General features: G+C 42.8%; 2 protein-coding genes across 3 annotated transcripts; both read left to right on the top strand.

Moving 5' to 3' along the window:
* Positions 1-2,263: 2,263 nt before the first annotated feature.
* WTAP (WT1 associated protein) lies at positions 2,264-31,453 on the top strand. 2 transcript variants are annotated; one of them, XM_049801653.1, is made up of 8 exons: positions 2,272-2,499; positions 6,477-6,514; positions 6,597-6,652; positions 14,498-14,556; positions 16,320-16,447; positions 23,140-23,318; positions 28,145-28,299; positions 30,226-31,453. In XM_049801653.1, exons 2-8 carry the CDS (start codon positions 6,485-6,487, stop codon positions 30,807-30,809), a joined length of 1,191 nt encoding a protein of 396 aa, XP_049657610.1. In that variant the 5' UTR covers positions 2,272-2,499; positions 6,477-6,484; the 3' UTR covers positions 30,810-31,453. The 2 variants fall into 2 exon arrangements, with proteins under 2 accessions (XP_049657611.1, XP_049657610.1); XM_049801654.1 differs by lacking the exon at positions 30,226-31,453 and having other exon boundaries at positions 2,264-2,499; positions 23,530-28,244.
* A 3,411-nt stretch (positions 31,454-34,864) lies between these two features.
* Positions 34,865-45,157, top strand: SOD2 (superoxide dismutase 2). Its single transcript, XM_049801674.1, has 5 exons — positions 34,865-34,980; positions 36,130-36,332; positions 40,630-40,746; positions 43,117-43,296; positions 44,642-45,157. Exons 1-5 carry the CDS (start codon positions 34,952-34,954, stop codon positions 44,785-44,787), a joined length of 675 nt encoding a protein of 224 aa, XP_049657631.1. The 5' UTR covers positions 34,865-34,951; the 3' UTR covers positions 44,788-45,157.
* The last annotated feature ends 69,288 nt before the right edge of the window (positions 45,158-114,445 follow it).

Here is a 114,445-nt window from a genome sequence, read left to right as displayed (position 1 = left end):
CCTAGGTTAGTTCTCATTGCATTAGGTGATGTGCAAACAGAATAAAAGACCATTTCACTTAAATGTCCTCTTTCCAAAGGTATCATAGGACTGGTTAACAAATTGCTGCTCTTATTTTTGCAAACAAAAATTCTAAGTGTAGCCTGATAATACGCATGTTAATTTGAAGGGACAGAAGGAAGGCAGGCCAGAATATAAAACTCTCCAGACTGATTCTGCTTGTCTCTAGAGTCTCTGGCTGGCTACCTCTTGCTCAGCTAGCGCTTTTCCCACAAATATAATTCACACATGTAAAGATAAATTTAAACTAAGAGCTGACAAGGGGTAAAAACCGCAAGAATATTTTCTACATGCTCATGAGCACAAACAACAAGCACTGGTCTAAGGTTTATGGTCCCTCACCTTATAGTATATCTGAGCTAGACCTTTATCTGTACTATTAAAAAGACATAAGGGAGGCCTAGTACCTTAACATAACAAAAAATAGCCAAGCCCCAGGCAAATATTGGGATATCTTGTGTTTAAATTGCCACTGATATACAGACAATGTTAGGCAATTTATATACAGAATAGAAATACACAGAATAGAAGCAGCACAGTATATCTCTGCCATCTTTTACATGGAAAAAGTTTCAATTTGTTGTCCTGCTTGGCTGATGTGCATTTTTAGTATTGTAATGTTTACATTTGCGCACGGGGAAATCAAGTCAATCTGCTACATTAATGTACTTATTAAGGACTACTTTGGTATTTCAGTGCCTCTTCTATGCTGCCATAACCTGTGATGGCTTCATCTGTTAATTAGTATCTTGAATGCTTGAAACAAATACCTGCAAGGAGGAGGAAAGCAGAGGCAGGAGCAGGAAACCCTGAAGAGTAATCAAAGCTTATCTTTTTCAGTTTAGAAACGAGCTAAGACTTCAAAGGAAGTAATTCAAGCCCTCTGTCCTCGAGCTCACTAATCACACGATCCTTACCCTTTTATGGGTAACCATATCAAATCACTCGTAGCGTGGCTTGGTTTTCAAAATCCTTCAAGTTCTCACTGAAAAAATCTGTGTATTCATATATATATATATATGGATGTGGGGACAAGTACATAGGAATCTATTCTGTAGCGAATGTATTATTTCTGCTACCAGCGAGAGTCATGAGAGATTTCCAGAGCATCTTCGTCAGTGATGTAGTGAGTGACAATCAATTACAGCTGTGCAACCCAACTGACAGACTAACTTAGCCTACAGAAGCTTTATGACTTTGCTGGCAAGAGGGGAAAAGCATTTACTTGTCCTAATAGCATTGCTTGAGAAATCACAGATAGTAAGGATGGTAAATTTGATTTTAAAGTAGCAGCTCAGTGCTAGACTGCAATTAAGGGCAAACGCTATGCTCTATTACTGCCAAATGGTGAAACCGAAGCTTAATTTCTTCAGAAGCAGCTGGAATTTAACTCCCTTTCCTCTCATGGTTGACTGATGGCACCGACTCGCTCCGGCACCGCCGAGCTCGGTTCACCCGAGTGCAAACGTTCATTCCCCGGCCTGGCAGACGGGCAGGAAGCTCCAGAAGTCACGTCGAGAAGCCCGGCGCCCATCTTGCAGGCTATTAACTGCTGCGCGCAGTTTTCCCCTGCGAGGATGCCATCCTTTCCGTCAGCCTCCCGAGAAGGCGCCAAGCAGCTTTCCCAGGAGCCGCCCCCCCCCCCCCCCGCCGCCGCCGCCGCCGCCGCCGCCGCCGCCGCCGCCGCTGCTCCCCGTCAGCCGCTTTCACGGCCGAGGCGGAGGCGGCGCGGCCGCAGCGCAGCGCGCTCGCCCAGAGGGATTCCCGCTCCCGCCGGCAGGCGGCCGCGCAGCGCCCGTATCCTTCCGCCCGCCCCAGGATGCGCCGCGTCTCGCTGCCCGCCCCGCCCGTCTGCCTGCCTGTTTGACGGGCTTTAAATCGACGTTCAGACAACCCCAGGAAACGGCCGCACCGGCCAGGCAGGGGCACTCCGGCACCGGCCGGCCGGCCGGCCGGCGAGGCGGGCGAGGGGCGAGCTCGCCGGGGGCAGAGCTAGAAGCGGGCCGGGGCCGAGCCGCCCGCTGCCGGGCTGCCCCTGCCGTACCTCGCCCGTCGCCCCGCGGCGGCGGCTCCCGCCGGCCCGCGCTGGCTGCGCGCGCAGGCCCCCGCCCCTAACGTGGGGGGCGGCCCGTGGGCGGGACGGCCGGGCGCTCATTTCCTCCTTGGGCGCCATTTTGTAGCGCAGAGAATCCGCAAATAAAGAGCGGGCGGGAGCGGCGCGCTAAAGGGAAACCCGGGCGGGGGGGGGGGGGGCGCGGCGCGGCAGCGACGACGACGACGACGTCCCCGGCTCCGGAGCGGCGGTCCTCGTAGAGCTGGTTGCGGTCGCAGCGGTGGCGGCAGGCGCGAGCGGTGGCGGCGTTTCGCCCTCGATGTGACGGGTGCGGCCCAGGCAACTAGCGTGCTGGGAGAGCGAGGCCTCGGCACCGCGGGCGGGAGGTGAGTGGCCGCGCCAGCGCTCCTTCCCGCCGCCGAGCCCCCTCCCCTGGTACCGCCGTCTTCGCCCCTTCGCGGGAGGTAGCGGGGCCGGCGGGAGGGACCGGGCGCCTCGCGGTCCCGGGGCGCCAAACCCCGGCAGCGGCGGCTCCGTCCCTCACCTCCCGCGGGGGGGAGGAGCGGAAGCACTTAGAGCCATTTTGTGCGAGGCCCCGCGCCCGGCCTGGCTGCTCGGCTGGGATCCTCCTCCCTCACCCTTCGGCAGCCGCCACGCCTGGCCACGGCCGCCGCCACCCCCCCCCCCGCCCCCCTCCCGCCGCGGGCGCGGGAGACGCGTTTCTCTCTTGTTGAAGACGAGCGAGGGCGGCCCGGCGGAGCGGGCAGTGCCTGAGCTTGGCGGGGAGGGGGAAGGGTTGGGGGGGGGGGGGGCGGCGGCGGCAGCCGCGGGGTCTGTCAAACGCCTGCGGCGAGCCGGCCGGCCCGCGGCCTGCAGCTGCGCCTGGCCCGCTGCCGGCGGGGTCTCCGCGCAGGAGGCGGGGCTGCGCGGCGGGGCCTCGCCGGCCGCGGGGGAGTGTGTGTGCGGGGAGGGGGGGTTGGCCGCGGGACCCGGCTTCAGAGCGCCGTTGCTGAGGCGAGCGTGAAGTCTGCCCAGTCAGGGTGTTATTTTGAAGGTTTTTTTTTCATATTTCGAGAGCCTGGAGCCTGTGCCGGGGTTTTCCCCACGGAACTCTTTTTCATATCGTTAAAATACCTGGCGGTTACTTCAGGTGTAACTAGTAAAGCAGCATACCTGATATTATTTAATTACTTTGTTTCTTAGGGTTTCTTTAATCCTTAAATGCTGTGTTTTCCAGACATTGTAGCAAAAGGTATACAGACCACTGGAGTTCCAAAAATTAAAATGTACTTTACCCGTTTCGCCACCCTTCATGTTTAAAGTGCCATAAGATCCTAAAACATGATGAGATTACATAAAAAAATTCTTCCAGTGATCATAGCAATGTTATTTTAAATATGAAATATGGTTTTTATATTGCTCATTGCCAGGAGCAGATACGTGGAAGGAGTGGCACATAGCAGCCGTCGTTTCCCCAAAATCATGAAAGTGCCTAGTTAGGATAGTAGAGTTAAGCTGTTTGTCGTATAAATTGCAAAATATAATCGTGTTAATTCTAGTCAGTTATACAGGAACGTTGATTATGTTGATTCTTTCTATTGTAGAAAATAACACTTAATCATGCCCTTGCAAAATATTTCTCATCTGTGTAGAAGGGAGATCGTCTCTTTTAGAGGAGAGTGGAATGATGAGAAGCACCTCTTGCTGCACAGTACTTGAAAAGTTGCTGTGTTAAATTCAAAGGATGAACATTTCAGTTGTAATGTTATTGCCTGCCTGTAGCATACAAATTCATCTGTTAATGAACAGAAAGCTAAAGCAAATCACAGTGACAACTGATGCTCTTAAAGTGTCTGAAAAACACTGAGCACAATGGTAGAAATATATAGTAGTAATAAATTTGTAAGCTTTTCGTAGGTTACTGCAGGTGCCAAAAAAGCAGTTGCATGGGAGTAGTGAGGTGAAATTCACGCATACAGAAAGAGTGCTAGTGTTTATCTGTAGATGCGATCAATCTAGCTTTTCTAAAATAACCTGTAGAATATTTTTAGCTAGTGGGCTGGGTTTTTTTTAGTGTACAGTTCTATCACTACAAGTCTTACTGCCACCTACCATAACAGTAACTTCTGTAATGCAGTGGCCTGTAACCTCAGTCTTCGGCACTTTGGTGCTCTTGTCTGAAAGGAGGAGATGGCTTTGTAAATGGTGGTGTGCTGGGTGTAGAGGTTAGAGCTAGATAGGTTTGGTGCTGCTGTAGAGAACTGGGTGCTGGAACCTTGCACAAAGTCAGACGATAAGAGGTAGACTACCCTTAGATGGAGCATCAGCCTTTGATTTCTTTCAGTCATGATTGTGGCAGCAATTAAGTGTTTGTCATTGTTTTATGCTGCTGCAGGGTTCACAAGCCAAATCTTTGGGGAAACTCACCTTTTTTGGTATTTGTATGCTTCTGGTACTTTTCTGAGGAACACACAACATTGTGCACAGTTTAATCGGTGTTAGCTGTAGTTCTGTGGGATGTCTGAAAAGCATGTTTCTGTCTGTCAAGGACTTAAATCTTGCTGAGGTCTTCAAGACTTGCTTCCAAACACTGAAGGAGTTAAGATTCTAAAAATCTTTAGGAAAACTGTAGCGAGAGAGGTAGGCAACCTAAATACAGGGGTCATGAGCACTCCGCCTGTGATCTCAAGTTATTCTGTGTTATTTTGGATGACTGAGTTGGGCACCAGCAGTTTGTATTGATAGCCTCTTCGCTTGAATATATTTAAGGTATGTTTTCAGTATAACAGTCTCGGATAAGGAGCTGCATCCAGAAGTTAAAGCAAAATGCTTGAGTAACTTCTTGTGTGTGAGAGGGAAGGTGGTGGGGGTAGGCGGACTCAGGCTAGGGAACCCCTTAAGTGCCTCTGTGTTGCTAAGACTAGGAACAGGAAGCTGCCATTCATCAGTGAGATGCTTCTACTGAATGTTTTTGGAAAAATTTCTGTGGGTTCTAATGTCAGTTTTTATTTTATGAAAGGCTTAGAAGTTGTTTCATCTGTGCACTGTACTTGGTGTGGTGTTTTTTGGTAGGGTTTTTGGGGTAGTTGTTTTTTTTATTATTTTTATTTTTTAACCAGGGCCTTGTTCGGTGAAGTGCTGTGTATTTGTCAATGGGTAGTGTAGGCTGAAGAGGCTCTACTTCATTTGGTGTGTACTTGTCTTACTGACAAACAATTTTAGGGTTTTTTTGTCTTAGGATTTGGAAAAGTTAAATTAGTTCATTGGGTGTTGTCGTGGAAATACCTAAGGTAGTCTGTGAAAGTCTTTTTGAGAAAATAAAATATATTTTTTTAACTACTTAAGAGCATTGTTTTTGTGAAGCTAAATGTTCACAGCCAAGGAGCTGACACATCCTTTCCCTGGTATATGTGCATCGCAGCAGTTTTACAGGCTTGTTGAATCTTATATATATATCTCTTATATATCTTACATGAATCTTACATTATATGCAACTTTTCTTTTGGAAAGCATGTTGCAAAGATGCATTCCTCTAGCAAACCTTGCATTCGTTACTTGTATACTTATAATCTTTGCGGACTCAATATTTTTGATATAAACATAGTTGCAGGAAATACTATGTATTATCCTTTTGAGGTAAGGAAGCATGTCCTGTAACTCAAGGAAGTGTGAATATTTAACCTAGCACAATGCAATCCTATTATGCCAAGTGCACACAAGAGGAATTGAATTTGATGGTGTATCCAAGCCATCTATTTGACATCTCTTCTTAAAAATGTTCATAAGGGTTTTAAAATAACTGTTTAATACTTCCTGTGTATCTGAATCTTAAACGTAAGAGAATAAGTACTCAGAAGAACATGTTATTTTGACATAACCCAAACATTAGTGGTAATGTTCACAAATGACCGACATTTTTTCCAAAGAGGTACCAAAGTAGTAGTATAGATTGCTTTCCTCAGACCCTGACTACCTCTACCTCATAAAATACAATGTTAAATAGATGCAGGCACATAGGAAATGTCAGTTTGATCTAAATGTATATGGACAAAGTTGGGTGGTTTTGCTTAGTTCAATAGGAAGAATTGATTACTGTTAGGGTTTTTAGACATTTAAAGGAAGTTTTGTGAACTTTTAGAAAAAAAGTCTGTTAGCTTTTTATCTAGATTACAGCAACAAACTTGTCATAGTGTTTTGTACTCTGGCTCTGCATTGTGTGGAGCCAGTATTTCAGTAGTGTAATACTGCAAATTAAAAAAAAAAAAAAAAAAAAAGGCTGGAAGTACAAGTTTCTGACTTGTTCAGTATCTGGTATACACTAGTAACTACACTAAATAAAACTCCTTTTTTTCTGCCCCTTCAGAGTTCACAATGACGAATGAAGAGCCTCTCCCAAAGAAGGTATGTTTAAAAATACTTGTGAGATTATCCCCCTGGGTAATCATGACAGCTTGGTAAGTGTGCTTTTCCTTTTGCTCCATAGGTTCGCCTTAGTGAAGCAGATTTTAAGGTGTTACCTAGAGATGAGCTCATCCTAAGGTAAAGTAAAAAGCAGTTTTTCCATTTCAGCATTTTGGTGAATTTTTAATGGAAGATGTGTGACCTTTCTCTTCCATTGCTTTTTGCATCCTTGTTCTGAAAAACTGTTTTATCCTTTTCATGGTATGTCTCTTGTAAAGTTCTAATCTTGTCTGAAATATTTTTATGTATAGTTTTGGGGGAAAAACACTTTTTCCAAAGAGATAAAATCCTCAACAATATTTTGTAATACCCGAGTAGGAATTTTTTTTCTTCACTTGTAACTTTAGAAGATACGGTTGCTTACGTTCCTTGCTAGATGGCAAGTTATTTTTAAACTTCAGAAAAATGTCAACTCCTTGCTCCAACAGTAAGCTTTAGGTTTTCTTAGTCTGCGCAGTAGTCTTCTCAGCCTGTTAAGATACTAACAGTAAAATGTTAAAACGAAATTTTCATCTCCTAGAACTTGCATAAAGAAGAGCCTGGCCATCTTTTTCACCTTTTAGAAAGCTTAGTGTCAGCATGGAAAAAATAATAGGCAATCTTGTCACACAGACCACCTGTTGAAAGAAATGGACCCAAGCCACTTGACTCCGCATACCTAAATTTCCTGATTTGTAAACAAGGAGCTAATTAAACTAGGCATATGTGGATCATCTGTTATCTGCTGGAGCAGTTTGTGTGTGCATTTTGGTAAATTTTAGTTCTTGGCTTTTTGTACACTGTAAGTTATTAGCATTATTAGGGTCTCTCAAGTTAAATACTGCTATTTCATAGAACAAAGACTAAACTGTGTAGAAATGTGAGGCTACAAGTGCAACACTTTATGTTTATAAGCAGCTACTCCCTCTTCTGGGCAGACTATCCTGCCAGCTACTTCTTGGATGACAGTTCTTTCCAGGGGAGTCAACATAGTCTGGCTTTGTATGTTTAAAACTGGTTTCTGGCTTCCTCCAAGTATCTACTCTTTGGGGTAGTAAAGGATAATGTATTTAAACAGTATGAAAAAAATCCTTCTTTGATGTTAAGTGCTTTAGGCCTTGTGAACCTTCTTATGAAAGCTTGTGTACTCAAGATTATCCCTGGGAAGAGTGAACTCCTAAGTCTGTAAAACTGTGTCCTTACTTCCAGCTAGAAAATTCCTGTCAAAACATTGAAGCATAGATTTTGTGCAACTTGCTTTCTGACTGATAGTGTGAAAACAAAAAAAAGGCTTCCAACTGTAACCAGTTTCTGTAACTTGTGATGATTAGTTGCTACCGTAGAAGAGATCTATGTCCAGTATATATTTAAGTGGGAATGTGATGGAATACACTTAAGGAGGTAAAGTATGTCAGCAGCTAAACTGTGTTAATGAAGAGATGGGAGGGAATTTGCCAATGACAGCTGTGTTGCTATCGAATCTTCAATCTTCTTAGTGTAGACAAAGCAACTTCTGCTCTCAAAGAGGCAAAAAGGTTGATTTAAGGGGAATAATTGTCCGTTATACCCAGAAGTGGAAACTTAAATGCCGTTTTGGCCATGTCCATTTTATTTGTTTGCCTTATGCAGTCCTATGAACGCTGCTGTTTTTTCTTTGAATGGGGTGCGTATTTAACGGATTTACAGTAAGTTCACCTTTAATTGTGATTTCACATAAAACTAGCAGTTACTACACTAACTGCTGGCTTTGTTTGTATTTTGGAATAAAATACAACACTATAATAGGTATATCATGTTTTCATCAAAGGCATCTCTACTACTTTCAAACTTAGAAAAGCATGTAGTGTTGGCCACTACTGGATTGTCTTAAATTAGGATTTGGTATGCATTGTTTTGGGGTCCATGTTTTGGTGGGGCAAATGCTTTTTAAGATACAGGCATGTGTCATCTGCTTTTGGTCTTTTAGGTAATATATCATCATTGCTGTACAATTGCCCTGATAAAATACATACATAGAAAGTATTCATTATCTTTTATCAGTTCCTGTGCCATGAATCCCAATTTCACTGTTCTTCATGAAGTACATAATTTAGATTTACTCATTTTAGCTTCTGTTGACTAAACATGAGCAGGATCAACAACATGCCTTTCAGTCTGGCCTTTTGGGAATTTCTGCTTGTCTCATTACTTGTTGCTGTGGACTCATGTCCTTTATCTTTGTCCTCCCCTTTTTAATGCAATAGCTACTTAGCTTCTGTGTAGGTGTAGTAGCTTCTGTGAAGAAAGAAGAGCCAGGAACACGATAACAAAGCACTCTGTGGATCATAGCTAAAAATCTGATCAGTATTGCCCTGATCGTTTAGCCTAGTGGTTAGTCTGTAAAACACTGAAGCACCCTGATTTACATGAGCAGTTCTCAACAGTGCTTTTACTGAACTTCAATCAACATGGACTTATAACCAGTCACTTTTGGAATGGCTTAGGTGCAATGCTGGGTGTGCCCTACCCCCTAAGTGCTTATCATTTATTCCTGGAAAAAAAGAACCCCAAAGCTCAGTATAAAAAAGGGGTGCTCCATAAATAGTGGGATTTGTAGAAGTATTTGGAAGCCATGGAGTCTTAAAGTCTGCTTAATATTTGTAGAGAATGGAAGGAATTAACTAACCTACATAATGCTGCTCAATTACCTTCCAGTTCTTGTGAGACTGTAAGTGACCCCTTGAATGTAAATTGAATTCAGGACTGTCTTCCTAGTTCTGTGTACAGCTCTGTTTCTGTTCTTCAGTGCCTTTGCAAGTAGCACTTTAGTGAAGCTCTTCAGATTGTCAATGTTTAGCCATCAGATTGCTGACACGAACTACTGAACAGAGCAAGAAGCCAATATTGAGTGGAAACCAAACGACTGCAGGAAAAAAAGCTGGCTTTTAGCCTTTGTCTTTTTTCCCACTTGAGTTCACCGATGAGCTGCCCGAGTTGCCTGCAGTTGTACCAGAAAGGGCAATATGGGGCAAGTAGGTCAAGGCAACTCTCACATTTGCTTAAACTGGTGCATCTCTTAGATTACATGTGTGAAGAGGAGAGCCATCTCTCTTGGATCTTGGGAAGAAAGGCTTCAGGCTTAAGGTCTGGCCAGTGAGTTCCTATAAATCACTGGTTGGTTTAAAGAAGCTTTTGCAATTATGTGCCAATTCTTAAATAGTTTAACCCCAAACTGGATTTTTATATCACTGTAAGTGTTGATTTTATCTATGTCTATTAACAAAAGTTTAAACTAATGCAGGTATTATGTGTAGATGAGACCTGGTAGAAGGGATATATCATCTTCAAGTAAGGCAAAACAGTTTCCCAGAGGGGAAAGCTTTCCTCCTGTAGTTGAAGATGTGCTAGTAGCAATCTTCACATTTTAATTCTGACATAAGGGCGGGGCGGGGGGGAGGGGGGGGAGAAAGGAAGATATTTGTTTGTATCGGTACTGATTTTTTTTTTTAAATGTGTTTCTTTTACTGAACTTTAGAAGGTATTTAGGGGCAAAAATCTTTTCCTTGAAGAGCCTGTAAAGTGAATTAACTGGAAAACCTGTGAAGTATGTAATTTTTAGGAATGCTATTTATATGGAAACTTTCATAATTTATCAGAGATCTTTTAATGTGTTCTGGTGTCTTACGGGGGAGCTGCATGTTTTTATGCAGAGGATTACAGTATTGCTGGATACAGTTTTCATTAAAGTTTCTAACTGGATCTGAAATAAAGACCTACTCTGTGGCATATGGTGACATCAGTGAGTTGACTACTTCTGTTTCCTGATAGCAGTAGGGCCTAATGGAGGCTTCAGATCATACTTGCTTTTATGCCCTTTTTTTGTGTGGTGGGGTTTTTTGTTAATTTGTAGCTCTGAACCCTTGGACTGTCCTGGAGTTGTGCTTGGTAGCTGGGACTTCTAGGTGATGCTACATCCACTGCTAGACTGGTCTCAGCTTCTGCTGTCTAGTTTCAACATGACATGGCTGAGATGCCACCACTGAGCAAAGGCATCGTTACAACATTCCACAAACTTGCTGTCCTTGTCGCCTCTTTCAGGCTCTGTGTGAAAACTTAGCATGTGAGATTCATGTAATGGGAATGCAGGCTCACCTCAGCCTTGCATGTCAGCAGCTGGGAGTCCATATTACTGAAAAAAGCATAGAAGCAAAACTGTTGCACATGGAGATTCAGTTTTACAATGTAAGACCAAAGTCGTGCATCTGGAAATACTGCCCTTTTATTGTTAAGGTAAAAACAGATTTTCTGTGAGAATAGTTCATTTAGAGAATGGTGTTAACAGACTCAAACTCCATTCTTGTAGTCATTTGAGACCTAGAAATACAGAGTTTTACACCTGTCCTGTTTGTAGTATCATCTGGTCTTTTCTACCAATGTAGACATAATAGACAGAGAAGGAGGAGTAAACAGATAAAAGTTAACAGTGTTCAGAGTTGGAGCACCAAAAATATTGTCAATGATCTTCAGCATCTTTGTGTTTTTTTTAAAAGCTTTGTTCTGTCATAGTTCCTTCCTTTTTATTTTGTTTTGTGTAACTTCAGAAGCTACAACTTTGTAGCTTCAGATTTTCAAAGATCAGAATTCCACTTTAATTCCCTTTGTTAATGATCTGTGCTACTACTGTAAACAAGGGAAAATGATCATAGCGAAATAAGCTGGAAAGACAGTGTTTAAGAAAATAGATTATTAAAGGCACTAAGCAAGAAAAAGTTACAAGAGGAGACTTAAGAATTTAAACATTTCAAAAGGTGTTTAAAGTCTTAAGTCAGGAAATACACTTAAGTGAAAACGAAATTATCAGGACCATCACAAGACTGTTTTTAACATACCCAAAACTAGTCAAAGTGTGTGTGTATATATATACACATACATATATTAAAAAAAAAAAGAAAATATTTGTTTTTCTTCCTTTAACTTGGTTTCATGAAAGTTTTTGAGAAACTGTTTTGTTGATATATGTGGTAAATATTTTGACATGTTAGTCCTCAGGATTACTGAGACCACTACAAAAATATATACACATCAGACAAAGAATCACAACTGCAAGTTCAATTGAAAAGGAATCAGTCCCTTTTCAGTAAGAGCGTACTAATGTATTTGTTTATTTTTGAGCCAAAGTTATTTATAAGAATGACTTACTTCATTAATGTGAATGTTTCTAAATTTTCACTATTTTACTTTTTGTTTTGATGCTCTTAGTCTATTTGATTGTCTGTTTTAATTTTTTTTTCTAAATCTATTGCATGAAATAAGCAATTGTCTCCAGTTGCTAGCTTTCTGGTTTGCCTGAAGTGAGGTGAAAACCAGCTCAATTGCTAGAAGAGAAAATTGCTTCTGAGATCTTCTGTAGTTGTAGCAAAATTGAGATGCAGTGCATGTGTGTGAAAGTAAAGCTACTGTGGTAGAAAATATTCAAGTTTTAAAACTGATGGCTTGACTGTTGAAGAGTTCTCTGACTATGTCAGTGTGGTGGTCACAAGTTTATTCTGTACAATTTTGTAAACTTGCGTGGTGAGTTGACCTTGGCTGGATGCCAGTGCCCACCAAGCTGCTCTATCACTCCCCTCCTCAGCAGGACTGGGGGGAGAAAATAAAATGAAAAAAAACTTGTGGGTCAAGATAGAGGCAGCTTAATAAAACAAGAGCCGTGCATGGAAGCAAAGGAAAACAAAAGATTTATTCTCTTACTTCGCACCAGCAGGCAATGTCCAGCCATTTCCCAGGAAGTAGGGTTTCAGTGTGTGTAATGGTTACTCTGGAAGACAAACATTGTAATAATGAATGCCCTGCTTCCCACGTCCTTTCTCTTAGCTTTTATTGCTGAGCAGACATCATGTGGTATGGAATATCCCTTCGGTCAGTTTGGCTCCACTGTCCTGGTGATGCCCCCTCCCAAGATCTTACCCACCTGCAGCCTACTGCTGTGGGGGTCATGTTGGAGAGCCAGTGCGAGCACTGCTCAGTGGTGGCTGAAACACTGCTGTGTTGTCAACGCCTTTCTAGCCACAGATACAAAGCACAGCAGTATGAGGGCTCTGTGAGGAAAATTAACTCCATCTCAGCTAGCTAGACCCAGAACAGCTTGCTTGAAGATGAACTGCAACAGTCTTCACCAGGTTTTTGACAAAACATTATGTCTGAAGAGTCATGTTTCTAGAAGAGATGGCAGGCACATGACTTGAGAAATCCATCATGTGGCCTAGTGCATGCTGGGTTTTCTTTTCCAGGAATTAAGTTTTTGCTTGAATACTAGCTGTTGTTGAGAGGTGACCTAGAGGTATTATCTCTGATGTTCTTGGTGACCATGGGCTGTGTGGTGGGGGGAGAGGAGGGTGGGGTTTTTTCTTTTTTTTTTCTCTTTTTCCACCAGTGGTGGTCTGTCATGTCAGCTAGTGTTTCAGGTCTTCATTTCACTTGCTCTTTGTATAGCTCCTATTACCAGGGGGGAAGGAGGGTGGGGTGGTATTATGATTTTGTCAGAATTACTGGTTTTGGTCTGTAAGATGTAGCTTAGAAGTCAAGTAATCCTGCAGCTGTATTTGAAGACCAACTCTAATTTTATGTAATTCTTTAATGTAAAAATTAGGTTCTTTCTGTTTTGCTATTTAGTAGACTGTTTCAGTTTTACTTTTGAGGGATTGAAATCTCCTGAACTAACAGAACTTCTAGTGGTCAAACAGTGACACTTGTTTCTAACAATGCTCTTTTTAGAGCAGAGAGATAAGTTAAGGGTTAAGTGGGAACACAACTTCTCGCTTCTAGAGAGCTTGAGAATTCATTCATGCTCATTTCACGTTCAGCTGAGAAGATGTAAAATTTTGTTGCTGCTAGAAGGAGATCTTGTGCTTGCTTTTGCTTTTCCCAATGATGTGATCTCATTTGCTGTTGCAGACCTGATGCTTTTTAGACCCTTTAACAAGCTGTTTGAATTCACTAAATGGTCAAAAATGGTCTAGAGTTAGATTTTATTGTTTTGATTGAGATAGTGATGTTGGTAGGTTAGAGAGTTGAAATAGAGCAGTTAATGATGAGTCTGGCATAAAACAGGTGTCAGGGAGAAGGGGTAGTTGGGAGGAGGGAACAGAAACCTTCCCCTTCTATAGTGGTAAAGCTATTAGATTAATTTATTTCATGATGTGGAATTGTACCACCATGAGGAAGACATGTAGTTTGGAGCAATGTATTTATTTGAAGACAAACAAACAAAACCCCCCAAACCACCATCCTGTGAACTTTGTTGGTAAGGCATGTCACGCTAAGCTTGACTGCAGACTTTATTTGCTACTGATTTGATAGTTTGTATCAAATGCAATACTATTTTAAAGTGTGAGGTTTTCTGACTGCGTATGAATTGCTGAAATAACATGCATTCAAAGAGTTATTAAAATGTTTGGCTTCTGGTTGATGAACGTAATCAGAGTATGGTCTTGATTTGAATGAGCTGGTGTAACTGCTTAACTTAGACTGCCAATTCTAGTATATTGTAATACACGTCTGCTTGGTAATAGACTTAATGTTGTCTGTGTATTATGGTTTCTGTTACAGAATTCTGTTTGAATTGTTCTACTTTGAGAATGAGATGAACCTTAGGTACTTTACACAGATAACTAAGTCTTTGATCCCAATGTTTGTCCAAAATATTACAGTAAGTTTTAAGATGCCAATTTTAAGTGTAATGCACAGCTACCTTTTTATCCTTTTGAGATGTAAAGTGGATTTAACTTTTTCCATGATTTAAAGCCCCTTATTTTAAAACTGGAATTGCCTTTTATGCAATTGTGTGATTCCCACTTGACATTTTCTGATTATGGTATGAAAATATACTCTGAAAGTTTAGGAATGAGATGCCTTGATTTAATAAACCGAGCTTCAGAAAATTCTTTTTTCTCTTTGTCTCTGCAATAGGTGGAAACAGTATGAAGCATATGTGCAAGCTCTGGAGGGCAAGTACACAGACCTTAATTGTAAGTTAGCTAAGTTTCAAAATGGTATGAGTTACCTGAATGTTTGTATAAAGTAGAATGTTTCAGTAATGTCTGTGCTTTCTAAAACTCTTGGAAATGAGATAATAATCTCTATGTAAGTTATTTGTCAGAAAAAAAGTCCGTGTTTTTTCTAGTGCAAGTTTTCAGCCTTTCCCAACTTTCTCAGCCACTTATTTTCCTTTGCAGATCTTATACAGTATCTAAAAAGTCTATTTTTGCATCTGTAGGACCGTCTGTACACAGACTGCTGGAGGGAGGGGGGAAGTCTCAAAACATAACCACACAAATAGGTGTATTTTCAGGACTTTTCCATTAAAAAGGATATGTTATCCTCTACCAAAATACTCCATGAATGTTTGTGCCTTCAGTAGTCTCACAGGATTCTAAATCACATGGGATTTGTAGAGGTGAAGGTCTAAAATGTATCCCCAAGTAATGTTTGATCTGATTAGGTGAATTAACTATTTGATTGTCGGTCTTCTGTGGTCTTTAAAACTTGGTTTGTACTTCAGTGTTTCAAAGAGAATATGGGAAAAACATCCTACTCTCAAATGGGAAAAGCTGAACACGTTCTGGAAGTGACGGAATCACCTATCCTAAGTCACTTTTAAAAATTGTGTTGGCAGCTAGAGATAGGCTCTTACCTGTTTTCCGCTCACATTTTCAGTTTAAATACTTAAAGACTTAGTACCACTGAATTTGAAGGGTATTTTTCTGTCAACCCAAACAGATGTGTCCTCTTTTCTCTGTTTTTACATCCCTCTTCTACTGCCACCCCATAACGTTTGAGTTTCGGAGAGACTAAAATGTAGCAGATGGAAGCAGTTGATTTTATTCTAGTCTCAAACTGTCCTAACATAGATAAATAAGTTGTTTTAACATTCTCAGTTTCTCAATTTTTGAAACCCTAATACAGGCTGTAGTAATCAGTATTATTGAATTATCTGCAAAGAATTACTTTGAAATAATTGTCCTGAAGTAATTTGTGATGTTCTGAATTCACATTTATAGCTGATCGTTCTCAAGTAATTAAAAAAAAATAAATCTTAATTATTCCAACTTGCCATTGTTTTATACATGACAAGTAGCAGAGTGAATGTATACTGTTTGTATTGGGCTGCTTGCATGTGTTCCCGTTTGAATAATTTGGAAATGTGCTGTGCTGCCTTCTCTTGTATTTCGTATATAAACTTTCATAAAAGTTCATGAGTCAGAAGAATTCTAGTTGTGACTGAACTGCCATTTCTGAAGTTCTCCAGTGTCTTACTGTTTACTCATGGAGTGTTGAGACCAGTTTGAGGATTGACCACAAATAGCACTGTTTTACAGACTGCAGATAATTTTTTGCCAGAGCGTAGATTTCCCCCTCCCCTGTTCTGGCCTCAACATTTCTTATAGATAACGGGTTAGTTCCAACTTCCTGAGTTTCAGACAGCAAGTTGTAATAATAGTTGGTTAAAGAAGCAATTTAAAAGTTATCACCTATATAAACATGAAAACATTTTCAAAAGTTTAGTAAGTCTTAAGGAAGGATCAGAAAGAGATATTTAAAACCAACTGTTGTCAAGCTTTTCTAATAATATTTTGCTTTTTTCTTATTTATGCTTATTATAGTCATGCTTACTTATGACTCTCTTGCTGTTTATGAATTTGGTTTTTAGATTCTTTTAGCTGTCTTTAAAAACTGTTCATGAGAGGATGCTATAAAATATATGCTTTTTGTGTGTTATTACTTATATTAGCTAATGATGTGACGGGATTGAGAGAATCTGAAGAGAAGTTGAAACAGCAACAGCAAGAGTCTGCCCGAAGAGAAAATATTCTGGTGATGAGGCTGGCAACTAAGGAACAGGAGATGCAAGAGTGTACTGTAAGTGTTTGGAGGGGATAAGTGTTTTCAGACTATTACAAGAGTAGCAGCTTTTGAGCCAGTATCCTTGTGCTAGGTTTTTTGTATTATCTATAGCAGCATGTTTTCTGTGCTTAAAGAAATGGCAGGGCACTTAAACTTTCACTGAATTAGTAAACATCACTTCTTAAAGTTTGCTTTTTTTTTTGTATTAGTTACTTCAGTTGATTTTTCAGCAGCAGTTGTGCTTGGAAGGACTTTTGCTTTAGAACCAAGGTAGTTCTTACATGAGCCATGCTTACTTTCATCTAGCTTTTATGAACTGTGTGTATTTATCAAAAATGTTACTTCTGACTATCATCAGATGCAGGAACAAATTGACGTGTAAGGATAGGATTGAGTTTGCAGGGTTTCATTTAGGAGGCTTTAGACTGATGTTTAAGTTGGATTTGGATAACAAGGTACTTGTAATCTTCTGCATCTGTTTGGTTAGGTAGGGGAAAGAGCTACTGACTTTTTCAGAGGAAGTTCTTTCAAAATTTGGCAGGTCTGCTTTTGGGGGTTTCTTATGTTCTTTATGCTAAATATCTTTTTTTGTTACTGTTTCTGTTTCTGTGGGTTTTCTGTGATGCTGTGTTCTTCTGTGTTTAGTTTTGGTTTCTTGAAGCTATCTTCTACCACTTTTGGACTATTGATCTTTTTTGGATTACCTTCTTAACATAATTTCACCTGCTGCTTTAAAATGGCAGCTCTTGAGGGAAGATTGTAAAACTAGCTTATTGCTAGTTTCTGTAACATACTTCTGAGAGCTGCTCTCATGAAAAATACAAGCTCTGTGCAAAACTAATAACTAGTATTGTAGCTTTCCTCTGTTGTTTTCTTTTAGCCTTCCTTTCTTTTTTCCTGTAGGTGTTCAGAGCTGTCAAGGTATAGTAGTGTGACACTTAACTCTGTACACATTATTTTCACTGCTCTTAAGACATAAGATGACTTTAGTTCATAGTAAGCACTGGTATGAAGAGAAAAAAAGAGGGGGTAAAGCTTACTTTGCAGTGGCAGAAAATGAATTGCAGAATCACTGAGGCTGGAAGGGTTGTAGTTTGTGTAGTCCAGCCTTGCCTGCTCAGAGCAGGATCAGTTGGACCAGGTTACTAAGGACTGTGCACAGTTGGGTTTTGAGCATCTCTTAGAATGGAGACTCCAAAACCTCTCTGGGTGACCTGTGCCAGCGTTCAACCACTCTTACAGCAAAAAGCATTTTCTTATGTTTAAGTGGAATTTCCTGTGTTTCAGTTTGTGCCCGTTGCCTTCTGTGCTTTCAGTGGGCACCACTGAGAAGAGCCTGGCTCTGCTACCTTAACTCCCTCCATCAGGTATTTATGCATATTGACAAGATCCCCCTTGAGCCTTCTCCAGGCTGAACAGCCCTGGTGTTCTCAGCCTCTGCTTGTATGTCAGATGCTCCAACCCCTTAATCATCTTCATGGCCCTTTGTTGGCCTTGCCCTAATATGTCCATGTCTCTCTTGGCACTGGTGAGACATCTGGAGTACTGGGTCAGTTCTGGGCTCCCCAATACAAGTGGAGAGGAAGGATCACCTCCCTTGACCTGTTGGCAGCACTCTCCCTAATGCAGCCCAGGATGCTAACGCAGATCTGTTCTGGTACTATACCACAACATTTCCCTAGTAGTAAGACTACTATATTGATCCTGCTTCTCTTGTTAGTTTTACTGATAAATTCTGCTATGAGGAACAGCAGTAATAAGAGGGGTTTTTTTGTCTTTTGAACTTCTGAGCACATAGCTGAAACAATAAATACTAAAAAAATTAAAAGAAATGTAAGTTTTTCCACCAAAACCAAATTTGTTTGAACTATTTTCAACTTTCTCCCTCGCTATTTCTAAAAGAATGAGTTAGACAAAAATTTCGAGTATTTAAGGCTATGCATTTTGACAAGAATGTGAAGACTATACGATTTTTGGCTGCACTTCATTACAGATGTTTATAGCTGTGATGTATAGGCATTCTAGAACATCTGTTTAGAACTTCTGAAGAGCTTTTATTAATTTCAGTGTACTTAAACAAAACAAAAAAATCCAGGGGAACAACCCACCAAAAAGACACAAAACCCAAACACACGCACCCAAGTGGCTTATATTTTTCTAGGTATTGACACATGAATGACATCAAGGATGTAATCTCCTCCATAGTGCATAGAGTTAGGAAGGTGCACCCTTGAAGAAGGGGGGTGAAAGCTATAATGGAGACATCGGTACCTTAAAGTGTTTTCAAGTTTAAATGCTTGTAGTTTCAAGAAGCTTTGGAGGACTACTCAGCTTTGTATTAGATAGTGTTTTTTCCAGTAAAGTAACAGTAGCAAAATAAATCACATTGGATGGGATGTAAAGCTAAGCTATGGGTTGCTAAATAATTTCATAAATGAACAAAAACTGTTCACCATATGGTAAGTTATTTGACATGTTTAATTTTTAGTCCATAAAATAACATTTATTTTTAGCATAGTTAACCATTTTTGTAATTCATATTTACATGTAAAATATACAAGTGACGGTTATTTATATGTAAGCCTTCAGTGTTTCCTGTCACATCTTAATTAGAAAGACTGAGCATCTATGGCATCAAGTTTTTTGAAAACTACAGATGAATATTTACCATATTACCAATACTTAGTGTTCATGTTACTCTTAATGTATTTTTGGGATGTTTTAAACTTACAAAGTTATCACATTCAGGTCACATTCAAATGTAAATTGATAAAAACTTAAAAATACCATACCATATTCAAATGGTAGTAGTTGACAAAGACATAAGTGAATTTTCTGATTACCAATATGTAAAACACCTGGCTAGTTAAAATATACTAGCTCTGTTTTAAAATAAAGTGTTATAGACTTTGTCTTGGCTGCTGTTTTAATTTGTACCCTTCTTTTAAAAAGATAAAACATAGTAAAACCTAATTCAGCTTATAAAAGTCACCTGTCATCGTTTTGAAAGTGTAGGTGTGCATGTTGGAGTAGCAGTAGCAGAATCATTGTCCTGATTCCATTTCAGTACTCTCTTTGAAGAAACAAAGATGGTAGTTGAGTGCATAGCTCCATTCTCTCTCATGCTCTTTGCAGAATCTAGCAGCAGTATATGTGGGTTTCTCTTTAGCTAGGAGCTTACTGAGAGTCTGACTGGTGTTGCAAACTTGCTCTGCATAGTTTAGGGTGGCTAACTCAAGGGCTTGATTGAAGTTTAGGTGTTTAATAGCTCATGTGCCCTATTGTCAGCAGCAGCCTTGAGTTACCTTCCCCCTAGCAGGAACAACCCCCTAAAAGAGGTTGCTGGTTTTAGCAAAGTGTGGGTATACATAAAGCTTTGTTTCTGGCAGAGGTGGTGGTGAAGTTATTGCTACTTAGGGAAAGGTCTTAACCGCTTCCCAAGCTGCTGCACAGCTATTGTAGGTCAGTAAGTGGACAGGCATTTGGAAATATTTGCTTCTCAAATAGGTTTTCCATGGAACAGAAAACAATGAGTGGAAGCTTCCTGTGGGTGCAGCTGGAATACAGTACCTAGATAGCCATTACTCTGAATAGCCTACTTGTGGTTTAGGTTACAGCTCTGTTGTGTTTTTTCTCTTTGTTATGCAGTTTCTTCCCTCGTGGTTTTTCCTTACAAGAAAGATAGATAGTTGTACTTAGATTGCTTACATTTTCTGTTAAGCACCTGCGTTCTGTTTTGTTAAATTCTTCATGTCAGAGGGTCTGTTCTTTGTGGATGTCTTTGGACAGCTTCAGCTGAAAGGATTCAGCTTTTTCCAAGAATGTGAGAAGCAGGGGGTCAAAAATGTTATTGTCTTAACAATAACAACAACAAAAATCCCCTCAAACAAAACCCTGCGCAGCCTGATGTCCTCTAAATAGACTACTTTCGGTGTTCTCCTGCCTTAGGTGAGAGCAGAGAGAAAGCCAATACCAAGGTTTTTATTCTGTTTGTGAAAATTCATCCCTATTTGTCCATCTGACAGGCTTTTGAAAAATACCAGCTTGAGTGTGCTTTCATGTTTGAGAATATGAACAGCCAGAAGGCATTTCAAGTGTTAGAGCAGGCATGTCCTCGGGTCTAGCATTGGACATGACTATTCTTGTATGTTCAGCTCTAGCCTGAAGTTGGTCCTGAATGCAGGTAAACTCTTCTGATCCCCACCCCTTACCGCCTGGAATATCGATAGGAGGAGAGACTTTCTAGAGAGTGGTTAGAGGGAGCAAGAGTGGGAGGCTTAGACTGGCTAAGCAGGAAGAAGAATGGAATAAAGAAGTAGGCAGAAGGGTTAAGAGGTATGGACTTGCTTTGGGAGTGGGCGATATTGGGGGCAGGTTGCTTAGGTCTGGGTGGATGAAAAGCCTGGCAGGTGAGAACTCTGGAGTTACAACTAGAGAAAGCGCTTGTGGAAGGATGGAGAAAAATTGAGTTGGAAAAACTGGAGGAATAAATGGTCTTCAGGTTTTGGGAGGGAATAAGCAAGGGTTGTTCAGCTTAAGTAAATTCTTTCTACATGACTGTTTTAGGAATGACAGTTGAGGTGTTATGTGGAGCCTACGCAAGTGCTTTCTGCTTGGCCTAGGAACGTGAGCTAGAGATACCCAAATAACTGACATTGGACAGAATCAGCTGGGTCCTCTTTAGTGTTCTAGAGCATTTCTGGCATGAGTGAGGGGCAGGTGGCAGCAATTCTTTGTGCTACTGATCCAAGCAATCTGTTACAGTTCTTAGGCTGGCAGTAGAAGGAGGGAGCTGGGCCTAGGTAAGACAAGGAACATGGTCTTTTATTTCTTCAATGATGCCTGTCTAAAAATAGGTTGGGAACCATGTTGCTGTAACATAATTATATTCCTGGAATACGTTGCCAGCTGGAGTGTCTGTATGTGTGCAGACATCTGTTAAACTAGCTGTTTCACCCTCTACTAGTGCTAGCCCTCACAAAAAATTGACAGGTTGTTGAAATACTTACAGTAGTGCGAGCGTCAAAGTTGAATGGATAGAAAAGGTATATCAGTAACAATAAATAGATCTTTATTCAGTGAACAACATATTGTGCATTCAGTGGGGCAAAGGAGCCATGGGGGTAAAATGCCATCCAAGAAATGTTAGGATAATCTTTATTTGGTCTTCTCTTTCTAAGTAGTGGTTGTAGGTGGGTTCTTGAGTGCTTTAATTCTTGAAAATATTTTTATGCAGTGTTTTATTCCCATTATATTTCTTTCTGGACACATAAGTTTGTCTACTTAAAACATAAAGTATGATGGTTACTTCAGGGTTTTTTTGTAACTAACTAAATATTTTTATTTTGATAATAGCAAATTAATGAGAAGTCAGTGGAGGTATTTCAGTTATTTCAATAACTTTGAAATCCCTCACTTGAAATAAAATCCAAGAATTTTTGCTACTTAACAAGATATAAATTAAAACATGCATTGTCCTCAGTCAAGAGGTGACTGAGGTCACTACTGCACATTTTTAAGGTAAATAAAATGTTTGTACTTACACAGCAACGGTGAAGAGAAAGTGTAAGAACCCCATAACAAAGTAACTGTATATACAGGAAAAGAGTTAAATTGACAGTGCTTTTGACTGTGCTGCTTATTCCAAGTAAAGCAAAGTATGGAGGGAGACTCTCTTCCCTTCCATTTTGCTGGTGATGCCTTGTACTGTTTGTCAGTGAAACTCTGTTGCTATCCAGTCTGGTTGCAAGTTTGTCATGCAGTGGGAGGCAAAACCCCTGACTTTCAATTAATGTTTCTTTTTTAATCTCGTAATTTTGTTCACCTCTTGCTGACGAATGTGTGTGATACAGGGTGTGTAATAAATTGAATTTAAGAATGAACACTCTGTGTAGGCTGATGTGATTTTTAGTGATTAGCTGGATTCTAAACACATACTGCTTGGTACCTTTTAAGATTGTCTGTTGTGATGGGATTAAAATATAAGAAATTTTTAAAAAAGTTAATCCTATTTAAATACATTCAAGTTTTGACTAATGAATGCTATATTTATATATTGTAAATTTATTTGATATAATGCAACCAAAATCTGTTTAATTGATGTTAATATTTCTAAATTATTTTGTTTAAAAAATAAATATGCAAACTTGCATCATAAGTGATTATTGCATTTGAAAAAAAAAAACTTAGAAGTTTGTGAAAACCTTTTTAGTAGTTGCTTTAAAAATATTATTTGTCAATATTAGCTGTAATATTCCATAATAACTTTCACTGAAGTTACATGGAAACTAGTTGTCTGTTTTAAGTAGATAACTCTTCGCATATACTTTTTTTTTTTCCCCCAAGAAGAGTCCAGGCAGGTATAAAAGATATAAAAGAAAAGGAGGATTCTAATGGTCCAATCATTGCTTTAGCAAACTGACATGTAGAAAACAATTTGAAGCAGGGGGGGTGAGTTTAAAAAAAAAAAAAGGCCTTGAAAATTTGAGCTTGGCAGGTGGTAGGATGGGGGATTGGGTGAATATGTACAGTGATAGGATACAGGTGGGCAAAAGTGGTGTTTATCCTGCCTTTTTCAGGTTAGTGTTGAAAGAAGGCAAGCTTCCTTGATGTTATCTTTGGAATAACTATTTTTATTTGTATCTAAATGACTTTAAAATTTTATTTAATGTTGTATGGCTAACAGTCTTTTTTCTTATTTTATGCAGAATCAGATTCAGTACCTCAAGCAAGTCCAGCAGCCTAGTGTTGCCCAACTGCGATCAACAATGGTGGACCCAGCCATCAACTTGTTTTTCCTAAAAATGAAAGGTGAACTGGAACAGACTAAAGACAAACTGGAACAAGCCCAAAATGAACTGAGTGCCTGGAAATTTACGCCTGATAGGTAAACAAAACAAATACTCCCCAGTCAAGACTTCCCTGACAGTCCCACTACGAGAATGCTATGGTGGGACAGCCAAGTACTCGTTTCCACACCAAGACTCAGACGTTTTGAGGCAAAAGCCACATTCTTATACTGTCCAGCTTGTAATGCTTAATGTAAAACTTACCAGATGAACCTTGTGTTTCAGCTTTTTTCTCCCCCTTTGCTTCAGAGGCCTGACGGCGTCGGACTATTCTGAAGAAATGGCCATCTTCGAAAAAAAAATCTTTTCTAGAACATGTAGACATTTGCAAAATTGTTCTATTTGAAGAAAATAGAGGGAGAAACAGAAGTCTTAAGTCTGTGGCACACTGTGTCTACAGACAGTTTGGAGGAGAGAGATCCTAGAGATTATAAATCATGAATTGAACATGTAAAATTCCCGTAAAATGTAGAAGTGGAATATGCTTCGCTCTTAACCTTGAGCCTAGTGACTTAGAGACACTGTAAGTCAGTTTTGCCAATAAGACTGTGGACTTCCTGCTTGTTCACTGAACTGCTGGGTCAAAACTCAATGAGGTGAATTTTGCGTTAAAGAGTTTACTTGCTAACCAGTTCTGAATAGCCATGAGAGTGCTATTTGATATCACAACAGTGGTAGTGTACACATTTGACTGTTTAGCCTTTGGGCTCTCTAGCACTTGATGGAGCCTTAAGTCAATGTTGCTAAATAATGAACTGTTTTCTGGATGGTCGGTAATACTGTGGACGCCTCAAAATTAGGACTGTACGAAAATGTACGTTCTATCTAATTGCAGGTTTAAAATTGTTGGAAGCAATACACATTTGATCACAACTAGCATGTATAAGAAAAACTGGTTGTGATAAGTATTTCACTGCATGTTTTCATGCAGAAATGAGAATTTTTCGATCTTCTAAGAACTGATCTCAAATGCTCAATACAGAAGGCACACAATGGCAACTGTCTTCAGTGTTGGTGGGGTGTTTTTATTCGTTTGTACACCTGGGTTTTTTTGTATTGCACTTCTATATAAAATGTGCCTTGAAATAGTTGTAATATATAGTTCAAGGAACACTACTGGTTATCTGTTGTATTGTGAAACTCCTGGGATGAACGAGAATCGAACAGGTTGTTACTTCTGCATTGTCTCGTTCTCTGAAAACAAAGTCAGTATTTCGACAAAGCAAAAATACTTAAATGCATGCATTTTCCTTGGTGGAATCAGTGAAAGGAGCCTTTGCTACTCTATTGATGCCTCTGTTCTGTTGTCCCAAGTTACTTGTAAGAGTAGCAATCCGGGACAGTTGGGAGTGCATGTCTGAGGTGTGTAAAGTGAAATGCAGATTTGGTATAGCATTTGTGTGTTTATTTTTTTCCTTAGAAAATTGAGTTCTATTTAGTAATCTGAGGTTTTGATTTTCAAAACAGTTGGGCAACATTTTATGACTCAGTCTGCTCCTAGAAAATTCAGTTTTAAATTAAAAAAAAGGCATCCAGCTGTCACAGAAGGTGATGTATTCTAACTGTTTTGATGTCTTTTATTAAGATGGCATTACGTACGTATTTTTAACTTGGAAGTACCTTAAGTTGGAAGTATTTTAACTGTTTGTGCTTCAGATGATTAATACGGGATTGAAGAGTAGTGTATTTATGCAGGTTTATTTTTTTGCATGAGTAATGACTTAACAACAAAAGTAAAGCCTACAGAAAAACTTTACCTTTTAAAAAGTGATACATCTGGAATGATTTTGTTATAGCAGTATCTAAGATTTTAATGATCTAGCATCAAAACAGAGGTAAGACTTGCATTAAAAAATTGTTAACGTGTTACCAAGCCATTTGTAAAGCTCACTATAATGTGCGGATAGAGGCATGCCGTGCAGATTGCTTGTTTAACTTTGAGTTCAGAAAACTATTTAATACATTTAGATACAGGCTGGTTGTTTCCTTAAGTCCTCAGGCTCTAAATGTGTGTGTACAGCTGAGGAGAGACCAAGTAACTTGCCACTTTCTTTCAAGCAAAAGTATCAAAAGAAAATTTTGTTATTTCTGTAGCTACAACATACCCTAATATGCATCATATAATTTTAAGTCAGTGGTGTGAATGTGCATAATTCATATATGCAGTAGGTGGAATACAGAAAATTACAGTTATTTCCTGGTAAATAATTGAGGCTGTCTTCATTAACTGGGTTAAGATCTTATTGATTTTTATTTCTGGAAGGGTAAAGAAATGAAGACTCATATTAAAGTATTTATAGGATTTTTCATTCTCTTTGCACCCCATTCCCCCGCTTTAATTGCGTTAATTGTCCATCCTTGTATGCAACTACTCTTACTTCATGGCATCTGACCTAGTTTTTGAAAGAGATGATGCTCCTATTTGGATCCCTAACTTGTGTTCTTAGGGTAACATATTAACTGCAACCCTAAGCGATGTTAGTTCTGGGCCTTAACCATAGATAAGGGTGTACAGCATAGTCATTGTTGATGTCTGGAGGGAGAAATAAAAGGACATGCAAGTAAAGGCATGGCTATGCTAAGCCATTTCAACCATCATTAATCATAGAGTATACACTTGGATTAAAAATAGTAGAAATATCATTTACAGTAAGTCTAGTACAACAAACGCTAGTCTTCTGAAATTTAACCACTTATATTCTTACAGGTTTTGTTGCATGTATGTTCAAGAGGATTTGTGAAAACAAAGCCAAACTTAGTTTTACAGCTCATAGGAGTTATTTTAATAGTTACTGGATTTTATATTCTTGCATGTGTTGTGTTTTTTGTAAATTGCAAGGAGAGGTTACTTGGTGCCGTACTAGTTCAGAACATCTGGAAAAGTCTTGATGGGAAGAAATAGCATTATAGGTAATTATGCAAATTTCTATACAGGTAATAAATATTTTACATTTTGGCAGGAGTTAATGTGAATAAATTAATGGGATTCTAAAATGGTCCCAATTCCAAGGTAACTGGTACTTGCTAATACTACAGTTGACATTGTTTTGTGAAGAGAAAAGCATTAAATGACTTAAGCACTGTGAACTTCTTCAACTTGTAGTGATGATGAATACAGTAACAGGAATTTGCAAATGGCTAAAAATCATTGCATGTCTGCCTAATAACTTTTGGGATATGTCACATTGGTTATCTCCAAAGTGGTCCTGCTTTACACAGAATGAACATCTCTAAGGAAACTTGCATCTTAAGTGTGCGACTTGGACTGTATTAGGTCAGCACAATTTAAACTTCAAGGACCTGGCATTGGACATCACATCAAGAAAGAAAACAGGTTGCTGCCTTTAGCAGTTTCAGGCTTCCAGGACTTTACACAGCCAGATTCCTTCTGGAGCAGCCCATCTGAAAGATTTGGGAGAGTCAGTCGGAAAATGTTAAATGGGGCAGAGTTGGCAGAGCTTAAAAGTTGTCTAAGGCTTGAATGCTTAAAAGGTAGCTGATAAGGAAATTATTATTTTAAATTCTTTTGGTTGGGTATTTTGGTTGCAGGAGAGAACCGTGGCTGTGAATTGTAGCTGAAATTTCCTGTTCTACCTCTTTAATCCTCAAAATTTCTTTCAGTCTTTGTCACTTGTTTAAAAGCAAACAAACAAAAAATTAAATGACCTTCTTGGTCTTGAAAAGTAATGCAAGTCCTGCCATTGAATTCACAATAAACCTGTTCAAGTTTGGGTGGTTCTTTTTTTTTTTTTTCTTTTTTTCTTTTTCTTTTTTTTTGGCAGAGCTTACACTTCTGTAGAAAAGAGGACAGCTTCAGTACGTTGCTGAGCCTATTAAAAGGAGAACTGTTTGTGGTTGCTATCCTGACTTTGGCAGACCAAGAATCTTAAAGAACTTTAATTTTTCTCTTTTATGTAGTCAGCTGTATTGCCTATATATTAATTTGCATACTACTTCCTATAATGCTTTACAATGCCATTTTTATCGTGAAGATTAAAGATGTGTGATGTTACCCATTTAGTAAAGAAAATCCTGTCAGTTCAAAATTTCTTTTTTCCTGCCTGTTTCCCATTTCTTTCAGAAACTGGACATCCTAATGATCATTACTCATGATCCAAATTCTGTCATTCTAAAAGAAGTAGATTCCTTAATTTCCTGCCAATTTTTAACTACATTTTACTTCATCCTCACCATGCAAGATGCTGACCATAGAAATCATGAAACAGACTGTGTACATTACTGTCAAATACATAAATTGAGTTGAAAACCAGAAATCTAACTTTTTAAAGAAGAGTACCTGGACAGCATTCAAAAGAATGTCTAAGCCTCTTAAAGAAAAATGGATGTCACTATGAAAGATTAACATGGAATTTTATTTCCCCCCCAAGCAACTTTCTTCTCTTCACCCAAATTTAATTATTAAATTTTGCTAGTACAACAAATGAAGAAGGTTTTTGTTTACAATTCAGTTTACATGTGTAATTTTTATGCAGTACTTGATCTTTTGAATTACAAGGCACATCTTTAATCAAATATTTAACTCCATTGAGAATTAGCACATGCAAGATTGTGCATACTGATAATCCAGATGTTGATATCAAAAAAAGAACAATATGCTTATTCGTATTTGCAGTAATAAAACTTGCCTTCCACTTTATGGGACAGCGACAGAAGATCAACTGGCATTGGAACAGCATGTGGTAACTATAGGGAGACTTTCTGCTATGACAATTATGTTGAGGCATAATGTTCCTTGAATTGTGACATGCAGAAATTGCATCTCCTTTTTGTTTGTAATTGTGATTGAGGAAGATAACTGAAGGTTTTATATTCATTTTGTGATAGATGGCTCTTTCCTTTGCAGCCAAACAGGCAAAAAGTTAATGGCGAAGTGTCGAATGCTTATCCAGGAGAATCAAGAGCTTGGAAGGCAGCTGTCCCAAGGACGTATTGCACAGCTTGAGGCAGAGTTGGCTTTACAGAAGAAATATAGTGAGGAACTTAAAAGCAGTCAGGATGGTAAGGGATTTTTTTAAGAAAATGGAAGTTGCCTTGCACTTCTGCTAGTTTAATTTCCTGATGATGCACATGCTGTAAAACAATCTTTGCCGGAATGAAAGGGCAGTATCAAGTAAAATATGACAGTTGCTTCACTGGTAGTCTTAAAAAAACAAAACAACAACAAAAAAAAACCAGACACCAAAGAAAAAAATAAACCCCAAACAGCACTTAACTTTGTGGGACTGGTGGGATTTGCAGCTCCAGTAATGCAGCATTTGAATTTGAAATTCCCAGATATCATCCTGTAGGTCTTGCTATTTAATAGGGCATGTTTAGGCTGCACACATTATTGGTGAATTGGTAAGATGAAAGCCGATAACATTGCATGAAGCAAGCATGCACTGAGAACAGAATGCTTCTTGTTCAATCTGATTTTGAAATTATTTTTTTAAAAAATCAACTTTTTAACAATTCCTAAGAATAAGAAAAATAGACTTGGAGGGGTGGGGGTTGTGCTGAGGTAACTCAGATGAACTATGTCATTATTGTGTTCACAGTCCAAATTGTACAGCATTGTAAACCTAAGTTGGAATTGCCTATAAACTCTGACCTCTTGCATAATTTAAATGGAGGGCAAAATGCAAATTTAACGAATCTTCAGCTGAGAGTTCTGCATAGAATTGGTGGGGTTTTTTGGTGGAATGTTACAAAGTACGTTATCTTATTACAGTAAGTCTTGGAACATGAGTTATTTAGACATCACACAAACCTGGATATGTGTTTGTTTTACAACTGAAGTCTGTAAGATAGCATAGACTTGATTTGGCATTATCTAAGTCTGATGTATCCAGTACTTTTAAAGATAGATTTCTCCCCTGCCCATAGGATCATATTTTTTGAGAAAGTAGCAGTATAAAATACTTTACAATACCTAGAATTCTTAAGGTAAATGATTCTTTCTGTAACGACATGTTTTTTGAATAGTTGCCCTTTTGCTTTTTAACTGCTATTTAGATAATGCACTTCATCTACATTTATCAAGTTCATAATTGAAGCAAATGTGGACATTCTTTAAATATTTCCGCTTTTGAATGCAGTAAAGTAAGCTCCAGAACTGAGATGTGTTCTTTAGCCCCTATTGCTTCTTCCCATATGAACAATGATGATAATCCTGCAATAGCAGTTTTCCTGATGATTTTTTCCATAGCAGCAAGAATACTTTAATTTTATGATTTTTTTTTTTACAGTAATAAGTAGTTTGCATTTTATTTGCCCTGTCAGTATCCTGGTGCAGTTGAATTGAAGACTAAGGGAATCAGTGTTTCTTTTATTGTTTTCAGGTCAAATTTGTTTTGCTCCAAAATGCAGTCCTAATTGTAAAATCCTTGGTACATAAGTACTTAAAAACCCTGTGGAATTAGTTAACAGTTTTGGTAAGAAAATCTTCTAGTGTCACATTATGCAGGATTTAGAGGATTAAAAACAGTAAGAGCTGAAGCTTGCTTGAAATGTGACTAAAATATTTTTTCACTGAATAGGCTTTTGTAATTATTAGTTCTACTACATAGATGTGATGCGGTTCATGGTTAATTTTGTAGTATTTCTACTAAGGTTTTATACTTGATTAAAAGTAGATACACAAGGATCTACTTGCAAAATACTAATTGCCAGAATTGAGCTGTTTTCCAAATACCCTCCTTTCTTGCCGAGAAGTTAATTTCTTCTCATATATTCTGAGTAACATTATAGAAAGTATGTAGATGATAAGCATTTCCTCCTTCAGAGGCAGAGTATCAAAACCACTGCATACCTGATGGCTGAAAAATAGTCTGTTGAAAAATTTCGGCATAAAACGTTGAGTTACAAGATTTTAATTTTTTGTCTGAGATGCAAGCTATATATGGGCTATTAAGTATTTGCAACAAATGTGTTTTCTTTACATAGAATTGAATGACTTCATCATCCAGCTTGATGAGGAGGTAGAGGGTATGCAGAGTACCATTCTAGTTCTTCAGCAGCAGTTGAAGGAGACTCGCCAGCAGTTGGCGCAGTACCAGCAGCAGCAGTCCCAGGCCTCCAACCCAGGTACCAGCAGGACTCCATCTTCTGAGGCCACAGACCAGGGAGAGGCTGTGGGTAAAGACTGCAGCCGCCTGGCAAATGGACCAAGCAATGGTAGCTCCTCCCATCAGCGGACGTCTGGGCCTGGATTTTATAGGGAGGGTAGCGGCACAGAAGATGACTTCCCAGCTTCTCCAGGGAATGGTAATAAGCTGTCCAACCACTCTGAAGATAGAACTGGTAGAGGAAGTGGTAGCTACATAAACCAGCTCAGTACTGGGTATGAAAGTGTAGACTCTCCCACTGGCAGTGAAAACTCTCTCACTCACCACTCAAATGACACAGACTCCAATCATGATCCTCAAGAGGAGAAAACAGTGAGCATGAAAGGTAACAGAACTGTGGGTTCTCGTCATGTCCAGAATGGTTTGGACTCCAGTGTAAATGTGCAGGGTTCAGTTTTGTAACATTTTTCTGCAACATTTTTATACAGTGTCATTTAAATTGGGAGAGGATACTGTCCAGAAGCCGTTTAAATTAGTGCATACTTGTCACAATTTTGCCTTTTTGTGGGTTTCTTTTTGCTTCAATACCTCTGCCACTTTGGAAATTTTAACAGTTAATTACGTTGAATGTTGCTAAAAGGACGTTTGTGTAGCTCAAGTTATTTTTATATGAGTTAATGTGAAGTTGAAATGGAAATTATTTCCATAAAGTATAACATAAATGATGTCTGTACAAATCTGTGTATATCTAGAACCTGTGCTGTGTAAGGGCATTCTTACTCATACTGTTATACTTACACCACCTTCAAGATTTGTCATAATAGCTGTGGGTTTATGACTGCCAAGTTTGCCCAGTACAGTAGTTTTATCACTAAAAGATGGACTTACTGAAGGAGTCCTGTAGTAGTTTCAGTGTTAATTACAGTTTTTCCCACCATACATCTGTGCATTTTCTCCTTAGGTGACCGAATGTTTATGAATTGTGTGCATAGTTACTCAGTTTTTAAGAACTGTTGTATCCTGTTTATGCATATTGCTCTGTGACTCCAATATTATCTTACCTGTACTGACCAAACCTAAATAAAAACTTTTAATAATGTAATTTCCTCATTGTTCTGCATTGGCTTACATGGCTTAGTTGTATGCACAGTGTATTTACAGTACTTGCTTTTTTTATTGAATTTGTTCCTGTGTCAATCCTATCTGATACAGCTTATGCCAAATACCCAGAGTTTACAGGTGTGTACTATCATACTAATTTCAAGCCAGCCTTAGAGTGCTTATTCTACAGGTTTTGTCCTTACTAGCAGACAAGAGGGGGAAAAAAAAAACCAACAACAACAACAAAAAAAAAACCCAAAAGAGAAAGTTCGTAAAAGTAAACCTTAATAGTTGTAGTCTGGCTTTTATAAAGATTAAAAAAAACCAAACAAAAACAAACCCCCCAAAACCCCAAAAGCTAGAAGTATCCAACAGGTAAATATACAAATTAAACTACAAAACTTTAAGGGGGTAGTAATTCAGCCTCTTAAACAAGGTATAACTCCTATTGTTTTTGAATGCCTACCTGAGGGAACTGACTTCTTAACATGAGCAGAAAATGAAAAAATTACCTTCAATTAAGCATACTTTTATTGTTCAGTAGCAATCAGAACCTGAATTTCTGGTGGTTATTTTCTGTCTACTAGTTTAGTGATGGTAGCACGTAAGCAAGGAGATGAAAAAGCACTGGCTTTTTAAGCACTGTTCAAAAGGGAAATAAAAGTACTTAGCAGTATACTTTTGGGTAGACTTAAGTCCAGTTTCAACATTTTTCTACCTGTGAATCTTCTAATTACCAGATGACTGACAAAATTATTTCATATGTAGTCAGTAGAACAGTAGTAAATAACTTGGAGCTTTGCAATTCACTGTGGAAACAGTGAGGTGGTTTGAAAGTAGTATTTCTCCAAAGTTCTAGGATGTACTTGAATTTGTTTCAAATTTACATAGTTAGAATAAATTCCTGGATTATAGAAGGGTTTCTGTGGTACCATTTTTAAGTGGCATATTACATGAGAATTAGCATCTGCAGTAGTATTGTCCAAGACAAATGGATGTAATTAAAATACTACTAGCTGCTGTCATCTGTGTTAGAAACGTACTAGTCCATGCTACCACGTGCTAGCCGTGCTACCACGGCATTTTAGTTTCACAGGGTTCATTTAAATGTATTAAAACCACTTAGTGGTTGTCACTGGAAGTGTAAATTCCATAGGCAATACCTGGTTGTTTTTTGAAAATTACTTTAGCTCTCATTGCCTGAAAAATAACAGCTATTAGTTTAATGCATGAAAGGGAAGTGACAAGTATCTGTACAAAAAAGTACTGGCATCTGGCACCCAAAGTTTACAAAAATCCCTGATGGTGATCTATATCTGTGGTTGCTGGTGGTTTATATTTGGGGCTGGTATTGTATTGCTTGATTATCCATAGTGTGTGTATATGTACATCCTGGATCCTGTACATAGTAGAATATAATATTTGTAAGAAGCTTAAAATGCTGATAATGGATTCTAACAATGGCTTTATTTGGTAATACAGATGGTGAAAAGCATTGAGGGGAAATCTGTGGTTGTGGTTCAAATCTCAGTCTGAAATATGAAAGCAACTCATGCCAAGAAAATGGTAGACATCTTTTCGCCTAGTGTAAGGAATTAGGAGGATATAAAACATCTCTGGAGTTACAGTAACTGCCATTAATTGTGCTGAGGTTAAAAAAAAATATGCTTAGCTTTCAGGTAGTGACAACTTGCTACTTAAAATCTGTCAGTTACTATAGGACATTTGTGTCTTAGAACCTCATACAAAGATTTTAATTTTCTCAGGAGTCTATGGTACTTAATTTTTAAATGGTAAAAAATTATAGCTTAGCTGAAGAGCTAAATAAATACAAATTATACCCTCAGACTAGAAGTTAGCTTAACTTGTTGAAAGAAAATAATTGTAAGGCAAGGTAAGCCACTCCTGTTGTCATTCTGTGCTTAGAGGGTATCTTCTAAATAAGCAGGCTGGGGTGTTTCATTTGTTTGATTTTTTTTTTTTCAAAATGAAAGCAACTGCAGCAGTTAATAACAAAATGCATCATATAATTGACTTGCTTTCATGGAACATTTAGTCCAAAGCATTAGTGAATTGCAGTATAATAATGCATACAGAAATGCTAAAACCTGTAATACTCATGTGCTTGACTGGCTGTCACTGCCTATTATGACATTTAATAATCCTAAATGTAGTTGGTTCATTTTAACAAAATATGACATTTTATTGATCACCAATAAATACAACATTCCTTTTTAAAATTAGATACTGCTTAAATCTTGCTGTATATATTTTCAGCATTCAGGGGGAAAATCTTGTTTCCAAACCTCCTGTTGATTTTGAACGATTCATCTTTTATCATATCTATTGATAAAGCAGTTATTTTCACTACTCAGTTTTCCAGAGAGTATTGCTGGCTGATAGGTGAGACTAAATTAATGTCATTTTCTAGTGTCTGTCAAGAAGCAGGGGGATGGACACATGCTATTATACTGTGCCTCTCTGTGGGCTGAGATTGCCTGTGTGGGTCTCTCCAGGTGGATTTCCTGGCAATTTCCAAGATAAGGTGATTTATTTTCAACAAGGTTGTTCAGACCTAAGCCCTACTGATTTTTTGTAACTTCTGTTTTTATAGTCTGGTAAATGTGAGTTCTGTAAGATCTTAGAATATTGGTGTTTATTGAAAAAAGACAAAACCCAAAAGATTGAGGGTTTTGTGGTAGCAGAGATGATTTCCATACAATCCAAGTTTTACCTATTGCTTGTCTTGTCAGCAGAGTGCCTCCTAACTCTGACGGGAGAGTTCTCCTCACTGACCTTCCTGGAGAACCACTTTTTAATGGGTCTTTGAACTCATTTGCACTAACTATACCAATTATTTAGCTGATGGGGTTAAGGTACCCAAACAAAGGATTTTCATCAGCACTAATAGGCCGTTTGAATTGCTACCAGGAGGAAAACAGATGTTGGGAAACAAGATGTGCACAAAAATGAGGAAAAGAACAGGAATGAACCAAACCAAGTAAGTCAAAGTAGCTGAAAAAGTGATTGTTAGTGCTGCTGGTCCTGTCAGTAAACTGACAGAAACATGTCTTTGCCGGGCAGGTTTTCAGAGCTTAACACAGCTGCCTGGTGCCGCCCTGTCTTCTGGTGCCCAACAGCCACGCTACAGGCAGAAGCTCCTGGCAGGCGTTTTTCTGCTTGGCAGAGTCCTCCTCAGCGGCACTTCACCTCGGCTTGCAGGACTGAGGGCCTGAGTTCTAAGATAATAACGGCTTTATATAGTGGTCCTGTTTATAATACTGCGCTACATAGATTGTTTAAAAAAAGGTATTTCTCTCAATTTGAAGAAATCGGGTGACTGCAGCGTTGTGTCAACTGCGACTCGGCGAAGCTCGGCCCGCCCGCCCTCCGCAGCTGCCCGCCCTCGGCACCGCCCGCCAGCGGCCCCAGCTCCGCTGGAGGGGGGCGGGCGAAGACGCGGTTGCGCCGTCGGTGTAACGTCTGCCCGCGACATAGCCGCCATGTTGTGCCGCTTTGCCTCGGCGGGCAGGTGAGAGCTGCGCCGCGGAGGGCTGGGGGAGCGTAATGTCGGTCAGAGCCCCGCAGCGTGAGGCGGGCGGCCGGACCGCCCTCGCCCTCCGCGGCCGAGCGGTGGGCGGGAGGGGAGGAGGAGGCGGCGGTGGTGGGGTCGCGCCCTCCTCGCCCCTCAGCGCCTCCCCGCCATTTCGGGAGGAAGGCGGTCGCGCTGCTGCCGACTGCTCCGCAGGACTCGGCGCCGGGGCGGGTAGCGGCGCGGCCGGAGGGCTGCTGGCGGTTGTGCCCTCACCTTCCCAGGTTCTGCCCTCACCCTCCGCCGAGGGACTCTAGTCGCCTGACATGCTGCTGCCAGGTCCTCTCGGCTTTGCTAGGCACGGTCGCCGCACTCGGCCGCTTTTCAGGGCCCCGAGGGTTTTGCTCTTGATTTGTCCCTGGTTTACGCCAAGGTCACCAGCGAAACGTAAAAGGGCTTCAGGAGTTGGCCTTTCCTCCGGCCCAGTGGTTTTCCTTTCATCGTGGTCATTGTCACGTCTTGTGACAAGTACGAGATGTTGAAATGGGGAAGGCTAACCAGAACACACATGGTTTTCTGTTCCAGACATCGCGGCTGCGCTGTCATCACGCAGCGTGTGGCTTTCCAGTACCCACGGTAGGGACAGGGAAGCACATGTGTTGATGTTAATGCTAGAGAGGTTCAGGCCTGGGAACCTGGTGACTAGGTTTTTCAGCCTTTTTATTTTTCTGTACAGAGACCTTGCGGGTAGTGAGGGAAGGACACTTCAGGGACATCTTGACTTCTGTTTCTAATCAGTAAAGATTAGGTGAAGCTTTGGATGTCAGCCCATTACCTGCTGGCTTTCTATTCCTATCCGCAGCTTTGCCTTGCCTGCATGCATGGGAGGGTACGTGACTTTACAGTGGCTTGGGGGGCTCGGTTTGCGAAGCCATGTGTCTGTGACCTTTATGTGAATTCATCTTTGCAATTAAGCTACAGAGTGTGCTTGGTTTGAGCTCTTGAAAAATGGAAATTTGACTTCTTTACCTAAGGTACCACCCCATTTACTTAAAGTAGCTGATCATAACAGTCATGGTTTCAGTCTGCTTCAGTGTTAAAGCTGAAGTACTGAGTAAGACTACTCCCTTCTGTGTTTTTCTTCTCTAGAAGCAGTGCCAAGTTGATAGCACCATTGGGATGCTTGGTCTCTAGGCAAAAGCACACTCTTCCTGACCTGCCATATGACTATGGTGCTCTGGAACCTCATATTAACGCAGAGATCATGCAGCTGCACCACAGCAAACATCATGCCACCTACGTGAACAACCTGAATGTTGCAGAGGAGAAATACAAAGAGGCACTGGCAAAAGGTTTGTATATCCACAGTCAACAGATGAGATGGAAGCTTGTTGACATAGATGATACAGGAGAAAAAAATAGATAGCCCTTCTTTTCAGGAGAAATACTTTCTTTTAAAAGTTTCGGATTATGTAATTCAATTCCAGCTTTTTTTTTTTTTTTTAAATAAAGTCAAATATTACTAGGAGCAAGCTTTTATTGTAAGCTTTAGTGGTGCTGATAATTGGAAACCAGATATAACTAAAAAGCATGAATTCTGTTCTCTGTAGTACTGTGAAACTGGAAGAAAATTCATTGATTGTTGTGGATTTAGTGCTATTTACATTAGTAACTTGAACCAAAGACTGAGTCAATACGAAATTGCAGTCATTTTACTAAACAAATACTTTGTGATGAAAGGCTAGTAACAAACTTATATAAAGTAAAATTTGTGCACCTTGATGGTTTTCACATCAGATGCTCTGCTGATTCTTGAGAAATAATCTTAGGCGCCTACAGATGGAGGTAAGACGAATGTACAGTTAATGTATACAACACCCAGTGAAGAGATCTGAATTTGGGTGTCAGTTGTGCCATTGGGTCAGATTCAGGGATCACGTAGGTCACATGCCAGTGAGACACTAAAATATGTAGCAAGCCTTCATAGAATTTTTTGTTAAGATCTCAAATTGAATCCTGAGATATGCTGACTTTTATGAAGACTTTACAGTTGTAGCAGGACTACAGTGAAACACACAAAATACTTTTTCTCAGATCTTTCAGTTGGACTGATGAAAATGCGTGAAATAACATGTACTTCTTTTTAAGAAGGTGTCCTGGTTTTGGCTGGGATAGAGTTAAGTTTCTTTCTAGTAGCTGGTATAGCGTTATGTCTTGGCTTCAGTATGAGAAGAATGTTGATAACACACTGATGTTTTCAGTTGTTTACTGAATCAAGGATTTTTTGGCTTCTCATGCCCAGCCAGGAGGAAGGCTGGAGGGGCACAAGAAGTTGGGAGGGGACGCAGCCAGGACAGCTGACCCAAACTGGCCAAAGGGATATTCCATACCATGTGATGTCATGCCCAGTATATAAACTGGGGGGAGTTAGCCTGGGGGGATCACTGCTCAGGAGCTAACTGGGCATCAGTTGTCAAGAGGTGTGCAATTGCATTGTACATCACTTGTTTTGTATATTCCAGTAATTTTATTATTATTGTCATTTTATTATTGTTATGATTATTAGTTTCTTCCTTTCTGTTCTATTAAACAGTTATTATCTCAACCCGCAAGTTTTACCCTTTTACTTCCGATTCTTTTCTCCATACCACTGGTTGCGGGGGAGTGAGTGAGCGGCTGCATGGTTAAACCACAACAGAAGGTGGAATTATTTTCTGAGTTTTTTTCTGTTGTGATGATCTTTCTAAAGAGTATCAATTTACCTATGAGAAGTAACTACTGTATAGACTCACTTCTGTCTGGTTGCCGCATGGCTTCACAGTGTAATTTAACTGCTTGGCCATGGATGAAAGTGAGAATTGTCAGTATCTGAGTAAACTTGAACCCTGTATCCCTTGATAATTGCCAGTGTTCTTGAATAGAGAATGTTCATTACCTACAAAAGTTTAGAGATTTTCAAGTGCCTAAGTAAGCCTAAAAATAACTTCTACAGTCTAAATTAATGAACTAAAATGACATTTGATTAAGAATCAGGCAGTCATCATTGGCTGCTGTTGTCCTGCAGTGGTGGATCCAAGAAAGTTGTATTCTGGTGATTTAATCAGTGCAAACAGAGCTGAGGAGGGAACATGAACTATAAGAAAACTGTATCTGTTGCTGCTGTTACTAATGCTGTTTAATGACCAAGGCTTCAGCCACTAATGGTGATGGAATTTCCGGTTAGCAGAAACACCTGCAGTGTTGTGGATCCTTTGAGGTATTTTTTAAAAATACTGTCCTTTGATAGCGTCTCGTCACTTGCTGTTGGAAATCGTCTATCTAGAAGTAGAGGTTAATCTTTCCTTAGGGATTTTGTAGGCATTATTTTGCAAATGGATGATGTATTGGTGGTGGCTGTGCACACCAAAGCAGACAAATAACTTGCTTGAGATATTTGTGAGTGTGTGTGTGTGGGGGTTTCTAACTGGTATCCCAGCTTACTGTGTGTAGTATTTTGACCCTTATTAGAAAAACTTCTAAGACCAGGCTTTAGGAAAGGTAAAAGTCTGAACTGCCACCTCATTCTCTCAGTATTGTCATTCTTTTTCCATACTTAAAAACTGAGCATGATAAAAAATGTTTTTGTGCTGCATTTCAGTGTTGGGTTACATAGCGTGTCTGATCACTATCTAATTTCTCTTCTGGATAACAGAACCTTCTCAGTGGCTTTTGTTCAGCAATAGAAAGTAAAGCATTCTCTTCAGATTATCTTTAACATGTTCTTCACCTATCTATATCTGCTTAGAAAACTCAAGTAACAGTTGTCCTGAGGTGAGTCCCATTGGCTTGTGTTGTCAGCTCATTTGAAAATGGGTGTGCACTTCTGTGATAGGGTGCAGCAGAGGACTTTGTTTCAGCATAAGCTGGTTCTGGTTGCTGGTCCATCAAAACATGCAAGATTTGCTACTTGAAGGCTATAAACTTGAAACTTATTTTCAGTGAAAACTTGTGCTTCCCGCAGTTTTCCCTGTTCTTTTCTGACTGTCATGTGATCTGTGGTGCTTTACTTAACTGCTCTTAGAAGGAAACAAAGGACTCTGTAGACTGCGAAACTGAGCTGACTGGTCTCTTGAGCACCTCTAAGCTGCCTGTCATGGTTTACTGAATTGTCCTCCGTGGCTATGTTGAGGAGTGTGGTAAGCTGGAGCAAAGGCCAGGGACTCTGTATACAAATAAATTCAAGGATACTTTTGCTGTAACTTAAGGGCAAGTTACTTTTTTAACCATTGCCTTTTCAAGTGCAAAGTTCAGCAGGACTGATCTGACAGCACCACAAATACTGTGTTTTAAGGACAATGGTCAAATGCCTTCTCTGGTTCTCAGTGGTCCTGAGGAATAGGTTCCTCTAAGAAATAGTGGAATAAAGATTGATGACATTAAAGACATTCTGGGTTATTTTTGGATTTCTGGCTTGTAATATGCTGTATGCTCTGGATGAACTTAAAAGTGTCATTAAGGTATGCAAAATTGAAGGAAAATGTCCCAAAGATGCCATTTGAGTGGGTACAAGAGATGTCTCATCCTTAACCTGATACCTGAATTCAGCAAATACTGTTTTTTACTAACTGCTTTGGATGCTTTGTTCCAGTCCTGTACCTGTATGTAGTTTCTGAGGCGTATGAGGAGATGCTGAGAACATGAAATCCTATATTAAAACCTTAGTAACAGGTGTCCTACTGCTTTGTGGCTTGCCTCAAGGTCTGTGTTAAGATGACTCATTACTGCTATAGGAAGATTTCTACCACTCATTCCTGAGTGAGTGTGGAGGAAACAGCTGCCCCCACTGATTGCTTATTAGAGAATGTATTGGAGTGGTGGAGAAAGCTTCAAAAACCTTTGAAATGTTTCAGTTCTTTTAAAAGGTAAAACAGCATTCAAAACACTTGTGTTGAAGTGGTGCAACACCATTCAGAGGCACAAGGCACCAGTGAATTCTTTAAGAAATATGACATTTTGTGGAGCGGGAGGATGTACAGGGCTGTCTGATCTTGATTTGAGATGCAGGGTTCTGTCATGTGGAGTAAAATCTGGGTCACTATCTCTTCCTGCAAGTACCTCCCTTCAAAAAAAACAAAATGAAACAAAAAAAATGGGAGAAGAACATCTTGTTCGTGTATGTGCTAACTGTACTCATCAACTTTCTATCAAGCACAGTTTGCCCTCTAAATTGTTTAAGAAGTTTAAAAATTCTTAGTTTGCAAATCAGTGAGATAATGGATGAACAATTTTTTGTCTTGTAGTGGTAATACTGAGCAATTTACACGTGCTGGGTCCTTGAAGTGTTCTGTATTACTTGCTTTATTCTGCTGTAGAATGGCAGTAGATGTTATATGTGTAGCATGGGTTGCCTGATAGTTGCAATATTGGCAGATCACATATCTTCACAGCATAAGAAAAGGTTAGAGATAAAGAAATCTTTAATGTAGTTTGTCAGTGACTATCTAAAAAGTGGGTAACAGTCACAAGCCTTATGTTTTCCATAGACATGTTATAGGCTAGTGAGACTCAAAGATTTTGGAGATTGATGGAGGCCTAGTGGCAACTTAGTGACTACTGTGGTGATGATGATGTTTTCATTTATCTATGTATTTTTATCTTCTGCATCCTTAGGTGATGTTACAGCTCAGGTGTCACTTCAGCCTGCACTGAAGTTCAATGGTGGGGGTCATATCAATCACACCATCTTCTGGACAAACCTTTCTCCTAATGGAGGAGGAGAGCCTAAAGGTAAGTGCTTGTTACAATGATTTATTGCATCAGTTTTAACTGACCAGTAGAACTGATGATCTTGTCTGTCTTTGAAAGATTCTTAAAGGATCTTTATTTTTCAGAGTTAATTTGCCTTTCTATATGACAGTTACCACAATTTTCAGGAATTTAGGGTTTTTTGGATGCAAGCCAAGAATGTAAAAAGCTAACGAAGTACTTTTCATTTCTAAAGCTGATTATGTGTACACTGCAAAATACTTGGCTACTGCTGTATGTTGTCGTTTCCATCTTCATAAGAGAAAACAGTTGTACAAAGCTATGCTAATTAAGTTACCGTATGTACTTGGTTCACAGGAAGGGAGGAAATGTGCTGCAGACCACCCAACCTAGTGGCTGGATTTACGCTGCAATTTGAATAGGGATAGTTTAGCAGTTAGAGCCTAAAGGAAAAAATCCCCTTCGAGAGGCTAGAGTAGTGATTATCTACAAGCGACCTACAATTAAAGGTAAAGGCCCTATGGTACAGATCTCACAAAAGCTATTGTGATAAACTTGAGGGTTTTTGAATGAGGTTGATGTGCCTGTCTGTAAATTGGTGGGCTTCAGGTGCTTTGTACTCCAGTTCAGCCTTCACAGGTGACATCTGCTTGTGACTTCTTGTGACTTTGGACTCTACCATGGAAGTACAAAGATGCTCTGAAGATGATCTAGTTAAGAATGGAGCATAAAGTTTTGAAGCTTTGATGCTGAAATTTCAACAAGCAGTTCTGATACCAGTCCATTTCTGATAGAGCTTGTTGTCAGATGACAGTCTCAGAAAAGATGTTTTAAAGCCTTGATTTTTGTTTCCCAATTTCTGTGAAGTTTCTGTGAAAGTCAGCAAGTCTGAAATGTCATCTTTTAGTATCAACTGAATGGTTCAAGGCTTTTGTAGGAAGCCTGCTAAAGCCTGTCTTAAGATGCACTTGCACCTATCGCCAAGAGATTTTCAAAACCATCCGTCCAAAGGTGGAAGGAATAAAGAGTTCTCCAGCATTGCGCTGTATGAAGTATTCTTACACGTCTTGTAGTTTAACTCCAGCCAGCAGCTAAGCCCTACACAGCTGCTCGCTCACTCCCCCCTGGTGGGATGGGGGAGAGAATCGGAAGGGTAAAAGTGAGAAAACTCGTGGGCTGAGATAAAGACAGTTTAACAGGTAAAGCAAAAGCCACATGTGCAAGCAAAGCAGAACAAGGAATTCATTCACCACTTCCCATGGGCAGGCAGGTGTTTAGCCATCTTCAGGAAAGCAGGGCTCCATCACATATAACGGTGACTTGGGAAGACAAATGCCATTGCTCTGAATGTGTGTGTGTGTGTCCCCCTTCCTCCTTCTTCCCCCAGCTTTATATGCTGTGCATGACACCATATGGTCTGAACTATCCTTTGCGTCAGTTGGGGTCAGCTGTCCTGTTTGTGTCCCCTCCCAACTCCTTGTGCCCCCCCAGCCTACTCAACTGGTGGGGTGGGGTGAGGAGCAGAAAAGCCCTTGGCTCTGTGTGAGCACTGCTCAGCAGTAACAAAGGCATCTCTGTATTACCAACACTGATTTCAGCACAAATCCAAAACATAGCCCAATATTAGCCACTATGAAGAAAATTAACTCTATCCCAGCCAAAACCAGCACAACATGCTAATTAGAAAGGAGTGTAGACACCTTCAGGTTTTGAGGAAACACTTAAGTATCTGAAAACTACAAGTGTGCTAGGGTGTAGGGGAAAGGAAGTAGTTTGACAGCGCATTGTTACACTAAGAAATCCTAGTTTCTGTTCCCTTTGCCCCAGCACAGTTTATCTTAATAAAAAGGGATCTAATCATGGAGCCTACTTATCCATATCAAATAGACTACCTAACTGTAGAAGCAGATGTAAATCTAAAATCTGAGGGGAGTGCTTGAACCTACACATCATAAGAGATATTTATTATAGTGATATCAAAGATGTCCAAATATTTCTTTGTATGAAGACAAAGAAACCACAGCCACTCAGTGTTGTTCTTCTAGGTATGCAGACTAGCTTCTTACCTTCTTAGCTAGTCTTCTGTGGTGTTCACTTTGCTTTTAGAGAAGAATGTCAACTCCTGAATGTCCAGTTGATAGTACCCTGACTGTGTCTTTGAGTACAGCACGTTTGACTACTGCACTAATTTCTTTCCAGTCTGTTTGCCCTCTTAAGCAGGTTGGGACAGAACTGTTAATTAATGATGCAACCACTCTGTTTGTGTAGATACTTTCTTTGCATAGGGCCCAAATGCTTCTTATCTTCTTTCCTTCTATTTCCAGGGGATATCTGGAAATTGAAAGATGTTAAGTGCCTGACATTCTGTGATCTTTCTGTGCTTTTTTAAAGGAGAATTGATGGAAGCCATCAAGCGTGACTTTGGTTCCTTTGCAAGTTTCAAGGAGAAGCTGACAGCTGTATCAGTTGGTGTTCAAGGATCAGGCTGGGGGTGGCTTGGCTATAACAAAGAGCAGGGCCGCCTACAAATAGCAGCTTGTGCAAATCAAGACCCTTTGCAAGGAACAACAGGTCAGGTTTCTTCCCTTCTGCTTCTCTCTTTGTCGATTTCATAGGCCAGTGTATGAGATCTGAAAAGGGGTTTGTGGACAAATTGAATTGAAAAGAAATTGATGGATAAATAGGGCTGGAAAACTGAATATCACTACTAGCAGAAGTGAAAAACAGTTGCAGTTTCTAAAACAGCATTAGTAAAGCAGGACTTAAAAACTGTGAGGAGCAGTAGGGTTTGACGTCTGTCTAGTCCAAGGGGAAATAGATGGGGCATATTGTGAAAGTGCTCTCTCTTAGACAATAGTTTTAGCTTAGGCTTCTATGGGAGTAGCTTGCCTGTGTCAAGGAAGATTAAGCTTCTTGCCTTTAGATTGTTTTCTCTGGTAGAGGGGCTATTTACAGAACTGTCAGTGTAGGCTAGGCAACAGGAGAGGGAAAGGTGTATGTAACTCCTGTTACTATGTGGGCTGGGTTTAAAAGGGAAGGTTTATAATCTACTTTTCACCAATATTAAGGAAGCAATGAGTATCAATTAAATCAACCTCGGATGTGGATAAATCTTGCAGCTAGGCAAGCAGCATAATACTAGCAATGATCACTTTTGAAGATATTTTCACTTGCTTAGAGAGACATGGAAGTGATGATGACAGGCTGGACACCCTCCACAGAGGGAAGAGGTCATGGCCAATAAGAATGCTGCCTGCAGTGGCTCTTTGTCCAAATCATATTGCAGATATCTTTAAAAGATGTTCTGTACAATTCATAGAGAATGGGAAGGAATTTCATGTACTGTTAGCAGTCCCTGTATTGCTTCTCAGTAGGGGAAAAAATTAATTTTAGTATAGGGACTTACAGCATAATGGGGGTAAACTTTACCCCTGTCCCCCATGAAAACTCCCCATTAAAAAGACAGTGAGAAGGATATTTAGCGCAAAAGCAAGGAAAGTAATTAGACACTTAATGAATAACTTGTAATTAAAATATTGCAAGCAAACTGGCATAGCAAGAGACTCCTTCATGGTGTAACATTTCATGAAAATGTTTGCATAACTGCAAAAGATGTAAACTTTTCAAAAATCACTGTATCTGGTTTCAGTGATGTCTTCAAGGCAGCTCTAGAGTATTCATAGGTGTTTATCTTATTGCATAAACTGAAAGAGCTAATTGTGTGTGTAGAACAAAAAGTTCTGTAAAATGTTGCAATAAGCACTTATGTGCTGGAGAGCTTTTTATCTCCCTGCAGATAGAGACTCGGAAGTTGGGTACAACTTGGGGATGCAATATAAGACTTTACATGTAAAGCATGATTTCATATATTTACAAAATTTATGGTGTGGTTTTTTGTTTTTTTGTTTTTTTACAGGTCTTATTCCTTTGCTAGGAATCGATGTATGGGAACATGCTTATTATCTTCAGTACAAAAATGTTCGACCTGATTATTTGAAAGCCATCTGGAATGTGATCAACTGGGAGAATGTATCTTCAAGATATGCAACTTGCAAGAAGTAGAGTGGAATTCTTGTACAGACTACTAAAATGTCACCACTTCTACTCTGATACCACTCTTGTAGTAGTGCCCGTGGCTTACAAATGAATTGCTCTACTGCAGAAAACACTTAGCTCATCCAACCAAAGCATTTCATAATCAAGCAAAGTGTCTGCTTGTTTAATTCTGTGAGAGGTATTTACTTAGATTTTTGAAGTTTTAAACTGTTGTGCAACAAAGGGAGACACTTTAATTGTTCCATTGCATGTAGAAACATAGATCACCTTGCTGAAGCTTAGTGAGGTAATGGATTTCCTTGTTGCACTAAAATACCTAAGTGGAAACATGTACTAATGTTGCTATAAACAAATAAAACTCAAGAATCTTCTATAACTGTCTGTAAGAGACTAATTTTTAGTAATAGCTGGTCCAGTTACTTTAAAAATGAATGGAGAAGAGAAACACCTTTTTTAATTTGTTGTATTACAGGCTGTGGAGCTTCTTACATATTAAAAAGATGGGTGAAGTGGGAAATAGGTGTTGCTGTGCCTGCCTGACTTGACTGTCTTCAGTCATCCCTACCTGTTCCTAGATCTCTTATGCAAGATTTTCATGTATTGCACTGATGCACTAGCTTTTGAGGTGTTACCTTGGGCAAGAGATTACAGTACTGGGTCAGGCTAAATTGTTCATATAGGAACTGAATGAGAGCATGTGATACTCATTTCAGACTAGCCATTCAAGTATATCCTAAAACATCCTTTAACTTAAGGGACTGATTACATGCATATATCAAGTCTAAATTATCTCTGCATAGCTGTGTTCCTGAAGCAGTTGTAACAAGTTAAACTTAATGCTTGAGGTGGGAATGAAGTACTGTCTGGTATAAAGGAGCATGCCCAAAAGGTCTTAAAAAATACAAGAAATGTTTGGTGTGTTTTGGTTTTTTTTGTTAGTTTTGTTGCAAGTATTTTAGACTGGATGCTGCTGGGTATACATAGTACCTTGTGCTTAAGTTTTCTTCGAGCTTTCTCAGTATGCCTCTTTAGGTTCAAGATGGATTCTCAGGGAAACAAGGAATTAGGAGTACGTTACTGTACTGCTAGGCTGCTGTTTTCAAGTATTAAGTAAGATTAAGGGGAGAAGGAAGAAGAAAGAAATGCCTTTCCTTAGCAAATGGAGGGAGAGAAACTACTACCACCACCACAGGAAAAGTCTTTAGTCACTAACCAAAGCTGTGTCTGGTGAGATAATCTCTGTTGTGAATGAGAGCGAGTTGTGCAAACGTGGCTTATTTCACATTTAAAGTGTGGGGTTTTGGGTTTTTTTTCTGCTGTGGGATATTTTTTCTCTAGGTCTAGTTTGCATCTTGGATATGCAGTTTGAGCTGCTTACGTCTGAATTGCTTCATAATGTTTAAAACTTGTAGCATCCTCCCTCATATCTGTGGTTTGCCTCTGAGGGGGTAAGAGCAGTGATGAAGAAAAGTAAGATTATTAGTAATCAGTCTGGCAGCTTTTGACTTGAATTTGAAAAAAAAAAAAGCTTACTGAAGCATCCATATTCTTGCTATCTGCAAAATCCTCTGCAAGTCTGGGGAGCTGGTAAATAAAGTCTCTCACAAACTATGCTCAGCTTTTCGTCTTAGAGGAAGCCTGAGTCTTGATGAGTAAACACTAGTACCACATAGATTCCCTCCCCCCCCGCCAATAGAAGCTTCTGGAAGAAAGAATTATACTTCCTAGGTAGCAATTCAAAATGAAATCTTTGCTGTAATTATTTACTGAGGTGATCAGTTTTATTTTGAAACCCATCTTCCTAACTTAAAGTTCACAGCCTCTGTCCTTGAGTGTTTCCTTCAAAGCACTTCAGAATGTTTAAATTAATGCAAGATACATCATGTAGCCCACAATATTCCTGTTGCAAGACTAATGAGGCAATTCCTTTTTAAGGACTTAACTCTGTAACTAGTATTAATATTGTTGATAATTATTAGGGAGAGAAAGGAAGAGTATTTACCATAACTTGTAAATCATGTGTAGCTAGCTATAGATACAAAGCTTAATTTAAGCAAGTTGGGTTGGTATCTGGATTAGTAAAGGCCATTACTTAGGTTTTAGTTGTCAGACTTCAGTTTACTGAAATCCTGCAGATAAGGTGGATTAAGTGGGGGTGAAGCAGTGGCATTTTTTTACAGGAACAGGCACTTCAGATATGAAGAAGATCCTTTGTTTCTTACTTTCCAGAAGTACCTTCAAAGTACAGAGGAGGCATGTTGTGTTTACAGTGGAGTCTGCCTGAAGATGAAGGAAACAGCGGAGTCTTTTTTTTCTTTCCTTATTCAAGACTATATGATATGGTGAAATACTATATAGCAGAGATCAAAAATCCGTAGTGGAGTGCTCTTCCTCATAATGAGTGAATGCTGAGGCAGGGCTTTATTGGCGAGTGCTGTAATGTGTATGTCGGGCATCTTCTTGGTACTGCATGCTCTTAAAGAACAGAGAGGTAAATGTGCCTATACACTGGTGCTCTGGAAGGGAATGCTTAAGCTGAGGAGGAAGCCTGAGTTAACTCCAGGTGGTGAGGAGGTAAATCACAGAGAGCTCCTCAAGCAGGACCAGTCTTGCTGAGGCTTTAAAGCCAGTAGTGTGAGACGCAACACATGCTGGTAAGGCTCCATTTCTGCTGTGCACCAGGTTAAGAAGCAGCTCTGCTCATATCCTGCTTACAGTCAGCTGGTGAGCTTATCCTGCTGTCTTGTATCCTGTCTGTAAGTCAATTTAGAAAGTCCAAAGCTGTATACAAATAGAATGTGGAATAGGAAGATGAAAACATACTAAACGTTGAAGGCAAGTAGTAGGAACACTGAAGCAATGAAAATTATTCCGTACTTGTTCTGGTGGACAATTACGAAGGACAAACAAAGGTTGGTTGTGTGGTTCATTTGAAGGAAAGGCTTGGTCAAACTGTCTTAACTCCAAATTCCTACAAAAACTGGAAGAAGTCATAGTGGTCCTTGTGACAGTAGGAGCTGGAGTGCGTGCCTGTAATTTAGCAAGTCTGCTAGCAAAGCTGTCGGCTGTCTGGGCAGTGAAAGCGCATAAACCTCTTGCTAATCTGTGTTAGGCAGTAAACTTGGAACTGCTGTTGCTATTCAGAACTAGCACTTTGCGTTACAGAAGTTGCTGTGGAGGTGGGCAGGTGTGTCTTGAGAAACGGGAAGGTAAATCATTACAGCCAAATTCCCTGTCTGAATGGACGGGTCTAAGACCCATTACTCAAACTAAACTATTAACGCAGTTTGTTCTACCTAGATCTTCCTGACCCTAATGGTAAAAATAGTAGCTGTAAAGTCATCTCCAACCTGAACTGTGCAGGGTATCTCTCATCAACAAGCCTGAAATTACTTGTGGGCTTGATCTGCATGACAGGAACAGTGAGTTTTCTAACTTCAGTGCTAGCTGAATTGGGCTTTGACATGGGCCAAACAGGTTGCAGAAGAATTGCATCCTGACAGTCCCCTTGAGCCTAGCTTTTGTCAGTCCTTGCTTAGCTCTGTTGCTTATGAAGATGCTGTGTATGTATACGCAGTTAATTTGCGTGTAGGCCATGGTATGTTAAAATGAGAACTTGGAATCGTTTTCAAGAGGGGAACAAAGTGCAGCATTTAGCCCAAATCCTCTTGGAAATGATTACGTATTATGTTGGAAGAACAAAGTGCATCAGGGTGATCCCATAAACAGTGCTTATGGGTGGCAAAGCTGCTGCACTTGGAGACTTTGGTTTGCAGACTACAAACAGTTTTCAGTGGCTGAACTTCTATTCAGAATCAGATTCAATTGCGTCTCAGAGGGCAATATGCTGCTGCGAAATGCAGGTGCACGTTTGTGATTTTTTTTTTCCTGACCTGTGAAAAGACGTTTGAAGGCTAACATGAATTGCAAAGCATTTGTGTCTCATTCTGTACTGGAAAAGATTAAAGTAATTTAAGGCCATACAAACCAAGCTCTTGCAGTCTTTCTGCTGTCCCTCCGTGGTGGGTAATCGGGCTGCTGCCGTGGCCGGTCCCAGCGAGCCCGGAGGATGGCGCCTTCATCCTGCTCTTCAGACAGGAGGGGTCTGTCCAGGTCTTTACTGAGCAGTCAGAAACGGAAATAGATCAAAGACACCGTTTTTCCTCCAGCTTCTGCTTTCCATCTCACAATTATTTATTTCACCTTTATCTAGAGCATGTGTTTAAAAAACCTCCCCAAACTAGTAAACCCCAGACTGTCTCCAGAAAATACTGTCAGTGACTCGGCTTGTGAGCTGCTAGGCTCTTCCAGACGTACTAAAACCTCTTTATTTACAGAAGACTTACTTGTCTTCGCTTTGCATTCAAGAATTTAGTTCTCTCTAGTGTAGCAAAACAGGTTTAAAATGCTTCTATGCCATTCTGCTAACATTTTACATGCCTATTGCATTGACCTTGCAGAAGTTAATCATTACACTAGTATAAAGCAGAAGAGTTGTGTTTGCAGTTGTGACTAATATTAGGCAGGTAAAATACTGGTAACAGTAGGCTTAACCTGCCTTTTCCTCTCAGTGCTTTCTCCTTAATGATTAAAAGTAACGCCCTCAGATTTCATCATAGCTGTTATTACCCCTTTGATTCAAAAAGCAAAGCTGCTCTGGGGGTCTGTGATAGGTGTGTCTATTTGAGTGCAGAGCTGAAGCTGCTCCTGTCCTGGAGAACCAGAGCTGTGCGTTTCCCACTAGGTGGGGGTGTGTATCTGCTTTACTCGGTTGTCACTAGGGCTTCTGCGTTGAGTTTCCAAGAGGCAGGTTAAGAAGCAGTTTGTGTGTTTTCACTGCACAGGAGGGGAACTGTCTGGGCTTCCACTTTCTAAATGATGAAGGTAACCCCTGTCTATGAAGCTACCTGTCAGTAAACAGCGTGTGGGGAGGAGGCAATGCTGCTGTGGAGAAGACAGTTTCTTTTAATACATACAGTCAAATACAGGTCTTACTATAGCTAGAGCCAGACGGGCAGAGGCTAGACGAAGGTACTTCTAATTAAAATGAAGATGCTTCTAGGGTTCCCACCTCGCTGCCTTATCAGGCGCTAACTATGTCTGTGTAGGGACACACAATGTCCATGATATCCTGATGGTCTTTCAAGCCCAGAGACCAGAGATTTAACTGCAGGGGACGAAGTCTGTTACGTCGCTGTAATTAAGCCAAGACTGCAGGCTGGCTACCTGAGGCACAGAGGTTTACAGTTACAACTGTGCTGCTTCATAGGGCTGTTGCTGCCCCAGAGAAACTCCAGCTTTTCACAGGATCTTCTCACCTGAGGAGATGGATGGACAAATTAGCACGGAGCCAAGTCAGCAAACCTGCTGCCTGGACCTGCCAGAGCTGGTGGTGGACCCACGTAGCCTTGTGACAGCACTGAAGCAGCTCTGGCAGACGTGTCCCACTGCAGTGTTTTTAAGCATCCGTCTGGGTTGATGGCAAATACCTGGAATGCAGAGAACTCCCTACAGTACAGCACTTGGGATGTCTTGGTGTTAGGGCTATATGAAATGACTGCCAGTCCCATAGTTGTGGGCTCCTGTTGCACATAAATTTGCAGAACAAATTAGTTTTCTGAAAGTATCAATTTCTCCAAAACTCGGGGGAAACATGTAAAAGGTGCTGGTTACTGCACTAGGTATTTGCAGACAGGCTGGGGGCTTCCAAAATCTGACTTCCTCTGGGGGAGTTTTGCCCTGCTAGGAAAGGTAAAAACTTTTGAAAAGTCCCAGTCTGTCTTCAGTTGGACTACAATTCCTTAGTCCTTTCTTGGTTTTGCCAACTTCTTTCTGGGGAGGAACCAAGTCTCTGTTTCCCTGGCTTCTCCCTACCTCTGCTGAGGTCCCTTGTTGAGGGCCACCTCCTTCAGAGTGAATTCTGCCGTTCTTTTGTTCCTTGTAACTGTGTTCATTCCCGCTGGCTGCTCCATAGTGCCTGCACCTTACGGGCTTGTCCTTCATGCTACTGGCAATAGAGCTGTAGCTCTAAAAAGTCAGATCTAGAAGCAAGTAGCATGGTAATTCAGCTATTTTTAGCCATTAGTTTTGCAACACTGGCAGTATCAGAAGACTACTGCACAAGAATTTCAGTTTTTCCTTGTTTTTTAAGAGAAGGTTAAAAGTTGTCACGCTGTTACTGCAAAAATTATCACTGGCACATCAGAGGTCTGCAAACCAGAAGGTAAAGAGAAAGAACATCTGTTAATTTTAAGTGTAATGGTTTGAAGGTAATGTCACAATTCTGAGAAGGGCTGATTCGTACTATTTCAGTATTTGAACTTGACAAGAATAGGTGATATTGCAACCCCTGTTATGCCTCTAGAAATTCAGACCTGAGGTAGCTAAAAGCAAGGGCTTCCAGTTTGCAGGCATTTTAAAATTTGGCTGTGGTCAAAACTGGCCAGAATTGAAAACTTGTCAGTATTTCCAGGAATCCAGAAGCTCCCCAGGCCCTACAGCTGCTGGGGAAGTCTGATGTTCTTGTCTGTCGGGACAGCTGTCATGGGCTTCAAGCCTTGGGCTTCTCCAAAGGTCACTCAGAGCTGTTTCAAACAAAGCACTTTGGGCTCACCAAGGTAGCATTTAAGCAAGCTCTCCCTGTCTGCCTCTCTGTATCTATGTATCTGCCTTCTGACCAAACGCTTCACTGGGATATATCCAGCCACTCTTAGCCCTCAAGCAGAATCAGGTTAAGAGGCTGTAGGGAGGAGGGGAAATGCAAGCTTTCAAAGGATGCATCATCAGACTGTCTTTGACTTCCCCCTCCCGTAAAAGATGCACGCAAACCTGGCCAGCCTGCTAGGAGAAGAGCTTGACTCTTGGGTCCTTTGAGTGTTTGAGTTCATTTCCCAAGACGCTGAGAGAAACTTGTGTCAGAATGAGTTTTACTCTTTTTTTCCATCTGGGCTCCCCTACCTCTGCTTAAGATTTCAGGCCATTTCAAAAGTCCTTTGGTTTAATTACAATAAGGTGTAGGGTATTTACAGGGAAGAAATGATCATGAATTTCTGCTTATTTATTTTTCTTATGAAAGAATAAGGATCACAAAACTAAAACCCTCACCAGAATGTTTTGCAGATGGAGGAGTATTATTTATGAGATCTTAAGTGTAGGGCTTGGTGCTTGTTTGCATAACTAAGTAAAATGGGAACAATCAACTGGAATTAGCCTGTCTGAGCGTCAAAAGCTCCAGTGGGAGTTTTCCCCTTGCCTTCATGAGATCCGGGTCAGTTAAAAACAGTTCAGAGCCAGAACTGCTGCTTTTCTGTATTACCTAGCCAGGAATTGGAGTTGTTCCTGGGACTTTGCTTTATCTTAAATGTAAGTCGTAGCAGTTAAGTGGTGGTTGTTGTCCACCTGCTGATATTCATTGCTGTCCTAAATGCATTCTCTCCAGCTGGTGTGGGACTGTGCAAGGCACATTGCGTGCGCGAGTGTCAAATCCATGTTTTGTATGGGAGAAAGCACAGGATATTAAATGGAACTAAATGTTTTTGTTCCGGATGTGGCTGTCTGGCATAGACACTGTGGGACAGATACAGGTGTGGGCTGGTGATGAGGGTTCAGCCCTGAAACTTGTCCTTGAAAGTAACATCTGCATCTACTGATTCTGGGCTGACCTGCCCAGATTTCTCCCTAGTGAGCTCTGATGTCAGCTTCATTAGAAAGAAGCGTGTTTCTGTGGCCTCAGAGAAGTATCCGAGGAGCTAGCTCATGTTGGGCTGTAGGACTATCCCATCAAAGCCCTCTTTCCTTTGCCTGAGCCCTTTGCATCAGCAGCCAGTGTGTCACAACAGTGCAATGACCTTCCTGCTGTATTTGTTACTCCAATTCCCGAAGAGTTCACCGTAGGACAGTTTTGCATGGGTAGAAAAGAGCAAAGCTGTTCATGGCCAGCTGAGAACCTGTCCCCGTGTGCCGCACCCAGGAGCGTGCTTGGAGCCAGCTGCAGAGGGATTCTGTGGACGGCACCCCTGGGCTGGTGCTGGCATCAAGGCAGCAATATGGAGAAGTCCTAGTCTGGCCGTTACTCACTTGGAGCTTCTTGCAGAGTCTGAGCTGGACCTGACATCTGAAAAGCCTAGCCATGCCATCCAATTATGGATCCTTAGGGACTGCAGTTTTGAAGAGGCTAATATGTGTATGTGCCTAAATACACAAATGTGATCATGAGCTTATCTCTGTGTGTGTCATTCTGTTAACGTCTTCTGAGCGTTTGGAGAAAAGATGGCAGAAAAACCATCTGGTTATGCTCACTCTTGCAAATAAACATCTGGCTGCCAGACTTGAGAGGCTGTGTAATCTCTGCTCATGTGGTTTCCATGCTTTGATTCCCTGCTACGGCCGAGCACCGGAGAGGAACTCGCCCCTCGCAGCAGTGTGAGCTGACAATGTGTTGGAAGGACAGAAGGTGTCCACCATTAGACCTTGTTTACATTACCTTGTTTACAGGTTAATCCAAGTGGCTGTATATATGTGTCATTCTCATATTGCTTCATCGCTAAAGCCTTGGCCTTAAAAAGCTATTGCTTGGGCTGGAACTGCTTTTGTGGTTACCCAGATGTATCGTAGAGGTGAAATGCTAGTCCTGCACTATGAATATCATAAAAAATGAAGGCTTCCTGTTAGGATCTGAACTGAGATTCAGGAAAAATATGTTTTGTTCCCCCACCCCTGCCAAGGAAATAAGACCTTGTGTCTGCCCCCCTTGATTTACTTCTGGATGAATGAAAAAGGGTGGGATGACAGCACTGTTCATGCAAGGAGGGAGGAGGCGGGTGCTGCAGCTTTGCCTCTGCTTTCTGAGTGGGCAGTACGGACATTCCTCCAAAATGCAGGAAAGCAGCACTGAATTCTTCTGCTGCTCAAGTGGACCTGAACGTCTATCTCCCACTGGAGTGCCCTGTCTGCTGTGCCAGGAGCATTTTGGAGGGGTTTTTGAGCATTTTCAGTTCCTGCAGCCAAAATTACTGAAATGCTCGTTAGCTGGGGTAGTCAGGCAGAGGTGACCGCCTCCAGCCCAGTGCCTGAGATGCTCACCTAAAAGAGAGACTCTGGATTTCCAAAAAATGCTGTGGGCAGTATCCTGACTGCTCGAGGGGAGCCATCTGCCCTCACCATAGTCTCATTCCACTAATTGAGCCCCACATCCTCTTTCTGGCTCCAAGCGTTTGGTGACTTCGGATGAATTGGCAAGACATTCTGAATCAGTCAACACCCTGTATTCAGTAAATAAGTTATTTGCTTCCCCCAGTCTTGCCCAAAGCATTTTCCAGCTCCATGAAACTGTTTTCTATTGGCTTGAAAGGGGAACAGGAATGAAATAAATTTATTGACTGAGTCAGAGAGCATGTAACAGCAGCTAAACAAGAACTCTGATTTACTGATTTTCGTCAGGATCAAATTTAGACTTCATCTTCTACAGATACTTAGGCTGTGGAGTGGTTTTTGTTTGTTGGGGTTTTTTGTTGGTTTTTTTTTTTCCCCCAAAGGAATTCACAATGAATTTGTTCATCTCGAGTCAGAACGGCTGTCTTGGTGGCAGTTGGCAGTGACATTAGGGTTATGTTAATGAGCACAAAATTAAATATAGCACTAAGTAGGAATCAGCAACATGAAAAGTAAGTGAAAAAGAAGAAAGAACTACCTGTAAGACTGCAGATCAAAAGGAGAGAGTTATTGGAAAGTCACAGCACCAGTTTTTAATGTTATTTTTCTCAGGGAAAAGCAAAAAAAAGAATATAGGCTAAAAATTGGGATAACCACATTCTTTTGTAAAACAAGAAAACCTCAGCTTCTTTTGGAGAAATTATCAGGTTTTATCCTTCACCTTGACCAGAAAAACAAATGCAGTGGAAGAGGCAGAGAGAGGAGAGAGCCTCTGTTTTTTCTTTTGTACTAATTTGTATGCTGTTCTTGACAATGGTGAGAAACTTGTAAAAAATTTCTGGAAAAAACCGAAGGAATCAGAAAAAGGATGTAACTGGAAAACAAGAAAAGCAAAAAACCTGTGCTTGTAGAAAGCCAGTTATTTGGTTATCTGTTATGGTATTTTTTTGGTGAAGTTTAAAAATCTGCCCACAGGAGTTGGTATCACCACCACCTCCCCGAAACAACCGGTCATCTCCATTGACCTCATCTGTCAAGTTCTCAGCTTGCAGTCAAGGATAATCAAGAATGCCTCAGCCTTGCTAACATTAATCTTTAAGAAAAATATGCCAGATAAGACAGGCCTCACCTACACCAAACAATATCCTATTGCCACAATAAACTTCATCCTCAACTTGAACTAACATTAAACTAAGCAGCATTAATGTATGCATGGACCCTCTGCTCTTCTAGAAGTAGCTGCTCCTTCTCACCAAAGAAAATACTCCCAGAAGAGCCTGTAGCTGCTTCTGGGGTTTATTGTCTGATGTATAGACAGTCCAGATTCAAACGTCCACCTTTCCTGACTGACGGCGGTTGCACGCTCCAGATCACCGTGATTCTGGCGAAGCAGGCAGCTGGATGAGTCCAGCAGACAGCTGTCTGTTGAGACATGATCTACATAGGCAGGGAAGAGCACTTCCAGCAGGAGGTGGTATTTATTTCCACAAGAAAAAAATAATCCATTTTACATCACTTTCTTTGCCACGTGGCAAAAGAGAGAAGGGAACAGGACAATAACCCCTGGCTGCTTCTTGTGCTGTCTAAAACTGTGCAGATGGTGCCATGCAAATTACAAAATCAGGTTTTGAGCAAAAAATGTTTTTCATCTTTTTAACCAGGAACTCCCTACTGTTGTTCATGGTACACTATCAACTCAAATACACGAAAAAAGTAAGAGCTGTCATGCTGAAGTGACCTGCTTTCATTTCATTCTTGTTGGAGTCTAGCCTTGTATTGCTCTGGTAGGAACTTAGGCAGACCTACTGCTTTCCCTATAACCTTTCTGTGCACTATTTTCTGCTCTTTGTCGTATGCCTTTAACTGGGACTGTGCTTCTTAGCAGGATCAAATAAAAATCAAATTCAACTTTACCATTAACCAACAGGATGCTCTGGTTTATGAGGACATGTAGGTGTTTCACAATACTGTGGTTCATCCATCATTAAAAGTGGCCAAAAATGCAAACAAAATTGACTGTAAAAGTTTCTTGTGTTCTTCCGAGTAGGATGAAATATCGCAACATAGTACAGAGTGGAAGTGGTGCTTGATACAGTTGGCAAATAATCATGTGGTAGTTTTGGGAAAATGGCATTATGTAGAAAACAATGAGAAAATTGCCCTGAAATACATATTCTGCATTTAAAATGATTGATTTGTATGTCATCTTTCCTTTGCAAAATATTTTTGTTACCAAGAACCAGTTGAAATTTATTCTACAAATTTGGCATGCCACCGTTATTCTCTGAAATTGGTTTTGAGTTTCAAGCTTTGTGTGGATCCCGTTTACAACAAATAATTAATAAACTTAATTTGATTTGGAACTAATCCAAGCGAGGTGTTGCAATTAAAAACTTAAACTGTCCCAGATTCAGGTGAAAATTTCCTGAAGCTAGCGAAACTTTTGATAAAAAATTAATTCAGGAAACAGGTGAGTTTGGGATGTCGGTTTGTAGAGGTCTAAATTCTGAACAAATACATTTACCTCCAATTTATGTTAAAATGTTGACATGTGGTATTAATAACCAGGAGTGTCATGGAGTAAGAAGTCAGCTGCATTTCAGCAATCGTGGTATCAGGCAAGTCTCAACACTACTCTAAAGCTGCAGAAGTCCGTGAGGTCCTGCCTGCTGGTCTTGTCCTGTGTGCCCAGCATGTAAAACTTTCATTCTTCACAAGTCCTCTGGGAAATTTCAATTGTAATTTCCTTAAGAGACAGGATATTGATATACTTCAGAAGGGACACAAGCAACAGAGACCAGAAAAATGCTGCAGCTCCTGCTGCTTTCTGAAAACACAGCAGATTTGTGTGTATTTGGAGACAGCTTGAATATCTTGAGAAGTGTTTTGTATTTTTTCACTGGGAACTGAAAGAGTCCTTGGGGACCCCATCCAGCATGACAGTCTGTGAATGTCTGATTGATAATACTGGATTAGAACAGGTATGAGCAAATGGACTGTGTGCTCTTCTTTCAGTACCATTTAACAGATTAAGGTTAAGAAATTTAATGTGGCGTAAAATTCTGTTCAAGCAATTACTATTGGGGCTGTGGTGGTGTCTAGAAGGTCACTGCCTGAACCTTTGGCCCGAGATGAAATTTGTATTAAAAGAACGCTCTGTATAAGTAAGGCCCAGGGACCGCTGGCTGTGCGTAGGATGGACTAGGCTGTCTGCTTGCTCCCCTAAGCTGCAGACATAAATATCGCTGCAGTAATGAGAGCTTGCAGAAAAATCTGAGACAGTTCTTCCTCTGAGGGATGTTGACTTAGAAGAAGTTTGAATAGCAATATGTGTTCTCTAATAACGAGGTCTGGGACATCCTGTATTCTTCTGAGGTCCTCTAGCGAATATATTGACCATGTCCAAGGTATTTTTACACAAGAATTCACATCTAGCATCTGGCAAGGGGTATAGGAATGTATTCCCAAAAGGTGAATAGGTGATGCTGGTAAAATACTGCTATATTGACATGCAAGTAAATGCTCTTTTTCTGAAGATACCTGTAACTACAGCTGTAGAGGAACTAACCATGTATTTGTTTGGAGGTAATCAATCATGTCATGGCCTGGCTTATGCAGGAATTTATATGAAATGGATGATCACAGTGTCTCTTTGTGTTTTAAAGCCTGTAAATTTAATACATTTTTCTTTCCTTTCTCAATTCCCACATCATTTGCTTTACTCTCCTTGTCTTTCTCCCCAATGAGAAGTTGAGTTCTCCCTCTCTCTAGAAGTTGAGACCTTCGATCAAATCCTTGCCTCCCTCTTGCTAATGTGTGTAACCCTGTAGATTAGTAGGATTCCTGTGGCTAGTCTGAGCCTCTGCACTGAAGTGTATGGAACAACCAGGTTTTCCAAGGCCAAACAATCCCATATGATACAAGAGAGACTCAAAAAAATGATACAAGAGAACCTCAAAAAAGGTTACCTCTGTTTTAGAGACAGCAATAACTAATCCCATCTGAATCACACTGATGTAACGTAATCTATATTATTCAGTAGAATAAGGAGTTTGGATAGGAAACTCTCATAGGAAAACTAAAGGACCTGTAGTACTAATGTAGGCAGGAGACTGAGTTTGCCAAGAAGTTAGGTTATGTGTGGTGAGCAATGGGTTTTTTTTCTGTAGAGTAAAAACTTAAGATGTTCACAAGCCAGTTTCGTGTTCCCATGCTTTGCTTTATTTAACTGAGCTGCCAAAAGGCATCTCCTATATGGTCTGTCACCAATTGCATGAACATGGACACCAACCAAAGATGAGATCTTTCTTGTAGCTGATCTGTGAGCCTGCTTCAGTTTGCCAGCACCCCTTTGTATGCGTGGTTGTCAGCCTGGTACTTGCAGGTCTCCTTGTCCTGCCTTCACCAGTACTGTGTGCAGAGAGTAAAAGCACCTGCGAGTGATGCTTAATCCCCAGGTTGCTTAACACAGCATCCCATTAACTCGGTGGAGAATCTCAAGCTGTTGGTTTTTTTAGAGAAATAAAGTTAAGAGAAGTTGAGGCAGCATATATTGTTACCTATGAAACATATATACTAGATAGAGTGCAAAAATATTTTTTCATGATAGTGGTATAACTTCAGTAATGGTTGACATGAAAACCCCAAAGTGGACCCTTTAAAACAACAAACATATCATCTAGGAAAAAGCTCCACTGCTGCAGAGGGATGGCTGGCATAACAGATGTTCTTTCTTCTCTAGTATGGTGAGCTTCTTCTCTAGTATGCTGGGAAGGGAAGTGCATCCCACCAAAACACTGCCGCCCTTCCACTGCAGGGCACAGGGCTGGGTGTTTACTTGCATCAGCCTGCTCTACAAGAAGTCAGGATGGAGCCTTCTCATGTGTTTTAAACTCATGATTTTTAAACTAGGCTTTTTCTTTGGGCTATTAGGGAAGTTGCAGACACTGCTGTTTCAGCTGATGACTGTGTAGGAGTCTGTAGCAGGGAAGCGTGCTGGCCGACGTGAAAGGCAGGATCCATCCCGAGTGTGTCCTTCTGCAGCCCTGTGAGAATTTCATTGCAGCAGGTGACTTTCTGCCTTGGTTCCTGGGAACGAACCAGCAGTCTTAAGTGTGGCCACGCAACTTATTTTGCAGCCTTTCAGGCTACTTTCTCCCCCAGTTTCTGCTGTGCTGGCGATCAGCTATTTCTAGTACCATGGCCTGCATTCAGATGCCTTACAACAGCTGCCTTGCTTCAGAGCCATTTCTGTCTCCCTCCACTGACCGTGAAGAGAGCCAAGGTCTGGCAGCGCAGAAGGACACGTTGCCTCAGTTGTGTGTCCTGCCTGGGTGCTGGTAGATCCTCCTGAGGTGCCCGTGTGTCCATAGCCCCAGGCTGCCATTGCTGCTTCAGAGCCCTGGCCCTTGCTGGGAGGCAGGGGAGCGCAGGGGCAGCCTTCCCAGAGAGGGGCAACAGCTGCATTTAAGTCCCTTCTCCACGGGGACATCTCTTCCAGCACTGTAGTGATTTCGCTGCTGTTAAGAGGATCCAATTCCAGCCCTGTGTGTACCTGGTGACTCTCGGATACACGCGACATGTGTGTATGTGTACATGTGTCCAGGTACTCTTAGACACGCAGGAATGAGAGTCCCTGAATCCAGCACTGCCACGGTGTCAATACAGTGCTGGAGGGGAGTGTGCTCGGAAGTAAACCATTTATCAAAATGTGTTTTGTCAACTTGAAGCCCCAGTCCAGCCAAACACTTTAGCAGGTGTGTGATTATAAGCAGAGGAACCCTTGAAAGCTTAAACACCGTGAATTACCTAGCTGGGAAACACTAACAAAGGGCAGCAGCTGGACAGCTGTGCCCTTTAAGAACACCATAGTGTTCTTGGTGTAAAATTACCTTTTTGGCCAACATTTTCTCATCGATGACACTGCTTCTCTCTAATTAAAAGAAAAACTCAAAAAACAACACAACGAAATGAAGGGGGAACCTAGCAAGTGTAAACCTAAATCTGCAGCCTATGTGAAGTTCCTGACTGCAATGACATGGCTGTCAGTAACAAACCTTGTGTGAAAGCTGAAATTTCATTTTGGATTTGTCAGTGTACTCTCTCACTACTGAGAAAGAAAAGGAAAGAAAAGAAAATCATACTCCCTTATGAATTGCCAAGTGAATGCACAATAGCTGCATTTATTTTATTAGCCTTCTGACCTTTCCCTTCTCTGGTGAGGTTTCTTTTTCCTATTAGCTCTATTAGAGCGTCTACTGAGATGGCAACAAAATAAACACTGTTATTGTTGGCTAATTCGCTCTTTTAGCAGGGAACAGGGATGCACAGGCCATGAGCAGATGCTTCTTGCACCTCCAGCCCGTGGCAGGCATGGAAGCCACACCAAGCTTGGGACACCAGTAGGGACACTGGTAAGAAGCCCTCACCATGAACACCACCGCGCTGAGGCCACTGCATCTATTTTCACAAAGCGCTTCAAGCCATGCTTGACTTGAAGCCTGGGAGTAATGTATTTGTCTCTGATGGAGGGGTGTTATTTTGTTTTGTACCAGTCATGTATTTTTGCAGAGATATTGGGGTTTCCCCCACCCCTCTTTTTTATAACTGCCTCACAACACTGGTTTCTCTGGAGGTGATCGATGCTGGACCATGAGAGGATGGCTGGAGGCTTCCTGTCCCCATCGTTTCTGGGGCAGGTTGGTTTGCTACAAAGCTCTGCAACTGCTGGAGAGACGGGTGTGATTACTGTGGCAGTGCTTGCCCAAAGTCCTGTGTGGATTTCATGTCCTTAATTTACCGATCAGTGTAACTGGCTGCTCAGCATCAGCACAACTGGGCGTTTCAAAAATTTATACCAAGCAGTAAGGGTCGGCTGTCACACTGGCACGGAACAGGACTGTGGAATTTTTGGACTTATATGGAAGTCTGAGAAAACTTCAGAAATAATTCTGGAATATGCCCAGCAGACTGCATGGTAACAGAGGAGCTGGCTGAAGAATTTATAGCTGTGGGGAGAGAATAATAATCTTTTTTCTAAAGAAATTTTGATCCCAGGAGGGGAAAAAACAACTCAGACTAGTGGAGAATTTGTCAATTATTTTTTCCTTCGTGGGTAAATTATCTGGGATCTATATACATCAATCATAGTAATAACACAAACACTGCTAAAATTACCAGCAGCATTTAAACAGGAGAATTTGGGGCTAGGATCTCACCAGCTTTCCAGAATGCCAAGATTGCAGTGCCATGTTATTCTAATATTAGTCACTTCTAGCAGATAAGATTGCATATAAACCACAACCCATCTGCAGTTTCAGGAGGGCCAAACCAACCCATTTAGGAACAGTTAAATTGCTAGTTCTTGAACATAAGTGGCAGGATGATAAATGTGACCTGTTTGCTGTTAACTCCAGGAAAGTGCAGCCAATTTTTCTTTAGTTTAGCCTAAGGGAAAGAGCATATTAAATCTTTGCATGTTGGCATTCGGGCTCTTCTTTTTAGAACAATGGCACACCACTTTAGAATTTAAGGGAGATGGCTGAATCCATTGCTCTTATACATTTATTCCATATAATTACTTTGTTCTCCCAATTAATTTCTCTCTACTATTTTACCAGTCAGGAGACTTAGTTACTTGCTATAATCCATGGTACTAGGCACTCTTAAAACACACACCACCAACAAAATCCCCCACCTTTCTCTGTTTCTGTGGCTGAGAAGGTACTAGGAAAAAAGTTTATGGTAGCTGTATTTGTTGTTGCATGTGAGGTGTCTTTCAAGCATTGTCTCTGCCTGGTGAAGAGGCAGCTGGAGGCACCCCTGACATCCCGCCATGTCCTGTGCTTGTCCTTAGAAAGAGATGGGGAAATTGCTGACTCTCCCAGGGGAGTTGTACATCTAAAAGTGAACACATTACTAACTGTGCTGTTAGAGGAGGCATGATGAAATGGAGATGCTTCAGACAGTGAGGAGAATAGAGAGGAAAAGGGTCAGGACCCATCCAGTTATGGGATAGGCCTTTTCAGCAAGGCTTTAGAATCATGCACCACCTCAGGTAAGGTTATACGGAGCCTTTTGCTGCCAGTCATATCAAGATGATCTGGTACCCTAAATTCCCAACCCAAAGACTCAAGAGTTGGGACCACGGTATTGCAAGTAAAATAAGAACAGTTGCAGCATCACGAGGGCTTGCTTGCAATACGAGCAATGATGTTCACCTCTCTCTGTGATTTCACGTTGGTCCCACCTCACCAGCTGTTTGAACACCCTGAGAATTTCCAGAAAACTGCTGATGACATGGGTAACAGCAGAGACTGTGATGATCTCCTGGGCCCCATGGCACAAGGGGTTAAGCCAGGACTAAGGTTTTTGTTGTTTGTGTTGAGAGGTGCGTTAGGGCTGCCTCTTAAGAGCTATTGCCCAGAAGGCCACAGTAGTTAAAAAAAGGCTAAGAACATCTTCAGCTGTTTTTCCTTTCTTTTTCATGCATCTGATGCAGGAGCTCAGCACAGCACGCCAAGGAGACTGTTCGCAGGCTCTGCATTTGTCTCACACCTGTGCAGTGCCAGGCGTACCGGAGTCCTGGCTCATTCACAGGGTTCCTATGGACTACATCAATACAAAAATATAGGTGTGAACAAATAACTGTCTTCTGGCTTAGCATCCTACTATTGTTTTCACCTTTTCTGTGCACAGATGTTCTTGCAAAATCCCAGCTGAAAGACAGAAAGGATTAACAATACCTGCTTCCAGGGCCTCGGTTAGACCCAGGCGGTACCTTTAGTTACCTGGTTTGAGCCATGGAGTATGTCAAGAATGTACATACTGGTACGCACCGTGATTGGTTCAGCTAGAAATATTTCTAAATGAGTGCTGCAAAACATTGTACGGTTTTAAAATGGGAATTAGTCTTTTACTATTTTTTAAGCAGGAGTAGTCAGGAGAATAATAGAATCAAAGAAATTCCAACCCAATGCATTCATGGCATCATGTTTAATAGCAGTGAACCAAATAGTGCAAATTACCCTAATGATCCCTTTTGATTTAATAGCTGGGCTACCTCTGTATTTTTCAAATAACTGAGGTTGTAAAGTTTTCTACTTCTTAAATAGGTTGCTTTTTGGTGTCAGTTAATGTTATGTTTTATTAAGTCAATGTGGTGGTTTCCTGCCAGTTTTATTTCATGTTTTACAGACAAGTCATCTCTATAGGGTACTGTTAGAAAATATTTTATAACATTTCATGTCTATTTGCTAACCACAAACAGTCTCTCTGGTAAAACAAAATGTGTTCAATTATCTTTATTTTTTACTAATTTCACTTTTCTCTGAAAAGTCCCTTCTGATGTGGAGAGCACAGCTGCACGGGAGGAAGCCAAGAGCAGCCGGGACAGAAAACAGCGGTGCTGGCGGGAGCTGCCGGACGGGGACCGCGCTGCTCCCGGAAAGCCAGCCCTTGGGAAGGGGACCCCCAGGCTCTTGCTCCCTTCTCCATGTGCCCGGGGCAGGGACGTGGCTCAGCCTCCGCCGGCTTCTGCCCCCACAGCACCAGAGCCGTGGGCCCAGGGGAGGGCGAGGCGGCCGTCCCACCTGCAGGTGACAAAGGCGTGGATGGAGGAATGCCGCCGATGGGTGAAAGCGCCAGCCCTCATCGGCGGGTTTGGGGTGGGCTTGCGTGACGGCTCCCCAGCAGCCTGCCCGCCACGGCCGTGCTCTCGCTCCAGAGCAGCGAATGCTGAGGAGTGAGTTACGCAAAGCTGTGCCAACAAAAACCGTGCTGCTGCTCCACTTCTTTTTTAATGATGTGGACTGGCACAGCCCTGCTCTTTGGGATCAGCCTGGGAGGCTTTCATTGCTTTCCTTTCTTGAGCGCAAGGGTGGAGTGAACGGATTGACCTGGGAAAGCTGGTTGCCTTGGCCTTGGGATATGTATATGGCTTGTAGTGTTAGGAGGCTGGTTAACATCAAACTGGGATTATGAAAGGGGTTGTCTTCAGTTTGGAGCTTTGTTTGGGATACAATGAGTCTTTACCAACTTCTTCTGCACTCTAATAGAAGTCAGCTGCTCTAAATACTGTCTTTTCAAAGGTTCAAGATTCCCGATGTGGTTCTTTGCAATATATTTTCCATATGATTTTGTTTTAAACATTGAGTATGGCCTTATAGCCAAAAGACACTCTCATCGCTGCAAACACGTGGATGTAAAATAACCCCCGCAAGGTTCAAGCTCTGAATGGTGTGCAAGGTTGAATCATTTTGTTGGAAGCAGGGACACACAAACGGAAAGAACAATTCTGAGCACATTCTGTCACTGCAAGGTGCAAAGTATGTGTTGGGTATAATTCCTATTTATATTTGTATTCCAAAACAGTCCAAAATCTAAGTTTAAGTTTGCTCTTCCTAACGTAGTGGAACAAAGTGCTCATCCCATACTGGGCCTGGATGCCTCAAAGGCATCCTATTACTCTAAGCAGCCTTTCCAGGGAAAAGATGGCTCTCCACCTCCTCAAAGGCTCGAATCTGAGGCGCGAGTGCTCAGTGTTGACGCTGCAGTATTTCACTCCTAAATGACCAGGGAGGGGTTCTGTCACCTTGGTGGCATGCAGAGTGACATGCTAGACCCTAGCATTACATCACCTCTATATATTCTCTCAAAAAGTAATTCCTGTCTACAGCAGCAGCAGTTTCATGGTGCTGAGCAAGGTGTCCCCAATGAGCTGCAAGAAAGGCCTGTTTTACATGCAAAATACCAGGGATTAATTAACATTGTGTATTTTAGCTGGTGTGGCTAGACAGGACAGTGTAGATGTAGGCTACTGGGGGTTAAGAGTGGCTTATTCTGATTTCTTTTAATCTGTTGAAAATAATAAAATAAATGGTTTAAGTAAAGCCAAAATACAGTATTACAGTACTGGGTGTCTGTGTATAAGCTCTCATTGTCTCAGACTCATTAAAACATTTAATAGCTACACCAGTGCAAACTACTGAGCAGGTAAGACCTGAGATGCTCTTTCATGGAAGGAAGATCTTAGAGGAGGTGTGGGAATGATCTACCAATAATTGACTAGACTTGCTATAAAATGCATCTACAAGAACATAAGAGCAACTAAGTGGGTTAGGACCAAGAGGTTCACCCAGCCCAGCAAGCTGTGCCCTACCATTGCTAATACTGGAAGCCAGGGAATGGTATTAAGACTGAGCCAAATGCGAAGCCCTCATCCTCCAGCAACTTGTGTCTGAGCCAGAAAGGAGTGCCTTTGTATGTAATAGTTCTTGATGTATTTCTGGTTCATGAACCTGTAAAGTTGTCCCTTGAACCCATGTAGACTTTTATAACTGCAGCATCCTGTGCCAAGCGTATTTGGGGTGGAAAGGTATTGATGGTGGATTCCTCATGTCATGAATAGAATTAAAGGTTTTATCTGTCTTTTCACTGTTGTTAGCAGTGAGATCCAGAGAGCTACCCAATTTTCTTGCAGAGATTTTTTATAACCAGATGTTCCAAATTACTTGAGATGAAATATTTAGTAATAGTAATAATATATGCCAGGCTTCTGACACACAGTGTCTGCAGCTATGTCTGCCTTCTGAGGTCCAGGTATACCAGAAGAGCCATAATTCCTGTTGTAGTGATTCACACTGCATTTCTGTGCGGTGATTTTCCCATCTGGAGTCCTTTATTCATAGCAGCAGCTCTTCTTCTCTTCCAAGATCCTGTTTCTTTTTACTTTGTTCTTTCTCCTTTGAGGCTTCTCACCAGTTCAGGGAACGTAATTGGATATGGAGATGGTGTTGCACAGGGTGAGAGGGAGTGCACGCCTTCAGAGCAAGCATCTGTTGTCATCAGTTTTTCTGATTTCATTGGAGCTCTTGTACTTTCCCGTAGCTGCCTTCATGCAGCGAAAGCCCTGAGCAACAAGGGAGCCTAAGGTTCATCAGCTGTATGCAGGTGCTACGCCAGTGCTGATGCTGGGCTGCGCTCTCCCACACTTTTTATTCAGGATGCAAGATTTTCAGGCACAGGAGGGAAAAACCTTTGTGTTATTTCCTAAAGAAACATTAATGTACTGCAGCCACTGTCTGCCTACAGCTCATCATAAATCAAAAACAATTAAATGCACAAGACACGGCGAGTCACTGTTTCCTATTGGCCTGCCTCCTCCTTCTTGCCTTGTTGTACAGTCAAGCTACGAGGAAGCAGCTTCTCTGGCAGAAGAAGAACAACAAAAACCCAAAGCCCAACTCCCCAAAAGTGAAAGAAGAAAAAAAAACATTAGGGAAACAGACTGAAACATAGGAAGACAAGTCTTGTGACCCATTAGCTCTTTTGTTTGCTGTATAAATCGCTCCATTATAATCATAAATTTGAGGACATAATTGGACTCCATGTACAAATTTATTGCCAGTGATTACAGGCAAAACGCCCCAAGTGATGGAGCCTGCAATCCAGCACTGGTGCGGTTTGGGGGGAGGCCTCGGGGAGGGGGAAGGGAGCCTCTGCAGCCGCCAGAGTATTTTCCATGAGCAGTTCTGTAGCTGGAAACAGATGCTCCGTGCTGCCGTCCAGCCAGCTAAGTAATGTAAAAAACATTAGGAAGATACCCTTCAAAGCATTCTTCGCTTTGCTCGTTGTCCGGCAGTGGCTGGCCCTTCTCCTCGCTCCCCGCCAAAAGCCCCGTGTGGGTATTGTGAGGGTCTCTCTGCCCCATCCCTCTGAGAAGGGCGAAATGGCCCCCCTAAAGCCAGGGCAGCTCTCTCCTGTTGCGGCTGAAGATGGGTAGCGTTGCTGTTTCTTAGTCTCAGGTTCTGACTGAATGTCGGAACTACAGGAGGGCTTTTAGACCTCCTTGGCGATCTTTCCCGAGCAAATGTGAGTGCTGTGCCTGCAGGAACGCAAGGTGAAGCTCGTTTCCCACCTGGCCACCCACCTGGGCACCACCTTGCCCTCCGCTGCCCGGGGTGTGTTTGCCCCGCGCCGCTCTCCGCTTCGTTCAGTTCGTGTAGTTAGCCGTGTTATAACGAATATAGCTGTGAGCAGTGATCCAAACTGGGAGCGTAAAAGTCCTGTCGTCATTTTGATTCGTAACCTTTCCCCACAAGGAAAAGGCTGGCTGTGTGGGGTAGGGTGGCCTAACATCGTGCTGGCCATTTTAAGTTAAGGTCCAATAGCTGGGTGCTGGGAGAAACGTGCTCAGCAGCACAGTTGTCCTTCAAAGTGAAGATGTCCTACCAAGAGCCTGCTATTACTGCTAAGGCTGGGGTGTTGGAGCTCTGCATTTACAAACTCAGTTTCAAGTTTGTGAAAAATAGCCAGATTTTTAAGGCTGAATCCTGCACTGGTGCTTGCTACTTCTCCCTTGTGTATGTTCCTGCGCATTCAGCCCTTAACTGTGTTGATTCCCCAGGGGACAACATGCTGGAATGGCAACTGAAAGCGAATTTAGATGGACAGAGGTTCTTTGCTGCTGGCTACGATGCAGGTACACCTTAATGTAAGCCTGCATGTGCCCTCAGGAGCACGTTCCTGCCTCTGCCCTTCTGCAACCAATCATAGAATCATTTAGGTTGGAAAAGACCTTTAAGATCATTGAGTCCAACTGACAACCCAAAATAGCCAAGATGAGGGAATGCTGCTGTGGAGATGCCAAGGGAGAGGTAAGACCACACAATGATGGGCTGAGAGAAGGGCAGCTGTGTGAAATGATGGATCAGAACAGCTTTTGTCCAGGTTGGAGGAAAAAACGCTGCATTAATTAAGATGTGAGACAGTGAGAGACCGCTTTTACAGGTAGTTGTCCAGATGTGCAGGTCAGCATGCTGCATGTGCAAGATGCAGATGGCCTAGGTGCGAGGACCTGGAGAAAAGCGTGAGTCGAAAGTGAAGCCCGGGTTGTAGACGGGGTGGTGGGACTTTACCACAATGGCCAAGAGAAGTGATGTGCCGTAACCCTGCTTCAGCTGTGCCACAGCCTTGCTCCTCCTTGCCTTTGCCCCTTCAGCCCTTCTCAAGGCTTCCTGCCCCTGGCAGGGTGCTGCTGGGCCCCACACCCCAACACAGGGGGTTGGGTGAGCCGGGCTCCTGCCATGCCGAGGAGCCCCTCCAGACAGCAAGGTGCAGCAGCATAGGAGGCAGCCGCTGGCTGCTGGGCCAGGGGAGGTTTTGGGGCACTTCTTCGGCGAAGCAGTCTCGCTCAGCCACACTTGCCCCTTCCGTTACACCACAGCTCAGTGGGCTCCTAAAAAACAAGTTCTTGTTTCTGAGGAAAGCTGGTTGATTTAGTGCAATTGATGGGATTTTTTTTTTTTTTTTTTGCTTTTTCCTACCACTTTCTGACTTAAAAAAAATAATCTTTCTCTTACTCCTAGCCTTGCAGCCTTTCTGCATCAGATGCTTAATGGTGTTTCAAATGCTGCACCCCAAAACCAGTGCGGCTGTTTTTCTAGCCCAAAGAGGAGTTGGTTTGCTTTCCAGTTCTGGTGTCCAGATAGCTGTCTGATACCTGCATTCTGGTGACATTTTTCTTGTTCCACATTTTTTCTTCAAATGCAGTATTTTGAGCATCCACTGTTTACATGAAGCGGAAATTCAGTGTTCCCTATAATTGCCCACCAGCATGGGTTGTGGGACGGACAGATTTTTAGATATCTGGGGAAGCATTACCCATGTAGATAGACATTTGGGCTTCAAACTGTGAAATCACTCTGTTCTTCCTCTTCCTCCTATGGCATTTCCCACTCCTCCAGTAACAACATATTTAGGGAATTTCCATGTCCAGCTACTTCTTACATAGAAAAACATACATGTTTTCCAGCTTGTCTGCTGTTTTCTTATTTTGAATCTTTCTTAGAAAGTGAGAGCAAGTGCTAGGTTTTCTTAACCATTACTTCTTTCAAAGTCACTTTTACTCTACCCATGATACACTACTGTATTTGTCTTCCAAAGAGCTTTTTATTAAATTTGTGTAGTGCATAGTAATTTTCTTTCACAGAACTTGCATTTCCCTCTATTAACACAGTATTTCCAGCCAACACCAAACTTGCCCCAACTTTAACAAGCCTTCTGGGGATATAAAAGTTTTTGGCAGTGATAGAAACAGTTCTAATCCTATCTATGCAACTCTTGTTGCCATTTGGCTCATTGGTTTTGAGTCTCTACCATGTTAAGCACTCATTTTAGCCAGACTGCTGGTTCTTGTTTTTCTTCTCTCTCACTAGCATATGGCACTCCGCTTGACATGGTGTGATCCTCACCAGAAGACCATTGTACAGACCATTGTAGAGCTGTTTCCTTGTAAGAAAATCCTATAATAGCTCAAATTACTGAAAAGGGAGAGTCTCTACTGTGGATGGGCTCTGCATATAGCATGCAGCGCATGGGTTGGAGTCATGTTCAATGATACACCACTTGGGGCTCCCAGCATCTAAAAGGGACATAGGCTATCTATACTATTGTCTTCTTATAGCACTAGCTCTAATAAATAGCATTTTAAATGATACCTTACAGAGCATGAGTGCCGTTTGTACTGGGATCATAATGGACGAGCATCTCCTGCTGCAAAACACATCGCTACCATTTGGGTGGTGCATTGGATCTGCTTGACACCAGCCTGAAGCTACTTACCGAAGCTTTGGTGGAAGAACTACGTTCAGATCATGAGCACAGGGATTTCCCTGCTCAGGAAGGGGTAAGGACCATCAGCAGGGATGCAAAGGGAGAACATGTTGGATATTGGACACATCTAAGAACTGGAAAGAGCGATTAGCCCTTTGAAAATGCCTTATGTATAGTTACTTCCCTGTTTTGTTAGGAAAGAGCAACCCTCCTGGGCTTCTGGAGGATGGAAAACCAGAATGGAAGGGGAAGGGAAGGGAAGGGAAGGGAAGGGAAGGGAAGGGAAGGGAAGGGAAGGGAAGGGAAGGGAAGGGAAGGGAAGGGAAGGGAAAAACAGTGGAGATGTTCACAAAAAGATGGATAAAGAGGGAAAGGCAGATGGACCAGGGGATGTTGTTGACTTATTCAAAAGATTCTTGAAAACAGAAAAGTCACCACCGTGTTTTGAAGGAAGCTTTTAAAGAATTATAACTTATTTCACAGCTGCTGTAAGAAAGTGAAGACAAAAGTGGAGTATTAAAAAAAGAAATGGAGCATGTGCCAGCACATGGGGCACAACCCATGCCTCTCAAAAACAGAGGCTCTCTGCTGACTACTGGCAGCACCCTAAGAGTGTGCCATGAGTCCTCTCTGGTGAGGGTTGGCATAACCACTTATGGGAAAATCACTTCCTCCTGGGTGATGATATCATAAAATTTCCAGACCCAGGTAGGAGGGCACCCTTTGAGGGTCACCTAGTCCAGCCCCACTCTTGACAAACAGGTCAGTCCTGGGGAAACCCCCAAGGTGGGGAAGCACGGGAAGTCCCCCTGTACCTGGGACCTGCTCCAGTGCTGCAGTGCCTCCAAAGGAAAAGATTTTTTCCTGATGCTAAGTGAAATCTCCTAAATCACAATCTGTGGTCATTGCCCTCTTTTGTATCATCTGGCACAGTGAAACTGGTTTGGCTCTGCTGTCTTCATAGCTCCATAGTCTTTCTTTGCTCACAGCTTTCTGCCTGTGCAGACGATGCTTTTTGTGGCTTAGGCAGCACCCAGCACCATCTCGGGGTTCACACCAAGACCTGGCCAGAGGTAATGGTGGGGTGCTGGTGCTGGTGGGGCCACACAGCCACCTGGATTTGTCACTCCCCCCAGTGTTGGGGTAAATGGCTGTCACAGCAGGGCTGCAGCTCAGACACCCCAGGACTTACCACCTGAGACCGCTTCACTTTACACTCTTTGGGCTGATCTTTTTTGGCCAAAACTTCTTGTTTCCACTGCTGGATTCCATCTGAAATGAAGTTACTGTGGGCTAAATCAAGTTGCTGGGGGGGTCAAAGAAGAACCAGTGTGGGCGCAGGCAAGGAGGAGCAGCCCTGTCCTTATCTCCGTGAGCTATTATACAGGCTCAGCTCGAGTCGGCAGTGAGTAGGGGGGGACGGGTTAATCTTTTGGAGGTACCAGCTTCTTTCAGGCACTGCAGAGTAGAGTAGATTGACCTGCTTGCACTAGGTGTCTAAGTTACAGACAGTAAAACTAGATGAGATGACACCCATGTTTTGCCAGGCGTTTCTAACCATGTGGGTTAGAAAGACAGTGTTTTTGTAAGAAATGGAAGTTTACATTTGCATCGAATCCAGATGCTTTCAGGAGTGGGGACTTCATTAAAATGTTCAGTATCAGCAACTCATGATACAATTGCAAATGTTGGCAATGCTGAATTTCAGTTTGCCAGTGTTCTTAGAAGCCAAGTTGTGCAGTGAACAGTGGCGGGAATTGCAACATTTTCCCCGTTTTAGAAAGGGTTGTAACTCTTTGTAATGTCCATGGAACCCATCCGCTGACATTCTTTGGTAATGTTTTCTGATAGATTATCTCATACAAGCAGTTAACTGCTCTCTCTGGAGGAGTTCTGGTTTATTGATGACAAATTTAGAGCAGAAAACAGGTATCAGTGCCCACAGAAGAAAAACAAAAGAAGCCAAATTATATGCAATTTACAATAAGATGATATATTTACAATAAGATGATATATTTAGCTCTGTTTAACATATGTTAGTGATGAGGGCAGTGGATGTTAGATTTAATTGGATTCAGAAAAATGATGAGTATTAGTCCCTCTGGATTTATTCCTGGTGAATCTCCAGGAAGATTTACAAGTATTTTAATAAATTAAAAGCAAATGGGAAAAAAGAAAAGAAAAAAATCCATTGGATTTTTTTCTTTTCATCTCAAAGACTCCAGTTTCAGATCCTCACAGTTGCACAAGTGATGCTCTAGGACGCTGCATTCGAACAAACAAAAATAACATCCAATGACAGAATTAACTTTCTCTGGGTCTCTAAGACATTTAAAATTATCTCTAACATACTGCAATGCTTTCCTTAACCAGGGCCAGCTGGCTTGCTGAGGTAGGGCTCCCAGGTGGAGAAAGACACCTCTTCTGCCACAAATCAGCCCCAGGCTCTGCTGAGTGACACCAAAGGGGCTGTATGCCCACAGCTGCCGGAGCAGACCCCTGGCCAAAGCAACGTGGTGCTCTCTTTGGTGCTTCTGCGATAAGACGAATTCTGGGGGCTTTCTCACGTGCTTCCCTGCAAAGGGGGCAGCCTGTCTGTGGAGCGGATGGACCACAGCCATCGTCCTGATGGCAGGGGAGCCGGCTGAACCGCGGAGAAAGGAAAGCTGGGCAGTGTGCTGGAGGTGGGCACAGGCCTGGGAGAGATGCTCTGGCACGACAAGTCCAGCTCCTTGGACTGTGGGCAGCGGGGCGTGCAACAAACCCTTTGGGGAGCCAAAAAGACTCTACCCTGCACCTGGTCGGCTGCTTGTCCCAGCGGAGTGTGGGGGCTCTTCTGCATCCTTATGGCACCCCAGCCTAGGGATTTCTCCTGATTTGCAACCTAAGGGTATTACAGTCCAGTTTGTGCCCCTTTGTGCCAGCGTCAGCGATGTCTTTCTCTTCAGGCACCTCCTTCTCCTCCCTGCTGTTCACCCGGGATACGTTCTTACAGAATTGTTTTACCCTTTCCGTGCTTCACATTTTCAAATGAACTAAGCCGATCAGCCTTAGTATATAGATTTTCTTGAGGAAATCAAAGCTTGTTTTTCTGTTCTTGTATTTACATGCAAACCAGATCATTTAGCAGTTCCTAAAGTGAGTGTTTTGGCAGATGCAAGGGCAGGTTTATTCCCGGTTCCCTGCTTCAGGTGGTGGCAAGACAGGTTTCCATGCCTCTCAAACCTTTGGAAAAGATTGTGTTCCTTGGTATTGGTAGTCTGGAACCAAAATACTAACAGTTTGCCTAGCAGTTGTGACAGTCCTGCTGGCTTGCTTTGTGAGACATAAGAAAATCCCAACTCAAAGATGAGCTGTGGAGGAGGCCTGGGAATAAGTTCTCTTCATCTTCAAGCAGGTGTTAGCTATTCTTATCAGGAACTGCCTGTAACGTAACAGTTACATGGGGAACCATGCACACTGTGCATGGGGAAACAGCTTTTGGTCTCTCACGATCGATTTTCATAATTTTTTTTCTCTTCAGTATAGGGAATTATTGGTGGCATGAAATGCACAGGGGTGTACAAAGAATCAGCCACTCTGTGGTGTCCAAAGGACATATCAGACCATGCATTTTGCCAGGGGTCTGGGGGGAGGCAGGCGGGAGGGGAGTGGGTACTATGCATGCTTTGCTCTGGCTAGCCTGGGTACCACCCGCGTGCCTCTGTGGTGGCATGTGCAACAGGCAGGAGTTCAGGGATGCTGGGTCACCATCTGCAAGACACCCTGAGACCGTGAAATGCTAGAGTCAGATTTAATCTCTCCAGTGCTTACCTTTGATGGTTAAAATACATGCACAGATGGCTCCTGCTATGTTCAGCTATGAGCTGAGGATCCCAGAAAAAGAACAAGCTAGCACGATAGCTATCATAACTTGGTTTCCTTTGAGGATCCCCCAGCAGAAGTGGGTACAGACCTACCTGCTCCTGGTGGGGATTAGGCTGCAGTTACACTGTCATTGCTGCTGTGAACTGACGTGAGCTGCCAGAACAGTAGTATGAAATGGATCGTCACCCGGTACGTATACGTGCCGTTGTGCCTGTTGAATCAGCCGAAGTTCCCATTGCAATGGTTACAGCAGCTCTGTGCTTCATGCAAAATCAGACTGAAGCTGCTTGCCCACATAAGCACAAGCAGCACAAAATCTAGTACAGATGACTGCTGCATAACCAGATGATACTTTTTTTTTGTAGCGGTCCATCACTAATTAGGAAGAAGGCATTTGGAAAGACATGTGGAGATAAGACCAGACAAATGCTAAGCACAGATGGAGGAGAGGAGCGGTCTACAGAGTGGGGTCCTACCAGGGTCCTGCTGAGATCTCAAACCTATATCAGAGAATCTCAGGATGTTCAAAGCCATGTTTGGCAATCAGGAGAGAGCTGCTTAGCCTAGAGGAAAGCAAAGAAGTAAAATCCTATTACAGAGTAACTCTTGAAGCATATATTACATCATCCACACACTGGCTTTAATCATAACCACTGTGTCAAGTACCACAGACAGTTTACCTCTGCTTATGACTGTTTCAGTTCAGCTTTCCATTCAGGTGGATCTGAAAAATATATGAATTTCTGTTTCCCAGTCCCTGTCTTGAAAAGCAAAATATTTTTCAGAGAACCCTTGGAAGCAAGAAGGCATCTCCACAGACAGGGCTGCTCAGGGCAAGCAGGGCAGCAGTGGTCACTCCTGGCTCTCTTTGGACCTGTTTTTGATGTCACTAACATTTAACAGAGAATATGACCTCCAATCTTTGAGTCCAAAATGCTGCAAAGTAATCACAATAATGTGATTAAAAATAGCAAGAAGGGAGAGAGGAGCTAAGAAGCATGAGCAAATGAGACACTATTTGCAGAGGTACAAAAACACTGGCAAACTGATGTGAGGGAGAAATGCATAATAGCATTCAACTAAAGCTGAAGACCATAAAGTTAACTGGGGAGTATCTGGGAAGGTTTTAAAAAATGAAGGCCACTATAGCAATAGGAGCTTATAGTGCTGTTATGTTTCTTGTATATGTGGGAAAACCTGAAGTGACATTTTGGTTTATGGAATAGCAGAACCTCAGGCAGACATGAGGAAAGGAAGAGCTAAGACAGTCAAAAAAATTGTGTCATCAGTGGTAGAGTCACTGCAGAAGTAGGGGTTTATCTGGAGATGCGTTACGCAAAAGGAGAAAGCAATCTTGAAGCAAGGATCTCATGAGGATTTTAGAGAGCAGAGGCAAGTTGGGAGTCTGGACTGGAGAAGGCAAAAGGGGGAGAGGAACTTCTTGTGGATTCTGCTGTTGCTGAAAAGAAACACTTTTGGCTTTGAAAAAAATGAGGCTGAAAACAGGTAAAGTAAATGGAGACAGCACACGGTGAGGTGTCACGCAGAGAGTGCGGCAAAAGAGTGTGGCACGCACCCAGCAGAGGAGTTAAAGAAACAAGCTCACAAAGGGCAAAAGCAACCAGTGAAGATTCAAGAGTGGTTATGTCCGGGTGTGTGGTGCCGATGGGCTTTGGGGCAGTGAAGAACATGCCCCTTGTTAGGACGCAAGAACCCAAAGACTGTGCCTGGAGCTGGGCTTGTGCAGGGAGACGCAGGGTGGAGGTCTGCTTTCTGACACTGTACCAACGCCAAGAAGCAGAGAGCCTTCAACAGCCAAGAGAAGAGGCATTTGCTAAGGCAGAGGCCGTTCTCTGCTATACACCGAACAAGCCACTGGATCAAAACGTGATACAGAATACTGTACGATGTGAATCAAAGGAATGAACATCCCTGCTCAAGCGCCTTGCTATGAAATGGGAGGTCATTGAGGGGCCAGTCACTAGTGACGGGATCAAGGAAGAGATTTTAAGAGCTAGCAGATGGTGAGATATTTTAAAGAGATTATAAAAGGGGGAATCCTCAGGGCAGATGTTTTCTCAAAGACACCGGAACAAAGCACTGGCAATGACAAGAAAATATGCAGGAAACGTGCGGCTGTTAGAAGATGGCAGCAGCCAGATGGTTTAGATTAACTCAGCAATGACTGCAAAGGCGAAGTGCAGCAGCAGGTGGGTCAGGCCTCAGCGGAGCTGCAGCTGTGCAACAAGCCGCATGTCCTCCATCCTCTTTACAACAGTGGAAACATCTGGAAAGGGGACTCCAGACCTCTGACTCTTCACCTTCTTTGTTTAACTCCACAAAAGGCTTTACTTTGAATGGTTAGGATAGACTCAAGCCTGGTTGTGAGAGAAACTGGTTCTGGTTGCGCGAGAAAGTGATGAGAAACTCGCAGCTTCACCTGGTTCGTGAAAGCAGATGGATGCACCTTGGCAGGTTTGACACATGCCACCCAGTAAGAACAGGAAGACATAAGCTTGCCAGAGGCCAGACAAGGGATCATGCATAATGAAGTGTTTCAGTGGAGCATCTAAGACCTGGGCAGATGTTTGAGCTCATACAGTCACCGGGAGAGTGGATGTGAGGTCTGTGAAAGAAGCAATAAAGGAAGGTGTAGACTCACTGGAGGAGTAGGAAGAAGGATAAGCTTGAGGATGTTTTTTTTATGTGCAGGCTTATGAAGACCTGGCAGGGCAACAGGCAAGGGAAGAAATTGTTCAGAGAAAGTACACTAGAGATTTTAGAAATAAACGAAGAGTATGAGACTAGAGATTTTAGAAATAAACGAAGAGTATGAGCCCGTAGATGTATAGATGTGGTGCTCTACAGGCAAAGCTGTGTGATGGGGGCAGCCCCTGGCCCTGTCGTAGAAAAGGGAACAGTGTCGGCTACCAGGTGCCCCTTGGGAACACCAGGTTGTCAGTGTAAACATCCAGAGGTTTGCCAAGCCCAGCACTGGCCTGTGGTTTGGGCAACAGGAGCTGAAGCAGGGCAGGTTCCTGAAGATTGCTAGACATGTTTAGCTTGGCTCCTCTCAGGAAGGTCTGTTTTATAAGTTTTCCTCTTGGTACAGTGCAATTCTATCATTCATTTTTACTGTATAGGAATTATCTGCACATTTTGGAGAGAATGCTTGCCAAAAAGAATTATTTCTGTTGCTTCAAAACATAAGAGTCTTAAAAAAGCCTAAGAGGTTTCTTAGCTCTAGCGCTGAAAACGTGGCACTTCTGAACAGATGATGTCCTCTCCAGAAGCGCAGCGGTATGAGGGTGTGAACACTTCAACAAGCAACTGGACTTCTAGGGCTTTCTTTTTGCAATCTAGTGAACGGGACCTGCTTTGCCTGAAATGTTCTCTATCAACAGAATACCATTCATCATTAGCATTTGGCCAATAACTTTTTTTTATTGGGTTGGCTGAAGCCTGGCTAAAAGTTCAGTCAGGCACTGGACTTATGAATGTGCTTCGAGGAAAGGATTTTATTACAGAATTTTAAAAGTGTTTACACTCTAATCCCTAATTGAGGGTGAAAAATGAACTTAAGTAAAACATTTGAACACAAATATATGTATGTCATTTACACAACAAATTTGTTTGTAACTTACTACCAAAGTGTTGGAATAAGACATATTTTTTGACTTACAGCTTCTGCTGACTGATATTTTACACCTATCCACAGTGGCTTAAGTGGGAATTCAGAAACATCAACACGAATACTAAAGAATCCTGATACGGATACCTTGAAGTCTGGTTATTAACCTGTTCCGCCTGCCTCCCCTTGGAGACCATGTGGCTTTTTAAAGTGTTGTCTTTTCAACCACTTTCCACCCTGCAATTTAATTGTATTCAACACGCGCGTTTATTGTAGGTCTGCTACTCCTGAATTATGTTCTCTACAAGCCTCTGAGTTTATTGCAATGCCTACTAAGCCCTTTTGTCAGGTCTATCTGTGAAAATCTCACAGTGTGTCCATTGGTTCTTAGCAACTTATTTAAACTTATTTTTTCTCCTTAGCTGTTTAGAGATTTATACTGCAGCAATCCCATGGTGTTTTCATGTCTCAAATCTAGTATCTGCAGATAGTGTGTTGATGATGTTTTCTGAAGGGAATTTTGTTTCCATCTTTTAACAGAGTCACATTTGAAGATTTGGACAATAACTGTCAAGCAGGTTAAAAATTTCACTGACGCACTGGGCTGTACAATCTTGAGTTACCTAAGGCAAAATGTGGGTTTGTTGTGTTTCATTGTTACCAACAACAAATTCTTGCCTGGCTCACTGAGAAAACATGAAATGAGAGAAATTTTACTGTTTGATTAGCTGCAGTGGACAGATAATTTAATAAGAAAAATTGAGGTCATTACACTGAAAACAGGGCATTTATGAGGGTGGTTAGAAGTCTTTGCCTGTCTTTTTAATTCAGAGAGCTGGTTGTCATCATCTATCCATGTAGCCTGATGGTGGCTTGCAGGAAGAGGCAAAAGCTCTGTCAGTGTGACCCGAAGGAACTGAGGGCATGGGGAAGGGAAGACCTGAACTCTAAGCAACAAATTCCACAATGTTTCTCCATTTTTACCTCTGGCAGGTATGTTCTCGCTGAAAGTAAACCGGAACAGCTGGCAGGTTTCGGTTGGGTCCAGGCTCTCGGCCACTGCAGAGAGCACCTTGCTTTTGTCACTGGGCTCTTCTGAGGACATGTCAGAGTCCTGTCCTCGCTGGGCTCTCAAGCAGCTTTTCTGTGGGAGGAGGCAGAAGCATGACACTTACAGATATTTCTGTTTATCCCATTAGGGAAAAATTCACCTCTGGACAAATGTGTTTTCAGGCTGATGCTGTGGTAATGATTAAGAAAGTTAATGGAATTGGCATATTTATACTTCATGTGGGACCTCTGAATATTTCAGTATTCTTCCACTGAAGGAGGAAACGCAGCCAGTCACCTCGGCCTACAGGCTGGAAAAATAATGTTCAACTTCTTTATAGATAATGTGATCTGAGCCAAGGTCTTAGCATGCTCATCCTTAAACACTATCCCATGGGAGGCAGCAAACGCTTTAAGAATAAGCACTGCTCACTGATGGGTTTGCCATGTATAGAGATCTTTTCTATATATACACATATATATAATTATGTACATATAGATATATTTATGCATACGTATATAATCTCTGTATGATCAAGTCTATCTGCCAGTTTTCATAGCTCTATACCTGACCACTAAGTCCTGAAGACAACTCGTCCCATCCCTCTCACTGTTATCCCTCACCTCAAAACCAAGTCTTGGTAAGGACTAGGATAAGGTGGAGAGCCATGAACAAGACCTGTGCCTTCATTGCCCAGGCCTGTCACCTGCCTCTGCAGCTGTGGGACAAACGCCGTCTCCTGCCTCAGCTGCACTTTCCCCAAATGCTGCCTTGCTGCAGGGCCAGGGGAAGAGGAGAGGAGGTTGCTGGAATTGCTGTCTGGGTAAACAGGAGTGACTTTGCCAAGAGGGCTCGAGCACTGCTGTACCGCAAGCCAAGCAATGCTGGGCCATGCGGGGAGCCACAGCAGAGCGCTGGGGTGGTTACTGCTGGAACAGTCCAGATAGTGGTCTGCAATGGCACGGACGTGGTTTCTGGTCTAAGACAAAAGTTTCCAGTGGCTCACTTCCATGGTTGTCACGAGTTTGTGACGTTCGCCTTGAGGGCTGGAGCCCAGCACTGGTCATTTGCTGTGCTTTCCTGCTGGCCATCGGGTCACAAGGGTGAAGGCTGGGGGTAGGTGCCTGTCTGCCAGGACATCCCCCGGGCAGCGCAGTGCTGCACGGAGGGTGATGGTGGGGAAAATTCCTTGCTGACCCCTGGTCTCCTGGGACAGCGTTAACCTCCTAATTATGGAGACTCCTATAATCAGTGGGGATTGCCTCAGCCAACCCATTTGCCCCTCTAGCCACAAGCATCTGAGCCACCGGCCGTCTTGCTCTTCGGTAGCAATTACACATCCTCTACCAAACCCCCAAGCACTCAGACCCCGAATCAAGCTTTTCGGGGGAATTTCCTCTAGAGAGGAGACTTGTTACCACCATGGAAATTGCTATCGCCCTTTGTGAGCTGCCTGCACTTCAGTGCAGGCTACAGGGCTGTGTTGCTCCTGAGCAGCCTGGAGGAGATTGTATTGCTGGCTGGGGCTGCTGTAGTGGTGCTTGTAGATGCGCAGCACAAGAGAGGGAGCAGCTGTTTTACCCTTGGGGGGAAGCTCCGCTCCCTTCTGCCCACACCACAGCCTCTGTACCAGGGCAGAGCCACCCACAAGCTAACGGGAACACCGGACAGGGTTGCCATGAGGTGACTACTGGTGTGGTTTCTCCTGCTCATGGTGGCAGAGGTTATTTCTGCTTGCACACCGGGGTGGCTGGACAGTGCAGAGGCAGGTCCTGCATACATGCATCTTGTCCACTCTACTTGAGAGATGAAGACTAGAGAGGCAAAACAAAAGCTGGATCTTTGCAGAGAGAATGTTTTAGGACACTGTCAGAAGGTGTTACAGCTAAAGATGTGCCTAGTGCTGCAGGTGAAACTAATAAGTCTGTCTTGACATAATCCAAAGAAATTCAGAAGTGTTGCTCACAGCAGCCCTGTGCCATACAGTGTGTTCAGGTATCTTAAGGCACCACTAGCAACCTCTCGTTGCTTTACAGAATTTAACATGACATTTTACCTTGTACCAAAATTTGTCCCAGTAGTGTATTAATTGAATTGCCACATCCGAAATTCCCTCCAGAAATCGAAGGCAGTCTTCTAGGCTGCTGGGAGGACAAAGCTGGAGGAGACACTAAGACTTGAACCACAGAGCAAGGACCACCATTGTTAAACAACTCCAGGCACCGCTGCTCATATAAAGCTGGTTAATTCAAGGGATGCCATTTCCTCATGGTAGTATCCAATGCTTACATCCTCAGCATATGGTGGCAAAGGTTTGTTTAAGAGGGCCGGCAGAGGAGACAAGGCTAGGATCAGAAGGATGAAAAGACAGCTTCTACAGACATCAAACAGGCAGCCTGGAGGGATGCTGGCTGTTAGAAAAGCTGTTTTCCAGAGGAAGCTGTCTGGAAAAAGCCAAGAAGCAAGAAATGAGTTTTTATGCTGAACTAGCCATAACCCACTAGTCCCAGCCTCTTTCCAAATGCCTGAAAGAAAAGACAGGATTCTCCGTGTGTCTGGAGACCCACAAACCAAGAGGCGGAAGCTTCTCCTCAGTAATTCTGGTGACTGCAAAGATGACACTGTTGCCCAGGAAGTCTTTGTAGTAACCTTAGTGCGAAACTTGGTAGATCTAAACCAATGCCCTGAACAGCATCCCAAATCTGCCAGGCAGCAAGTCCAGGCCAGGATGCTCTTAGGGCCTCACACCCACATTCTGCACTCCTCTTTTATGAGCACCTTTTTTCCTGAGGCTCAACAGCATTTGGGGGAGCCTACAGAGGCCAATAGCCAACACACACCAACCTCAAACCAGTCCTTGAAGGCCAGTACAGTGTAGACAGGTCATTCATCTTGGCATCCCTGAACCTCCCAATGCAGCAACCTGTGATCTAGCCAACTGAGAAATACTTCCACTTAGCCCAGATTTGCCTAAAACCAGTCCAGAAGAGGAATGGGATTTCCAGTTTCAGTGGCTTAAACTCTGTCTTGACCTGTCTTTTTCCTTTTAATTTCATTTGGGTGCTACATCAGTGACTATTGTCCAACTTGCATCAGCCAGGGTTTTGTCTTGGTGTTGGTTTTTTTTGGTGTGGCTTGTTTAATGAAAACTTGTCCCAGGCAGAAAGGCACAGGAGCTCATGAGGGGATTGGGACACATATGCCTGCTGAGCAGCAAGAAAGGGTACTATGTGTTTGTGTGAGATGTATCTCCCTCACCACTACACGAGGCAAACATCCTTTTGGTTTGAGATTGCTGTCTTTCACCTGTAAGGGGGAAACAACTCTATTGATGGGGTTAAATGCCAAGCTTTAAGGTACAGAAACAATGCAGCTACTGAGATGTAAGAAACTCAGAAACTACTACCAAGATCCTCACTATTTTAGTCAGTCGGCCAGTTTTGTTTTGATCTCTGGCACATCTGAAAAGAGATTGTCTTTCAAGCCATTGTCTCACCCCAGGTGCCCATAAAGAGGCAGACACCATGCAAAGGTTCGTCATTGAATTAAGGATGAAAAGCCGTCTTGCCCAAGACAAGCGGTTTTTGGCACAACAGCACTCGCCATAGATATGGGCACCAGGACAGACTATGTCCACTCTTGCCACCTCTGCAGAGACAAGAGAAGTCAAGAGGGCTGTTGCGCATCTCCTGCCTCTCCTCTTGCACTTGAGCTTATGGTTGTGTGGGGCATGGCTGTGCTTTTTGTTCTTCGTAAGGTTATGTCAAAGCATTTCATTTAAACACCCAGGTGAAGGGAAAAAATGGTTTGGCTTTGGATTGAAGTAGTATAAAAAGGAAGAAGTTTTGTTTCTCACCCAGTGAAGCAGAATCAAACTAATTCCACCTAGTTTGGCAGGAAACACTCCTTCTGACTCCAGATTATATGTGTAATTTCAGGCACTTAGAAGAAAAGAAAGGAAATGAGCAGCTACAAACAAAAAACCTGAGAGGAAGGCAATGGACCCCTACTTTTTTTCAAGCTTGCAGGATGTGAGAGATCCATGTTTGTAAGCGTCTCCATCCCCAGAGCCATCCACCTGTGTCTGCTGAGAGAGTGCCCAGGTGAGAGACATTTTGCACCTGGGAAGTGCTGTTACACTCTCTTCCAAAACTGCTCACTTTGTATAAATGTCTTTGTTAAACTCCAGCTTCAGTTGCGTACCAAAATATCACAGAAAGAGCACTTTGGCCTCAGATGTCTCAGACTGATGATCTTACAGTATGTTTAAGTATTAGTCATAGCTGTAGGTGAGTGGAAAGATTTTTTAAATAAATCATTACTGCGAGTATCAGATTTTCCTGGTATTCAAGAAAAGGGAACAATATCATCATTTTGAGGAAGCTCTATTAACTTTTGAAACCCACTGGGAGGGGAAGCAATAGTAATGGAAAACTAAGAACAAAAGTTGGATTCTTTCTCCGAAAGAGCAGCTGATGTGTACACATAGACAGAAATGCACACCTGCATCTCTTAAGCATGAGTATCTTTATGGAAGTGAACACTGTTACAGGAATTGCATTTCCTCTACTATATTTAAATTCTCTGATTAAAGTGAATGAGCCAAAAGATGGGTGCAAGATGTTTCACTGAGCACAGCTTGGCTAGGAAGGAAGGAAGGAAGGCAGGCAGGCAAGCCATTTTTTTGCAGAGCAGCTACGTAAATAAGTAACAGGACTACATTCCTCTGAGAGTGTTGCATGCCACAATCTCCTGAGTGTGATGTGCAGCTTATATAAAATACACTGATCAAACTCTGGCTCTGTTGCAGTCAGCCAGGTCAGGGGCAATTCCCAAGTGCTGGGGTTGGGAGCTGTGTGTGGATCTGAGCTCCCTCTGGCATTGGTGTCTAAGTCATGGTGCACTTTTTCTGAACGTGGAGCACTAGCCACAAAAGATAGATGGGAACATGCTGTCACTCTTGCATGAACAGCCATTGCCATGGAGATGTCCAGCAAAGGCATCCAAAGGGGCATTGACCCTGGACCTGGAAAAGCAAGGAGATCATGCATGAGGTTGAAGAGGGGACTGAGGAAAAGCTCAGCAGCCTGTTCTGACCCCATTCTTATGTTTAACTCCGATGTTTCATTCAAAATTACGTTCACAGTCTTTAATCAATCAAACCCAGCAACTCTTACAGTAAACTTTTGTCATACATAGATGTTGTTTCCTTATGCTCCATATGTGCCTGTTCTTTCTTCTCTTTTGCTTTGATCATGGACTTGAAGAGAGGTGGAGAGTCATTATGTTTGGGTAATACCTTACCAAGCTGAGCATTGGTCCATGCCTTGAATTTCTAGGCACTTCCTTGATATAAATAAATACTAACAATCTATACTTCTGAAAAAAGCCACAAAACAGTAAGTTTGGTGTTCACATAAACATCCCAAGTAAGAAATAGCAGAGGTCCAGTCCTCACAGGCTGTGAGAATTAGCCAGATGCACTGTTTAAGAGATATCAACAATAACAGCCTAAATAGTTACAGATTCTGTGATCCAGATCTTAAACACCATATGCTTACTAAGAACACGGCTTTGGATATCCACTGACACTGGGTGCGATAAGGGATGAGGTAAAGGGGAAGAGGGTGCTGTAACAAAACACAGGGAGAGGGCTGAGCAGTGTCAGCCTGGTGGTGGCTGTAGGACGCAAGGACAAGCGTAGGACACAAGGACTCCACATCCACGCAAGACAGCGCCTTTGTATTGTGCTTCCTGAGCTCTGAACAGATTCATTGCCTGTCCATGGTGGCACAGTGTTGTAGCTCTTCCTCCACAAAAAAAGGGAAGCCTAATTTTAGTGTTCAGGAGGCAGAACTGCCATGAAGTCATGCAGGGAACTGGAGGATGATTTTTTTCCTTCATTGTATTGAAAAATATTCTGCACAGCTCTTCAGAGAAAAAGACCCTAAATTCCTTTCCTGCAAAGTCTGGACAAACACTACAGATTTTCACATTGATTTTAAATATAATGGGAATCAAAGGTGCCTGTCCTGGAGGGAAGGGAAGACCACTAAGCCAAACTGAAGCGAGGAAGGGAATGTGATTTTGCTAATCCTGTTCCCATATATATGTCGGTCCATACTAATGTACAGATCTCTTGGCTCAAAGGCAAGATTGCTCATGTATGTGAGAGTCCAGCTCAGGACTGATGTAACCCAGCAAAAGCCAAATGATATACCTGTTCTTTCCAATGTTTGTCTCACCTGCAGTCTCATCACTTTGCTGATTTTGCAGGAGATGGAAAGCTGATTACGTACTGTGCCTGGCAAGGGTGACAGGCAAGGATGAGGCTACCAAATGAGTCAGAGAATGCTTACAGGAGTTAGCTCTGGCAGCCAGTCCCGCTGCAAAGTCACATTTCCTTTATGCAAGTGCCACTAATGTTGTTGGTAACTGTGCAAACCATAACTTTGGCAGGCCCTTAGAAGTAATGGTTTCATAAGTATGAGCAATTCTTCAACAACTTCTTGAACGTACAAGTGCACCTTCAGGCTCAGGTACTTTGTATGGCACCTTTCTTCATGGCTAAGTTCACGTATATTGTGAATAAGGATAATAAAATTGAATTTCTTCTTTAGTCGGAGAGTGCAGGTTTGGAAGTGGTGGGGTGCAGCCCAGTCGCACAGGACCAGCAGCAGGGATCAGGCTTCAGTCTGGAAAGGGTTGCAGAACACTTGTTCCTCCTGCCCCACACTTGACATACATCAACCCCAGACCCACAACTGCTTCCTGGACTGCCCAATAGCTTTTGGCAAACTCTTAGTAAATGTACAAAAGTCACAAGTACAAGGTACCACAGCAATGGAGGTAGGGCTGGGGGCACTGCCAGTGAGTCCCAACAGTGGGTTTTTTCTGGTTTCAAGTACAGCACTGTGCTATGTGATTTTTCTTTCAGACACTCTTGTTGCTGGCTCAGAAATGACTGTGTCTCAAAAGGTGTTTAAGACATGGTTTCTTCTCCTATTAATATGAACAAATGTTTCCTTCAAGCCATCCTTATGAACATTGCAGCCTGAGTCCTGCCAAGGCCAAAACTGTGACCTGCTAGTAATTCCTGTCCTCTTAAGTTAAATGCCAGTTGCATTTTCTGATTTTATCTAAGTATAGGTGCACTTTCAACATTACACAATAAAAAGTCATGCTTCCTTCCCCAGGAATTCATTATCTTTGCAGCTCACACAAAGCCCATAAAATTTCTTGGGATTTTAATCTTGGCTGAGCAATCTGGCCATATTTTAATACATAGTGATCTCAGGATCCTAGAAGATACTTACATGGAATGATGCTTTATGCATTAACTGTTGAACTCATCTTTAAAATGAGTAAACATTGAAAAATTGAAAATGGTTGTACACAGCATCTGAGTGAAGATGTGATCTTGAGCACCTACAAGGCTGGAGAAAAATTTCATGGTTCACTTCATTTAATACTTTTATGAGCTCCACCATGCACAGAAATCTAGCTGTAGCTACTGACTACAGATTTGTCTCTCACATCCTACTAGTATCCTTTCAAAGTCCTTTTACCACCATTTCCTTCCAATAGAGGATTAGGAGGTACTTGATTCCTCTGTGTTTTTTAATGTCAAAAATGCTGTAGCCTTCAGAAGGCAGAGGACCTGGCCAGCCCTTCCCCATGAAAGCACCACTTGTACCCCAGGCTCCCTTTCCACTGTATCTTCCTCCAGGGAAGACAAAGATGCCACTGGCAGAGAGGCAGTTTTCTGTGAAGAGGATATTGGGCCCGAGGTTAAGTGCTCTTCTTGGCTGGTTTCCTCCGGACCCACCAGAGACACTTCCTCTGCACTTGGCAGAGGGCTGCAGATAGTAGAGATGGAGTTGGGCATGGGTCTGAGAGCAATTTCAAGTCTGAAAATGCCCCTTGTTTTCTTCTGCACAAAGGTATTTAGGGAATGCTGGAGACTGTAGGTCCAGGCTGTGCCTCAGGTAAAAGCCTACCTCTCTCCAGGATGGTGCCTTTGGCGGGAGGATGCTTTGTGCTGGGACTGCTGTCAGGGGTTGTCATGTTTGCTTTGGAGGGTTTGAGGCCTCTCAGCTCATCCACATTTTTGCATTCGCATTACAATTTATATGTTTCTTTTAACTCTCCAAACTGAGGTAATACATTGCAATGGAGAGGAACGTGTTCTTGAGCGATATTTTATAATGTAATGGTCAACTGCTCTTTGATCTTGTCCAGACCTGGGTTTTTGCTGTGTCCTATAAGATCTAAATACTTAGATAAAAAGATACTTACTTGTGGACATATCTTACCTTTTTCCTCCTACATGTCTCCTGAATCATTTTATTCTCATCTGCTCTACACTGCTGCACTTACATGAAACCAACCCTAAAATTCAAGGTGACACATCCATCCCCATCATGCTTATCTGGATACAACAGGTGCTTGCTAGTCTGATGGTTTCAGCAGAGCTAAAAGCTCAAAACTTTAGTGACCATATTTATATGAAGGAAAGAGCATGTTCCACAGCAGTGGTTTCTCAAGACTTGCAAGTGCTGTCCCTTCAGGACAAAGTTGTTTCTCTTACAGAATATGTAACAGAGCTGCTCCGAGGGTACTTCCTAAACCCTATGTTAGTCTTAAAAGATTTACAGATTTGGATAAACAATGTTTGACATGCCTTGTGGCAGACCCACAGGTTATTGCATAAGAAATAACAAGTGGGCTCCTAGTCCTTCTCTAGAAAAGTTTGATCCACCATGTCATAGATTTGGCTAGGAGTATGGAGAGCAGGAGATTTGTAGATGATAAAAAGGATGACATCATGTGTCTAGCCCACTCTCCACGCTGCTGCTGCCTGCAGAGAAGTGTGTTTTAGGCAGAACTGCTCTTCTGCCCATTTCAGTGCCCTTGCCTGTGTGCAGGGAGGGGCTGGATCATGACCAAGTCCAAGCCCTGGGCCACCTTATTACCCCTGTGCACGGCTCTTCCCTCCATGCTGGCAGGGCCAGGCACAGGAGAGCCCGGGGTGCCCACTCTTCCAGCTGTATGCTGACAAAGCACCATGTTTGGGAAGGGCATCGGGCGTTAAGGTTTAGCTGAGACAGCCGTCACGAAGCATTTGACAAGTTCAGGTAACCGTTCCTAAAGCTGGGCTTTTCCTCCCAGCCTTACCGACACGGTCAGTGAGATAAGGGTATTTGTGGACATGGTGGGTAACACTAGTCTGCCAAGAGGATCTTTCCAGGATTATGTGTTTGCCTTGGTCCAGCTGAGGGGCCACCAAGGAGGTGGAAGGCCCTTCTGTTGCTCTTGGACCATTCAGAAATGCTCCCACCGAGCTTTGCACGCAGAATTCCTGCAGCACGGCAAGTTTAGAGGCACGCGTTGCGCAGAAAACAAGGCACTGACTTGCACTGTCATTTTACATTTAGCAGTTTCTTGCTGCTGAATCTTACCAATGCTTGCAGTAAGCACTGATATGGAGGTAGCAGGATTTTACAAATGACTGTAGAGATTTAGGAGCACAAGTCAAACAAAAGGTCGCTTCAGAATCCCAGTGCTCAACCCCAGTCTTACTGGTATGTAGGAGAGGGGAGGGCAAGATCCATTTTTTTATCTAAATAACTCCGTGTGCCAAGCTTACGATACGGGGCACTTGCTGCTTGTGGTCATGGGAAACTCCTCCTGTGACTGTTGGTATTGTCAGGAAATGTCAAAATTGTCAGTGTGGTCAGAAACACCGCGTCCACTCTCCTGACACAGTGGCTTTTTCTGGTGTAAGGAGGAGTGTCACGCCTTGTGAAGCCCTGAATCCAGGGGTAGCTGGTGGTCACTAGGGCTAGGGATTTTCAGGTCCCAGCAAAAAAATTGGTACTTACTTCCCATGAATCCTCCTTTCTTAATGAATGACTAGCGTGTATAGACTTCTCTGAGTATCTCAGCCTTTGGGAAGTTATGATACTGTTACCTTGCCCTTCCATAGTCTGTTCTAACACTTCTCCTCTTCCAGTATTTTTCTACTGTGATGCCTGCTTTAAAGTATTTGTGGTAGCAAAAAAATAAATCTCTCATGGGGAACATGTTTAGAAGCTTGGCTTTCACATAGATCAAATTCAGACAGTGAAACCTGTGGAATGCAGGGTTCCCCGGGAAAAAATGTGGCCTGAGCTATGGAAAATTAGTTTTCTTCCAGCTCTCATAAGGTCTGCAGCAACTCCTGGAAATCTGTAGGCTGCGCAGCGGATGACCAGCTATCTGCGGAAAGTCCCGAGAAGGCTTGCAGTAGAAATTCCAGGCATTTCTGAAAGAACTGAATAAAAAGCATCTGTCTGAGCTAGTGCATAATCTCTTTTGATCTGAGTTCAGATATGAGGTTTTATAGCATTTTATGTCAATCAGGGTATGAAGTTTCATAAAATGTGACAGTAGATAATACTAAATTTATTACATCAAAGTCAATAGCATATAATGACTTAACTCCATGGGACTGCATGAAGAGCTGCCCAAATATTTCTAGCACATACTAGGGAAACAGACTTCAGGGTGGATCCCTTCTTTGCTATGTATTTATGGCCACTTCTATGTTTTTGAGGCAAAAGTGATGAACTCCTCTTGCAGAACATTTATAATATCGATAGGGCTAGGCAAGAAACCTTCAGTCAGATATCAGTGCAAAATATCAAATATATCAACACCACTCTAGAAAAGGACATGCAGGCTTTGTCTTGCAATGTTTTTGATCTCTCTGAATCTGAGCTGCTCCCGAAATGAAACAAAGGTGCCAATCTTTCAGCAGGTATAAGTCATCACTGCTCTACCAGCCTCAGAGAGCTGCTGGTATCTTAATGCAGGGACGTCAGCTGGTGAGCTGTACCATGTGTCTAATAGCAGCCGGTCAGTTGTTTCTTCTAGAGATGTTCTGTTTCATATTCTTAAAATTACTTCATGAACCTCAGTCTTCATAAGCGTATCGTCCCTTGGTCCCCCTCTCTGTAACTGTGATGGGGCTACCTGTACAGGCCTCCTCTGCCTTGGGCGGCCTTGCTCCCATTCCCACATCCATGGCTGGCATCACTCCTTCCTCATCGCAAGAAATGGCCTGAGCATATCGGAGCTGAAGCTGGTATGACAGAGGAAGACCAGGACGAACCACCTCCCACCTCACCAGTGTTACAACCGCCTCTGTAGAGGAAGGTTTGCCCAGGCTGACTCCAACCCTCAGCTTTCCTGGGAAGTGGGGCATAATGAGTGGAGAACCACCAGGTCCAAATCTCATCACCCACCATGATGTGAAGGCTTGTTCATAGTTAAGTATGAAGGAAAATAGCAACTGATGGTTGTCTAAAGGTTTTGTGGTTTCATCCCACTTACTTACAAGTTTTGCCCACAGAACAGAAGATACTGTGTTATCTGGTACCCTTCCTGTGTCCCCAGGTCCTATAGGCAGACCCAAAGTGGAATGGGCAGAGATGTTCATTGCTAGGTTTGTTGTGTTCATCTGTAGGGTGGCTTATACTTAAACAAGGCTAATGTACGTCACAGAAGTGCCTTTTGAAACAGTTTCCACTGCTGCAGCTTTCTTCCATAATGTTAGCCTAGTGAAAGACTTGAAGAGTCAATGGTATCGATTGTTTTTTCAGAGTAAACAGCTTACGACATTTCCTACAGGAGGTACAACCTTTTAGCTTTATTTATCTAGTACTTGCAGAGATTTAATTTGTTTTTCTATTGCTTACAAGATTTCTCGTTAAGAAGGAAAAGGTTGTTATATACACATTTGCTTATTTGACTGAATGCCAAGGGAAGGCACAAGGAATTTCCAAGCAACTATGATACAGTATAATTTCAACAAGCTGCAGGTCTTTCTATCATCTAACAGACAATAAAGACCTTTGAGCAGGCTAGCAAATGAAATAGATACTGGATGCAAAGCCTCATGGTTCAGGAGTTTAGGAAAAGAAGCAACTTGCACTATAGAAAGCTAGTTTTCTGCTTGTCCCTGAAGTCACTTACCATTTAGGAAAGGGCACACTTTTATCCATTTCTGAAGATTATATGAATTTCAAGTTTTCAAATAATGCAACATGTGGGCTGGGAAATATGTTTTCTGGGAAAATTTCTTTGTGCGTGACTCCTTTGGCAGCTGAATTCTTGTCTTCCTGCTGCAGAAGCCGCCTTCCTAGGTGACCGTAGCAGCAATGCTTTCTGGCAGAGTGTGTGTGAAGAAAAATCACACTTGGCCAGATGTGAGAGCAGCACGATTATGGTGGTAGATCCAGAGGTGTGAGTCTGACGTAGACTTGCAGCAGAGACTGCCCTTTATTGACCTGACTGCAAATGAATATTCATTTGAGCAGAGGGTAAAAGATGGGGGATGCTGATTGAGATAGATAGATACACTGATTGACTGATTGGTTGACTGGTCCGTCTGTCTATACACAGAAGATATTGTTTGCAGATAGGATCTGTAGATCTATTTTGAAAGAGCTGCCCCAGGGTATTGAACCTATTCCCACTGCATAAAATCCTGTTCTGACTGGTGTAGGGAATGTGACAGGACGGGCTGTTAAACTCTGGCTTCTCCTGCATGGAGGAGCTCTGCCAGAACAGCCACGTTGAGGCTGTGCTCCTTGAGGAAGGAGCACACCATATAGCAACAGTTTTAGGCCGGTGGTGCTGAGCGTGCCAGCAGAACGCCCTCCTGGCAGCACAGTGCTCCATCCCTGGAGCAGGCTCCAGCTGCCCCAGCAGTGCAGCTCCTTTGCTGCGCCTCTGCGGAGGGACCAGCCGGGATCGCTCAGCCCCAGCGGCAAAGTCTTTGAGAGCAAGAATTGGCTCTGCCACCTCTCGTCTGTCTTTGCGGGCCGATGTCTGGTGTAGGTACACCCACGGCGAGGATGGGACACGTTGCTGGCGGTGAGGTAGCCGGTACTGTGGTGTCCTTACAGGGAGGGACCCCCACCCCAGGGCAGCCCCGGTCCACGGTGCTGATGGGAGCCCCCCGAGGGGGTGCCCACCCTGGCGAGGGCTGCCCCGGAGGACGTGTCATGGTCTTTGTGACTGACAGCTCATGTCCTTGATTGCTTGCGGGGAGGAAGCTGCGTTAGGTGGCGGATGGCCATGCCTGCTTTTCGCCCGTTTGCTGGGAAAATCCAAAACGGTTCCAAGGCTGCTGCACTGGTGTGGCAGCTTCAGCCAGCTTTGGAGCATCAGTCGAGGGTGCAGCATGTTTTCTGTGTTACTCATGGGTGTACCAGTTTTATCGGTAGTGCTGTATTTGCATCAACAGCACTTTGCATCCTTACAGTGGCACGTGTTCCCAAGGGAGGTCTATTTGGAAAGGGCATTTCGTTATGCTGCTGGAATAATCCAGGACCCTGTGGCTAAAGAAGTCTGCTGAGGAGAAGTACAGAGTAAAGGATACATGTAATGATTGCCGCATATTTAATTAGAGGACGTGACGCAAAAGCAGAAGCTTCTTGTTTGGTGGTCAAGCTTCTCTGACCTTGCCTCTGCAGGCTCTCCTCATTCCAGTTGCCCTATTTTTCAACTCGCCCTTCGTTACCAGGTGAGAAGACCTAGGCAAACTAGAAAAAGCACACCTCTGAAATGAAGGAGCCTACTAAATTCAGGTAGTAGCTCAAACAGGAATGCTGACAGCAGTATCCAGGGAACATCTGCTCTGCTGGACACTCACCAGCAGATCCCTGCTGGGCAGTTCCCACTGTTATTGCTGATCCTAAAGAAAAATCCAGAGCTTTTCCTGTGTGTAGTGCTTATTCTATATTTTTCTTCCTCTGCAACACTGAAGGGGAATAGATTACTGCTGTTTTGATTTTGTCTTGCTCTGAACAGAGTGGTTTTGGTTTGGAAGGAATACTTTATCTTCTGTTTTCTTTAATTGTTAACATCAGAATTAGGTCTGCAAGCAGGCTGGTTTTTGTTAACCCCAGTGCTTCCTTCCTTGTCTTTCATGTGTGCTGGTGACTCACCCAGAGCAGAGGCACAGGGAAAGTGAGTTGCAGGGTTATTTGTAAAACACGTATTGGGGGATTCCTAAACATATCCAACCTTTTCCTTCTATTTGCAAATGATCAGATGAAATGCAGAGCACTTCCTTACAAAATAAAATAAAAATAAATCCCAGGTGAGTTGTAAATTTCAGTTCTCTAAAAAAAAGGCCTTTGAAGAGGTATGGCATTCAGGGCTGCCTATACTATTTGTGTCAGGCACACTTAGAGCTTGAACTTTTGCTGTATGTTGGCTACCCTTACTTTTTTCCTGTTGATTTTCAGGTATCTCTAACCTTTGCTGGACCTTCATTATACCACCCCCGAGATGCCCCTTTGCATCCTCCCCAACCAGCCTGGCATGTGCAGCTTTCCTCTCACACCCTCCCTGTTCCTTCCAAGCATTCCTTTCAAGCAGTCTTCTGTTCTCACCTTCAGCCAAAAACAGTCACAAGTTTTGGGCTTGGTTTGAAAAACTCAAACACAGCTGCCTTGGGTGGGGTTGGAAGCCAATGACCTTTACAGTGAAATAAGAGCTGCAGTACAGAGGTAACTTTTTTTCTGCTGCATCTTAATTGTTCAACTCGGGCAGCTCTGCATTTAAGTTCAAACAACATGGGATCTCCTCTCCTCTCCTCTCCTCTCCTCTCCTCTCCTCTCCTCTCCTCTCCTCTCCTCTCCTCTCCTCTCCTCTCCTCTCCTCTCCTCTCCTCTCCCATCCCATCCCATCCCTGGTGTGTTAGATTTTTAGAGAGAAATTGGATGCATTTATCCTTGGTTTTCTGTTCTTGTGTGGAATAACTTCTCCAGTCCCTTGATCCCCCTAGTAACCTTACTTAGTGCTGCTCCAATTTCATTTACAGTTTTCAGAGCAGAGGTGACCAAAATTGTGCACAGGAGTACCAATTAGATGTCACAAGAATTTTGTGTAATCTCATTGATTCGTTACACCTTGTATTGGAAATATCTGATTCATCTTATGATCACGTCTGCCTTTCTTATGCATGTACTGTATTTGTGGCTTGATAACACCCTGAATAATATACTTAAGTCTTTCTTCTCAGTTGTTTCACACAAACAAACTCCTGGGCTATAGCAGAGATCCTACTTATTAGGCATTAAGTATGTGATCTTGTACTTTCAATTCCATTTCTACTGCTCCAGACTTCAAGGTCATCCAGTTTTTCCCAAATGGTATTGCAGTCCTTCTCTCTTGGCAGTTCCCTTCTGTGTTGCGTTAGCAGCAAATTTCATTAACACATGACAAACTGTAGCAAGTCATTCAGGTCATTCCTAAAAGTGTCGCCATAAGATCCAATACTTTCCACTGGATGAACTCCACTAATAACCTCCCTTCAATACAGTCATGCCCTTGCTGTGCAGCCTGTTCTGCTCTGCTTTTAGTCTGCTGTCACTTGCAACAATCTCTGCAAGCAATGCGGTAGGAAATGTTCTACTCAAGGCCAAAAGGAATAGGTCTTTTGCATTTTCTTCTTCCAGAAGTCAGCTATCTTGTACCCTGAAAGTCACATCGACCCTACTAAATGCACTTCAGGTTTCATTGCCTTTTCCACTTGTCACAGTGCCTTTAGTTGCTTTGACTTCACCATTTTCAGTTCCAGGTGCTAGTTTCTCCAGGATTACAGGAGAAGAAACATATGTGCCATCTACATTTTATGTATTATCTTCTTTCAAATTTACTCACACCCTGCTTTTGGGCAACTACTATTTCCAGCTACTGTTCTTAGCCATTGCAACTTTGCTCCCATGTTCAAGATCACGATCTTTATTTAAAGCCCAGTTTTTGGGCCTTATCTAAATTATTCTTTGTTTCAACATTCTCCATTTTTTCCATCAGCCTCACTTTGCAGTCCTTCTACTCTATCTATACAAGATAGAAAAACTTTCTTCTTTCCAACTCCTTGCCTTTTTAATTTCTATGCCTGTACTTCCTGAACTCTTAATCAGAGATGACTAATTCATCTTTCCAACTCCCTCCAGACTCTGTGCTTGCTCCTAATACTCTTTTTTTTGTGGTAATACTATTTTTTGTGCTAGCATTTTATTCAGTTAGATACATATGCAGCCCTTCTGTGTAAGATTTTTTAATTATTTGAAACACAGGCTGCAGATAGTTATTGTACCTGTGACAAAATCTCTTCAGACACCTAGAGTAATTTTCATTTGACTTCATTTTGTAAAAGCAAATCTTCACCCCCCGTCTTTTTTTGTTTGAAGCTTTAGCTCCTGTTCACGCCAATTTTGACTGTTTTTTTTAAAGCAACACTGACGTGCAGATGCAATAAACATCAATTAAGTGTGGCTTAATTGAACTGATCAGCTGACTACTTGTAAATTTAAGTAAGGAGAGGAATCTGATTTAACAGAAGGTAATGAGGGTTGCCATACAGCATGCAGATTTCAGCACACAGCCCTTTGCTAGAGAGAGACATAACAGTGCATGTATTTTGGCAAACACTGCTATTGTTGCTTATTAAAATGATCTAATCCTGAAGTCAGACTTTGCAAAATGTTGCATGAGTCTGTTCAGTTTATGCACAGCTTCTTTCTTAGTGGGGTATTTTTTTGCTCCTCCTGGGGAACGCCTATTAAAAATAAAGTTATTCTGGACTTCACGGCCTTGCCAGGCCTGGTGACCACCTTTCTGGAGGCCAGTGTGAGTGGAGGCAGAGTCCTCCTTGGCACATCCGTGAGATGGCATCCGAGCCAGCATCCCGAGGAGATTCGCCCAGAGCCGGGTGGGCACGCGGGGGACGAGTGGGTCTGAGTGGGGGCACGAGGTGATAGTTCACATGGGTAGGGGGACCATGTGGCTCCGGTGGGGACACCTGGATCAGACCTCCATCAGCAAACGGCTTTGCTGGCGTTAGCACTTTGGAAGGGCTGGGTGCCTCACTGTGGACACGGGACACTTTGGGACAGAGACGCAACTCCTCCTCCTCTCTGGGAAGCTGCAGCAGCTTCACTGGTGGTTTTCCCTCTTGGCTGGCCTTAGCGGTACCCAGGTGAGGTGCAGCATCCCCGTGGGCTGCCCCACCGTAGTGCCCGTGTCCGGCAGGGCTCTGCTCTTGCCGCTTCAGCTCCCTGCACTGGGGAGCAAAGGAGGGAGCTGGGGGCACACGGCTTCCACCAGCCTGCCCCGAAACAGCGGAGGGCAGAGTCCTCTGCAAGCCTTGGGCTATGGCGGCTTGAGACGTTGCTTCTGTCTTTCTCTCACATCGCTGTGTTTTAGCCCCTTAATTTATTCTGCGCGTGGGAAGGAGAAAGAAGAGTAAATGTCTGGCAGGCAACCGTGTTACGTATCACACCTTGAGGATGGGACGTCTGTAAGGAAGGAGTGCCACAATGGACTTGATTTTTGCATATTTGCTCAGATAATGTATGCACTTTTTAAAGTCCTCTAGCATATGGTACCTTTTAATTTATTTCAGGTCACGCAGGAGGCAATGTACTTTGAAATACAGGCTGAGTAAGACAGAAATAAAGTGACCAACTCAGAATAGTGAAACTGCAAATCCGAAGGCTACAGAAGTGTTTTTACTGAAAGCAGCAGGATGCCCCTTCAGCTTCTGCTGCTGTGGCTAGTAAGGGTGTAAATGTGGGGAGGTGCACCTCAAGGACTGTGCAGAGCCAAGCCGTGGTTTGGTGTAACTGAGCGTATATAGGAACCAGCCCATGAGATGAAATGCGAGCACAAAATTTCCCCCTCCCAGCAGAAAAAGGCCGTAGAATGAAAGAGACCGGGTGAAACTCCAGCCCTGCTGAAGTGGATGGGAATTTTGCCACTGGTCATGCCATACAGGAGTCTCCCCTACAGACCCGGGAGGAATTTTGTAACTGCATTGTAATGTATGCTGGGGAAAACGATAATAAGATGGGGAGAATCTGGTACTTGGCTAGATAAGCGTTTGATATTACATCTGTTTACATGTTTTCCACCAAAGCTATACTGGGTCATTTCTCCTTCAATGACAGAGAAGCCTGGAAAAGCCTCTGTGAGGGGAAGGAGCAGAAAGAGCCCCTCTTCTGCCCATTTAGCTGTGTCATATGCCGAGAAAGTCTTAACCCAACGTGAGAGTTTGTGGTTTTTCTTCAAAGGCTCTGCATCAGTACAGACAATCACAGCTGATGAGGATTGCCCCTAGTGTGCACTTTTGTTTTCTAGCATAGCCTCCTCGGAAAATATGATGTTACAGTATTGGCCAGTCAGTCAGTCTGTCGCTCTTTGTTGGCTACTCTTGTTGTAATATGATGATACTGGGGTTTTTTTGCTAGTTTTCCATCAGCTCTCAGAATGATCAGGCTATGAAATGTTGACTTCCTCCTGAACCTTTGGGTCCCCTTGGCATCTCCTCTCTGCTGGGCCAGTTCATCCCAATTCCCAGGCAGTTCTCAGCATCCTCTGCAGAGCTGCATCCCTGGTTTATTGACAGGCTTTTCTCTTGCAGACTGCACTGGGTATCTGACTTCCTCACAAACATGAATGGAGTCATTTTACAATAACCCTGTCAGATAAGGAAGAATTATCACCCCTACTTACAGGAGAAACATGAAGGCTTTTCTAGTACCCACAAACACGCAGTTGCCAAAGATTAACTGATTTTCCTGTGAAGAATACGTTGTGTACTTGTCCAGAGGAGATGAATTCTTCCTGATTGGGGTGGAGATCTCTCCACTGACACGGGGTGTGGTAAAGGGATGAAGGGGAGAAGTGCAGTCAATAATTTTGCTGATTGACTGGAAGGGACATTCCCCCATCCCAGCTTTGGCAAGGAAGGGCAGCGTTAGTTTAATAAATTACAAGGTTTGTTGTTTTGTTTTGTTTTGTTTCGTTTTGCTTTTTAATTAAAAGAAGGAAGGGATGTGTTCAGTTTGTAAACACAAATGCAAACACACTTGGTAACTAAGCAGTTTGGCCAGCGTTCTGCTTGTAAAGGCTGAAGTTTGCTGTTAGGCTTTGGTATAATAGCATATAGCAGTACACTGAGTATTTGTCATGAAGTGATTTCATCTTCTATGTTAATGCAGTATACCCAGTGCTGAGACTGATGTTTTTAAAAGCCAGATGTGACAAAGGAAAAAGTTAATCGTTTGGAGAAAGAATAACACACTGATTAGCTTCACTATTTAGAACTATATGAATATGCATTTAGATCATGTTGACTTTAATATCTCAAGATTCGAATGCAGCTCTTCACAAGTATCAGCTCCTAAGAATGTTAAAAATGCTTTTGCTTTTACAGAAGATAAATATTTTCTGTGCTTTTATGACTAACAGCTTTTAATATTAAAATTCAAAGATAAAAATTGCTTTGAAATAGCTTATGGCAGTGGATATTGTATGTTTACATATTACATTCTTTTTTAGTTTAGACACTGAAAATAGATGAGGTGGTTACTGAGTTTGTTTCCAGAAAATGTCAGCTTCACATTCCTATTAACACATTGCTAAAGCTTTAGCCAACTATGTCTAAAATGGACCTGCCACCATGAGATGTAGAACTGAAAGGACACCATCACATTTTAAGGTATGAAATTGCCTCACAGATAGAGAGTGAGATCTGAAGAAGACACCCTGCAAGGTACAACCAGAAGAAAAAATCCACAAATGAGAGAACCATTCCCACTCCTCCAAGAGATTGCAGTCCTGCTCCAACAGATGGACCTCAAATAAGTGCAAGAGCACACCCACAATTAATTAACCAAGGCACAGTGTGGATCTGATAATGACATGGATAAGAGGGTCTTTGTGGTTGCAGAGACAGTCCCCTCACTTGTGACTGAGAGCATGCATGGTAGGAACGTCTGTAAGGATGAATCCCAGTGGCCACCATCTCAGAGACTGGGATACCAGTTTCTAGGATGATATGTGGTGTGGGCAAGGGGAAGGGTCTGCACTAGGGAAGAGCTGAGATGTTAAAGTGCAGCAGCTCCACAGTCCAGCTTAAAGACAGCATCCCACACATGACGAACTTGAACAAGAAGGGGCATGCTGAAGTGTCATGCTGAAGAAACACTTCTGAATTGCTGATAGACTCTTGTAGCCCAGTGTAGCCTACACTGACAAGGTAACAACAGGAGAAACAGCAGAAATGGGAAACACTCTGCTGCCAGGGTCAGGAGGGTCCTGACACTCTTTTCCCCAGTGCCAATGAGGAAATACTGGGAGCTCTTTATAACCTTGACTGGGGAACCCTTGAGAAGTACCACCTAACAGCATCACCCCTCCACAACTGCATCCATCAAGCACAATGTGACAAACCACACTTTTCTATAATGGAAGCAACTTCCCTCAGTGCAAGGTGATTAAAAGACTGTGATATACAGGATTGAAGACTTACTCATCCAAGAAATATACAAAAGAAAACAGCAAGATAGCTGTTTGTATCGTTTTTTCTTGACACAACACTTTTACATTGACACTGTACTTTTCTTAGCTGAGTGTGTGGGGCTAGAAGGATGTTTTTGCATCTGATGCAATTAAAAGATTTTCCCTTCTCCATTTTATGCCTTCTAATGCCTTTATGCTTTCACAGCTCTAAAATAAAATGAACCCCATTCCTTGTTAACTGTTTGAAAAGATTTAATTAACTAGTTACTCTACTTACCAAATGCCTTTATTTAGTCATCTAATTTGCATGTTATTGCCAATTTTCTTGTTTCCTTTTTTTTTGTTTTGGGGAAAGATTCAAATAGTATTTTAAACCAAGACCTCCAAAATGCCTTAATGGATCAGAAATAGTATTTATATTGTAAATGTCTTAATCTCTTGATAATGTGTCTTTTAATTAATGGCATATCCTGAAGAGTCTGACTTTGTTTTTCCAGCACAGCCTTTAATGCTAAGGATGTATTTGCTGGTTCGGCATGTAAAGAGTGGGCACCCAGGGGCAGAGATTCGTGTGGTGCAAATTCCCATTGCTCTCTGAAAGCCACTTCTGAGGAAGCCAATTCCAATACCTGCACAGGGATATTCGTTTACAGCAGCTGCAAAACTTTCCTATATACTGTAGCTTGAGGCTGAATACTACTACTTAATATCATGGCTACAGAATCTGAAACAAGAGTGTTTCCAATGTTCATGTCAGGCCTAAACATAAATCATGTTTTATAAATTTGAGTTTATTTTTGCTGAATGCAGCAAATGACTGCTTGGCATTAGCTGGAGGCGGTGAAGAGCTGGATCCTGCCCCCAGTTACACTCTTGCAGTGCCACACCAGTGACACCGAAGCCAGGGTCCCCCCTACTGCCTCCTCTCTTGGCTCTTTGCTGGCTGCTTACCAGGTACAGATGAGCACAATTTGGTGAGCATTTTCTGATTTGTGGTGCTGCTTTAGAACATGTCCGGGCAGCGCAGGAACCCGTGCTCTGCAAGAAAGCAAAAATAGTTCTTCTAAATCACTTGGGAAATTTTGGAAAATCTTACCCTAGGTCTTGCAGATTAGTAAAATCTCTTTCCAAAACCCAATGTATTTAGTTACTCTGAACATAGAGAGCTGAAGCTTCAAAAGCAAAGAGCCCGTGGAAGGGCTCCAGCATTTTCTGATCTAGCAAGCTGAGTACGCGCCAGCAATCATGTGCTTCAGCAGAGTAATTGTCCCCACAGGGACAAAAGCACCGTTGCTGTGAACTCCCTCAAAAACTTCCTTGCACAACTTCTGCCTTCGCATTTATGCCTGCAACCTCCTTCCACCTGTGGTATTGCGTGGCAGCAACTCAGTCAGAATTTGCTTGCTAGCATGTGTGCTCAGAAGATTATAAAGGGGATAAAGTGGGTTTTACTTATTTCCCCTGATTTAACATTTAATGTAGCAGCATTGCTTTCATTTAATATTCCTTAAACTGGTAAAACGTGGGCTTTCATTGTGAGATTTACACCTTAGCAATGAAAAAAAAAGATGTAAAGCAGAGTTCAAATAGTCTTTTATTTTGTGAGAGACCAACTTTAAAACTAGTTGGATAACTGCATTGGAACAGAGCACAGATTTCTGCATGTACTAAAGATTTGTCCCCACTTTCACAGGGAGCATGGAGGCAGAAAACTTTATTGCCAGTGTGCTGTGAACTCGCTTGTCTGCCCATCTGTGCTCCCCAGGTGAGTGCAATGAGGAGGACGCGGGCACACAAACACGCTACTGCCAAATGAACTGAGCATGAACTTGCAACAGATCGGCTTCCTGATAACTGATTTAATGACTCTTTCCAGCTCGTAGAAGAGATTTTGCCTCTGATCCTGGTGGGATAACTCCCTCAAAAGGCTCTTTAGGTGCCTTTGATCATGCCTGTGACGAATGACTGCCCCAGTCCCACAGAAAGGGCAGCACCTACTACCTCAGGACCGAGCTATTTACTGTGTGCTGGTCAAAAGGCTTTCTCTCATAATGTGTATCTTCAAGGTGGGGACTGTCTCTGCTATTATTTCTTCATTCACTCAATTTTTTACTTCCTCACTACTTTTTTACTTCCTTTCTGTTGCTTTACACTTTCTATCTTCTCTATTTTTTCTTTCCTCCTTCCCTCTATTTGGTCATCATCATTTTCCACTCTTATAAGGGTTTTTTTCCTCCACCTTTCTCCTCCACTGCCTTCTCTCCCATTTCTTTCTTTGCTCTCTATTCTCTTTCTTCTGTCTAGCTCTTTCTGCTCATCAATCACGCTAGGACAGCGGAGAGCAGAAACAAGACCAGCTGGGTTACGTCCTCGTAAGAGCACATGTTGCTAATGACGGGACCCAGAACATGGAGCAGAGATGCCCTGAGACCATTTTGGTTTTGAACATACGATACAGATAGGAAGGGAGAGGGGGATTTTTCACTAGCCCTGCTCAGTTTACACACCCCTGTGCTCATGGGACAGTGTTAGACTGCCATGGGCATTGGCACAGCTGGGGAAGGTAGCAGCAAGAGGACAAGCTTTGCATGGACTGTGAAAAGAAATCCAGAGAGGAGATACGGCTTTGCAATGAAAGGCAACAAAGCCAAGGAGAAATCTTGGAGGAAGACAGAGCTCTGGGCTGTGCATGTCAGGCCCAGCGTGATGAGGGTTTTTTATATGTGGGAAGGAAGCAAATGCTGAACATGGCCCTGCTCCTGGCTATGTTTTCCGGGAGAAGGCTCCCTGGCTTGCTCCTCACCACGTTACTGCCATGGGTCTCTCAGGCGGGACGGGCAGCGGACACCCACTGCACACATGCAGGAGTGCTGGGCAGTTGGGGGGGGTCTGGCGAAGGACTGCAACTGAAGGAAAACCCACAGAGGTGGTACTGGGGGCCGAGTTGAGGAATCATTTGCCAGTGTAAGGCTTTTCTGAATTTCGCATCAGCACCTACAGCAGTCGCAACAGGCACTGCTGACTGTGGCCATTTCTGGGTGTCCACAAGCCATCAGCACCGTGACATGGTTTGTGCATTGCTGGTGGTACTTATATCCATTTAGGAAGCCCGTGCTCTGACTTTCTTCTTCCTCTCATAGATCAATGATATGGAAGAGCCTTCAATATTCCAGGGCGAAAAAGAGGGGCAGAGTGAGGTCTGTCTGGTGTTTGGTGTTATGTTACTTGGTGTAGGAAGGTGGCAAGGGGTGCCGGGACTTGGCTCGTGGTCTCCATTGAGCAGGATGCAGCAGCTCAGAGGGGCTGCTGGAGGGGCGCCACTGAGGATGCTGGAGTCCAAGGAGGGCTTTAGTTTGTGTGAGTAAGGGAGAGCATGTGGATATCCAGAGGTCTGCAATGCAATGGCATGTTTAGGCAAATCTCACGTTGCTAAGGAGCCCTTCACGTGTTTGGTGTTGGCTCCCGTTACCCTTCCTCAGGTGGCCTCCCCCTCCTCCCAGTGAAGTCCATCTGTTTGGCCACAAACCCCATGACTTTTGGCTCCGAAGGATGCAGCCCATCACGAAACCCCTCTCACAGCCTCCAGGAGGCTCTGCGTCCAGCACCCCAGCACCGCTGAGTGCCTCCAGCTGTTTCTTGACAGGCGACTCATGCCTGAGTCAGATCCATTCACCGGCTCTGCCCCACGGGGCACGCTGCCCGGAGAGCAGCCAGCCCTCATGCTGCGGGCAGGGAGATGTCCCCAGCTGCTGTGATGTTGCTGCTCTCCTGGAAAGAGCTTTTAGAGACTGCTAAAACAGTGGCAGCGAGTGGGGCTGGGGGGTAGGTGTGCCTGAGGGTCTGCTTTATGCTGGCTTTCTGGTAGAACGTCTCTGTCCGTCTAGTTAAAAGGGGGATAAATCCACACCACATGCTGCCAAACTGGGTTTGTATAAGCAACGGGAAAAGTTAGGTGCTTGGCCTTTCTAGCTGGGGCTACCTTCAGGTTTCCAAGGAGGGTGGCCTCAAACTCTGATCCACACAAGCATCATCTGGGGCTCCGATGAGGAAGCAGCCTGCAGAGCTGCCTGTTCAGCCACAGGCAGCAGCAAGCTGCAGAGATGTCCATCCCTTCTCCCGCCTCGGTGGAGAGAGTGCTGGTCCCTGGCACGTGCCTTGAACCCAGCTATTAGCAGGAAGAAAGAGGCAGGTTGGAGTCCCTGGGAAGCTGTGGCCACATGGATTGAAAATGATCATCTTGGTGCCATTGCCTGGTCACCTGGGTTGCTCATCTGTGCACCATCCGTGCTGGCTTATTTGTGTACACTCCTCCCCTTGCTGTGCTCATGGAGAGGGTGGTCACCGTGGAAGATGCCCCAGCTGGGAAGCAGCTCTCCAGCATCACAGTGGGTAGGCACTGATAAGCATCTGGGTGGCTTTAGGACAGCTTCGTTCCTGTCTTCAGGGCTCTGTTCCTGACTGGCATGGACTTGCCAAAGGTACTTACCTGAAATGGCCAGCTTTCCTGGTGGCTTGTCCACTCAAAAGTCACAGAAGCCAGACATGGATGCCAGCTTTTCATTGGGTCTTCTGGGTTACGTGTGCTTGAAAACACATGTGCAGTCATTATGTATGAACTCTCCTCTGAAACAAGATAGTACAGATGGTAAGCCAAGCGTTCAGTAGTGAAGAAAAGCTAGGTTTAAGGTTTCCTGTGCCACGTCAACCAGCCTTGAGCCTTTGATAGCGCCATGTCTCTCACAGGATGTCTTCGCTGACTCGAGCCTCCTGCTTCTCTTAGTCCAAGCTTCTACCTCCCTCCTGCTTTGCTGCCAACTCCAGACCTTTTCTCTCTTCCACATCTCAGTCTTCCCCACATCTCAGCTCCCAATCTAAGTTTCCTTTTCTACCTATCAGGTTATCTCCTCTCATCTGACCCCCCAACATGCTTCACAGCTGCACTGGCTTACAGTATACACCTCTCTCCCTTCCTCCCCTCTCCTTCCCAAATCTATATCCTGATTCAGGTAGCCAGTCCCACATTCCCAGTTACTCCTCAGCTCTCTTTCACAATCTGTTCCTTTCACTGTTTCCCTGCTTATGTATTCAAACCATGGAGTGAATCTGTTCCTACCCTTTGGATGCCAATCCCTTCCCATCCTGGGGGACCCCTAAAACTATATCCTGCTGCTGTGATCTGGAGCTTCCCCAAAGTCATTAGCACCCAGGAACAGCAGCTGCAGGTCCTGCACCTCCTCCTCAGCCCTGAAACAGAGACACCCAGGGAGGACAGGTCCCAGTGCTTATAGGCAGCTGTCTCTGAGTGGGGCTCCTCAGCCTCTCAGACAGCCCTGCTTCCCTCCATTACACCAGGGTTAACCTAGTTAGTTGCCTAAAGTTCAGCTGAGATCAACCATCTTCACAGCAAGCAAATCTTGGTCAGAGACAGGTAAACTTCTGGTTAAGGTGCAAGAAGGTCTTACGATGGAGATAGATTGTCAAGGATATATGGTATGGGTATAGCACAGCTACTGGCTTAGTCTGCAATAACTAGTCTGTAAATACTTACAGGGGGCCATGGATGAGACTTTCAGAAAAGTGAAGGCATTGCTCATTTGATTTGATGGCTTAATTTATTCCTTTCTGGGGATATGAACTCATAGGATGTCACAGCAACAGGTCTGTGATTTTCATGAGGTAGAGCTGCTTTCCAGGCTGTTATGTCTTGCTGGCAAGCAAGTTTTTGTGGACACACCATAGGATGTGTAATGCTGCAGTGTTTTTAGCTGAAGTCACAGACAGCAAATAGAAAGCATTGGGTTATCATCATACCGTGCCATAGCCTGGCCTCCAGGGTGAGGGAGTTTGGTTGGTCAGAAGCTGTACAGATGGCTTTAAAATAAAAAAGTTTCATTTGGAATGACTCGGAGCACCATTTCTGGCTTTCTGGATAACTGGAAAACCTGGCTCCAAGCTTAATACATCAGCCAAGAAGATGTAAAAAGAGCATTGGACAGGTTGGCTCTTTAGGCAACATTTAGAAACCATGGTTATAATCTTACCCTACCCAAGTAAGTAAAACTACTTCTTCACATGATTCTGTGCCATCCCTTTATGCTAAAGAAGGAAGAAACAGGCTGTGGGGTCAGCTCAGAGATATACTTTCAACTCAGTGTTCTGAAGTTCCTACAATCCCATTTCCTAAGAAGTTGTTATGACATCCAAGTAAGCGAGTTTGCTGCAACACATGTAGTTCTGGCTGAAAATAAATAAAGAGCAAATGCAGTCTGACTTTGGCCAGACTGCTGCAAGATTAATTGGGCGAGACGTGCCAGCTCAGGAAATCATTTTTTGTTTGGCTTCACTATTGGTAGGGATGATTTTCCTTTGCTCAGCAGAATGACCATCTTCACTTTTTAGAATTGTCATAGAGGTGCATCAGAACTAAAGAGAGATAATGTTCTTCATACCTGGCTAGCAGCTTGGTGACAGGGGATGGAATGTAATGTACTCAAACAAGCTGTTATATAAAAATGGGCAGGTTTTGGCTGCTAGCAAAATTTATCTTTTCCTAGGGAGATGTTCAGAGAAAGCAGATGCTGTGTCTCCCTGGTGTATTCTGCACTGTGATGCCAGTCTTCAGAACTCGGTCAGGCTTAGGGTAAGCCTGAACAAAACCAGGGTCTAGAAAGGGATGAGAATTTAGAAAATCTTGTTAAGCTCCTCTGTGTTTCCTGCTCCCTGAGCAAAACCTTGCCACAGCAGATGTGACTGCAGGTTAGACAGTCCCTCAGGGTTTTGGAGATTCAGTTCACAACCAAAGCCTGGAGGGAAACCTGGGGTTTGAATCTGAATCTGTGGTCTCCCTTGCATTCCATGGGGAAAAATATTTTTATTTTGGTTTTGCCTCAGCATCTGTGCAGCTGGCATTCTGGAAGACCACATCTGAAGCAAACCAAGCTAGTCAAATTAATCATCATGCTTTTTTTTTGTTGTTGTTGATTTATCAGCAGAGGAAAGCACTGATCATATTTCAGGTACTTTTCTTCTGAAAGTTTCCCAGAGCGCAGGTAAGAGTGTTTTATACTGTATACATGGTATTGTTTGGCAATAGCCTCAGGAGTTCACTTTCCAGGCTTATATGTCTTTGGTCTACCTCAGAGGTCTCTCACATGGTCCTCTGGATTTTCTGTCTTTGTTCTTCTCAGCTACTTAAAACTTTCTTGTCAGCAGCTTGGAGAAGGAAACAAGCAACAGGAAACCCTCAGGACATGATGGTTCAAAGAAAAAGAGTCCCCTGCTGTTTACCTCCTGCTTCTTGAGTCTCTGGTGTTCCTGCCTGTACCTCCTGCCTTGCGCACCCTCTCTGCCCCTGGCCCTCGACCCCCACATATCTCCTGGCCGCTATTCTCCTTCCCACCAGTCAGAGCTCTCACTCGCTTCTCCTCCACCAGCTTCTTATTGCCTGCTGAAGAGACTGAGGGTTCCTTCAACATCACTATGCTTTTTCTGACTCTAGTTTCCTTATTTATGCCATGTCCTTTTGGTGAAAAAGCCTCCATATATGTGGCAAAGATGTTTTTTCTCCCACATAACAGCTATTGCTCATGTCCTCTGAGCATCACAGAGCCACCTGCAACTCCTCCTGCCCCCTGCTGATCACACCGACTGTTGCTCCACAGGTCTGTCCAAAAGCAAGGTCCCTGTCTGGGCGTGAAGGACTGAGTGGGACACTCGAGCATCATCTTATCCCTCTGCGTGCTGGAATGGCTCAGGTTCTGCTGGACTACCAGTAGCAGTCCTCCTATACGTCATTACACATGTAATGTCATTCATTAAAGCATTTGTTGACATGAATTTGACTTTGAGCTCTTCTACAATATCAGCAGTGTTGAAAGAATATGTGATTTAATTATTATTGTAAGTTCCTACCACAGAATATTATGCATTGTTTTGAAATGCCTGGCTGTGGATGTCACTTGAACATTTTTTTAAGTCTGTAGTAAAATAGTGTTAGATGTTCCTCGTCCTGCCTTTCCATTGTCACTCAGACAAGTGAGCTCTGTGAAGTTTAAATAATTTTCCCCTTAACCTTCTGTGTAAAGTTTATAATACACTTACAGTAAAACTAAGTCGATTTATTTTTTATGAGTTCCTAGGCATCGCATGATTTTTTTTGTACTTCAGTATGTGCCAAAAACGATGAGGGTCACGTGCCTCGGGCAGGTCTTGTCTCATCCCTGCTCTTGCTGCAGTTTTGGAGTCTGGGACTTTTTATCAAACACATTTCTGAAATCTGGCAGGCGAGGGACGTGTTCCTGCAGGAGGGTACAGCCAGATGCACGGTCCTTGGCTCCTGCTCCCCGCAGAGAGGATGAGCACCGGCTCTGGTCTGGAAGCTGACCAGCCACCTGAGCACAGCACCATGCCCAGAGGGTCCAAAACACAGCAAAATCTGGTATCCCGGTCTGCTCCTGGCCATGCGGCTATTGTCCTAGAAGCAAATTGCTTACACTGGCAGAGTAAAACATGAGAGAAGTGGGTTCCCCGCCTGACTCTTCCCCACTGTGCAAACACAAGCAGCTCTTGTGGATGCCTGCTATGTTTCCCAGCTTTACACCTAAAGCATTGGGTTGCTTAAAATCAACTGCCCAGTAAGCTCTGGGGAATGTAGGGACCAGACGATGTTGTTCGTGCTGTGCATTTCCTTAGCTACGAGCCCTGGAAGAGCAAGGACTGACTGTGCAGAGGGGCACTGCCTTCTTGGAGCAGCTGGCATCACGTCTGCTCGGTGCAGCCTGCACAGGCAGGCTAAGCCTACTGGGCTGCACACAAGTGCCGTTGGAGAGGGGAAATTCAGTGCCTCTACGTCATGTACGCTGTATTTTCTTCAGGTAATAAAACAATCCTACACCTCTGCAGCACCTCTTGTCTCTAAATAAAGATCTTGCTTATTGCTGCAGACCCTAAGCAACTGTGGACTTTTTTTTTTTTTTTTTTTTTTTTTTTACCCTGCTACTATGTCTCTGAAGCAAAACAGTGTTCTTTCCCTCAATTTGCAGGGTCACCAGAAGGCAGTGATCTGCCCGAGGCCTTGGAGGGTGGTGGCGATGGAGTAGCAAGGAATCTTCTTCCTCCCAGTCCCAGGCTGGTGGGCTCGGGAAGAGAAAAGGTAAGAAAAGAGAAAAGCTGATTTAACAGTGTGAAAAGAGTCAGCAGAGAAAAAGAAAGCACCTTACTGGTGAGACTGTAGGTATGCCTACCAAAATGCAGGCAGGCAGCACAGCTTGTGTGGAGGCGTGACACGGAGACCCTGGAGGAAGGGCTTGTGCATCTCCTGCCTGCTCAAGTGTCTCACACGTTCTCTCTTGAAATCCCTTTCCTCTCACTCCTCTGCGTTTGAGCTTGCCGATCTGCATTCCAAGCCTGTGCAGCGAAGCAGGCAGACACAGAGCTGTGATTCTCGAAGTCTCTCCGACAGGCACGGGTGCGGAGCCCCAAGCCAGCAACAGGGCGGGATGCAGAGGGCTGGGGTCAGCGACAAAGAGCGTGCTGTGTGCTCCTCTTCCCACTGATGCCCATGTTCCCCATGAGGTGGAGAAGGATCTCTTGTGGCTCTAAGGTGTTGGCAGGACCGCCTTCAGCTCTCAGCAGAACGCTGTGCCAACTTATTGAGAATAGCATCCTGCAGCAATGTGACGACGTCCCTCTCATATCACAAACATTCTCTCCTAGAACTGAGTCATGCCACCCAGCACCTTAAATTGTATTTGTTTTAGCAAAACCCCACAGGATGGTCTTTCACTGAAGGGGTCAAGACATTCCCGTTCCCTTTGAAGCAAGGCATACCGAGCTGTCTGTGGTGGGGAAGTGGTGCCCGGCCGGGATGCTGGCCCTGCTCCTGCAGAGCTTCCCGGCTCTGCGGTACAGGAGGACGGGCAGCCCGCACAGCTGGGCTGGAGTTACTAATCTCTTTGAAATGACAATTTGCTCTTTGTTTTGTATGATTTCCAGATGTCACCTGCTGGCTTCAGGGGGAAGGGAAAAAGTAATGTGAAGAAACTATTTTAGTAATTTGCCTGGAAAGCCATTTGCCTCTCCGAGCAGCTTGAACCACTTTTAAATTAAAACTTCAGTAGAAAGAGAGCGGGGGCTTCACCACAGGCAGTTGTAAAACAGCAAGCAGCTACCAAGGTGTCTTGGGAGGCGCTGGTTTGCCCTTGGGTGGAAGCCAAAACCAGTCGCTCCCCTCTCTGCCCATCGGCTACCAAGAAGACCAAACCCAGTTTGTGGCTGCTGTAAGGTATGGGAGGCCACCAAGTTCTCTTCTTTCTGTCTCTGCTTTTGTCTCATGCTTAGGTAGGCCTGGTTTCATACTGAGCAGGTGTAATACGGTGCAAACTGGTTATTGTGTTTGGGGTGACAGGATGCTGTCCTTTGCATATGAACCACCTCTGGATGAAGCCCTCTAGAGAAAGCAGTGGTTGCTGGTTCATCCCTTTGGGGGGCAAACTTTGAGATGGCAGTTGTGACATCTGAGTTCACTTTAACGAAACATCTTAGAGCCTGTCTGTATAATTCTTTCTTGCATTTGATCTCTGTCTCCTTTCCCCCAGGCCAAGCCACTTTTGCCATTATCAAAGAGCTCCTTGTTGATGAAACAGAATTGGGAAAATGCAACATATTTTAGTATAGTCTTAGCATAATAAGCTTTTTATGAGGAAATAACAGATAAAAGGCTTCTTGAGTAGAAAGGGGAAAAGTAGATCATGAATATGAAATAAAAATGTACTGAAACTAAAAACACAGAAACCTTTAGAGAACATGGAAAATATATGTGTCTGTAAAGTCATAATTTCCCTTATTAACACATACTAAAATAGAGCTAAAGAATTGTAACACATCTTGGTGAGTCTGTTTTTAGGAAGGTGAGTCTTATGCTGCGTGATGAGAGGTTGCTAAGCAGTCTCCTATATTCATTAGTTATGTAAATAAGGATGTAAAATAGCTCCTTTCTTGCCAGTGCCTAAAGAAACAGAGCTTGGACCCTGGCAACTATAAATTAATCCCATTGCTTCCTGGAAGTCTGTCAGACTGATGGGATTTTTTTTTTTCTTTCTTCTTTTTCTTTTTGAGTGGGGAAATATGCTATTTGGAGAGAAAAAAAGAATATCCTTGAGTTCTTGGCTCCCTTCTTGGCGTGCATGGAGTGCAGAGAATCAAGGCGGGTTTAGGTATTTTTGAGTAAATGTGAAAAATATTGAAGGGGATATTTTCCTCCTGGGATTAAGGTACACACCAACACTCACTTCCATCCTGTCTCCAGGCTCTACTGCATTAGACAGTCTTACAGTGGTGCATGAGTTTTAGAGAGAAGTCATTGTAAATATGAACTAGAAAGCATGTGTCTTTATGTTTCTCTGGTTACCTCTTTGAGAAGTACTTGATGAAGCCAATTAAAATTTTTCAAAGGGGAAAAAACCCAGTCTCTTTTTCTCAGTGGAAATTGGTCCTTTTCTTGAAATCTCAGTGTTCAATTCTTCCAAAGAAACAGCCATATGAAAAAATGCAGCCTTGGTTTGTCTTTTGAATTTCAGTAGACAAGATCTTTTTTCTATTCATGCTCTTTCTCTCCATCCTCCCCCCAAACTTTGTTTCGTCTTGCCAAAGAGAGAAAGAAAAAGTGGATAAACCAGCAAAACGAAAACCATTCTGAAAATGAAAAGTTACAAATACAGACTCTCTTTTTTTTGGTTAAACCAGAGTGCACGTTAAAAAGTGGTCCATAGGACTTCAATAAACAAAGAATAACAACTGTCTTCCTTGGACAGCCAGCCAGTCCTATTCTTTTCTGAAACCACACAAAGAAAAGAAATTTAAAACTTCACTATTTTGGATGATACATTGCACTGATTTTTTGTTTGCTGTCAAATCTTCCGTCCTTGAAAACTGGCACTGCTGCCAAGGTGTTTGGCATAGGCAGTAAGTCGTGTGATGAATCACAGGCACGTAATTATGGTTTATTATACGGTCTGTCACAGCAAGGCTGGCACATCATTTCCCACCAGAAGGTAGATAAAATCCTGCTCCCCTTTCAGCACAAAGGTGTCAATAATGTAGGCAGTGTCCAGCTGTTGTGCAAGGCGGCAGCCCGGAGTCCAGCACCACCCGGCTGCCTCTGCCTCCCCATCGCTGACGCCTGCACATCACCTACCAAGGGCAGCAATTCCCTGCTCACCATAAGCCCCACAGCATAGGAAAGAGTGTGCATCTCCTTGTGAGAAGGGCTTGCAAAAACAAGTGCATTCTTCCCTCATCCCTCACTATAGGCCTCTCCCCATTTAAGCCGTTTCTTTATGGCAGACAGCGATATTCCCATCACATCTCTGTAGGTCCCTGCCTGTCCTTCCAGCTCCTGCAAGCACCATGTCCGTGGCACTGCAGGGGTGGCATACGGGAACCAGTTCTTTTGTCCAGAGGAAAAACCTGCCAAAACGAGGCTTGATAACATGGAAGAGCCAAGTGCAGTTTGGAGTCCACTTCAATATGCATTTCTCTGTGCAGGCTTGCTACTATAGCCAATTCTTATCTCACAGTTAGATCTGACCAAGAAAATGACACAATTACTCTGAATTTGGGTTTAAAACTTGTGCATAATCAGCCCAGGTCCACAAACTGATCAGCTGATGCTAAACTTACTAAACTCATTGCATGTATGACTATTTTCAGATTCAGACCTAGACTATGATCTACTTTGTACAAATATCCTGAAAAAAAATCATAGTCCTTGGCAGTTAACCTTTTATTTCAGTTCAATAAATATCTCCTTTAAGCACACTGTATTTTTGCAAACATTGATTCCCGTCCTCTTGCCAGCAATGAGTAATCTGGCAGGCAACTCTGCTCCTGCCCTTCCTCCTTGACAGAGCAGACTTTAAGCAAAACGCTGAAACACTGGGCACAGATCACTTAATGATTTCTTTATCAACCAATGATGACTTTTTCCTGTCAAGTCAAAGCTGCATTCCATGTTATTTTGTAGGGTTTTCAGGAAGCTTGTTATCCAAGTGGAACAAATGCAGTCTGGCCCATTACATTTTCCTGGAGATTTTTGAAATTTTTGTAAACTAAAAAAAAAAAAAAAAAAAAAGAGTCAAGTTTAATAAATTCAGTATTGTTGCTTTTATACTTTCTCTGGGATTTATTTCCTTTGCAGTCAATTTGTATTCACTCTCTGCTCCTTTACACAAGACGCTTAGGGACATTTTGTAATTCAACATACCATAATGCCCCGTTTCCTCTTCACAGAGATAATGAACTGCAGATGATTGTGCTGAGGGATGTTTGCTACCTACAGGAGGGAAGCGATGCTGGGACCTGGTACCACCATGTGGGCTCTGCACTATACAGTGAGAATGCACACTTGCCATGATGCAAACTGGCACAGGTAGGGTCACTTCTGTTCCCATGTCATTAACAGATGGGGAAAGAAATTGTATTTTTAATTGTTTTGTTAGATATTTGTGTTAATAGGAATCTTAAAATTGAGTGGTATAGAGTGTGGGGTTTAACTACAGCTGTAGCTGTGTGTTCATAGGCTCTCACAAGCACATACTATAGCTTATAGCCAACTGCAGTCCCCTGGGGCTTCCTCTCTCTATTTTAATGGTCTTTCCTTCTTCCATTTTCCCTGCTGTAAGCATGTGTCATCCATATCTGTCTAACTTTTGTTGACTTCTTGGCACTTCCTCTGCAGCTCAAGTGGGCCTGGAAAAAAATTTCCTGGGTCATGAAGGTCAGTCCTCACATCTACAACCATCGTATAACTGTGTCCGAGCCCTTACCCAGGTCCGTCCGGGAAACAGGGAGACTTCTTGTCCTCACTGCACCTATCTGGAGACTGCTTCAGCACAGGGCTCCCCTAGGAGTGAGGAATGGGCTCACGATTTCCAGAGCAAGGGTAGTTATGGCTGGTTTGTACTCATTTGAGCTTTGTACTTGACTCAAGCTGCTGTTTTCCCTCTCTGCTTTTTACTCTACTACTGCATTTACAAAGGACAGTCATGTCTGTTCTCAGCCTTGGCTTTCCTTTGATTGAAAAGCCAGACTTGTCTAGTCTGGTGTCTTAAGATGGCCTCCCCATTAATCCCATGGTCAGCACCCGCTTCACGTTTACTTAATCTATTTCTTCAACTTGAATGTGGCCAAGGAAAGCTGTATACAGCAACACTGTGAGGTCTCCCCAGGGCTGTCCATGTCCAGTGGGCACTACATTTTATCTGTCTTTTTTGGAAATCCCTCCCCTTCACTGTCCTGCGCCTGTCTTTTCCACTCTCATGCCTGGTTTGGCTTTGGAAACTGAGTGGCAAGAGCCGGGTCAGAGCTCTGGGTCACCACACGACCTGTATATGCAGGTCTTCTTTGACGCTCGTTTTTGGTTGGCAGGACTTCTGATGGTTGCAAAGGCTTGGGTAAGTTGTCCCCATGTGCATGAGCTTGGATTTCGTAAATTATTAAACTTTGTTTTGTTTCATTAGTCTGGCCCTCTAGGTCATTGGGTTTGGCCTGTATGGCATCATGAGTCTTCTCTGTGCTGATAATGCCCCCAGCTTTTTTACATCAATATATACTACCTGATGTTCCCATTTTCTCTGCCAGTGATCATGCTGAATTGATGCTTAGCATCATTCCTGAGAAAACTGTCCCAGTTCATTAGATTTCTTTGTGGGAGAATCCTTTGTCATCTCCCCAGGAATGTCCTCATCTCCCAACCATTTTCTGTGCTGATTCCCATTTTCGCAGTTTTATTTAATAATTCCCATCTGATACATGCAGATGTCCAGAGAGTTTTGGCTGACTCATATTCCTATGTCTGAAAGACATCCATCTTATCAAAAAGTGATATCACATTATTCAGGTGCATTCCTGCTGCATCTTGTCCCAATTTCCAGTTACCTTCCTAGCTGTAATAGCCCTCCCCTTTCACATCTCCCAAAGCCTTTCACAGATGACTCTCCCACTCTCCCTCATCTTACCGTAAACTTGCCTGCTATTTCAGATGCCCATTTGGGTTTAAGAAAAATCTTTGCAGTGCCACTTCTCTACCCCATCATAGCACTGCTTGATTCTCCCAAACTTGAATCTCCAGGCTGTGGCTTTCTGTGCTGACCCATTCCTTTCAACAAGGCTGTGAAAGGCTGCTCCTTTGTAGGAGAGCCTCTTCCCTTGCAAAGGCTGTGCTGGCATGCAAGGCTGGCGTGCAAAGGCTGTGCAAGGCTGGGCCTCCTTGCACGCTGGTGTGATGGTGAAAGAAGCCGTGCTGAAGGACTAGACTCAGAAGAACAGCCACTGTGGTCCTCATTTTTGTAGCTGTCAGTGTCTCATCAAGGGGACGGTAGCTGAAATAAATAAAGCAGTCCCTCACTGTACCTAGATGCTTAGCTAAGGTGTTTGCAAAGCTGGTGAGAGGTTTTCCACTGACTGTTCCTGGATTTTGGATGAGATCTTTTATAACATTATTGCAAGAGCAAAGAAGATGTAGGGTCTCCGTTGAGGGGCATGTATCTAAATATCTGAAGTGCAAATATAAAACATCTTACAATTGTATTAAGAGAGGTTATCTGAGCTATCAGACTCAGTATTTTCTTTTCTGTTTTGGGGACTGTCTTTCAGGTTTTTTGGTCTGCTAAATCTTCTTGCAATTTATCTGTACATCTTCTTGCGAAGTATAGCAACATCAGTGCCAAAATTAATTTCCAGCCCTGTAAAAGCAAACTGATGTGTGATGCAGACAATACACTGAGGTAAACACTTGAATGTAAGGGTGTCACTTATATGATTCATGCTTTGAGTAGTAACATAAACCGGGATGTACACAGCTTTAGCCAGGCACACAAGATATCATTATACTGTTTTCTTGCGTATTAAAACTTTAAAAGAGAGCGAAATCTTCAAACATCATCTTAACCTCTGTTATAGTGGAGTTATACTTGCTTCTGACCTTGTTA

Source organism: Accipiter gentilis, chromosome 5, assembly GCF_929443795.1.
Source record: "Accipiter gentilis chromosome 5, bAccGen1.1, whole genome shotgun sequence".
Lineage (NCBI taxonomy): Eukaryota > Metazoa > Chordata > Aves > Accipitriformes > Accipitridae > Astur > Astur gentilis.
The sequence above is the reverse complement of the archived record's forward strand: the minus strand, read 5'-3'. Positions and strand labels throughout refer to the sequence as shown.

What these genes read in the sequence shown, in the direction of transcription:
- WTAP (XM_049801653.1), top strand. Translation starts at nt 6,485, where the DNA reads ATGACGAATGAAGAGCCTCTCCCAAAGAAG. An exon ending in AGAGATGAGCTCATCCTAAG is followed by an intron (nt 6,653 to 14,497) that starts GTAAAGTAAAAA and finishes TCTCTGCAATAG; the next exon opens with GTGGAAACAGTATGAAGCAT. An exon ending in TGGAAATTTACGCCTGATAG is followed by an intron (nt 23,319 to 28,144) that starts GTAAACAAAACA and finishes TTTCCTTTGCAG; the next exon opens with CCAAACAGGCAAAAAGTTAA.
- SOD2 (XM_049801674.1), top strand. Translation starts at nt 34,952, where the DNA reads ATGTTGTGCCGCTTTGCCTCGGCGGGCAG. An exon ending in TGGAGGAGGAGAGCCTAAAG is followed by an intron (nt 40,747 to 43,116) that starts GTAAGTGCTTGT and finishes GCTTTTTTAAAG; the next exon opens with GAGAATTGATGGAAGCCATC. An exon ending in CCCTTTGCAAGGAACAACAG is followed by an intron (nt 43,297 to 44,641) that starts GTCAGGTTTCTT and finishes GTTTTTTTACAG; the next exon opens with GTCTTATTCCTTTGCTAGGA.